General features: G+C 33.7%; 12 protein-coding genes and 1 long non-coding RNA gene across 19 annotated transcripts in view; 7 read left to right on the top strand and 6 right to left on the bottom strand.

Moving 5' to 3' along the window:
• Window positions 1-204, top strand: part of LOC122604752 (alpha-dioxygenase 1-like) — a 2,737-nt gene extending 2,533 nt beyond the window's left edge. The window contains exon 9 of the mRNA XM_043777620.1: window positions 1-204. This exon is cut by the window's left edge and continues 266 nt beyond it. Coding sequence (XP_043633555.1) covers window positions 1-204 — 204 coding nt within the window.
• Window positions 205-3,142: 2,938 nt separating this feature from the next.
• LOC122603728 (alpha-dioxygenase 1-like) lies at window positions 3,143-8,837 on the top strand. The gene is made up of 9 exons (XM_043776514.1): window positions 3,143-3,295; window positions 3,404-3,685; window positions 6,487-6,636; window positions 6,724-6,857; window positions 7,009-7,222; window positions 7,318-7,691; window positions 7,810-8,012; window positions 8,107-8,350; window positions 8,456-8,837. The coding sequence occupies exons 1-9, from the start codon at window positions 3,173-3,175 to the stop codon at window positions 8,679-8,681; spliced, it is 1,950 nt and encodes a 649-aa protein (XP_043632449.1). The 5' UTR covers window positions 3,143-3,172; the 3' UTR covers window positions 8,682-8,837.
• Window positions 8,838-9,342: 505 nt separating this feature from the next.
• LOC122604751 (nucleosome assembly protein 1;2-like) lies at window positions 9,343-18,386 on the top strand. Its single transcript, XM_043777619.1, has 9 exons — window positions 9,343-9,351; window positions 9,624-9,845; window positions 10,777-10,896; window positions 11,002-11,089; window positions 11,161-11,196; window positions 11,263-11,540; window positions 17,947-18,066; window positions 18,150-18,193; window positions 18,287-18,386. Exons 1-9 carry the CDS (start codon window positions 9,343-9,345, stop codon window positions 18,384-18,386), a joined length of 1,017 nt encoding a protein of 338 aa, XP_043633554.1.
• Window positions 18,387-21,740: 3,354 nt separating this feature from the next.
• LOC122605846 (alpha-dioxygenase 1-like) lies at window positions 21,741-26,173 on the top strand. 2 transcript variants are annotated; one of them, XM_043778804.1, is made up of 11 exons: window positions 21,786-21,860; window positions 22,285-22,438; window positions 22,493-22,554; window positions 23,621-23,770; window positions 23,912-24,045; window positions 24,483-24,696; window positions 24,774-24,919; window positions 25,014-25,241; window positions 25,334-25,536; window positions 25,622-25,862; window positions 25,948-26,173. In XM_043778804.1, exons 1-11 carry the CDS (start codon window positions 21,831-21,833, stop codon window positions 26,171-26,173), a joined length of 1,788 nt encoding a protein of 595 aa, XP_043634739.1. In that variant the 5' UTR covers window positions 21,786-21,830. The 2 variants fall into 2 exon arrangements, with proteins under 2 accessions (XP_043634738.1, XP_043634739.1); XM_043778803.1 differs by having other exon boundaries at window positions 21,741-21,860; window positions 22,285-22,554.
• Window positions 26,174-27,008: 835 nt separating this feature from the next.
• Window positions 27,009-32,824, bottom strand: LOC122606316. 2 transcript variants are annotated; one of them, XM_043779273.1, is made up of 4 exons: window positions 32,485-32,824; window positions 31,310-31,681; window positions 27,475-31,224; window positions 27,009-27,378 (listed from the first exon to the last, which is right to left on the bottom strand). In XM_043779273.1, the coding sequence occupies exons 1-3, from the start codon at window positions 32,557-32,559 to the stop codon at window positions 27,517-27,519; spliced, it is 4,155 nt and encodes a 1,384-aa protein (XP_043635208.1). In that variant the 5' UTR covers window positions 32,560-32,824; the 3' UTR covers window positions 27,009-27,378; window positions 27,475-27,516. The 2 variants fall into 2 exon arrangements, with proteins under 2 accessions (XP_043635208.1, XP_043635209.1); XM_043779274.1 differs by having other exon boundaries at window positions 32,515-32,823.
• An 11,478-nt stretch (window positions 32,825-44,302) lies between these two features.
• LOC122603552 lies at window positions 44,303-46,598 on the top strand. Its single transcript, XM_043776279.1, has 4 exons — window positions 44,303-44,726; window positions 45,144-45,197; window positions 46,088-46,147; window positions 46,243-46,598. Exons 1-4 carry the CDS (start codon window positions 44,409-44,411, stop codon window positions 46,363-46,365), a joined length of 555 nt encoding a protein of 184 aa, XP_043632214.1. The 5' UTR covers window positions 44,303-44,408; the 3' UTR covers window positions 46,366-46,598.
• A 538-nt stretch (window positions 46,599-47,136) lies between these two features.
• LOC122605916 lies at window positions 47,137-49,904 on the bottom strand. 5 transcript variants are annotated; one of them, XR_006324748.1, is made up of 6 exons: window positions 49,675-49,904; window positions 49,293-49,404; window positions 48,757-48,839; window positions 48,550-48,660; window positions 47,794-48,166; window positions 47,137-47,708 (listed from the first exon to the last, which is right to left on the bottom strand). It is a non-coding gene; the product is annotated as an uncharacterized LOC122605916 (long non-coding RNA). The 5 variants fall into 5 exon arrangements; XR_006324745.1 differs by having other exon boundaries at window positions 47,137-48,166; XR_006324747.1 differs by having other exon boundaries at window positions 47,137-48,166; window positions 49,330-49,404.
• A 1,032-nt stretch (window positions 49,905-50,936) lies between these two features.
• LOC122605783 (peroxidase 63-like) lies at window positions 50,937-52,113 on the bottom strand. The gene has a single exon (XM_043778739.1). It carries the CDS (start codon window positions 52,066-52,068, stop codon window positions 51,082-51,084), a length of 987 nt encoding a protein of 328 aa, XP_043634674.1. The 5' UTR covers window positions 52,069-52,113; the 3' UTR covers window positions 50,937-51,081.
• Window positions 52,114-62,857: 10,744 nt separating this feature from the next.
• Window positions 62,858-65,712, bottom strand: LOC122603532 (protein NRT1/ PTR FAMILY 5.8). Its single transcript, XM_043776258.1, has 4 exons — window positions 65,571-65,712; window positions 65,200-65,417; window positions 64,613-65,109; window positions 62,858-63,881 (listed from the first exon to the last, which is right to left on the bottom strand). The coding sequence occupies exons 1-4, from the start codon at window positions 65,623-65,625 to the stop codon at window positions 63,089-63,091; spliced, it is 1,563 nt and encodes a 520-aa protein (XP_043632193.1). The 5' UTR covers window positions 65,626-65,712; the 3' UTR covers window positions 62,858-63,088.
• Window positions 65,713-81,770: 16,058 nt separating this feature from the next.
• Window positions 81,771-86,062, top strand: LOC122605131 (BRCA1-associated RING domain protein 1). Its single transcript, XM_043778011.1, has 13 exons — window positions 81,771-81,892; window positions 81,992-82,045; window positions 82,126-82,187; window positions 82,851-82,946; window positions 83,042-83,313; window positions 83,669-83,977; window positions 84,077-84,177; window positions 84,274-84,463; window positions 84,550-84,641; window positions 84,790-84,886; window positions 85,012-85,177; window positions 85,252-85,370; window positions 85,488-86,062. The coding sequence occupies exons 1-13, from the start codon at window positions 81,798-81,800 to the stop codon at window positions 85,845-85,847; spliced, it is 2,013 nt and encodes a 670-aa protein (XP_043633946.1). The 5' UTR covers window positions 81,771-81,797; the 3' UTR covers window positions 85,848-86,062.
• A 2,020-nt stretch (window positions 86,063-88,082) lies between these two features.
• Window positions 88,083-91,625, top strand: LOC122605709 (BRCA1-associated RING domain protein 1-like). The gene is made up of 10 exons (XM_043778667.1): window positions 88,083-88,171; window positions 88,989-89,102; window positions 89,298-89,600; window positions 89,735-89,835; window positions 89,972-90,152; window positions 90,227-90,318; window positions 90,393-90,486; window positions 90,572-90,737; window positions 90,812-90,930; window positions 91,016-91,625. Exons 2-10 carry the CDS (start codon window positions 89,061-89,063, stop codon window positions 91,376-91,378), a joined length of 1,461 nt encoding a protein of 486 aa, XP_043634602.1. The 5' UTR covers window positions 88,083-88,171; window positions 88,989-89,060; the 3' UTR covers window positions 91,379-91,625.
• A 355-nt stretch (window positions 91,626-91,980) lies between these two features.
• LOC122603988 (cyclin-B1-2-like) lies at window positions 91,981-94,285 on the bottom strand. Its single transcript, XM_043776864.1, has 4 exons — window positions 94,049-94,285; window positions 93,846-93,946; window positions 92,442-92,539; window positions 91,981-92,347 (listed from the first exon to the last, which is right to left on the bottom strand). Exons 1-4 carry the CDS (start codon window positions 94,175-94,177, stop codon window positions 92,247-92,249), a joined length of 429 nt encoding a protein of 142 aa, XP_043632799.1. The 5' UTR covers window positions 94,178-94,285; the 3' UTR covers window positions 91,981-92,246.
• Window positions 94,286-96,911: 2,626 nt separating this feature from the next.
• Window positions 96,912-102,350, bottom strand: LOC122603697 (alpha-mannosidase 2). The gene is made up of 4 exons (XM_043776471.1): window positions 101,650-102,350; window positions 100,945-101,094; window positions 100,175-100,207; window positions 96,912-100,020 (listed from the first exon to the last, which is right to left on the bottom strand). Exons 1-4 carry the CDS (start codon window positions 102,214-102,216, stop codon window positions 97,279-97,281), a joined length of 3,492 nt encoding a protein of 1,163 aa, XP_043632406.1. The 5' UTR covers window positions 102,217-102,350; the 3' UTR covers window positions 96,912-97,278.
• Between the last annotated feature and the right edge of the window lie 9,747 nt (window positions 102,351-112,097).

The raw sequence follows: 112,097 nt of genomic DNA, 5'->3' as shown, positions 1-112,097 counted from the left end.
TTTACCAGCGATTTTAATGAAAAAGTGTACACACAAAAAGGGTTAAATTGGGTAAACACGACAGAGAGCTTAAAAGATGTACTCGATCGACATTACCCAGAGATGACGTATCAATGGATGAACTCGAGTAGTGCCTTTACAGTATGGGATGCTCCACCAGATTCTAACAATCCCATACCAGTTTATCTTCGGATCCCTTGTTGAACTTTATGCATTTTTGTATGGAAAGTGATGAATCCAAAACAAACTTCAGCAATTTAAACCAAATACATATATTTTATACCCCATTTTTTAGCATACAGTACTCCAACCATACAATACAAGGCAAATGAATGTATACTGGTATTTTAGTATTTATTTTTTGCATACATATAATTATGTAATTTAATTTTTAGATTCACTATATAACGGGTTAACATATGTACTGCGGCGGTTGTACATATGTTTGGGTACTATCAAGTTGATTATCAGGAGGCATTTTTGAATGTTCATAATATTTAAGGGTTAAATTTGTAATTGCCTTCAAAAATTTGTACCTAAATGGGTACTGTCTCACAGTATCTATCATTATCTCATAACCGACCCGTAAAATAGTTTGGAGCATTTTATCTCGTCATTTTTTGTTTATGGTATTTAAGCACATTTGGTCCAATATTGTACCCAATACCCATATTATTCACAACTAGTTTTACCCGTTTGGGTTAGGCCTAACAATATTTGACCAGTTTTGACCATTGACGCTACTTGTGAAATTTTATAGTGGTTGGTACCATCTATAGTTGTACAATCTCGACTTCAAAAGTGTTCAAGACATTATGGTTTTTGGGAATATGCACCAGCTTTTTAATTATTGTAATAATTCATAATCTATAATACCTAATAAAGAAAGCTTCTTTTTTTTTTAATTAAACTTTAAGTTTTTGATATGACTAAAACATTTTTACATAAAATCAAATATCTTCACACATATCTTATATTTCACAAATGCCCCTTTTAATTTAACTATACTATCTTTTTACGTCAACTACCTTTACATTAATAACTACACTGCTAAAGCCATCATCACTCGTCGCCGCATTACACGGATACCGTTATCGTAATATATAAGTAATGATGATGATATATATGTTTAGTATATATAATTAAAAGTATGTCTAAAGGTTTAACGGATGATATATGTGGATTCTACACATTTTTCTTTTTTTAGTCTTCAATTTTGATTTGACATGTATGAGCTTAAGATTTTTAAACACGTTTACAAATTTACTAAATTAGACATATTTATTTATCTTTTTTTCATAATCCCTTCTTCTTCGTTAATTTCAATGTCCTCATTCTATTCTTTACAAATATTAACATAGTTATATTTATACTATATCTTATAATAATTATCACACACTCGATCTCTTATAAAAGTGTTATATGCAAAATTACCATTAAATAACCTTAATGAATTAATTTACATCATCAATTTTTTATCTTAAGAAATATCTCCAATACCCATATACATCGATGATATTTAGAGCAATTACTTACACCCACCACCAACAACAGTCCGCCACCACCACGGCCGTCGTCAAAGCCGTAACCACCAAACCGCCGCCGTATTGAGCGGGTACAATGCTAGTAACTAACAACAAATATCAACATAATTATTATAACTAAGAAAAAAAAAAATTAATAATCTTCATTCAATACAAATATAAAAAAAATATATGACAATAATGTAATAAGTTATATTCACGTTATTCACATGCCTACTGGTCTTAATCGCTAATTAACTAAAATTGGATTCTTTTGATATTTTTCTTCTTAAAAATGAAAATTCTAACAGACTAGGCTATCGTGAAATTATCTTATTATCAAAAACCTCCAAAATTGTGATGCGACAATATAAACAGTAATTTGTTTTTTTTATCCCATTCTATTAAATTATATAGCATTATTTCCGTCTCAATTTAAATGTTTTGAGATTTTGTTTTGGCTCTTAGCTTTCATTTTTCATATAATGATACAATATGTAATAATATACAATAATTACAAATTGAATAGTTGTATAATTTTTTTAGATCAGTCTTTGTGTGCATAATTAAATATTTGGTAATTAGCCAAATAAAAGATTATCATGTGCGTTGTCGCTTAGTTGCTCGCCTCGGTTGATTTTCCTTCCTGCGAATATGGTTATGTTTTTAGTATTGTACATAAACGGATCAACATACTTTTAAGATGGAGTTATTGTAAGTTTCGTACAGTATAACATGTGGTCCAACGCACCCAGTATATCACCGTAGCTAGTTGACCCGTTTAGGCCCATACCATTTCTGACCGTTGACCTGGACTTTAGACTTGTAGAAACTAAAATAATTAAATACTTATATTTTTTTCTAACAGTTAATAGAATAATTAAATTTAAATATATGTAGTTGGTCAATCTAGCTCGACTGCAAAAGTTTCTAATAAGTTAGTTGTATAATATTGTTCAAAAAAAAAGAAAGTTAGTTGTGGTTGTATACATGCACAGGAATAATTCATTCTTTCATCATTGTTTCTGTGTTCCCATTTGTTAAGTCTTACAAGAATAGTCAAACTCTAAACGAGTTACTAAACACTACAGATCATATTGCATTTATTCACACTTTTAAGTGATTGTGAATAAATTAAAAATTTTGTCATGTTTTTTAGTGTATAAAAATATATTGAATTAAAAGTGTGTGAAAATTTCTCCACACTAAAAAGTGTGTAGAAATAAAAGTTCACACTTTTTAATGTGAACTTTCAAAATTATTTTGTCACACTCCATTTGTCCACGGTAACTAAAAAGTTACCGTGAACAAATGGGGTGTGACAAAATAATTATGAAAGTTCACCCTAAAAAGTGTGAACTTTTATTTATACACACTTTTTAGTGTGGAGAAATTTCCGTACACTTTTAATTCAATATATTTCTACACACTAAAAAGCGTGACAAAATTTTTAATTTGTTCACACTCACCTAAAAGTGTGAACAAATACAATATTATTTGTAAAAATTAAACTAGTCCCCATCAATTGCTTTTCTACAATTTTTAACTAATCAAGATGAGTATATAAATAGGCCATCGATCATATCCTGACTTTAATTATACACCAGCTCACCAAAAAACATTAGAATTGTTTTAGACAACTAATTAACATGAAGTCAATAATATCCTCTGCAGCAAAATCTCTGCTTCTTTCACCCATCAAACGCTTCGTTAATAACGACTTTCATGAAATCTTTGACCGTATGACACTCATCGACAAGCTTCTCTTCTTGGTAACGTATTGTATTTAATTCGCATGCATTATGCTTAATAAAATTTTATATTAATCGATCACTTCAACAAAAAACGATATGATGTACGTACTCGTATTATTTTTGTAGATCATTCATGCTGTGGATAAGTCGGGGATCGGGTGGCATCGGTTACCTGTGTTCTTAGGGCTTGCTTACTTGGGTATTCGTCGTCGTCTTCACGACGGGTACAGTTTGATCAACGTTGGGAAAGCTCCAAAAGATGACAGGGTGGTTGGGTCTAATAGTAGTAAGGTGGTCCCAATATTCAGAACGGCCAACGGTGAGTACAATGATCCCACAAATGAAGATGTGGGTAGTCAAGGAACTTTCTTGGGCCGGAACATGCGCCCCGTTGATCAGCAAGATAAGGTACTACAATCACTTTTCTAGCTACTTCTCATGATCACTTCATTTTATTTTTTTCTTTGAACATCCACCTCGATCATTTTATTAATGATGGATGAATAATTTATAATTATAATTTTGTATCATGCATATCTGAGTTTTCAGTAATACGAGTAGTAGCTGTTAAAGCGAGACTTTAAAAAATTAAAGATATCATAGTTTACCACTTGTATTATTATTATCTTAGATGACTAAACTTAAATTGTTTTTTTTTTTTTTGAAAAAATAGTTTTATAGTTTATACAGATCAATTATACGTTTCTCAATAGTTAAGTTTAATTAATCAATTTTAATATGAGTCTCAATTTCTATATTTGGGGTGGATATGATTATTAGAAGTTTTTTTTTTGAAAGTCTTAAGTTTTATTACAGGCATACATGTAAAGAATAAACTAGAACTTGTTTTAGAAGAATGAAAAATTATAAATTAATTGATGTGTTATAAGGAAAGAAAATTAAATTTATGTTAAATATATTTATTTGTTAAAGGTAAAATGAGTTAATATTAATATTAAAATTTTGAGTTTTTTTTTTTAAAACAAAGTTGACAATTTTAAGTATTGGTAAAAGTATCCATATATAATGAAAAGGATTTTGATAATGGCAATTTGTAGGACTTTTATTAATGTGTATAAGTTAGTACTAGACTTATGTCCGCGCAATACAGCGGCGGTGGGGTAGTGATGGCGGAGGTGTTGGTGGGAACGACAGTGGGGTTGGTGATGGGGGTGACGATAGGGTCGAATATAAAAGTTATTGATCTTAAAGGTGATATTATAGTTATTATAATTAAATGTTGAAAGATCTATATTATAAATTATTTCATTAAGGGTATTATAGGTATATTAGATATAGATGTTTAAATTAGTGAATAAAGGAAATAGACATTTTTGGTTTTTCAAAGAGACAGAAAGTTTAAGGAGAAAAAAGAGTGATTTATTTTTAGACCGTATAGGTATTTTTGACGTAAAATCTAAAAGTGAGTTTTTGATATAAAAGTCCATCTTTTATGAAAAAAAAATCTTATAAAAATGGTACACAACTTAGATAAAAAAAATCACTTTCAATTAATAAGAGGTCATTAATAACCAGCAACTAGATAGTTCATCTATACAAATTAAATAAAAGTTCATGCAATAAATAATCATAATTGTTCAAAATATGCACATTAAAGAAAACCATGCATGCTTTCCGTTCTATATTAAGAACTAATTTCCTTACAATGATACATGTGTATGACATTATTGCATTTAATTAATAAATAAAAGATAAAACTTTAATTTATTTATTTAGTTGTTATTTTATTATGACATGACAAAAGGAAAATTTTGATTTGAATAGACAACGACAAAACAGTAGAACATGAATAAATGCATACGAGGATATTCAAGAATATATTGTGTTGCCACGAGGCCCACGACCCACTATGAATTTTCTTTTTTTCCCTGTTTCAAGCTTGGTTGATCACTTGATCCTACTTATTAATGGGTACATTAATGCTCTATTCTAAAAAATTTACGCCAAGAAAAAAACTTGTAACTTTTGTATTAAAAGAAATAGAAGTTTTAACCAACCCATTAAAGTTTAAATTGGTTTGAGAAGAATTGCAATGTTTCAAATTTGAGTCTTAAAAAGGTATAGTATTTTCTTTTTAATGATCTTAACAAAAATCCGATCATTAAAAGAGCTTTTTAATATGGATCTGATTAATATAAAATAGACATTAGTCGAGAAAGTCATGAAACCAATGTACCATTACTTTGAACAATGTCATCACCCTTATCATTAACCCACTATGATTTTTATCGGGTTTTATTTGTATTATATTATATTATTCTTGAAAAACGATCAGTAATCATACTAACAACTAAATTAAATATAGTAATTGACACGTCATGTACAAGGAAAATCACCGCATTAATATCTTGACCTTCATTCAATAAAGATAAAGAAAATATTATCCTATTTATAGAAAACGATATTGGTGTTCTTCTAGTAAAGAGTGTTGAACTATTGATAATCATCAAGTACTTCGAGGAAATTGCTAACGAATTCTTTCCATTGTTCGTAATTTGGTATATATTATCTAGGAAAACATATGCTAAATACAGCCTTAAGGGTTGTATTTAATGTGCATAAAAAAACTTGTACCTTCCATATTAAAAACTCGCATCGTAATTTTCATGGTAAATGTACAAATAATTTATGCACCTTAAACACAACCCTAAGGGCTGTATTTAACAAACCCCATTTGTTCATAAACATTAAAAAAATAAAAACATTTTAAGATATATATTATTGAAAAACTTATATAAATCATAAAACATTACTAACTACGAGTGTCATAATTTCTGACACGATGTGTTATATGACCCACGACTCAATTTAAGGATATTTGGAATTACATTTTTAAATGGATTATCTGTCCCGCATAACACAAATAATCAAAAAATAATAGTAATTGTTTGAGTACAAAAATGATTATTTGAGTATGATTAAAAAAACCCAGTTTTAAAAAAGAATGTAAAAACATGTTTTTTCAAAACAAAACAAAATCTATTTTCAAAAAAGTAGTCTCAAACACCTTGAGGTTACATGGTTTCGGGTCATAACGGCTATGAAGCTGTAAAAACATTAACATATCACCGTTGACCCAAATACGACGCGATCACGACCTTAAACCCAACAGGACTCAATGGTAAAAGAGGCAGAAATGTGTTAATTTAACCATATCTATATAAGTAGTTAATTTTTTTTCTGTACAGTTGTTGAAGCCAGATCCCATGGTGGTGGCAACAAAGCTTCTAGCACGCAAACAATTTATAGACACCGGAAAACAGTTCAACATAATTGCCGCTTCATGGATTCAATTCATGATTCATGATTGGGTCGATCATCTCGAGTCAACAAAACAGGTACCTAATTGATCAATTACTCGCACAACTTAACACTACACATGATTTTGACCATGTATTGATATATTTTTAAAATTGGATCATCAGATTGAGCTAAAAGCACCTGCTGAAGTAGCTAATGAATGCCCTCTCAAATCCTTCAAGTTCTTCGAGACCCAAAAAGTTGATACCGGTTCTTATGACATTAAGAAAGGCCATCTTAATATGAGAACTCCTTGGTGGTACGATTATTTCTCTTACAATCTCTATGAAGAATTTGGTGTATATATTTAGGTGATTTTTATAAAATAAAAAAAAAAAAGAAAAAAAGATCGTGTTCTCGTTGTATTGTATGCATAACATTTAATTAAAATTGGATTATTTGTGATACAGGGATGGGAGTGTAGTGTATGGAAGCAATTCAAGTAACGAGAAAAATGTGCGAACATTCAAAGATGGAAAGCTCAAGATTGCGAAAGACGGCCTCCTCCAACACGACAATAACGGAATGCCCATAGCCGGTGACACTCGTAATAGTTGGATCGGTGTATCGTCGTTACAAGCTCTCTTCATCCACGAGCACAACGCCATTTGTGACACCTTAAAGGTATAGTAGACATACACATTATTCATTTGAATCAGTTATCTTCGATAAATTCTCTTATTTCCAATATATTGTAACTATATATGATAATTAATCAGGAAGAATATCCCGATTTGAATGATGAAGCTCTCTACGGCTACGCAAGACTAGTAACTTCTGCAGTGATTGCTAAGATCCACACCATCGATTGGACTATCGAGCTTCTCAAGACCGACACCCTTGTTGCTGGAATGAGAATCAACTGGTATGGGATGTTGGGGAAAAGATTTAAGGACACATTCGGGCATGTTGGAGGCGCCGTTTTGGGAGGTCTTGTAGGGTTGAAGGAACCCAATAACCATGGGGTACCCTACTCGCTCACCGAAGAGTTTACAAGTGTGTATAGAATGCACTCTTTATTGCCTGATCAACTTCACATCATGGATGTCAATTCAACACCAGGCCCAAACAAGTCCCCAAAATTATCTAAAAAGTAAGCCCTTTTATATCATGTTTATATAGATATGGAGCTTTTTATAACAAAATTGATGACAATCAATAGTATTCCTAATTTGTTGACATATTGTCATATACTCGTATAACACTGACAGGATTGACATGATCAATTTGATTGGGAAGGATGGAGAAAAAGAGTTATCAGAAATTGGGTTTACAACACAAATGGTATCAATGGGACATCAGGCATGTGGGGCACTTGAGCTATGGAATTATCCAGTGTGGCTCAGGAACATTGTGCCTCAAAACGTCGACGGTACAGATCGCTCTGACCATATCGACTTAGCATCACTCGATAGTAAGTAGCATCCATCTTTTGCTCACCAAATTTGATTCTAATAATTATACAATATGATATTAACATTATGTGATCATATATAATAATAATGCAGTTTATAGGGATAGGGAGAGGAGTGTAGCTAGATACAATGAGTTTCGTAGATCACTTTTCTTGATCCCGATTTCTAAATGGGAAGACCTAACGGACGATAAAGAAGCTATTGACACGTTGCGTGAAGTGTATGATGATGACGTGGAACAACTTGATCTGTTGGTGGGAATGGCGGCCGAGAAAAAGATCAAAGGATTCGCTATTAGTGAGACAGCTTTTACAGTTTTCCTCTCTATGGCTTCAAGGTACAAGTCGATACGATAAAAATATATATATACTATACGTTGACAAGTAACAGACTGAATGAACATATTGCTTAACTGATTCATGTACGTATTCCCAAATTACAGGAGACTCGAGGCAGATAGGTTTTTCACAAGTAATTTCAATGAAAATGTGTACACGAAAAAGGGATTCGAGTGGGTGAACACAACCGAGAGTTTGAAAGATGTCTTGGATCGGCATTACCCAGATATGACCAGTCGATGGATGAACTCAACCAGTGCTTTTTCGGTGTGGAATGCTACACCAGAACCTCATAATCCTGTACCCATTTATCTTCGTTTCCCCAAATGATAACATATCTTCGATCATGTACCGTAGAACCATATAATGCATATATCCGTCCGTGTGTATGATTGAACCATATAATGCATATATCCATCCGTGTGTATGATAAGAATGTTTGAGAAGAAACACATTATGTAAATCCATTATTTTAATTATTTTTATTTATATGTATACTATTTAATTTATAAAACATTTAATTTTTCTCAGATTAAGTTGTTAATAACCTTGAGATGTTCATTCTTTTTTTATTTATTATTTTAAAGATCTTCACTTGATATAGCTATTATATCTACTTGAAAGTCTTATAATACCTTTGAGGAACTTAATTTACAACATATATTTTAACTCTTAAATAACTACAATACGCTCTTTTATGTCAATTACTTTTACATTAACAATCACACTATTATTGCCGCCTTCACATGCTTTATTACACGGACATATGACTAGTCATTATTATAAACATCACTTATATTATTATCACTACAAGGAAAAAAGCCAATTAAAAATAATTTAGCGACACATTATTAGAAGTCTGGAAGAGATTCATTCATGTCATTTGTCAGACTTTATTTAGGTTTTAATTAAATAATAAAAACTTCAAATCAAATCACGTATACAAAGTTTTCTTATCTAGAATTTAAGACTAAAATAATGCTTCTTTACCATGTATACGGTATACCAATTGGAAGAACCCATCGAAAGCAACCGTATTGATTACGAGTAATATTATCCCTATGTAATTGTTGAGTTATAATAACTTAACATGTTCATAATTAGAGAAGTTGTATATTTATGTTACCTTTTTATAAACAGTTTCCAGCAATATATCATTGATTATCAATCAATATAAATATTAATTAAAAATAAACAGCATGTTAACCCTACGTTAACTATAATACTATATAACTAATATTCTTTCATTTCTATTCACGTATCCATCAAAAGATTGGGCCGGTTGTGATTGTGGAAAAGGTAAATGCCAATGCTTATAGGCTGAAATTGCCTAGCCACATTCATTTTTCTGATGTGTTAGTTGAACATTTGTTGCCTTATTATGATAATTCTTCGGATGATGCGTTTGTTGTTAATTTGAGGGCGAATTTCACCTACCTAGAGGGGAATGATGCGAGCCCAAATGTGGAGCAGCGGGCTATTTTGTATCTAGAGGTTGAAGATCGCACATCAAAAAGTGCTAGAATTTGATCAACGCAAAATTTGTAACCCATCTTAGACTTTAGCTCTAAAATGTGCCACATAAATACAATAATAGAAAGAATTATAGACTTTAGCTTAAATTAGATAATAGATACTTACAATTCAAAATGAACTACAAAAATATGATACACAACTATAATTATAAATAATTTTGTTTTCTGTCTCTTTACATTCTACTGTATATATAAAATTTATGTTTTTTTAAAATTCTTTATTACTTTTGGTACGTGGACTATATGGCCCAATCCAAATTAAAACTCCTTAGCCCAACTACATCATTCCCGTGAGTGTCTAAATATAATCAACCCAATTCCCACCCCTTATTTTTTACTGACACTTTCCCTCCTTTTTTCTTCATCAACAATCAACATCTTTCATATATTTCCTTTTCAGTTTTTTTTTTTTTTTTTTTTTTTTTTTTTTTTTTTTTTTTTTTTTTTTTTTATAGATTGTTCTAGCATTTGGTTTCATGGGTAATAACAAGAAAGTACAGTTTGATCTTTCCAATCTCGGCGCCTCCTCAACCACCACCGCTGCTGCAAGTAACCCTCTTTTTCTTTACTCCCAAAACACTATTTTCTATTTTTATTTCCAAAACACTGTTTTTGTGGTTCTAATTAGCTTTAGTTGGGGTATTTGGGTTTTACTTTAAAGTGTTTCAATAGCTGCTTTTAAAAGTTATTCAAGCAGCTATTAATCCACTTAAAAAGTAAACACAAGCACCGCAGCTAGGTACTAATTATTCACAACAAGCTAAATAGTCATTGGTATTGCAATCACTTTGTTTTTCATATGACTGCAATGCATAATTGATGTTTTTTTTTTAACCAGAGTAAGTTTTACTTTACGACATAATCTTTAGTGTTTCTAACTTGATGCCAAGGTTTACTTGTATTATATCAATGTACCAAGCAAATATGATAAGCTTGAGACCAAGTTCTTTGAAGAAAGAGCAGCTCTGGAAGCAAAATACCAGAAACTGTATGCTCCACTATATCTAAAGGTGTGGACGGATTTATGTTGTAATTTGAAATTAGCTACTTTTACGAGGGCCAGATTTTCTTCTCTGAAGTTTCTGTGTGTACTTATTTATTCTGTGAAATTGCAGAGACACGACATCGTGAATAGTGTTGTTGAAGTTGATGGAAACGTCGATGAAACTGCGATAGATGTTAGAGATGATACAGCTAAAGAAGGTAATTAGTTTATTTTTTTATATGTTCTGTTTTAAACTTTTGACAATGGCCTTGCCAAATGGTTTTTACAGATAAGGGTGCGCCAAGTTTTTGGTTAGATGCAATGATCTGTTGTGGCCAGAGGTACACACTATTTTTAGTTACATGGATCGTGGTGGTTGATTCTAGAATTTAAACGTTTTTTAATCATGTGCATTATTATCAGATTTCAGAGCGCGATGAAGAAATTCTCAAGTATCTGAAGGACATTAAGTGGTGTCCAATAGATATTCATAAGAGTTTTAAGCTTGAGTTCTTCTTTGACACGAATCCGTTTTTTGAGAACTCTATTTTGACAAAAGTGTACCATATGGCTGATTATGATGAGAATCTTTTAAAGAAGGCGATAGGAACAGAGATTAAATGGTTACCTGAAGAATGCTTGTCACAAACAATACTGAAAAAGAAGCCTGTAAGTCCCTTTGCCACCGGATCTAACAAGATTAAGTATCTAATATATAAGTGCGGAAATTCTTATACAAAAGCAATCAACAACACGAACACGAATATGAATAAACTGGAACCGTATATTACTTCAGTAAATGCAATTACAAGTAAATACCAAGTTCCTAAACACGAGAATATGAATGAAAACAAAGCTAGAAGATTAACCTTAAACATAAGGTTAATCTCTATTTATACTAAACTTAATGGACTTAAACGGACCTATAACGAAATGGGCCTTAGACTTGACTTGACCTCGACCTGGTCAATGGCCGAGCTTGACTTGGTCAACAGTCAAGGTTGACTTTATTAAACACATGATTAACATTAGACTTTTACATAAACTAACGATTCAAACTACTTTTCACGAATGCTTTTGTCACAAGGAAATGCACCAACAAACTCCCCCTTGACATCAGCATCTTGAAATCTTCAGCAGTCTTCAAAATCTTTAGAATCTTCAGCGGCAGCGATATTCCAATCTTCAAACAATCTTGGCATAAGACTTGTCTTTTAACAACTGCTTCACCATCAGTTCATACTGTTGAACTAATCTAAGACTGCAACCCATAGTCTTCATTCTTTCCTTTCTTAACATCACAAGATCTTCCTTACACAGATTGGCTAGATGATATGGTTCATAGATTCTGAGAAGCTCATTTGAATCACCATCTTCAACCACAGCTTCAAAAGATTTTACGTCCATCCTCCAAGATTTCATTTTTAACAAAATATTCGGCTCAAACTTCTTCATCCGAACTTCTTTTAAGCATTGAATTTCGTTGAAAATGATTCTACCTTTCGGCTTCTTAGAAATAGGGTCAACTTCATTCGGTTTAATCAACAGTTGACCCTTCTGAGGACGAAAATTCTTAAAATAACCAGTACTTACTTCATATTTCATCAGATCAACAAAATGATCAGCATATGGACTTTTACCGTAATTGAAGAAAGGAGCCTTTGCAACATCAACAAAATCCCTTTTTGGTAGAGTACTCAATGCTATCTTACTTGATCTGAAATACATTACCCCAGAAGTTCTTTTCACAGCAAACGCATATATTTCATTATCCCAAAAGAAACTCAATATACGTCCACCAGTGTTCGGTAAAGAAGAATCTTTAAACTTGCTTATATAAAGAATCTTAGAAGCTTTCTTAATCTTCTTTTCACAACATTCTTCTTCTCCATCAGAAATTCCTTCACGAAAAACTTTCTTTCGTGCTTTTCTACTCAGAGAATCCTCAGTTGTCTTTATCGATTTAGATTGTTGATAGACAACTTCAACAACATCAGCATCTTCAGTACCAACGATCTCATCATTAGAAATGATTTGATCTAAGTCCACTTCCTTATCAATAGGAAGGTCTTCAGATACACTTTCACTACCTACTGCATTAGAAGTCTCAGCCTCATCATCAAGAATAACAACATGAGATTTTCCAGAGCTCCTTTTGCTTCTAGATGCATCAGACTCCGCCTGATTGGTAGCAACACCTTGAGCATGAGATGTCGAGCACTTTGGCATCTCACCACCTCTAGATTCATTAGGATCATCATCTTTATCATTCGGTCGTACATTACCATAAGAACTCCTAACCTTACAAGCATCAGAACGGATCACTACTCTCCCCATAGATGCCAAAGTCGCGAGGCGATCTTCAAAATACTTTATCCAGCTAGAAACCTTATCAAGAGTATCCCAATGACTGTTGATCGATTGTTGATGAGCAACCTGTGTGTCATTCAATTTACCCAGCAACGTCTTCGCATCTTTAACTCTATCATCCATAGAATTCTGAATATTATCAGCTTTATGAAGAAGTTGTGCCCAATTCTTATCAGAAGCCGCCAACTGTGTACTCAGATCTGTAATAGTCGAGGACAATCCACTAGCAACAGTTTGCACATCACTAATCGTCCTGTCATGGCTAGCTTGCTGTTTCTCCATTGCATCAGCTAGTTTACGAATTTGACCATCATAATGTTCTTTCAAAGCAGCATTGGCGGATTCACTAGCAGCCAGTTGCTTAAGCACCACTCCATAATCATGTTCGAGCTTAGTAAGACAATCATTTTCAGATGACAAAGCAGCAACAAGTTGAGCTTGATCGTTAATAACCTTATCCTGATCAACAACTTTCTTCATCATATTATCCATCATGTTCTCCAAGCGAAGAATCCGCTGAGAAGCATCCATCTCAGACACATGAGGCATAGAAGAAGTTTGCGGAGGTAAAGAATCTATACCTATCTCAATAAACGGCACAGAAGTAACAACAGTAGATTCCACAGCATCAGAAGAAACAACTACAGGAGTAAAAATGGGAGTAGAAATAACTGTAGCAGGGATCTCGGAAGACGTAACACCAATAGAAGTCACAGAAGCACAAGAAACAACCGGTGTATCAATAACAACCGCACCAGGTTTACGAAATACACCTTGTTTCCGACGCTTTCGAGGAACCAACTTAGCTTTTGCTTTCCCTTTCTCAGAAGCCTTCTCAGCCAAAGCAAGTTCATCAGATCTTGGCTCATAATTTTCATCTTCTTCTTCAGAATCCTTGCATTTGCGCTTTCCTACTGGCGACACTGAATCATTTCCCCCATATACATATTCTGAAGACGTGTCATCATCAGTTGAAAGAGAAGTAGAAACTAAATATGGAACTATACCAGGATGACCATCAGATGGTCCAATACTAGTAGAAGGTCCAACAGAAGAATCGAGACCAGGAGTAGAAAAATCAAGCCCCAAAAATCCTGTACCAGAACCCCAATCAAAAGACTCATCCAAGCCAGTACTATCAGCAAAGAAATCATCATCCGGTATAGATAAGTGTGACATATCAGGAAGAGGTCCATCATCCTCAGGAACATGATCAAGAAAAACATCCACAGGATCAGATTGTCTATGCACTGGATGGTCTCAATGAATAACATGTACCTCGGGAACAATAACCGCCGGATCAGGTAGCTGAATCTGAGGATCAACAATAGCAGGTCTACCTGTATCATGAGAAGTCATAGTATGGAAGATACGTGACCCAACAACATTAACCATCAACAATTTGCCAACAGGCACCAAACCAGGAAATCGATCATTAATGATAGCTGTGATAAATCTCGGATACATCAAAAATCGACTATCAAGAGCTGTAGAAATATTTGACCGAAGATTTTCCCACAAAAACTTAGCAAAGCTGTACGGTTTATTGTAAGTGAGAGCTATCATCATGGAGAACTCTCGTCCATTCAAAGAATCAAAACCACTCTTCTTCTGTCCAAAACAAGAAACAATAATGTGAGCGAAAAACCTCCACTGTTCAAAGAAACCAGGTTTTTTGATACCCTTGTTCTTAGGAAACGAAGAGAGATATCCCATTCTATCTGTAGCACCATTTCGCAAAGTCAAAGGAAATTCAATCCTTTCATCAAACTGAGCCGCATCTCCAAGTTGTAGTGTTGTACACATCTCTTGCATAGTAAAAGTTAGCTCTCTTCCATGTACAATCGCCCGAATGTAAGCCTGATTACCATCTCGTGCTGGATGATATGTAACACTAGTCCAGAAATCATTAACATGACGTTCACAAATAACTGGATTCAGAGAAATCAAATGGCGTATGCGAGAACATTGTAAGAACCGCATCAACGGATGATATGCTTCAGGAGTCTGATCTTCCATAAAAGGATCGTACACACAATTATGAAGAGTCGCAAATCGTAATGCCACTGCAAAACAAACACAGGACAAACAAAAGTGCACCAAGACGAAAATATAAGAAACATAATTCAACTTATTCTTTAAAAACTCATAGTTTTCACAAAAGAATAAAAAGAACAGCAAGTATACAATTAAATGACTATCACAGTCCATTTATATACTAGAATAATGAAATGGTGCAAGACATATTTTTCATGACAAAATCCCAGTTTTCACTTTGAAAAATAACCCTTGATTGTAAGTCAGAACCTAAAATTATTCAAGTCTACAAATCCCAAACTTGCATGACCGAACTCAAACCAAAATGCAAATGAGTTTTCAAGTTTAAAATTAGTACAAGTTTAGATTTAAACTTAAATAAAATTACAAGTTTCTTACAAAAACAAAACCTAAAGTTGATCAACTTTACAAATCGCAAACTTGATTGACATAACCTGAACCAAAACCCAAATGAGTTTTCAAGTTCAAAATTAATACAAGTCATGACCTAAACTTGACCAACTTTACAAGTTTCGTTTTTTTTTTATATATTAATACAAACCACAATCTGTCCAAGTCAAATAGCATTTTGTAAAAAACTATAACCATCCAGCAAAGTTTGTCATAAATTTAAACATATGTGATTTACTTAACAAATGCACATAAATGCTACTGACTTAATATACAAGTAAAATTACGAAACTTCAATAAAATCAAACGAAAACATGAATAAGGTCGAGTTGAACACAACTCATCAGACCGAATCAAAAAGGGACGATGTCAGGTGAAACAAAACCCTAACCAATAGGGAGTTCAAACTCGTGTTCATGCAAAAACCCTAATGTATGGTCGAGTTTGTGTACTTGCAAAAACCTAAAGAAACCCTAACAAAAGTCGAGTACTAACATATGGCCGTTTGGGTCGAGCTCGACTAGAACCCTCAAATAGGTCGAGCCTGAATAAGCCAGGGATGATCGAGCTCGAGTAGAACCAAAACCCTAATGATGGTCGAGCTCCATTAAACTCCATTAAACAGAAAGTTGGGTTTGGTCGAACTCCATTAGTCAAGAGCTAGGTCGAGCTCCAATATACGAAGGCTAGGTCGAGCTCCAATATACTAAGGCTAGGTCGAGCCCCATAGGTCGAGCTCGAGTGATCAGGCAGCAGGTCAATCTTAGAGAACAAAAACCCTAAACATGGTCGAGCTTAGTAATCAGAAGGGAGGTCTAGATCGAGCTCGAGCAAAAATATCCCTAGGTCGAGTCGAGTCATCAGAATACCATTAAATGAAACCTAGTTCGAGCCACTTTTCATCATCTTCAACCTCAAAAAACCTAACATTATTCAAAATTAAAAAATACTTACTTTGATGACGGATCGAAAGGAGAAGACAATAAGAAGATCGCTAAGCCAGAACTTAACCAGAATCGAAAAACAATTCAAGTTCCAAAACCCTTTGGTCGATCTGATGGTCAAGTGTGTGTATGTGATCGAATGTGTGTGTGAGGTCAAGGTCGAGAGAAAAAGAAGGGAGGGTTGTTAGGTTTAAAGGGTTTTGAAGGTCTATCTTATAGAAACTAGGTTAAACGGGCCTAATTAGGTCAAACAAAACCCGTGCAAGCCCAAACCCAGTTCGTATTCGAATGTGTGTGTGTGTGGTCGAATGTTTGTGTGTGTGTGTTTGGTCAAGCATGTGTGTGTGTGTGTGTTAGGTCGAGCTCGTGTGTGTGTGTGTGTTAGATCGAGCTCGTGTGTATGTGCGTGTTAGGTCGAATGTGTGTGTTTATGTGTGCTTATGTGTGTGTGAATGGATGTGTGTGAGAGGTCGAGGTTAGGTCAACAGAAAGAAAGAGAGAGATGAAGAAGAAGCGGTTTTTTTTTTTACTCAAACAAATGATCCGTATTTATATAGTGCACGTACCTTTTTAACACCTAAAAACAGAAGTTAAGTCGAGCTAGAATCGGTACAGGTCGAGCTCGACCTGGTCGAGGTCGAGCTAGGATGGACGAGGTCGAGCTAGGATGATGAGGTCGAGCTAGGATGATGGTCGAGCTCGAGCTAGGCGAGTGGTCGAGCTCGAGCTAGGGGCGTGGTCGAGCTCAAGTTGACTGATATGTTCCCAGGACCCAAAATAACTATCTTTATTGTTGTTAATACCTTAACCCCGAACCAAAAAAATCCCTCAAGTGGCTCTAATACCACTTGTAAGTCCCTTTGCCACCGGATCTAACAAGATTAAGTATCTAATGTATAAGTGCGGAAATTCTTATACAAAAGCAATCAACAACACAAATATGAATAAACTGGAACCGTATATTACTTCAGTAAATGCAATTACAAGTAAATACCAAGTTCCTAAACACGAGAATATGAATGAAAACAAAAGCTAGAAGATTAACCTTAAACATAAGGTTAATCTCTATTTATACTAAACTTAATGGAGGACCTATAACGAAATGGGCCTTAGCCTTTACTTGACCTTGACCTCGACCTGGTCAATGGTCGAGCTTGACTTGGTCTACAGTCAAGGTTGACTTTATTAAACACATGATTAACATTAGACTTTTACATAAACTAACGATTCAAACTACTTTTCACGAATGTTGTTGTCACTGGGAAATGCACCAACAAAGCCAAAGAAGAATCGTTCAAAAAACAAAAAAGAAGCCAAAGGATGGATCCGAGAATGCTAAACCCATAGCCAAAACGGAGGATTGCAAAAGTTTTTTCAACTTCTTTAATCCTGTACAAATGCTTGAAGATGAGGATGACATTGATGAAGAGATGGTAAAATCTTTTAAGAAATTGCACCCTTGATCAAGCTTTTATATTATTTCTTCTTGCAACTGATGCAAGTATTTGATTCACAGTTTAAAAGGCTTATAAATCAACTGGAGAAAGACTATTCCATTGGGTAAGTTTTGGATATTGTTAATTGTTATATCAGTTATCATTTTTTGTATGTTGTCATATCTTAGCTCTGAAAATAATATATTTATACATACAGTTCAACCTTCCGGGACAAAATAATCCCTCATGCGGTCTCTTGGTTTACTGGTGAAGCTTTCGCAGATGAATTTGGAAGTATTGAAGATTTTGGTTTTTAAAAGAAACTCTGAATTTCTCCTTAGATTGGATTCGGTTAGAGGTTTCACTTGTTCAAATCGTTTCTTTTTCTTTCTGACTCAGGGGTTGAAACCTCTTAAACCTCTTTTTTGTATCTGATAACAGTTGTACCTGTTTGTTGCAAAATATCATCCCACAACCTACTGGAAACAGCCTCCCATCACTTACCAGAATGATACACGTTTGTTGCTCTCATTGCATGGCATTTTGTAGAAATTTTTGATACTGATCGAGTTGATTAAACTTATTTTTTGTGTGAAGATTAAAAACGGTAAAAGATCTAGATGGGAGGACGATGACTCGATCAGAGAAGCAAAGAAATATTATATATATTTTTTTTGGTTAAGATGAATGGGACAAGTTTCTTTAGAAAACCATTGAGAATTTTTTTTCTTTTTTTTTTGGTTAAGGTGGAAGGGTAGTTCCTAGATCTTTTTATGTTTATGTGTATATATCTGTTATCTTGTTGGTTCCCGCACGCGCGTTGTGTCGGGAAGGACCTTTTTATGATGATGATGGAAATGAGATTACTGCAAGGCGGTTCACAGTTGTTTTGATGGTAATGGTTTAGGAAGTGGTACAAATCTTAGTTTTTTTTGTGATGGTAGTGATAGGCATTAGCTCCCCCAATTCACCAAACAGTTAGAAGACAATAGGCATTAGCTTTACCAAACACTTAGAAGACTAGTCACTGCTGAGTATGTTTTCAGACAACAAATTAAGTTCTAGATACAATGTTAACTCGGGATCGTTGCGATACATATAAAACAGCTAATGATTTATTTTAAGAAAAATAACAGCAACACCTACAAACACAATAAACATGGATGTAAGTATTTGACATAATGCCTCAATTGATGCTATAAGTATAATAATATGCAAACAAAATTCTATATAACTAGAATTTTGGACCTCGCGTTGCGGGGTCTCAATTGCCTTATTAAAATGGTTCGTTATTTTAGTATATATGCCGTGAACTTTCGACCGCTTAATTAAAAATAATTTTGTCATTAATATGTTTGTTTAAAAGTATGCAAGAAACCAAAACGTAACCCGTAGTAGAAACCCAAACAGGATGTGATACGACAAAAATATCAATATATTAATTCAGAATTCAAGCGGATACGATATAGCAAAATGCAAGTAGTGGTACGAGGTGTGTCACAATAAGGTAAAAATCCGAAAGGGAAAAACAAAACTAAAAAAATATATAAAAAAAAAAGACGTGACAAAATCCGAACAGGATGCAATGTGGCAAAATCCAAACTATAAGAAACGTGCGATGTGTCACTTTATAACCGATGTCACGTGTCAAGTTTTAATAAGCATGGTTACTATTGATAACCATGCCAAAAAACAACCGAAAGAAAAACTCCAAACAGGATCTATAATGTCAGAATCTAAATAGTGATGCGGGGTATATGATGAACCAATAAAAGAGATTATAAAAGCAAAAAAAAAGGTATCAAAAAAACAAGTAAAACCGAAAGTAAATAACCTTAACGAAAATAGAAATAACAAAAAAAAAATTGTTGAGTAAAAGTTTTCAATTAATTAATTGAGAACACAAAAGCCAAAAAACTATGATGAACACCAAGAAAAAACCTCAAACGGGATCCAAAATGGCAAAATCTAAATAGTGATGTAGGGTATACGATGAACCAATAGAAAGAAAACACAAAAGCAAAAAAACTATGTAATAAACCTACAAAAACCGAAAGAAAAATAAACTTAACGGGATTTGATATGGCAAAATCCGAAAAAAATGCGGGGAATAGGTGGACCGATTAGAAAGAAAACACAAAAACAAAAAAAACAATGTAAGAAATCAAGAAAAACCGAAAGAAAAATAACCTTAACGGAATCCGATATGGCAAAATCCGAGAAAAAAACGAGGTAAAGGTGGACCAATAAAACAACGCCATGTGGCACGTGACACTGTTCATTGGGTTTGCTTTTAATGAGATTACAATTCTCCAAATTTATTGCTCCATTTACCCAATAATATACAGTAATTTTATATTCATCCTATAAAAATTTTAACTTAATGAAAGATTCAAATACAAATCCATAGTTAAAAAAAAACTCCTTATTATATACAAAAATTAACGCATCACTATATATAGAGAGACAAAGCCAAGATTTTAGCTCTTGACCAACAATTGTAAATAGATACTAGTCACTTAAAATTCAATCGGGGTCTGTATCTTTATCTTTATATATACTAAAAGGCAACTAACCTAATTTTAATTGACCAATCACAACTCTCAATTTTTCGCTTTTACGTAAATCAACACATGTCTAAAGTAATTTACAGTTTTTGGTTTTTCATCACCAATTTACACATTTAACCCAATCTAAAAATAATTAATACTTTATTGCATAATGTTTATCTAATAAAAAAAATATAGCTAAAAGTTAAGAAGGTTACATATAAATATCAATAATTTAGGATACATAGTCTTCTTATATAAATTGAACATACAAATAAAATCACATCAAACGAAAACTTTGAATATCCAATTAACCAGTCGCTACTTTTATTGTTCTTAACAGTAAAACTAATTTTTTTACAAAACATCAATGAAAATTCAGTCAATAGTATAATCAAAGTTAAGAGATATTGCTTTTCCATAAGAGTTTGTATGAAAGAAATTTTGTTACACCATCCAGCCTTGATATAATTTAACATTCAGTATTAACATGAATATCTTCATTTTTTTAAATATATATTTACATTTAACGTATAAGTTTTTTTTTCGATATACTAATTCTTATATTGATAATGTGGTACAACCGGTGTATTTGATATGGGTCTAAAATAAAAACTAGTGAGATTTTAAATGTCAATTCATTGAATGGCCAATTAATTTTGAAGGACACTAATACGTAAAAGTAATACTAAAAATATAAAGTTTTTGTATATTTTGGTCGATATAAAACGTCTATATGGAGTATATGCTCTATTGTTTGTTTTAATAAATAAACAGATATTTACTCGGTCCATTTTCTTTTTACAATTGCTCTATCTACATCCTATATTATATTTTCATAATTCGCATTTGAGTGAATTGGGATCCGTTGTTATATATACTCGTATAATATTGGTCTGACTTCAAAACTCTCCATGATCATTCTTTCAAATTAATACCACTTTCCTGTTACTAATTAAAATCATCCCATCTTCTTTTGTTCCTTTTTTCAGTACGTATTATTTCTTCCATATATTATACTCGTATATTGTAAACCCACAAACACATGATCGAGCTCTTGAATAAATAGGCCATATATATATATATATATATCTTGGTAACGTACGTTGTAACGCTCAACACATGCATCCCTTCATGTCTTCTCCAAAATCCCGTCTCTTTTCACCATTCAAGCGTTTTATCCATGCCGACTTTCATGAAAGCTTTCAAAAGATGACAATCGTCGATAAGCTTCTCTTCCTGGTATATACATATATATGTTTATGCATGCATATTGCTTAATTAATCTTTTGAATGATTAGTTCAACAAAATATATAGCTAGGAACTGTTCATAAGGTTGCTAGCTAGCTAACTACTCGTATACAACTACAGTAAAAGCTATGATAATTAACGTACGTGCACTATAAAAGAGTAATTAAGTCCGAGAAAGTACTCAGCTCCTTGGTCCCAATTTAAATGTTCCGAGTCTTTTTACATCAAGCATTAATTATATAACACACAAACAAAAATGTTTAATTAAGGTCAAAGTTTAAAAAAAAAAAAGACCCAAAATGTCAAGCTCGGACATTTTAATTAATTGGGACGGATGGAGTATCAGGGTCAAAAGTAAAGTTAAGTTAGATGTATAATGATCACATGGATCTATCTTTCATATAAAATTTGCAGAATGTTCATAGTATTGATAAGTCAAGAACTTATAAATGGCACCGTTTGCCAGTGTTGTTGGGAGTTTCATACTTGGCTATGCGTCGTCGTCTTCATGATAGATATAATCTGATCAATGTTGGCAAAACTCCGGTGGAAGGTAGGTTCGATGCTAGTGATGTTCCGTTCAGGACTGCTGACGGAACATTCAATGATCCTTTAAATAAAGGTGTGGGCGGTGAAGGAACTTTCTTTGGCCGGAACATGCTCCCGGTCGATCAGAAAGATAAGGTATATATATATATATATATATATATATATATATAGTAAGTATTGATTGTTAATTAGTTCAACATCAACAAACTTATCAAAATCATGACAAGTATGAAAATTACAAATTAATAATAATAATTTGAGTTTCTTTCTTTGTCACTGACTGCAAAGTAATTTGCAATGGTCCATTAAGATTAGGTCCTGTATATTGTTATTTTTTGTATTGGATTATGCAAATATTCTAACTGCTACACTTACGTGCCTTATATTATAATGTTGTTTAAACAAGTTCTGACATCTATATCTATATCTATATATATATATATTATACAATTCTCATTTCTTAATCTGTTTCAAGTTAGACCGATACGTAGTACATGATGTGTTATATCTATATATACATCATTTGTAAATATATATTTGATCTTAAAATTGTTTCTGATTTATTAGATGCCAAATTAAAACTAGCTAGCTAAAACAATTGTAGGACATACAGTACTCAAGTTTTTTAAACTATATATACTAATAATAATCATTATTGTGCTACTAATTACATGCAGTATATATAGAATAAATAAGCGAATACCAATTAAGCTAGATATTGGTTCATGATCTAATATAAAAACACTATTATTATTTAACGATTAACCTTCAAACTGAGCAGAAGATACCAATTATTGGTTGTACTTGTAGGTAATTTATGCAATTATATATAGAAGCCTTGGTCAGTGCTAATCAATATATTGGCGGTCATATGGATCAATTTCATTTCTTGAGAGATTAATTTTCTTGAACTTAGTTAGTAAAATGTTACATGCACAGTCAATTTAATTCAAGATTGGATCATTGTTCAATACTTGTTTTTTTAGTTTCTACATTTGATCGAATATGAAGTTATACCTGCAGATTAACAAAAAAGTACGAATATACTTGGGTAAAAGGGTGTTTTATGCCCTTGTTAGATTATATATCAAATTAAGCTATTAATTATAATCAGTCTAAAAGAAAAACAAACAAACAAGATTCAGTTTGTAGTAAAAACATACATTGTACAAGTAGTAGTAGTCATATGGATATTTTGTAGCTATTGAAGCCAGATCCTATGGTAGTGGCAACAAAACTTCTGGAACGTAAGAAGTTTATAACCTATGGAACACAGTTCAACATGATCGCTGCTTCATGGATTCAGTTCATGATCCATGACTGGATTGATCACCTTGAGTCAACACAACAGGTTTGACTAGCTAGTATACATATATTGTTCATGAATGCATATTAATCCTTAATCTTCTTATCGATATATGGGACAACTTAACATATATATACATATATAAAGCATGAATCCCCAACAAATAACCATAAATTTTGATTGCAGATCGAACTAAAGGCGCCCATGGAAGTGGCACGCCAATGCCCTCTCAAATCATTCAAGTTTTACAAGACTAAAGAGTTTGATACTGGTTTTGATGACATTAGGAAAGGTCATATTAACATCAGAACTCCTTGGTGGTATAATCTCTCTTGTCGGTTAAGTTTCTACTAGGTCTTGCACATATTTACACATGTTTGCCATTTGTAGAATTTAATTTGCTACCTTGAGTTGTGGTTAAGATGTTAATTAAGCATAAATTTCTTGTATTTTCTTATACTTATCAATAGATTTAAGAGCTGGTTATGTTTAAAGTAAATAAAGGCGCATAGTCATAACTGTGGCCAAGGTATGGAAAATGACCAAAATAATAAAGATAACATGAAACATCTTTATTAATTAGAAAAATATAGTCCCCCTTTATTTTTTTTTGTTTCCTTCCCTAAGTGGGCTACTTGCTAGTAATGATTAGTGATAACTTGAATTTAAATGATCCTTTTTGGCAGAAAAATATTAAATATGTGCCGGGAAAAAATTGATTTTTCAACAATTCGGTTTACACGATCATTACATGCAGGGATGGGAGCGGGATATATGGAAGCAATTCGGTTGCACTGATCCGGATGAGAACATTCAAAGACGGAAAGCTCAAGATTGCAGAAGATGGCCTTCTCCAACATGACAAAGACGGTCTGCCCATAGCAGGGGATATTCGTAACAATTGGATTGGGGTATCAACTTTGCAAGCCCTCTTCATCCTTGAACACAATGCCATTTGTGAAGCTTTAAAGGTACGCAAACAAACACACTTTATGTAACTAACTTCAACTCTAATTAGTAACATTTCTCAATTGCAAAATAATCTCAGAAAGAATATCATGACTTGGAGGATGAAGATCTGTACCGTTATGCAAGACTAGTAACTTCTGCTGTGATTGCTAAAATCCACACCATTGATTGGACTGTTGAGCTTCTCAAAACCGACACCCTTCGTGCTGCAATGAGAGCAAACTGGTAAAAATAGTTTTACCTGACTTGTAATCAACTTCGTTTTTTGCGTTACTAGTTAGTACTACCATCTTTAACAAAAACAAAAAGTTTCTTTCAGGTATGGGATATTAGGGAAAAGATTCAAGGACACATTTGGGCACGTTGGGGGAGCCATTTTGGGAGGTCTTGTAGGGTTGAAAAAACCCGATAACCATGGGGTACCCTACTCATTAACCGAAGAGTTTACAAGCGTATACAGAATGCACTCTCTCTTACCTGATCAACTTCACATTAGGGATGTGAACTCAGCACCGGGTCCTAAAAAGTCCCCAAAGTTGACTAAAAAGTAAGGTTTAAGACACAATTTTCAACTATATGTATACAGTGTTCTTATAATAGACAATACATGACTCGTGTATATCGATGGTAAATATGCAGGGTTGACATGATCAACTTGATTGGTGGCAGAGGAGAGAAGGAATTACTATCAGAAAATGGGTTTACAAGAATGGTATCAATGGGACATCAACCATGTGGGGCACTTGAGCTATGGAACTACCCAGTGTGGCTCAGGAATGTGGTGCCTCAAAACGTGGACGGTTCAGATCGTCTTGATCATGTTGACTTAGCCTCACTCGAGAGTAAGAACCATCTTTCTTTCACTAAAGTTGATCATGGTATAATTTCAAAAGTACATTTAACTAGATTAAACTTTTCGGGTTGAAGTTTATAGGGACAGGGAGAGAAATGTAGCAAGATACAATGAGTTCCGAAGATCACTTTTCTTGATCCCAATCTCAAAATGGGAAGATTTAACCGAAGACCCAGAAGCTATTAAGACATTGGGTGAAGTGTATGATGATGTCGAACAGCTTGATCTATTGGTAGGAATGGCTGCTGAGAAAAAGATTAAAGGGTTCGCCATTAGTGAGACAGCTTTTGTTATCTTTATACTCATGGCATCAAGGTACATCCTAGTATAATCAAGTACAAAAAATGAAAATGGAAACTAAACAAAAACTGTATTTGAGTAACTTGTGGGTGGATTGCAGGAGACTGCAGGCAGATAGATTTTTCACAAGGGATTTCAATGAAAATGTGTACACGAAAAAGGGGCTTGAGTGGGTGAACACAACAGAGAGTTTGAAAGATTTGTTGGATCGGCACTATCCGGGTATGACTGATCGATGGATGAACTCAACGAGTGCTTTTTCTGTGTGGGAAGAAGCACCTGAGCCTCATAATCCTATACCAATATATTTCCGCGTCCCTAAGTAATACCTAGTGTTTTCTGTCTTGTAAGGTTTTTGTATGTTACATGTATAGTTATGTTTTTGTAAAATGAAAGAATAAGCATCTCATGATCAAAATGTTTTTGGTGATATCACTAGACTTTCTTTAATTTTGGAGAGTGGATGGTTATGAACCTTATTTGGAGATGACATTGATACTTTGTAAGTCATTTCATTAGAATAATGGCATTAAAAGTAAGGACTTTATGTTGAAGGACAAAAGCAAAAATGCCTTCATATTGTTAAATTCTGAAAGGAATGCTCAACCAGACCAAAAGGTATCTACATATATAGAAATTTACATAGAAGGCATGTCAATCCAAATTAAAGCCAACAAATTTGATGATGCAAATTAAACCCGACAAATCTGTGTTGTGGAAACAAAGCGCGTGTTTAGACGCAACAAGACAAAAAACGAAAGCAGTCACATATTGGCAGCCATTACCAGTAGGTGCACATTTGGTTTATGTTCTAGTTTTTTAATTTGGGCATTAAACCACAATCTAACGACGATGTACATTTAGATTATGTTCCAAGTTCTACAATATTAGTTTGTATTGTTTCTGCAAATTGTTGATTTTTTGATGAGACTTACAATTGATGGGAAATGAAGCATGCCAGGCTCTGTTTGAAGAATATAAAGTCGTCACTGAACCCACGTTGACATAATCTTCATACAAATCAAATATGTAGTAATCACGACAAGAACACAATTGAACACTTTATATTCGAAAACATGACAAACCGGTCCAATCTCAAACTGCAAGCTTCCGGGGATAACCAAAATCCACACTATTCAATAAATATAAACATTCTCAAGCTGCAAAGTAAGCATGTTGGTCAATGGAATATATAATACCAAAATTTTGGCAGTTAATGATGGTACAGTAGATGTAGGCTGTGTAGTATGGAAACAGCAGCAAGAAAAGTAAAACTACTTCAACCTAACCAAGACACCCTCCCAAAAGGTCTCTAATTTTGTGGTTGGACTTTAGGAGTTTGTTAAATATCTACACGCGAAATGCATCTTTGGTGGCCACTCTCTTCAACCAGCAACAGAATGCCTTTACCCTGAATAGGGTGATCTACCCACTGAGAATCACAGCATGGTGGAAGAGCAATAATCAGACAGCCCATCAAATCCACTCCCGAGAGTAAAACAGGCAGCCACACAGGGGTTGGCCATAAAACCTGCACAAGTCACCGTCAACTTCAAGATATCAAATTTAAACAGAACAAGTCAAGATGAATACTTGCAGTGATGTAAATTGAGTAATCTACACATACCAGATATCAAGGCGGTCGCTGAAAAATGAATCATATTACTCCCTACTGCCATGACGGATGATGCTTGTAGCCCATCCTATCTCCATCCCAGCCATCTACAGGCTCCTTCCTCTTTAAAATCCCACCCCCGCCAGCTGCCATCTGTTGAAACATCTTCAGCTGCTCCTCAGTAACACTTTGAGAACCAGCTAGAGGAAGCTGTCTAAACCCTGAAGGCTCCAAATCGGCACCTCCGGGACCTGAATTTAGATCTAGACCCTGGCTTCCCCATTTTCTATTATCAGGGCCAATGTTACCTGACCCGCCAGGTAAACTCACTACATATGGCCTATAAGGTGTCGAAACCACACCACTAGGTCCCACCAACTGCGAGGGAATTGTCGGAAAACAGATTTGCCCACCAGATGAACCCACATATGCTGTTGATACGGCAGGGTAAGTATTTGGAGGCATAGAGAAATTGGTTTCAAAAGGGAAACCCGGGAATTGGAATGGCGTAGTAGATGAATATCCAACTGCAGGGGAAGATGATAAGACAGGCCCCCTAAAGATTTCAGGATTGAATGAGGTACCAGGATTCAACATTCGTTGTGATGAAGATGCTGCACCAGGAACCATGGGATAACTCTGCTCCCCTCTACCAGGAACAACTGCTGGATATGCACTGCTTGGTGGAAACCATGAAGAGATGGTCCCCATGTCCATATTATTCATTCTTATACTTGGAACATTAGAGAGAAACTGCATACCGTTTCTGGAAAGTGGTGTCGATTCAACACCAACTTCTTCCGCTAAAGGTCCATTGTTCAGGTCAAATCCCATTGAAGAATTTGGCTCTGGGGTAGAAAACCTACCAGAAAAGTGTGACCTAGAAGGCAGGTGTGGGATGGACACTCTACCAAAGTTGACTGACAAGGGACCAACTTCAGGACTCTCTTCACATGCATTTAGATCCAGATCAAGTCCACCCCCACCACTAGGAGCTCCGTTATTGTTCTGACCGACATCCTCGAGAACACCAACATTCAGGTCAAAGTCGAGAAGAGCACGAGTCTGCTTACTAGCAGTATTGTCAGGGGCATCAATGACTTTCCGGGGCTCTGCTGGACGGAATGCACTAGTAGCAGCAGATCCTTTCCACCCAAGCTCAGCCTTACCTCTTAAGAGACTATCAGAATGGAAAAACGGTCCCTTGGCAGCAGCGGCTACAGTAATTGCAGAAGGTGTATGAACAGCAGAAAATCGTCCTGGAACTGAAGACCTTTCAACGTCTCCCTGGATGCCATCATCACTAGGGAGAAGTTCATTCAAGTCAAAATCAAGTTTAACCGCCACTTCTGACACCGGTACAGAGATGGTTGAAACCGCCCTAGAAGTATGTTGCTCAGAGCTATCCCCCTCGGCTCTGTCTTCTTGCACATGGACTACAGATGATTTGCCAGGCGGAACCGGCACACCAGATAAAAGGACCTCATTTTTTTCTTTATTTTCTTTAGCATGTTCATTAGTTTGATGCGAAACAGATGAATCAGGATCCATACCTGTTTTCACGCTCTGTGTAGCATGACTCCCCATCTTTCTGTCTTCGTTATCGTCACCTTCCAGACCTAAACCCATATAACCACAAGATGTGGTTGGCAATTCAGAATCCTTGATCGGTTCTTTCTGCTTTAATTTATTTTCGTCCTCTGGCATTTCAGAGGACAACAGAGAAGTTGATTCATCATTACTCTTTGTCTCAGGTAAAACACTTGAAACTGGATCATGAGACTTAACAACCCCGTCACGCTCTTTACCAGCATTTGTTGAATCTATAGAAGATAACGAAGCAGACTTATCTGCTACCAAAGCAGCAGGCTTGACATCAAGTGCCATGTTGATATTTTGTGGTAACGCCGAAGCTGAACCGGGAAGAACATGCCGTTGAGATCCACCTTTTGCAGGCATATATCCAGAAAAACTAACTTGTTCCATCTCAACATGCCCATTGGTCACTTTTGGATTATCTGCGGGTAATAGCTGTTTGTTTTCAGGGGAACCTCCCTGAGAGACATCAGACCTAGACATCTCACTGGCTGCAACACTAGCAAGCAGATTCATGCCAACATCATCACCAACTGGCACAGACATACTAGCTTGAGGGAATTTAGCACAGCTTTCAGCCAATGCGTTTATAGAACTATAAGAAGCTTCATACGATTTCCCGGCTTTCAGTGTGCCAACTGAAGCTGAGCCGGCACCTTCGGCAGCCTCTGTCTGTTTCTCAACAGCTTCACCATCCCGGTCAGGTTCAGCCGTGGGACTAACAATCCCCTTCTTAACATCATCAGAACCAGTCCCTTCTTTTCCTTGACACAAGTCCGGCGGTGCATCACCTTTTCCCCTTGTCCTCCTATCAAGATGATCTTGCTTAGGAGAGCTCTTACCAAATGTACTAGAAGCATCATCTAACGTTCCCCCACTAACAGGGGTCCGTCCCGTATTAGCCAACCGCACTATAAATCTCTGGCTGTTTGTGTTATCAACAGAAGACGTCTCAGCTGCTCCCTCAGGTGTAGCTCCCATTGGCGAACATTTACCAGAACTAGATTTCCCAATAACCCCTTCCTTCTGAACACCTGCCATAGTGCTTGATTTCCTGCTATGAGAAACACCACTAGAATTCTTATTTATGCTCCCAGAAGTAGAGGGAGCATCTTCCTTGCAAGAAACCCCTGTCTTATCATGCTCACTAGAACAGGACTGACCATTGTTTGCAGATGGACTACAACTATTACTCTTCTCCTCTTTAATTGGCCCATGTGGCACACCCAAAGAGCCAGTGACAGGTATAGCAGATTTCGTAGACCCAGGAGATTCTGGTGATTTTGCAATAGGCTCACCAGCATTGGGCTTACCCTGTTGACCTCTCAATGAAGAAGGCTGTGATGTTGAAATCTTGGTGTCAGACATCATTGATTTGTTTGGCCAACTACCTCCTCGTCTTGTACCAGATCTTGTCTCAATAACATTCATTTCAGCTTCTACACGTTTCTTCCATGTATCAACTAGGCTCCTAGCTTTCTTCTGAATTTCAGAACTTTTATGACTGCGTAAATGATTAACAGACTTGCCGATATTACACGTCTGTAAAGCAAGAAGATTCACAGGTAACTTGTCAAGTGCACGAAGCAAAGCAAAGAGAAAGTCATCAATGGATTTATCAGTCGCTTTGGGACTACCATCGCCAATTTTCCCCTTATGGACCTCTTGAAGCCATTCATCTATAACATGTAATCCCCTACGCTGAACAAACCGAGTAAGACAGTCAAACTTATCAGTAACTGATACAACATCAACAAGCATAACTCGACACGCCAAATCTAACTTCTTCTCAGCACTCTCAGGCCGCATGAGCTCTATTAATTTTTCAACCCCTTCGAAATCTACCAAACCTCCTTTATCTGTAAATTTAATAATCTCGGTCTTTAACATATTTTCAGGTCTAACTTGAGCCGAATCTGAATCATCTGCTTTGGATAAGCGCTCACGTTTGACAGAATCCGAACTATGAATACCGTGTTCTCTTTTCTTACTCTTCACTTGTGTTGGCACGGAGGAAATATTTTGTACGTTTTCTGTACTAGATTTTAATTGTGTTGTTCCGTTTGGACCACTCAAGGGTTTGGGGGAATGGCCTTCTCCCTGCAATGCTCCATCCATTTCTACTTGGGTCTTATCTAATAGCTGGTCTACTTCTTCTTGTCGTTCCTGTGCCAAACAAAACAATATCACCAATGAAGGAGCTTTCATAAAACATATGTAAATATGGCCATATCAAAGGTATAATACTCACAGTAAGATAATTTTTCGCGGTTAGCCAATATAGACACTTCTTTTTTATATCATACACTCGTCTACACACAAATGAGGGTATCCCTGAAGGAAGTTCAACACCCTTACGGAGGAAGGCGACTTTACACGGATGGAGTAACGATGCAGCAGGTATCTCGTCCTGATGAAATGAGTAAAAGACTTCGTTTGGTGCTGCTTCCAGAGAAGTACCTTTCGGAAGCTTCACGTCAGAAGGTCGGTAAAGCCAATTCACCCTCAGGCTAAGAGTATCCTCTTTAGCAACTATTAATCTACGAATTAATCCAACAAATGAAGGCGAATCGTGCGATGGCTGAAACAGTGCACACTCACCAACATGAAGCTTACGTCCATCCTGATACAAGTGAGACGGATATAGATAATTAATGCCGTTATTATTTCTTACCAAACAAAATTAAATAATAATACTAATCAAATGTGAGATTCATAGAATAGGTTCATTAAATTCAAATAATGGTAAGATTTTGTATTAACTATAAATACTGCAAATGTAGAAACTCCCTAACTATTCAAGAAGAAAACCCTATAATTCCTTGTGTCATTGCAGTAAGGACGACTTCTTAAGTGATATATACCAAAAAGGGAAACAATTGCTTCATGCTTAGCACGCTCCATCATAAAACAGTATATAAAACGTACATGCAAAGATAAAACACCACTCCGTAATCGTATACATCTACAAGTCGACACACATATAGCAACAAAACCCAAAACACCTATTTCGCGTTATCATTTGAAACGTTTAGCACGTGCTACGTAACAAAAAGCTTCAAGCTTTCAGATAGTATTTCTATTTATAGCTTCATAAAACACTATTTTGATGTTCCTTACATATATATACTAAGTTAACATTCCTACAATTTATAATTTCCAACCACAGCAAAGCATATCAGCGTGAAAACAGGACAATCATTAACTATTAAGCATTCGATATTTCATTTCAGGAATATAAAATCATATATAACTACCTCAATTACTACCTATCCTTGCCTCAAATTCAACTAGTTTCCTTAAAAAAATTCAACAAACTAAAATTCGTGCCACATCAAACAAGTACAAATGAATATATATATATATATATATATATATATATATATATATATATATATATATACAAAATAATAAAGTAAAATATACTTTGGAGAAAGAGTAAGAGTCAATGAATACGGATGAATTGACGGAAGCGATTAGAGACGGCGGGACCGGCCACATGAGCCGCCGGTGGAAACACACCTCACCACCACCTTCCCACCGGAATCATCAACGACGTCGTTTTTCCACATAAGCATAAAATTAGAAACCCTAAGTGATTCAATATCAACTGATGATATAATTATATATAAGTATACAACCAGATCGGTGATTCAATAACCAAAACCCTAAAATTCACCACCCTAATTTGATCCGATTAAACGCTGTCGTTTGGATCTAGGTCTATCACTAAAGAATAATAGATCTGAGATAAAATTAAAGATAAGTTTTTGATAATAATAATAATAATAATAAATACAGTATATAAACTATTAATTAAAAAAATAATAATAATTTGTTTTATGATTTTGGGGGAGAAATGTTGATATGGAAGGGGAGAAGGAGATGCGAGATGAAATGACGATTTTTTTTTACGTCAAACGACGAATTAACGGGGCAGGTAGCGGAGGTTTTATTGTCAAAGTGTAAAACGATGTCGTTTTGTATGGAAAAGTAATAAGATAAATGGATAGTATTGTTAGTTGTACTCGGACTCTAGTAGTTGCCTTGTATTAGCACCTCTTTGTTCCTATTCTTCTTTTATCGAATTTTGTAGGTATAATAACGTTTGCGATTGTGTTTTGATATAATTATTTCATCATTGTATTTGTATAACGTGAATAATAATATAGGAAAAAGTGTTTAGAAATTATCTGTGTTTTTAGAAGAAGGAAATGCAGTTTTATTGTTTTAAGAAAGTAAGTTGAGATATGTTTGTCAAAATGTAATTTCTAAACCCAAAACTCATTGTACAAATGCAAACCCAAATACTCTTAAACACAATAATTAAATAACCACCTTATAACCAATCCCAAAAACTTTCTATGATGATTAATTTAGATAACCCTTCCTTTTAACTTTTTAGTTTAATCAATTTAAGCACAAACAAATACAACTTAAATTACTAAGTCAATTAAAAAAAGTTCTTGTATTAAGTTCTTTATAAACACAAGATGTTGTGTTTTTAGTTCAATGCTAAGATGTTATTTTTACCTGAATTGATGTTATATGTTTATTAATGTTTAAGTAGTTATAAAACCACACGTTATCATGGTCTATTAATAAATATTGATGAAAGTGTTGAATTTATTTTGTTGTAAACCATATGGATGTTTGTACATTTGCGACGTTGATGTGGTGGCAACAACGGCTATGAGTGGTTGTGGGCTTGTGACGATGATGACAAGTAGTGTAAGTAATTTTGTAAAAATGTATATTAAGGTAATATAATAATTTTAAAAGTTAAGAGATATATATCGTAAGTTATATAATTAAGAATAAATATTTTGCATTTAATTACATATGTATATAGCATATAAAATATACTTAAATTATATTCTTGATTAAGGTACATCATAGTTTTTTCATATGAAAAAGTATTTTTTTTTTAATTTTTTGGACGGCCAACTTTTATTAACATACTATAATCTTCGGCAAGATACCGAAGATGAAAATATTACAATAAAAAGTAACTTGTTATAGTTTTAAGGATCAGTGCATGAAGTTTTGTAATGTGTTTAAGGCAAATTTGGGCAAAATTGTGTTATATGGTCAGTAAAAAGTTGATCGAGATAACATTGTAAATCATTTCGTCTTAAAAATTGTTATTTCTATTTGTAATTAAACGCATTTCATGTATAGAACACAAAGATTTATTATATCATTTGGTGATGATGCTATATCAAATCAAGTTAATATACACACTTTACAAATATATGTGACTAAAAACACTAAGGCTAAAAATCACTTAGAAATTCCCTAGATCGCAACATCGCGTCGTTATTCTTTTGCCGATCAAAGATCAAAATACTTAACGCAATCAACTAATTATACAAAAATTGGGCTTGAACCTGCATTTTCTATTTTATGTATTTCATATCCATACTCAAAATACTTAACGCAATCAACTAATTATACAATAAAAACTTCATATTAAAAATCAAAGGACACTTTTAACGACTTGTTTACTAATATATTACATCAAAGTATTTACAACCTTTAGCATTCAATATAAGACAACAAAAACGTTGAAAAGACACTTTTACATTTACAACTACCAAAACATTAAGTACATGTTTTACATCTTGCCGATTTTGATTGAGCTATCCATGTACACCACTCTCCTTATGTACAAAAGCGCCATAAATATCACCTACAACATGTTACACATACAACTATAAGAAAATAATTGTTAGAAATACTGATAGATAGGTGTCGGGTTTGTAAATGTAATCAACTATATGCAATTATGCATAATTGCATATGCCTATTGTGTGTATATTTAATTAAAAGCTTATGTATGTAACTTTTTTAGGTATTTACTAGTATTTAAATATTTAATTAGAAGTATGTACATACGTGAAAACATAAATTAGTGAGTCAAGATTTGTATTGTACGGGAATCTATTTAGTTTGAACCAATTTAATATACATATTATATTATAGAACATTGAATGTTGAATGTTGTACAGTATTAAAATTTGTATTTTTAACTTCCTCCTATGTAATATTCTAGTAATAAAATATTTTTTCCTATCTATCAATTCTAGATTACAAAAGAAACTCACAATTGTAAATTGGGTGCTTGGAGGGTGACGGGCTAAAATAAGACGTACAAATGTTGCTTTCTGTTTTAAAACTAGAAAAGCTTTTGAGATATTTGAAAGCAACGTTTCATAAAATTTGTTTAGAAATTTAATTAACAAATTATATGTAGTTTTACATGTGAACATAAAAAAGCATCTCTAAATATTTGAAAAGTATAGATTCTTAAATAAAGTTCAACTTTTATTTAGAGTCATTAGATAAAATTATAATGTCATATACGTTATTTAACTTTTTTAAATTTAATTTTAATTTAATAAATTTATATTATTATTATTTTTTATTTAATTTTGTAGACATTAATAATTGATAATTTTAATAATATAATTATCGAAACTAATATTTTTTATATTTTATATTAGTTTTTATCTTTCAAATTAAATTTTAAAGTTTTTACAATAATTTTTTTTAATGTAATATGTTTTTATTAAATCATATTTTTTAATAGAATTTTTATCATATAACGAATAAAATTTGGTTATAATGATTTTTGTGTAGAATTTTAATCATATAACGTTTTTAATAAATTAATGTTTTGAAAACTGGACCGGATGTCAAACCGGTATTCTTAATAAAAAAAATTAAAAAAAATAGAGTCTATAATAAGTTATCAAAATTATATATCAGAAAAATAATTGTATAAAAATTACAATGATATTATGCATATTTTTAAGTTAGATTAACAAAAACAAACGATATATAGATTGATAATTAAATTGCTTAGCAATTTTAGTGTATAACTAAAATATTCGAGCAAAACATTAAAGCATAAGTACAATGACAATGCAGACATATCCCGGGTGAATAAAAAAATCAAAAAAAAAGAACAAACTTAGCGAGCTCTCTAATAGATGATGTATCAATTTTTCAACTTCCTGGTCACTGTTAGCCTGAATTTAAACGACCACTTATATAAATTCATCTTTTTTAGTTGTTTAATTTTTACCTGGTTAAATTTTGTCAACTTATGATATTATAAAATTTTAACATGTCATTAATTATATATGTTTTCAACGTATAACGCGGATAATATTCTAGTTATATATATATATATATATATATAGTTGTATTGTCTATTTCCTGACAACAAATTATAACATGTGAAAAGTCCGACTAATATTTGTTAGAGTTGTATCGGAATTAGTATGTTATAAAATACATAATATAACTAGTAATTTTTCAAAGAAATATGTTCACACGACACGAAATGATGTTTCATGTTTAAACATAATGTGGTTCGTGGCTATCTAAATCTTGTTAAAAATTGTCTGTGTTAGTTTGTTTATGTCTCATGGCTTGTTATTGGATTGTTTTACTATTGTTATCAGACATCACATTTTGATTAGAATGTGTCTTTTGGTAGTGTATCATATTAGTCGTCTACCCATGACATGGTTGAGACTACATAAAAAAAACATTATGAAGTGTAGCTCACCTTTCATTGTTGAGATTTTTCTCGTGTCTTGAGTTTCTTATCATTGACACACATTTTTTACTTATTTTTTATAATACTCGTAGTTAATGTAGCAGAATTAGTCTAGAATTATATTGTTTTGTTTCAATTGTAATTGTAATTTTTGGGTACTAGTGTCTTGTTAGCTACTAGGTATGTTAATACAAATATAACTTTTGTCGTTAAAAAATAAATAAATAGGCTTCTTAAACAGACCATTCAAAATACAATATTTTATGTACAATGTACAACTTTGTTATTACATAGTAGAAAGTTATATGTAGGGAAAAAAATGAAAATAATTATAATAATAAAAATAAAACTAAAGAACGGCATTATGTCCCCGGAACCATATTGAATCTCCATCATCCCACTCCATAAGGATTATGATGTCGGTAAAATACCTTCACTTAATACCCACATGATTTAGACATCCTTACGGATCGAACCCGCATTTTTCAACTTCACATAACCTACATTGGTAACGAGTATCACTCCATCTATTAATGGATTAGTAAAGAAGGTGAAAAGAGATACTCGCATAAAAATATCTGATTGATATTCGAACTTACATGTAACACCTCAAGATTTTAAAAGGTAAACAAATAAATTTTTATTATTGTTATGCTTTTAAAATAACTTTCTAGTAATTAAAATTGAGCTATGATGTTATATATTAGTTATAAGCTTAATAACTAACGGGCATAATACCTATTCATTTTCTTTTAATTTTTCTCTTAACATTGAGAAGTTTTAGTTCCACGGTTCTACCTAAATCCAAAAATCTTTAATAATAATAATAATAATAATAATAATAATAATAATAATAATAATAATAATAATAATTTACTCCAACTTTTTTAAAAATTTAAAGTGGGGATAAAAATGTGTAGGTGTGTGTTAAAACATACAAAATAAAATAAGAGAAAAATTAAGTATTTTAACATTCGTTAGTTGATTAGACCGAAAACGTAAATGGAGCAATATTTTTGGACCAAAAGTAGGGATAATATAAGTAATTTTGTGACCACAACAGAGACCATAGTTGTAATTTACTTTTTCATATTATTTCTTCTTTTAACTCCCTTTTTCTTTCAAATTTCTATTATTACTTTTCTTATGATTCTAACTCAAAACTAAATTTGAGTATTTGGTGAAATTTTAAGGCTGTTTGAATTTGACATATTCTATGTCTTTGTTATATAAGTTTGAATATTGGATTACTTTTGCAAATATAAGACATTGGCATAGAATGTGACTTTTGTGGATGTGTCATCTTGAATTGACACATGATTTAGATAAATTGATTCAAAGTATATCAAAATATTTTTTACATCAAATTAACCTTTTTTTCTCCTAAACTAAGTTGAATGTTTATGATGAAACATAACCTATTATTATAGTTGTTGAGTTTTCATCATTCTAAAAAATTAATGCATTTTCTATACACCCAAATACGGAGTATGATATTTGTCCTTTGTGATGATAGTAATATACGTTTGTTGATTAATATTGTTATTTGTTTATTATTATCAAATTGATTATATTAAAGAAAAATTATAAAACAATCACCATCAAAATGGGTGTTTGGAGAGTGATAGGATTGAAAAGGACTTTCTGTGTTGAAATTAGGAAAGCCTTCAAAACTTTGAAAGCAACATCACATATAATTCTTCATTAAATAGCTAATTGCATTTATTAGCACTATATGCGTGATTTATAAACATTATATAATCCATATAGTCTTGTGTTATTTTACTAGTAAATGTTCTATTTAATTACGTTTTTCTTTAACTAAATTTTGTTGTGCGACATAAATTGTTATTGCTTTAAGAAAAGAAAGTGATTTTGTTATGAAAATTTCTCAAAACTCCATAATGTATGAAAGAGAGTATAAGTAATAGAAAACCAATTAGTCATTATAATTACAAAAGGATTAAAAGCGATGTTATTGTCTAACTTGGACAGGGTTAATAATGAGGTAGGTGTAGGTGTCCATTTTGACAAAATCGTAACTTCGTAAGGAATAAGTCCTTGTTTTTAATTCCAATTTTTAGTTCTGCTATATTTTTGTTTTGTCTTGTCTTTGAAAAGCAATATTATCATGTGAATTTGTTGTTGTTGTTGTCGACTTATCTGACAAATTGGCATACTTTGTCATTTTCTATTACCCTTTTAGGTACATGAGAAGCAATCGTGTAAGATTTTTTTTGTTTAAAGTAATTGAAATATGTAACTATTATGGTCGTCCTCAAAATTTATAGGTATTGGTTGAGTACTAAAAAAGAGGTTCATAGGCTAAGCGTAACAAATTATATATGTATATATTTTTTGAACAACAAGTTTATATTATACAAGCTAATATTTAAAAACGATGATAAATGTTGTATCAATAAACATAACAAAAGTTATTTTTCAATAAACTAAAAAAAATACAAAATCATAAAAATAAAAGTTTGCAATGAATCGTTATCTACATAAAATAAAAACAAGAAAAAAATATCACCTGCAAATTAAAAGAAAGGTGGGGACAAGGACAATTTGTGATCACTTTGACAGAATGAGAGCATCGCTTGACTTAGATTATTATGACTGCTTAAACATTTTTTTCCCTTTATAAGACGGTAAAAGTTTTAATTTTTTTTTTTTAAAAAAAGGCCCCCTAAAAAAACAGGTCTCGCCCCGTTGTCCACTTTGTCCACCCTATAGACCGACCATGGTAACTATTTATAAGTCTCAACTCAAGAGATGATACTACTGAATACACCTCTATGTCAATGGTGAGATTACTTTGCAATACATTCACTGATATGGAGACGACCAGTTGCAGTGAACAGTATACCACGTTAATATGGAAGATTACATATTAAGATGACAAAAGTAAATAAATAAAGACAATTCAAATATAAAGTACTTGTAAAGTAAATTTGGTGAGAGAATATGTAATTTTCAAGTGTAATTTATTTATTAATGTCAAATAAATTACAAGGTTGTTGCGGAACCAAGATAATACAATAATGTAAACAACCTATGAAATACAACTGATCTATACTTGGAAATTCTCTTAACAATCGAAACACTTAAAGTTGTGAAATATTCTTTTTTGCGATTGAGAGAATATTGCACAAGTTCACCAAGAATGCAAACGTCTAAGAATGCAAAGTGTTTTATTGGTTATGCAAAGACCTCTGTTTATAGGCAAAGCATTTGGATATCAACCTTGCCATACAAATATGGTTGAGAGCATTTAAGGAAGTGTAATAAATTCCTTCAAAATGCATGATAAAGTTAGACATAAAGTCACTTTATCCAACTTGTTTTTTTGTAAACAAAAAGGTCTTCTTCATAATCAGTGTAAAACTTTTACACTAATGCTTCTCTAGTCTTGATCCGAGTAAAACACTTAATGGGCTTCGCTGCCACAAATGTTTCCTATCTTTCATTTGTTGTCTTTGACTTCAACTGGAATGTCTTCAGTTCTTGATCAGATCTCAACTGGAGTGAAGCTCCAGTGACATCAATTGTACACCGGCCACTGGACTTCTATTATTTCTGGACAAATCTTCTTGTCTCCAGATTCAACTGGAGACGCTCTAGTTTATCAGTAAGCTGGACCTAACACTTTTAAATTATATTTTTAGTACTTCTTAATGTATATAGAATACTTTGAAACTTCTTAATGTATATAGAATACTTTGAAATTATCAATCAACGAGTTAATATCCCAACGGTAAGGAAGTTTTCCTATGAGGATATGAATTCAGGGAGACTTAGATTTGAATATAAGGGGCAAGGTTTCCTTTTAATATATTGTCGTGCTTTTGAACGGATTATTAGAGCGTTTTTTCTCATATTAGATACTGGGTGAGAGAGCTCTCTAGCGTGAACCACTGAACCCAGTTAAAATAACATAGTTTATATTATTCATTGTGATATTTAATCTGCAACTGTAAAAAAAATGCTTATATATGAAAAAGTTATTTCTTATATTCTTTTTTTTAAATCAAATATGATCTTTAGTTTATAAAACAACAATTTAATTTGATTGAGTATAAATTCATGTTTATCTATGTATTATTTGTGATTATAAACTGTTTTGCGGTCTATTATTGATTATATCATATTATACAATTACAAGACTAAAATATTTTGTTCATAGTATTTATAGGTTTGTAAAAGTTGTAGAGTATATATTTTAGAGCAAATTACACTTTTCGTCCCTGAAGTTGGCACGTTTTTCATTTTTGATCCCTAAACTTTAAAAATTACAATTTTGACCCTAAAGTTGGCCAATTTTTTCAATAATCGTCCTTTAGCCTTACGACGTTAAAAAATGGCCGTTAATGTGCGCACGTGCTAGACACGTGAGGGCACTAATGTCATTTCACCTTACACCGAGGGGCGAAAAGTGAAAAAATAGCTACTTGAAGGACGAAAAGTGAAAAAATAGCTACTTGAGGGACGAAAAATGAAAATCATACAAATAAATTTATTCTTCCATTCTTTCTTTTCCGATCATCTTTTCCAATGAAATTTTCCGACTAGACATTTATTTTCCTTTTACCCCCAAGCCTCTACAATCACCACCACCTAATAACCACCACCAACAGCCTCGCTACCAGCCACCGCCGTCTATAACCACCACGAGCAACTGCCACCCACAGCCATCGCCGCCTATAATTACCACCAGCCACCGCCACTACAATCAACACCAACCACCACCGCCTACAATCACCACCAGCCACCACCGCTTACAAGTACCACCAAACACCGCCATCTACAGTCACCTTCAACCACCGCCGTCTACATTCACCACCAACCAACCGCCGCCACCTAGAATCACCACCATCCACCGTCTTCCTTTCAGTTAAAATCAAAATTTAGAAAAGAAAAAAAAAGATGACTGACATGTTTAAACTATAATTTGTTTGATTGGTTGTGTTTTGAATGTCATGAATTTGAGTAAATGATTTTGTTTGTGGTATAGATTTGGATTCATAGTCGGAAAATTCCATCGGTAAAAATGATCGGAGAAGATGATCGGAAAAGAAAGAATGGAAGAATAAGTTTATTTGTATGATTTTTATTTTTCGTCCCTCAAGTAGCTATTTTTCCACTTTTTGTCCCTTAAGTAACTAATTTTTCACTTTTCATCCCTCGGTGTAAAGTGAAATGACATTATTGCCCTCACGTGTCTAGCACGTGCGTACGTTAACGGCTATTTTTTAACGTCGTAAGGCCAGAGGACGATTATTGAAAAAATTGGCCAACTTTGGGTCAAAATTGTAATTTTTAAAGTTTAGGGATCAAAAGTAAAAAATATGTCAACATTAGGGACGAAAAGTGTAATTTACTCTATATTTTAACAAACTAGACAGCAAATTTTGTTTGCTTGCTCTGTTTGTAGTTTCCAAACCGTAAATGAATACATTAATAGCAGTTATTAGTCAAAAATTGTGATAGCCTTGGCTTTTCATGAACTCTATGAGTTATTTAAATAAGCTTTTGAAAATGGTTTGTAGCTTATGGAAAAATAACTTATATAGGTAATCATACATTTTTTAAATTATAATATATTAATTATTTTACACCACTTAACACTCATAAGCTACAATCTACTCGTAATAGTTACTAAAAGACATGTATATCTAGGGGTTTGACTATTGTAAAACAAATGTAAAAGTAAAACATTCTCGTATAAGACAACATTTTGATTTTTGGATCATAATAAAGTTGATGCATCACTATTCAGAAAACACAAGTAGATATATTGATGCATAATTATTTTCATGATACACTAAGAAAAACATATTGTTTATTTTAAGATTTGTCTTATTATATATATATATTTTATATAGGGGACCCTTATTTTAAGAATCCATTTTTTTGTAATAACCGTGAGAACTCTTAAATTTTATATTAGATCACGTGTTTTTTTTTTCATTCACATGTGAAACGTTCTAAAAATATATGTTGTAAAATAAATTTTTTTTCAAAATCTTATATATAGTCATTTGTCACATGTGAACAGAAAACGTTAACAAATTCATTCACATGTTCACGAAAGGCTACTTTGAAGGTATTTTCAAAAATTTTCTTTTACAACATACATTTTTATATCATTTCATATGTGAATGAACAAAAAAAAACATGTGAACAAACATATAAGTTAAGAGTTCTCATGGTTCTTACAAAACAAATTAAAAAAAAAGTGAGTATGCAATTGCTATTTACCTAAACTTAGTATATAACTCCTTTCATACTAACTTTTTGATATTTATTGCATAATGAATAAATGGTTGGGCAATAAAAGGAATAGTGTAGCAAGTAATGTAGATTATTGATGTAAAAGATATAGTGTAGTAATTTTAGAAATTAAAAGGTAGATATTATAAATTTATTTTATTAGATTCAATCTTCATGCCGAGCAAGACTGAAGGTCATTTTCTACCTTTGGTATAACCTGTAAACAGTCTCTCTACCTTTGGTAGGGGTAAGACTGTCTACTTATCAACCCCATACACCATCAAAGAAGGTATTGAAACCCAAAACCCATAAAATACGACATTGAGAGTCACTTTCACTTTCTGTTGGGTATCAAATTTGCTTATGAATATTGTTGAAAATATTAGTAAGAATATTTTAGGTATTTATTTATTAAAAAGTTAAAAGAAAGGATGTATAATTTGTTTTATAAAAGAGTAAAAGTACTATATGGTTTTGTTAATTTAAGTCTTAAAAAGCCATTATTTAGGTGATTATTTTTTAGATATGTGGTGATTTAATTAGGATAATTGATTGGTTATAGCTAATGATATTCAATCTAATTAGTTTGAGACATTTTCGGTTTTATTTGAGGTTTAAGTTTGATTTCTATGAATGGATTTTTTTTTTATATAAATACTTATATCGACCCATGATTTATATTTTGTTGGCTAAAGTATATACAGATGTTGGATATTGTAAAACAAGTATTAAAGTAAAACAAACAAGACAAGATTTTAACAATTAGATCATGGTTAAATTAATGCACGAAGATTTACGAGGCAATTGATGCTTGATGACTTTATGACGCACGGTGATTTTCAGTAAATAGAAACTTATTGTTTTATTTGTTTTACTATAATACCTGTTTTATTTTACTTAGAGAAGATTTTATCATTATACAACGAGCTCCTCATGTCGTATCACGACTAAATATTAACACTACATTCTTGAGTGTTTTTTTTTTCTCATAGGATAAGAAAAGGAATGATAGGAAATTATTTTAAATTTTCATTCTTGAGTTTTCTTTATAAACAAAAAGATAGGAAAACACCGAAAACTTAAGACTTTTAAGTCATAAAGTTTTCTTGTTAATTTTAACATGATTGTGATGGAAAAGAAATGATTAATATGTGAAATTACCACTCGATCTTTAAATTTACATCAAATACTCATTTTTCAAAGATTATATGTGTAAAATTATACAATATCATTTTTCTTTTCTTTCCTTTTATTTAAACTTAACAATGCAATTAAATATTTCTTTTCTTGTCATTTCTTTGATTTTTTTTAAACTTAGAAGTTTCTTTTCTTTTACCTTCCATATCTAATCTTATCGATTTTTTATAAAACTCGAAAATAAAGTGTAAAAGAAATTGATGATAACTTTGGTTTGGATAGGGCAATACAACTTCAGCTCATCTTCTCAACCATAGCCACATTTCTCCGTTAAAATTCAATCTTGAAAACTCTAAAAAACACAACAAAAATGGCAACTTTTTCTGCATCATCATCACCAACAATCACATGTTACACAGTTTACAAATCCCACAAAAACCCAAAAACCATTTTCTCCAATTCATTAGCTATTAACAGAAAACAGTCAGCCCATAATTCTTGCATTGGCATTCCTAATTCTTATCCTAACTCACCATTAACACTAAAAAGATTTATCAAGATAAGAGCTTTTTCTGCCACTGAAGAAGAAACAACAGTGATTCCTGACCAAGGGGAAGCTGAGCCTGAGCCTGAGCCCACTGTTTCTGTTCCAGTTTCACCTTCTGATATCCTTACCATGTTTTTTCAGGTTAGTTTTTAATGCACAGCAAGTGTTTGATTTAAGTCCTAAGAGAGAATTTTAGAAAATAGAACAATGTATCTCGTTTGGAAGTATAGTTTTTGACTTGATTTTGTGGATAAAGGAGAAAGATGAGTTGGGTATTTGTAAAGTTGTCATCTTTATTGTCATACAGCTTAGTTCTTTTGGATTTTTAAGCTATGAAAACCATCTCCAAGGTGACCTAGTGGTAACGTGTCCTGTTTGCCATGGAAATACCGGTATCGTGTACATCAGAGCCAAAACCTGACTTTCCCTGAGTAGCTTGAACAGGGATTCCTCTCCTTTTGACCATTTTACCATTGAGCTATAATAAAAGTTTGTGTATCTTAACCGGATTTGTTTTGAAATACTAACGATATTTGATGTTTGTTTTTTTATATGGAGGCTGAGGGAACAATGAGTGAAGGGGCTATTCCTTCCGTGACAAGTGCTTTAGAGGTAAATATAACTTGCTTTCAGTTTCGTACATATAGTAAGTTGATGTAGTTTTTCATGGGTATAAATATAATGGCGGATAAATTTAATATCTGGAAACCAGTACGTGACTTGATATAAATTAAGTCTTGTGCATTGATGGCAATCGTAGTTAGAGGCTTGCTAATAGTTTCAACATTAGATACCGAGTGTTTTCTAAGTATGCTAATTGTTTAGGAACTACATCCATTTGCTACTGAAAAACCATCTCAAGGTTTGTTCCAGATGCAAGAAAGAAATGGGTTTATAAAAAGAAAGTACACAGACTATGTGAATAGAGGACAATGAGAAGTTGGTTTAGGATTTATATAAAACTAAATTTCTATATATTTAGATTAAGATATAATACCATCTCCAAGATGGTTTAGAGGACAACATCTTGACATCTTTACAAGACATCTCTGGTTCGTAACCTGCTAGGTACAATCTTGGGGTGGCCAGGGAAAGGTACGGAATTAGCCACAAATGCCCCGGTTAGGCTGCATACATATGAGTAACGAAAAGAATTTGCCTTCCCCGGGTGACCTTAAAATGGAAAACCTCATCCGTTATATTTGTTTATCGTTTTCTGATAAGCATTTGCGTTAAAGTAGGGAATTTTCATATTGAGTCGACTAGGGGTTTTGATATTATTTATTCTTGTTTGTTTATAGATAAGGGTTAGGAATAGGAGTGAAAGCGTGTTTAATTTTGAATAAGATATACAAAGACCGATTGGACACCTTTGGGAGAGTTACCAACCTCTTGACTACAAGTTGAAATCATCACAATTCACTGTTTTAAGTTCAATTTACTTCCAGTTCTTATCACATGATCTGATGTCATGCATATATGTGTTCCTTTCTTCATTTCAGGAGACGGATGGCATCTCAGACTTAAGAGTCCAAGTTCATGAGGGTATTGCAAGTGTCGAGGTGAGCTGGTTTAATGAATTACTTATGTTTTCTGTTATTCAATGGGACAACATGTTGAATAAAATATTACCGAATGTTGTTTTGTTTTGATTTAGCTAAAGAAGAAAACGACAGTGCAAGCTACTGGAGTGGCTTCTAATTTGGTTGAGATCATACAGAGCTCTGGATTCAAGTTACAAGCACTAAATTTGAGCTTTGAGGATGAAGATGCCAACTAAATATTCGATTTCATTTGTTTATTCCTCAAAAATGATGAATCAAGGGTGTCCTCATCCTTATAGTCGAGGTATCTTAAATTTCTTACTGATACTATTTTTCAAGATGTTTTTTTAGTTATGGAAGATATGTAGAGTTATCATTTGATCCACAAGATCCAGTTTTAATGTTGTATTTGGCTAGCCTATAATGTGTTCTGCAGAGCTATTAAAAGACTGAAATTTTCGGTATTAAAGATTGTTGCTTGCCATAATACTACATTACTACTACAATACTACAACTGTCAATTGTCAAATAAAATGCATGACCCCTTGTTCTGCATAATCTTATGCTATATACTTAATATACATTCAAAGTTATAGTACAACACACTACTACTGTTAATAGTTAGACTTGGATAGTAACAAAGTGCCTAAACAAGGAAACAGCAAGTTTCTGGATGGTCTTGTGTATAACCGTCATCAAATCATTAGAAATAGTTTTGAGCGGGTGTTTCTTGTATGTTTTCTTATACTGTGTGCTTCAAAATCTAAAATTACTTGGTATGCGATCACATGGGGTATAAATTTAACATCTTAACCTCTACAATTTGCTACTCATTTCGCGACTAAATCATACAATGGGTTGATCAAGAGCCAATGATCTATTACCCCATGTTTTAAAGATCAGTTGGGATATTGAGCTGGCCGCTCTACCACTTAAACCGGTTCGACACGTTGGAGTGGTCTCAAAAACTAGAATAATAAACAATACTTGTTAAAATGATATCCTGAGAATAGTTTTGGATTGTTTGGTTAATGAGCCCAGTCTTGTTGACAAGTTCTGCTTTAAGATCTTATGTTTAGAGTTGCCAGTGCCATACATTGCCTAGAACTACTCTTTAACCAGAATCTAGCCAACTATAAATTGATCCCTTGTTTTCTTATATACAATCTATAAAATAAACTGATGACTTCCAGCAATATTCCTTCACACTGAGTGCCTTCTCAACGAAAGAAAAGAAATGGTTCACTGGTGTAGCCCGTTGATACTAAAAACTGTTGGGCCAAATACACGGGTTATAAGAAATTGTCTTAACTTTTCAAAAGTAACAGAACGAAATTTATGAAACAGCCTAAACCCAAAACATGGGACTTGTCACCTGGTCACCCCCTTCACGTTTTTAAGCCGCCTTTGATGACATACTACACGTGTGGGAGAGAAGGTGAAACGCCCCAAAGGCAGGGTGAGACTCATGATGTAAAGCCGGAGTGAGCCCAGACACTGAGACGCACGTATGAATGGGCATGTTCCAGTTTTTAACAACTTTTGTTACTTTGAGTGAAGAATTGTAACATAATGTAGCCTATATTCGACAAAATTAGTTACAAGTCGGTTAGTTCAGTTTTATGTATGTTAGTTACTAGTTAGCTGACTTGCAGTTTACTTACTTTTCACATGTATGGTCATTCCTTTTGGATCATTTCAATCGCACGAGTATGGTCATTCCTTTTCATAGCACAAAATTTGCAATTCGAAGCAGATGGCGGAAGAATTTGATATTTTGACCGGAACATTTTTTCTTAATAAACGAAGCCGCCGACTCACTAATGGCAAGACCCATGCCCCATGAAGTCTTTGACTCTTCTTCCATCGCTTTGCCAAAATTTATCTTTTCATCAAGTTCATCACAAAATACGCTTCCTTTGCAACAGTCCTTATACTTCCAAACCTGCAAAACCTTAAAACAGATAAAACCACACAAAACATCTGCCCAATGTTTCATTTCCCAAGCTATCTTCAACTCCTCATAAGCACAGCAAACTGAAAGAGTTAATCATACATTTATATTTAGTATCATCATGAATGCATATACGACAAAATGCTATTTTAGTTGGCCTCCAAACAGTTTCTTTTGTTTCAAGATATGAAACTGTTCTTTCTAATCATATTAAGGAATTACTATATGTATAGACAGCTCAAACATAAAGTTTTAAACAACACTTTTCTGCAAGGCAATTTTAAATAACTCTTTCATTGGGCAATAACTCTTTCATTGTGCAGATTGAAATTATGTATTGAAAACCTTAATCACTTGGCAGTTGGCAATAAAGTGTTACCGGGTTTTTTATACTAACCCATACACATTCCATACCTATTATAAGTAATCAACACGCTACATTTAAAAAAAAAGAATCAATATACACCTTTACGACACTCCAATTAAGATAACTGGGTAGTGTCTCATTGTCCATGTTTAATTAAGAAATCTCAGTCCCCGGCCTCTTTTTTCTGATCCATTAAACAAAGCACCATGTCTACGAATAAATAGGAAGAGGTTATAGACCTGATTTTATTACATGAAAGTTCCAAAGCCTTGCCAGAAGGTTGTTCAAAAGAGAAATACTACGTACCTTGATGAACCTACTGGTTGCATGATTGGATAATCAACTTGCTTTCATGGTTGGTATTCGAATACACTGCAAAATATATCGCCCTGGATTATATAAGAAACTTGTGTTAAGATGAAAGAGATCGACAAACTTCTAACCACCACAATCTACTCCAAAACTTCTGAGATATCATAAAATTGCACTAACTAAACTAAAGATTATGTTCTCAAGACTTTTTGTTAACCGCATGCCCACCCGCCACAAATTGACCCTTGGAAACATTAATCCTCACTTTGTCCGGTTTTTACCATCTTTGAAGAAACAAAATAACACCTCTTTTTGATCAATGTTCGGTTGCTGCTATATATCTGGAATTTAGCTAGTTTGAAAAATGGCTGACTGTCCATGACCCTATTGATTATTCGTTGGCTGAGTTTACAAACCACAACCCTACATTAAATTTATTTTTTATCAAAGACCAAAAGAGCTATATATGTAAAATAAATTAAAAATATCCTAAATTTAAAATTAGTAGGAGACCCGAAATGGAATAAGACCAGATTATATGAAAGACTATAACATGACAACGCCAACCATTTCCTTCCTACAGCAACACATCAAACTGACCAATCAGGAGGTTCCATTTGCAGTGGCTTGGATTATTCTTCCCTACATTGATAATATACAAACTTTTTATATAATGATGTGTAAAAAGAATTATCACCAATGTAATGGTAAAAGACACAAAGTTTTAGTTACGTGCTCATCAGCAGAAAGGTACCACCATTGATTTTTAGAAAACCCGATTTTTTAGATATACACAAATCAAAATATATAAAACACCGTTGTCAAGATTTATAGATAAATCAAAATATAATTATTAATCTACCAAATCACCAAAAAATCAGATTAAAACCTTAAATTGAAAGTTGAAAATACCTGTTTTTTGATCGAGTGGTTGTGATAGAGGTTTTTCGAGCGTAAATCCTTCTGGCAAAAAATGAAACACGTCTTCAAAGTCGAAAATCAGATTAAAACCCTATATCAAAAATCTAAAAATAAGAATAGAGAAAAAATCGTAAAGTTATGAATAAGAAGTATCCCTTAGCTTTAATTAATCTAAATCTTCAAAGAAATATTTGATATTTAGAATCTTTAAGGATGATTGGGAGCTTGAATTTAAAAACCAATTATTTGAAAATAAAGAAGAAAAATTGAATATATAAACTATAAAGAGCAAAGATCTTTGTGAGAGAAGTTTTTTGATTAATTGTTATTGCTACATAATTTTCATTCTTTGTTTTACAGTGAAGTTATTTGTTTGAATTATTTTATTTTACGTTACGTTTGATTTTTTTTAAAAGCAAAGGGGAGGCTGTCACTTGACAGTTGTTTATAAATAATTAGTGTTAGGAACCTTAAGGAGAGAGATTATCACATTAGATTAGAAGTGCTGGTATGATGCTAATATAGCAAAACTGAGCAATTTTCATCTCATAATTATTGGGAGTAGCCTTACATAGCAGAAAAAGGTGCGACTTTGAATGGAAACGATGTGATGTTTACATGTGAAAGAAAACCTTTTATTATCATATGTGCTGGGACTAAAAATGTTAAAAAAATAAAAATACGAATGTTCATTACCTCGTCCCAATAAAGAACAATAAACAAGAACAAAAGATAGAGAAGAATGGAGAATAATATTTTATTCATTTGGTATATATAGTTATAAGCTGGAGTATTTTTTAAAAAAATAATCTCCTAATCATAAAAATAATTACCATTCAATATATGAACATCCATTCCATATATAATATTTATAACAAGAGAAATGATAATTGAACCACTGTTTCTTATTAATTTACCACAAAATATAAGATTTTCAGCATACAATAAGTCAGTGTTTCATATGCGGTAAATCTATATTTGTGGTGGTACAATTATACTTCCCCTAATAATGTAACTCATCAATCTCATTTCATTTTTACACACCATAGTCGACCACCGCTCAAGAAAGCAGTGACGACTGCTAGAAACCGCCTGTAACTACCACAAAATCCACCAGAAATTGTTTAAAGCCACCCGAAACTATTCACTACTAGCCCTTTTCATGCATTCTTTATACCCAGATCAAAATCATTGACTTTGCTACCACTAAAGCCAAACATATCCTACTCCACTAACAAGTCCAAAAAGCACAATAACAACTCCAAAAAGCACTCTTGATTAATAATGGAAACAAGAAAGAAAAAAAAAAAGAAGTTATTTCAAAGTATACAAAATTTATATCATCTTTTTATCATTCCAAAAACAAAAATAACATAAGAATCAACAGATCTAATTAACTTAGTTAAAAGAATCACATCTACGCCGGATCTCACCATTTCGGCCAGTTTTCACACCATGAAAACTCAACTTCTCAATGGCTCGACCAAATGCTTCAAAAAACGCCTTCTGATCTCTTGCATATAGCTCGACAAAAGGCCTTGTCCTTGGATCCATCATCATAGCTCGATCCGATCTCAAAACACCTAATCCTTTAGGCAAATTCTTATAATACGAATTATCAAAGTTCCTTGGTGTCATTATATCATTAAAAACCGACAACGAAGGATTTTTCTTATAATCCTTACACGCGTTCCTTAACCCTGACGCGTACTTAGGATTATAAGAAGGATCATATTGTGTCGTATTACTGTAATTATATATATCATTACTTATTTCACTACAATGTGAAAATCCAATAGTATGTGCTCCAGTCAATGCCACCATTTCCTGAACAGAAAAACCAATAGATTTAAATATCGTGATTATTCTGTTCATGGACATGTGTGGTGTTGGCAAGACATTTTGAGCACGTGAAGCACGTGACATTTTCCCGTCACGTCTTCCAAGATAAACTTTGTAAACTGGCCCGCCCATCATGACGACTAAGTTTCTTGCCGCGACAGCTAAAATGTCCGCGCATGAAACAACGCCAGGGCAGGCCAGTTCAAGAGCGGTTTTGGCACGTACAACAACGTCAAAACCGTCTCCTGGGAGTGAGAGGTTGATATCTGCGTCACGTTCGGCTTTGTTGAATGGGGTTGAGGAAATGAGGATGGATGCGTCGCATCCTTCGACTAAACAATCATGAAAGAAGAGACGTAAGGCGGCTCCGGCGGTTGTCGGGGAATTTATTTGTTTGTTTGTAGTTGTGTCTTGCATGATTTGTTCGAATCTTGGACATGTTTTTTGGTAGAATGTGGTCGTGAGAGGTTGTGAAGATGTAATGGTGAGGGAAATGAAAAAGATTGTTAGTAATGTGAGTGATTTTAGAGTGATTTGTTTCATGGTTTGAGAATGAGTGGAAGATATGATGAGCTAAAGAAATGAAATGGTGTGATGATGGGTTTTAATGTTTCTATCAATGATTATATTATTGTTGTTATTTTTGTTTCTTCCATTTTTCAATTTTAAAATGGTTTCTTTTGAATAACAGACAAGTCAATGTACTATTATTGTGTCATTGGTGGTATCATTACATTATATTTTAATTGTAAATTATCAATTTATGAAAAAACTCAATTCTCGATATTTATGAGAAAACTCTCTTATGAGATTGGAAATCAAGATCTTGTGTTACCACCAAGCCTTGTTATCCAACCATCAAGGTACCACTTGATTTAAGACCAAAGACTTAGATTAACTTGTTAAATCTAATTTATTTTAGTTCCATTCTTACAACATAGTCTAAAGAGATGGTGAATGAAACTATAATATGTTTATTATAAAATTAGTTTTTTTTATAATAATTTAACTATAAACTACTCTATAAATTTAAAAGCCACGTTTGACGTATTTTTCTTATAATAATGACCACGAAAGAAAGATGTTACGTTTACGAGAATGAACGACTTCTATTAATTAGGGGAAACGGTATATCCTAATATTTTATTTGACTTACTGACACTATTATCATCGTTTTTGAATATACGAGTATTACATTGCCTTACTTTTTAAAGAAATGTGGCAGTTTAAGTTAATCTTTTAGAGCTATTAACTGTCATTGTGGGTACGGATATCTAGACCATAGTTTTAACGGAATCAAATTGTACTAACAATTTTAAATGAATTTTATTAAACGAAGTTGTAGTTAAAATATAAAAAATAGTAATTATATACCTATCATAAAATTAAAAGGGTCACTTTTGATACGAAAAAAATAAATTATTTATACATATTAAGTGCAGCTAAGGAGACCATGACAAACTTTATAAAATTTGTAATTTTAAACCTAAAATCTATCATAAAAAATAAAGGTCTGCTAAATACAGCTTTTAGGGCTGTGTTTAAAGTGCATAAATCGTTTGTACATTTACCATGAAAATCATGGGACGAACTTTTAATATGGAAGGTACAAGTTTTGTTATGCATGTTAAATACAGCCATAAAAACTGTATTTAGCGTTTCCCTAAAAAATAACATGATTTTAACTCCATGCATGCTACTTTGAAAGGTAAATAACATTCAAAAATAAATAAAATAATATTTCCTCGTAAAGTTTTTTTTTTTTTGAAAGGTAACTTTTAACTCAGTAATGTTATATAGATGACAAAATTATTATTTCTCTCTATTTTTAATAGATGGAAAACGCGGGGGAGCGTGAAGAGTAAATATAACGATATCTGGCTCAAAGGCTGCCACTAATCACGGTGAATGACACGCGGTTTTATATGGGCGGAGGGGTTAATTTCGTGATTTTACAAACCAAATAAGGCACCAGCATGTGACCATGGTTCAATAGTTCATGTGATTGTGGACAGGTGTGGTGGGGATGTGTTCCTATCGAAGAGCTGTACATGTGGATCCAGAGAGGCTCATCATCTAACGGTGAGATAAGTCAATTCCTTGTAATAATTTTTGTATATGATATGGAACTTTTATTTACTATCTTGTCCATGGGCATTTGATTTTTTTACGACAAAAAAGTCACTCACAATGCAACAAAAATATTATGGTACATCATCATGTAACGACAGACATAGTCTGGTAATCGGATATGATTTTTTTTACAAAGATATTTAGGGACAAGGGTGTAATGCCAAAAGATTGGCAAATTGACAAATTTTGGCCAATGACAAATCGACACGCGGCGTTGCAAAAAACTAGCAAAAAGTGATAGTGTTGTGTGTTTTTGCCAATTATTTGAAAAAAAAAAAGTTACCAAAACTACCCCTAAACTTTCATTGACTTTACAAATAAATAAAACATATGGCTAGTTTTGGCCGATGTTAGTGAACGTAGGGAGCGTATGAAGTGACCATTTTTTTTAGTGAAATTCGAATGTTAAGAGCGTCTGAACGTTTTTTTTTTCTTTTTCCAACCTCTATACATACATACCTTCCAACAATATTATCTCAAATCCTTGTATCTTTATCAAATCATTTCATTCATCATAACCAAATGGCGCATCATCAGTGGACTGAAGCAGAGGATGTTTTGTTGACGAGGTGTTGGTTTTTGAGGAGGCTTGACCCTTTGACCGGTAGATGTGAAATGGCTAACTCAACTTCAACCATGTGGCACAACATCAATGAAATGTTCAACAGAGACACGACTGGAGTTCCAAGGAGCAAACATCAACTAGAATGTCATTTTAGGATAATTATTCACACCTGTAAGCACTTTGAGGCAATATGTATAAGCTTGAATGCAGAGGGGAATGTCTCTAATGAGTTGTTGAATGCAACGGCGCATCAGAAGTACCGTGAGAAACTTGGGAGGCGTTTCAGTTACGAGCACTGCTTGAGTGAGCTTATGATAGTTGGTTTTTAATTGAGTTGAATTATGAAGTGTGTTTTACTATTTTAATTAAGTGTGTTTTAGTGTTATGGACTATGTAATGTCTTTAAGTATTTTAATAAAAGATGTCTAGTTGGCCATTTAATAACAACGGAAATTTATTCATAATTTAAAAACATTACAAACTTATTAAAGAGAAACATACAACATAGAAGTGTTTCTAAACAATTCAAGAACGGAAATTATTCATTGCTTTTGCCCATATGATTAGATGGTCCAAAGTCATGACTGCAGAAGCAATTTGTTGCACAGCAATTGTAATCTTATCGATCTTCCCATGCAAATAAGTAAAGTATTGACACTCAAGATCAGTATAATACATGGTTTGTATATAATCGATTTCTTTTCAACACCATTGTTTCTTCGCATTAAGTTTTCGCATAATAACCATAAGTTCCTCTTTGACCCTTTGGTGGTCGAGGCTATCAACCATGATACCCTCATGCACTTGATCAACAGTCATTTTATTTGATGAAGAAGACATTTTTTAGTATTATAATAAAAGTTTGTGTTTTGAGATAATGTTCCAGATGGAGGACCCAGTATTCTAAGAGAAACTACAACACGCTCTCCAACGTTCAAAATTCAAAATATTTACACAGTTAGTCCCTCCAACGGCAGAACTCAAAATATTTACACTTTCAGTCCCTCAAATGGCTAAAAATTCAAATACATTTACACTTTCAGTATCTGAACGGCTAGTTGTATTGTCACTCTATAACTACAAACACAGAGCTCAATTCAATTCAGTTTCATCTTATATTTTCATCATTCTAAAAACTCATTCTTTCTAACTAAATGGCATCCTCGTCATCAAAAAAGAATGTTCACTGACCTCGTCTGACCGAAGATGAAATGAAGACACGAATCATGGCTGATATCAAAGAGGACACCCTCCTTCAAACTGAACTCTCTAGGGTCATGGGATACCTGAGGGAGAAAAGACGAAAATGCTAGCAAAAGGTAGAGGCAATACAAGTGTCACGCCGCAACGTTTCGAAGCACGAAGAGCACTATTCTTCGTTTCTACAGGGGGAGATCAACAACTTCAAGAGTGTGGTCGATGATGTTTTTAAGGCTGGTCACACGTTGGGTGACTAATGCACTTGGGTCGAATCGTTCCACGACAATTGCGGGGAAAACAAAACCACGTGGGATGTCAAATGTCCGCAACACGACAAGTGGTGGCTCAACGATTACACTTACCATGGCTTGGGAAGTATGTCAATTAAAGATGATGATGATGAGTAATCGTACGCAGTGTATTTCGTGTTTTTATCATCTATTGTCTTTTTTAACTATGTGTTTTTAATAAGAATAAAATGTGTTTTGTTTAATTATATTTGAAAAAGTTGTATATATTTATAAGTTGAGGGGGGGGGGGGGGGAATATATATATATATAAAAAACAAATTCACGCTCCCACATGCCTTTTGGCAGCCAAAAGTGGCCATGTGGCCTTGCCCAACGTTCATTTTCATTGTCCAAAACTAGCCGATGTATCTTGCCAATGCTTGCCGATTAAACTTGCCAAAACTAGCCGATACACGTGCTATTGTGTAGCCGATGATCCAATGCTTGCCGATGATTTTTGCCGATAAAACAAACCGACTACACCCTTCCCCTTTAGATTTGAAATCTCTATATATAAGTAACTATTAGGGATGTCAATCTAATCATCTCGTGTCGGGTTAGAGTTGAAAAACTGATTCACTAAAAGCTTCAGGTTAGAAATGTCAACTCAAATCGACTTAACTAAAGCGAGTTGACAATATAAACAAGGTTAGTTTTGTATCAAATGGATTGTTTTTTGGGTTAAGTGGGTTGTCGGGTTGCTAGGTCAAATAGGTTGGTTTTGGTTCAAGGGAGTCAAATTAAAAAGATTATTTGGGTTGGTGAGTACAACCCGACCCGGACCTGTCATAAAAATAATTTGGTTGATAGGTAGAAACCCTTAAGCTAGACTTGAATTTTCAGGTCGAGTTTTAATTAGATCAAGTATGGACACTTGACTCCACTAATAGTTATTTCGAAGTTGATTAGGGTATTAGTATAAAACAATTATTTTAAAAGTGTCTTACTCTTGATTAAACCGTAAAATATTTATCTATTCATGTCTAGAAACCTAAATATAAAGTATTTAAAGTATTTTATTTTTAACCACTATCACAACTTATAATGTAACAATATCACACACTTCAATTCATACTACTAGACCCATTCCCATTCTGATAGAGTGCGTTTTATATACATTTATTTTCATTCCCATTGATGACTTTCATAACTAGGACCAGAGTCCACTTCGCATCGATTTCGGATGCACCTCATTTTTCTCAATAACTCCACATATGAACACACACTTTCGATGTGACATGCATTATCTCTTCTTGTTGTGATAAATGATTATAAATGTTTTATGTTAAACTACACTATTACAGGAAAACTATCATCTTTAGTCTCATATTAAATGTTCAGTTTTAACTTGTAAACTCTTTGTTTTTTACTTTGACCGTAAATATGTGTATGTAATATATAACCCTTCATATAAAAAAGTATGGACGGATTAAATTTCATTTTCATTAATATAAATTTCACCAACTACTATATTACACAAACAAAGATATTTATGATTAAAAGTAAAAAGTTGACAAATCAAAGTCGGATATAATATGGAACTGGAGGAGTAAAAGTCAAACTTTTTAAATACTACTGTTTACTAGTAGTAAGAGCATATACAATGGTGAAATCCTAAAAGATCTTTATTTAAAGGTTATTAATCAAGTCTTTGCGTTAATGGAAAAAACTTTAAAAAAAGTTTTATAAATAATTTTTAATCGCAAAACAAAATAGAGTACGGGTGTTAAATTTTTTCAATGACTTGAAGAACATCAACCTATATATAAAGATATTTTCACTCCAATAAGAAAAGGTTTATGCAAAAGTTTTTTTAATGACTAAAAAGCCTTACAAAAAAACTTGGTAACACATTATTGAAGATGCCCTAATTTGAAGTAATAATAATAAGGAATAAGTGCACCAAAATATATGTAACTAAGATCGAAAAGTTATAGTATGCATCAACTATCAAAACCTTTTTTTTTATTTACGAACTTAGTAAAAATGTTCATATCATGTAACATGATATATGTGGCACCTCCTATTAACTGTCACGTGTAAGTTTTTGATTGGTCAGTCATAGTTAGTTACATGATTTGAACATTATTACAAAGTTCGTGCATACAATATAGATTTTGATAGTTCGTGCATATTATAACTTTTCGATCTTAGTTATCTACATTTTGATGCACTTAACCCTAATAATAAATTAATAACTATAAATAAACAGAATACGAGTCTTATTTTAACATATTACAGAAGAGCTGTTTTATGCTCTATTTTAACCATCTACAACAATTCCTGCATTGTACAACTGTACACTGTACAATAAGTTTTGTACCTTTGTTGTAGATGGCTAAAATTTATTGTATGAATATCACTTTAACTTTTGCATACAGTGTAATAATAATGTTTATCAATCATAAAAATTAAGAAGTTAGTAATTACTATAGATCGGGTATTTTAATCCTTTTCTGCCAAAAAGTTACCAACCATGTATACGTTGATGTTGATCTTCCTAGAATTACAACCAAATGTCCAAATCTTTGTTTGCTTTTGACTTTTAATTCGCGAGGTTTTTTAAATCCACCGGTGAGATATACACGAAATACATGTAGGATCATCATTAGGACCATCATACTTGCCGACCATCGATGAACTGATCGGATTAACCAACCAAAATCAGCTTCAGTCACTATGTATTGAATAGAGACAAAAGCATCAGTAACGATTGGACGATACCAAAAGGTCATAGCAAATCCTGCAGCCACTTGTACTAAAAAACAGGTAAGCGTAATTTCCCCTAGACAATAAAATATGTTTACATGAGAAGGAACATATTTACTAGTTATATCATCCGCAATTGCCTGAATCTTGAGACGCTCTTCAAACCAATCATAGACTTTATTGAGTGTCACACCCCATCTTAGGCGGAATCGTAAGATATGACGAACAGATATAGCAATAGCACATGGAATTTATAATAGAATTATACTAAATGAAATCCATAAATGTAATTCCCAAAAGCGGGATAAGACTAGGCAACACGCCCAACGAATAGCAAATGATGTAGCAAATAGAATTCAATGTTCAAATGCAACTAGGAGTCCATGAAGGATCTCTTTATTAGTCTTCCTAAAGTCCTTATACTCAGTCTCCTTAAGCATTGTTATTACCTGAAAATGAATGCTCGAAAATGTCAACATAATGTTGGTGAGTTCGTAGGTTTAAAGGAATACAAATGAATTTGTTGTGCATGATATATGAGGTTTGGACAATAGTGTAAATATAAACATGTAGCAGCTTGTATGCAATCCAAATACTGATCAATGTCATCATAGTTATCCAACAACACAATCCCCATCACTCCTGCCAACAACTCAATCACATCACTTGCCAACAACTCAATCAAACACTGTAATACCAACAACTACCAGTTGGAGTATATAGTTGGTCGATAGATTTCAAATAGTCTTCAATAGATATCAACTGACATCTATTGCATCATACAATTAACACAAACAAGCTAGCATACACATTTCATAATTACACGTATTTGTCCAAGAAAATAAACCAGTTTTGGCACAACTAGTAAAGAAATGAAAAGTGTTTTGAGCATCATTTTCCCCCAAATAAATAAAATAAAAAGGGGCCACGAAACTCACCTCAATCAGCAAGCAGTTGTGCAAAGTCCAAAAGATCACTAGAATCTACACAACATAACATGTACAAGTTACAATTATGGACATGGTCAACAACCGTCCATTGTAACCCGCATTTGATGATATGCATATATGGCTACTTTCAAAATATTCACAACTGATTTGTCATGTATTATTAAGTTACAAGTCACATAACTTAATATAGTGTATTTGTTTTAATGATATACCATTGGTTTCTACAAGTTCATATTCACTGAAATTTTTGGTAACTTTATCTATTTTTTATTAGAACGGAACGAAAAATTCAAGATTTCAAATCTTAACCACTGTAACCTTAGAGTGTTATATACTTACATGAATTTTTACTTAATTTATTTTGTACGTTAACTATTTTTGAAAATTCCATAATCACATACTAGTCAGAAAATTCACTGTTTGCGTGCAGAAAAGTTTTATAAAAGTTAAGGGCCTTCGAAGCTTAAAAAAAAATCTAAATTTTTACTGTACACTCTTAAGATCTTAAAAATGTTTTTGGAAAAAAATAATCTTCCAGTTCATAAAATTGACCAAGATATGACTATTTGAAGTCGACCCAAATCTGTTCGGAAAACTCAGCTTTGCGCAGTTTTGTTATAAAATTCGTTTGATAACCTTAAACTTCATATTTTTATACGAAACCAATTCCACCAGAAAGTAGACTTCCTGAATTTAATTTTAGACACCAAAAACGTGACTTAACCATCTTCCATGACCAAGATACGACCTTTCAAAGTTAACAAACCGAATCCGTCCAGATTCTGAAATAACTCAAACTTACTGTTTTAAAGACTACTACAACTAATATACATATATAAACTTTCAAATCTTTCCAACACCTATTTACATCTGTTATTATGATTTCCATACCTTCATAATTGGATTTCTTTAATTATATAATTTGTTACACCACAAATAATACGTAAACTTTTAACATTAATATGATTTATACTTCAAGTTCTTGATTTAACCTTAAAAAGTCTTTCATTAGTTATTATAAATTTTATCATAATATATATATATATATATATTCATCAAATAGGTTACTTAAAATAGAATATCAATAAATATAAAGATAAATTTATATATATGAAAAGATAAGATAAGTAATTTACCCAAGATTGATGATCACTCACAAAATAACATAAAATATAATACTATAAGAATTTTAACAATAGATTTTATATAAAAGATCTTTTTAAAACATAAGGAAAAGTTAATTTAGACTCACCAAAAATCCAAGAATTCTCTAGGATGATTGCTTTGATAATTAAGTGTTGAAGAGAATTAGATTTTGTGATGATGTCTTGGTTTTTGTTCGACGGCAGCAAGCACACAAGTTGTGTTTTAGATTTTGTTTTGATCATTATGTCACATATATTTTATAAGTGTAGGGATAAGTGTTTGTTATAGTTTATAATTAGGATAGATAATTTATTATATACAAGAATCCTAATCCCATTAAACCGAGAATTTCAAGCTAGCGTATAGGATCATGTGTTGATGTTGTATTATGACTAATTTGCTTGTATTTAATTTACTTAAAATAATAGATTATATAGTATTATCTTATTATAAAAAAAAATGAGTTAAAATGAGATTTTAAATCCCTTTTCATCTAGCCGACTTACTAACCAAACATATCCTCCATATTTTGGTATATGTTGTGTTTTATATACAATATACAATATGTTGATCTTATTAATCTTAGATAAATTTCTTATTACACCTTCTTCTTCTTCTTCTTCTTCTTCTTCTTCTTATTATTATTATTTATTATTATTATTATTATTATTATTATTATTATTATTATTATTATTATTATTATTATTATTAATTCACCTCATGTAACTATTGTAACTCACTTTGATGATCATAGACTTAAACTCACTACAAAGTATTGCATAGAGATTTATCAATGTCTATAAATGAATATGACATATAGTGATATCAATAGAATAATTATATCTGTCTACGTTTAAGAAGATAGAGTGTCTAAATTCTAACTATTGGAATGATCACACACCTTTACTTTCGTTATACCATGTAGGCACACTGATTAGTCAAGAAATTAGAAAGTCAAGTTAGAGACTATTATAAGCAATCGTTTTTTTTTTTTTTTTTTGACGGGTGTCACATTGAGATAGGTGTGATCCCCCTCCGAGAACTGTATATGAGACTTTCATCTCGTACAGCTCAAGCAAAAACACCCAAATACTGGTTGGAACGAATATGTAATAGAAAGTTTGAAACTTCTTACTTTCTGATTCAATCTGCTCTAAAGACACGAATAAAAAAATCCGAAAATTCTTCAACTAGCTTGAGTGTTATGCTTAAGGAGCTTAGCTTGAAGAGCTTATTAGAAAGAGTCAAAACTAGCTCGACAGCTAGGTGCATTCTAGGACTCGGCCAGGTGCTTGCCGGCGAGGAGTTCTTAAAGAGGACCGTTAAAAAAAAATGAAAGATGATAAAAGTATCTTGCATTTCACCCCGAATAATCGACAATCATATAGAATTGCGTGCATAGTTATCATACATGCTAGAGCTCATAAACTCCAACCAAGCCCATATGAACTTGACCTAGTAGACTAACATGAAATAGGTTTGAGATCGGCATAATGTTATTCATCATATCTGTAGTTCATGACCAGATGCTTCACCAAGACCGAGTAATTTGGGTTAGTATATATTTTGATTGTGGTTTGTTTGGGTGTCATATATATTCCTATTTTACTACTCATGTCCAATGTGCGGCTTGATTGGGCTTCTTGTTAATCAAAAGCCCAACTTATATTTCCGCACCCGATTACCCTAGGCCGAGTAGCTTTGATTTGGTCCACCAACTTTTTTTAGTACATGATGTGAATTGTGAAGCAAATCAATGATTGAACTTTTTTTTTTTATGCGTAACGTAGATTTCGTAAGAAGATTTTGTTTTTTTTAAATAAAAATTAAATGCGCAATGGGTCAAACAGAAAAATACATCTGGTCTATATATTTTGTAAACTTAGTATTAAATTGTTCCAATATATTCATCTTTGTTCCAATGACTTACTATGACAGATTGTAACAAAATTCTGATAATAACATGTTTAAAAAATATAACTCAGCAGGTTAAAAAAGTGTCTCTTTTCTATATAAATCATTTCGTCAACAACCAGAATAAGTTCCTAACTAACAATGTTGAAAAATGCCAATGTAATATGATGATATATTTGAGTGTCCATTATGAAAAACGACCCAAAATGGAAAACTGCAATAAAACTCGTGAATTTAACTTTAATAAAGATTTCCCAAATTATATTGAGACCTAATCTAATCAATGATTATCTGCAAACCATCTTAACGTTTTCACTTGCGTATATTTACTAACGCACTTTCAAGTTTAAAATAATATCAAATCCAAACACAAATCACTCAAAGGCATATTTGAAACCAAAAACCTCTAACTTAAGAAAGAAAAATGGAGATCTACACGTATATCTATATTAGACAAAATCCAAAAAACGACCAAATGACAATATGTACAACACGGCAAGATTAGACGAAACCAATAACACTAAAATTACTTGGCTAACAACTTAACATCTATGTTTTCTTTCCAAGAACCCGAAAAACTATAATGTAAACCTGTGATTAAATTATAGACTGACCAACTAGACCACCCTTTGGGCCTGGTTCTGGTACGTTGTTAATTATCTTGTCTTTTGAAATATACAAAGTAATACAAATAAAACCAAGCTCAAAGTACTTGTACCGGCTAACAACCAATAATACTTATCAAGCCTGGCTTCGTTCATATCATCGGCAAACCAGTTCCCTTTACCCCCTTCCGAGGTAGTAAAATACTCGACTAGATACACCAACAACGCACTCAAGAAGCTCCCGACTCCAAACACACTTGTATACAAAGCTATTCCCATTGTCCTCATTCCTTGAGGGACCGCGCTGTAAAAAAACTCTTGCATTCCAACCACAGTAAAAATATCTGAAATCCCCAATAATATGTATTGAGGCAATAGCCAGAATATACTAAGTGTTTCCAATGGTAACTGCAAACGCTTCATTTCAACTGTGGCCGCAAATATCATTGCAATGACAGAAAGGAACATCCCAATGGCGATCCTTTGCATTGTTGTGATCCCATTTTCATTGCGTAAGATTAAACGAGTGAAGGGAATGAAGATTGTGTCGTAAAATGGCATGAGAAGGACTATGGATATTGTGATTGCACTTTGAAGTGTGGCTGGTGGGATCTTGTAGCTATCTCCTATGTTTCTTTTCATTGACATGCCTTGTTTTATGAAAAACGTCGCTGGTTGTTGGAAAATGACCGCAAACATGAGCAGGGTTGTCCATATTGGTAGTAGCCGAACCACGACTTTTAAGATTTCAACCAGATGATTAGTAGTGTTGTGTGAGTTTTGGTCATGAGCTAAACATTCAGTTTCATTTTCTCCTTTTAAACACAATGGTTTATCTTCAAGCCTGAAAACAGAATGTAATTAACCACTTTATACTACTCGTACATTGTTTACAAATATTACGAATACTCTAAAAGCAGGGGATTAAAAATATATACATTTACTACAACTTTTATAAAGGCAACGGCAACGGCAACGGCAACGGAACCCAATCCCGGCAAAGCCGCGGTACGGGGGAGGTATGATGTAAACAAACCTTACCTCTACTCAAAGGTAGAGAGGCTGCTTCCAGATCCACCAATGTGGAACGGACCTCCGGCCCAAGAAAGATAAAAAAATATGGTTAGATACACCGGAGTGGGACCTTTAACCCGAAGGGAATAATCTCGATCTCAAACTCTTAATCTCAAAAACCCTGATCTCGATCTCAAAAACGCTCAGTCTCCGATCTAAGGATCCAGGAAAAAGAGCCGTTGGGGAAGGAGAGAGCAGAGGGTAGAGAGAGAGAGTAGAGAGAGAAACCCTATAACCGGAAATGTTTACAACTTTTATAAAGGAAAAATACTAAATACAGGAGGGTTGTGGTTAGTTTGCATAAAAAAAATATTGTACCTTTCTTAAAAAAAGTTCATCTTCTTGACTTTTATGATAAAAGATACAACTATTATATGCACGTCAATAAAAACCCATAAGACTGTCAATAGGAAGACCCTTTTATAAATGAGATGAATGTGAGTTAAAATACTAGTAACAATGATCAAAGTTGAGACGAATCATAATTCATCAAGAACTTACTCAATCTCGGCAAGACTGGATTTTTCATCATTTTTCGAATGGATAAATTTAGACAAAGAACATTTAACGGTTTGAACGATTTTCTCCAAAGATTTAACGTCATTGCTTGTCTCGTGGCTATAGGTGTAAAACCGGCTCCCACAAGAAAACATAACCATAGAGACCACCAAGGCCATGGTAGGCATGGCGAACCCTAAACCCCAACCAACAGAATCTTGTATATTAGGCATAATCGACACGCCTAAAAGAGCTCCACTACACACACCAAAATACCACCACTGAAAAAACATACTTTTCTTGTTAGAATCCTTATTGTCATTTTTCGTCGTTGGAAGCTCATCTTGATCGGTGTCTATTTGATCAGCGCCGAACGCTTGCAATGAAGGGTTGTATCCACCTATGCCTAGTGAAATCAGATATAGTGACATGTACAATGATGATGACGAAGACGAGGAGTTTGTTTTGTTTAATGCTGTTGATGTTAATGCCAATAGTCCCTAAAAAACAAATGCAAAATGTTAATTAAGACTCCTATTGAGAAAAAAAAAAAAACTAAGGAAAATTATATTGATTGTATATGATCATACGATTAGATATATGAAAGACGAGGCTAAAATAGTAGAATAGCGGTTCCAATATGAGTCCACAAGAGGGGCCACGAATAATGGCACCATGGACGTGAACCCGGTCCAGCTATTAACAGTCCTGGCAGCAGAGGAGCTACTCATATCCATCACATCTATCAAATATATCACAAGATTCGACCCCACCCCTTTAAACACAAACCTCTCGATTCCAGCAATGACTACACAAAAACATATATAAGTCCCACGTTGTTAACGTACGTCATAAACAACAACAATTAATAGATACAAGGCGGTCGGGTACCTAATAATTTGAAACATAATATATCAAATTGACCTTCATATCATATATAAGATACAAAAGAAATATGTACCTATTAAAAGAACACAAGGCTTATTGAGTACTCGGAATCTCGTCTCTCCGGCCATTAAATGATGGATCGATATAATATATGATACGATATGATATTAGAGTATTATGGTGTGATAGAAAATAATGGTAATAAGTGGGAGGTGATTGGAGAGGCAAACAAGGTACAAATAGTTGACGTTTTATTGAGAGACAAAAGTTTATTAATGGAACACCATGGATGCACTCACGATAAAAAGGCAAAATAAAAAGAAAAAACTGGCTAGAGTCAGTTGAAGGTGTCATCACAATAATGATGATTGATACAACAACATTACTTAGCATGTCAAATCCAACTCTAATCTTAAATCTTAATTTTGGATATATTTACAAAACCAATTATATGTATTTGTTTGCCTATGTTTCTATTTGTATAATTTTGGCAAATTCTACAAGATGCTTTTGCGTTTAGAAATCATTTGACACATGTACATTCCACATTCTTGCCACATAGATAGATGCACACATCTACTCGTAACTTGAACATCATAAATCTTTTTTGATAAAATACTCGCATCATAAGTAACTTACATACTAAATTATATATTCATAATAATCGTTTCATATACGTTTTCAAATTTTATTTTTTGTGTAACAACGTTATCATTTCTTAGCTAGACCCACATATAATAAAAATATAATTAACATCATCCAAGATATATATGTTATATCAAATATCAAATTACTCCCTCTTAATTTTACACTACTTTCAGAAACTAGTATAAAAAAACCTTCAAAAACTATATGTTGGGGAATTTTGTAAATAACGGACAGATAATCAGATAATAGCAATCTCTGAAAAACGTGTAATCACTTTCAGATTGAATCAATTTGATGGTTCACTTAGATTATTCAATCGGATATAATTCAGAGAATTAAGAATTTTCTGTATATATCATTTGAGAGCGTTTGAACCAGAAGAAGAAGAAAGAATGTGTCGATTATCAACAATGAACGAGTGTTTTTATCAATTAGGCCCACTAACTGCCTTTTAAGCATACATAGGTTTCGAATTTGGCAAAAATAGTCCCTCAATTTCCGAATAATAGATTATCAGAGGGATTTTTACCATAACAACCTAATTGAATTAAAAAACCAAGGGCTACCGCCCCTTGGACCCACGTACCTTAGGGGCGGGGCGAAGGTCAATAAATTTAGATAGGTGTGCACTCCGCACTTTCAAGCCTAAATGAAGTATTATTATGACAATAATGGTCAAAACAAGTTAATCCAATTACATTAAAATATCCAACACTATATACACCCAACTCCCGGCCCACTTTTCTGCTACGAAAACCATTAGTAGCATACTAGCATGTACATGATAACTAGCTATCCTTCTAGCTTGTTATGTTTAACAAAATATAAATAAAAAAATTAGTTAGGTGGTGTTTGTTAATGACTTAATAAAAAAAGTTATGACTTAATAAAAAATACTTAATTTATTAAGTCATAAAAAGTGTTTACTTTGTGACTTAATAAACAAAAAATAGTTGTATTGACTTAATCAATACAAACATTATTTATCCATTCAGTTATTTTATCAATTCAGTCACTTAATGGTTAAAAAAACAAACAGTCCCTTGGTTAATAATTAAGTACTTAAATGTTAAAAGCTTTAAAATAAACTTGATAAAGGTTTTTATGAAGAAAGTCGGATGTAGAAAATTAGAATCGGTTCAAGAAATGTTGTTTTTAGCTAGATAGATGACTTTTATGGTAGGATGTAATATATATGTTCATCTATATAACCGTTAAAGTACTTGAAATGGTAAGTGAATGTGAAACTTAATTTGATACAATGCGTGACTCGATCCTATGCGCCTAAAAACGAGTTACCTCGAAGTAAACAAGGAAAATGACACATTTTTATGAAATATACATAAAGAGTGAATACTTGAAGGCTTTTTCCGCGTCTAAGTACCAATTAAGAAATTACGTACAATTGTGCACTTCACATTTTCCATTTCAGATTAAAGTCGAAATTACAAGTTGAGCTATGTAACTTAATTTGTGGAGATTGAGTATGACAATGACATATACTATAAAAACAAGGGCGGCACTGGAAAGGGGAAAACATAGCGTCGTCCTGAACCATATTGTTAGGGGTACAAAAAAAATTTTAATTTTTAAATATAATATGCAATTTTAATATTATAAATTTTTTATGTTTATAAACTATTGTCATAACATTATCGTCTTTTACTGGAAAAAAAATAAATATATATTTAATTCCGTTAGGGATCTATGAATTTTCTTTTTCGGTTGGTCCTAGACTCCTAGAATATACAGACTTAATTAATAATAATTAGTTTTGTCTAATTAACTAATTTCGTTAGGGACATAATTTGTATGTTATGGATAGGTTGGGAGCAGAAATATTTCACTTCTTGTTAAGCATGCATGGGAATACGGGATTCATTGTTTGAGAAGCTTCATGTAGACGATCAGGTAAAAGCAACGTTACATATAACTCATAAGCATGCAATTCCCACGTGGTTAGTGGGCGGGGATAGACGATTACACAAGCCCGTCGCGTGTCCACTATTAGTAATTTTATTTTGAGTAAACGACATAAATCGTCCTTGTGGTTTAACGAAATAGTCACGTTTCATCCTTGTGGTTCAATAAACTCATATATCGTCCTTTATAGGAAGAAAAGCTTCACGTTTCGTCCTTTGACTATTTAACCGTCAACTCACCACCGTTAACCCCCCAAGTGCCTCTCACGTGAGGGGCATTTTCGTACTTTCTAGGCTATAAAGGACCAAACTTGGTCGTTTTATGTATTTATATTAATCCAAAAAACTAAATACAACCACTCGTTTTTTTCAATCCAAAAAATTCTAAAACCAAATTTGCATCAACTCATCACCTGATTTCTATATCTTCTTATCCTTTTGTATATATACGAGTATATACGTATAAATATACGAGATCCTATATCTATAATTTTTATATCCTTTTGTAATTTGATCTCTATATCTTTTTATCTTCAACCTAAATAACCCTAAAAGAAAGAAGTATATATAGATACCAAAGTATTTGACTGTGTGAAGGTGATGGAGGTTGGAAGTGACCTGATGAGGAGCGGCGGTTGGGGATTGTAACGGTGGATTACTTTCCTGTGGACGGTGGTGGCCTGAAGAGCAACGGCGGCAGGTTATTTTTCACATGGTCGGCGGCGGCAGATTATTTTCCGGTGGACGGCAGTGGAATATTTTCCGGTGGACGGCGGTGGTTTGAAGAGCAACGACTGGGGTTATCCTTCCCATTATAGGCGGCGCCCGATTGTAACGTCTGAAATCTTACACATCGCACATATCTATATCCTAGCCACATATCACATCTTTCACGTGATGGCATCTTGGAAATGACATCCTAACCAAATTTATTTCTATGTCTGTATCTCCTTTCAATATTGATAGGAATTTATTTCAAATTATTGATGGGATTTATCACGTGATATACTGATATACATGAATTGGTGGTCATGTATACAGCTATGTTTATATATACTTTTTAGTGGTTGAATTTAGATATAGATTTGTATATGTTTGGATTTGTGTGTATATTGTTTACTCAAATAGTTCTCTTTCATGTTCTTTATGGAAAATGAGTTTTTATTTTGAAGAGGATGATGATTAATATAACTATATATAATGATCACGTTTGGTCCTTTATAGTCTGGAAAGTACGAAAATGCCCCTTACGTGAGAGGCACGTGGGGGGTTAACGGTGGTGAGTTGATGGTCAAATAGTCAAAGGACAACGTGAAGCTTTTATTCCTATAAAGGACGATCCATGAGGTCATTGAACTACAGGGAAAAAACGTGACTATTTCGCTAAACCACAGGGACGATTTATGTCGTTTACTGTTGTGACTAATTTATACCCATTACCCACATCATTATTGGCCATTTTAGTAGATGTTTTAAGTCGTTTTTGTATGCATTTGGTGCGTTTATGGTGTTTATTAGTGTTTTCAGGTTCTGAACAGGTTACGCGTTCATTTGGTACATTTTCGGTTGATTATTGGCCAGGAAATACGTTATGGTAATGAAAGTCGATTTGAATGGACGAGGCGGCAGAGCTTAGCAATTAATCGAGACCGAAACAAGTTGGTCCTGTACAAGCTCTGGACTGCGCCGCAGTAGGGAGGCACAAGCCCACTGCGCCGCAGCCCTGATCCACGGAAATAAATGGAAAAACCCCACTGCGCCGCAGTGGGGATGGCAACAGAAAGACTGCGTCGCAGTCTGTTGAAGAAGAAAAGAGGCCGTGGAATCATACTGCGCCGCAGTGGTGATCACACGAACCACTACGCCGCAATCAACCGAAGTCAAAGTCGACCAACACCTCACTGCGCCGCAGTGAGGAGAAGTCAAGCCCCACTGCGCCGCAGTGGGTGCACAGGAGAACAAATCCTGACTTGTTTCTGCAACAGATTTTGAAGGGATATAAATAGGAAACCCTAACTCGAAAATGAGGCATTCAAACTCTTTCTAGGATCTGCTCTATCGGGATTCTTCCTTCTCCAATCAAGTGTTTCACTTAGGCGGATTCATCGAAGATATTACGGGCACCCATCTAGATCGTATCTACATTATTGTCTTGCAATTTATTTTCTTCAAACAATTGGTACATCATGTTTCTTTTCTATTTCATTGATTATTTTGAATTGATCATGAGTGGCTAACTGTTTAATCATCCACCTTGATGAAACTAGACGGATAATGTGATTGCAATATTTTTAATCCAAAAGGGTTTATTTAATTATCGGTGTTCCGTGATCTTGATGATTTTAATTCTTTTCATTTAATTAATTTCGATATTGGTTGCATATGATTCTTCGTTGGTGGTACCAGTTGAATGTGTATGTGATTTTAAAACGGTTACTTGTCTATAAGTAATTATCACTAGTTCATGGTATGATAGTGAATATCATTTTAAGAAGAGATTAAATTTGTCAACGTGATTAATATCGGTTGGTGGTACCACGTTATTGTCACATAGGTTCAATTGATAATTTGAGAGTCAATAAAACTGATTATTAGGAGGATTGTCTTGGTCTTGGTGGTACCATCTTGGGTAATTCGAATAGTGTAACATCCCAAACTTTTTATTTAACAATTGACCTGAGTCGTTAAGTCAACATTACGTGTCCGTTAAGCCTATAAATGATCTAATGACTATATGTGTTTAATGTGTTATATGTGTCAGGCTTTATCGCCTTAATGATTAATGTGCTAAAGTGCTTAAGATATGTTTTATATGCCTTTTGACGTGCTTAAAGTGTTTAATGTGTTGTAAGTATTCCCAATAGGTGTTTTGAACTAAATATGAGCCATAAGGAAGCCTAAAGTTTTAACATAGGTGGAAACTAAAAAACGGGATTAGGGTCTTGGAGCAGGTCATTAGCTTCTAATTACTCATATTATCCTTTCCTCTTTGAGCCCTAACCATTCCCCATTGCCATAATCAATTCCTTATTCGATTTCATCTTCGTTTGGTTGATTCGAGAGTGTTTTGATCAAGTTTCTACATTCTCTTTGTAATCTCCAGGTATCCCAGGTATAATAACATTGATTTTATGTCCTTTCAATCCCTTGATTCGATTCATAACTGATCTAGGTCTTTAGAGGGTTGATTGGAGTCAAAAATGTGAGTTTCAATCAATTCAGTAACCTAAAATGATTGTTGTTGTGTTGCAAATCAATTGGATGTTAAGGGTTGTTTTCATGACATCATTAGAGTCTTAAAATGATGAATTTTGAGGGTTAAAAGTCGTTCATAAGGTTTGGGGTCGTTTGGGGTATGTTTGGTTAAGTTTTGGAGGTTAAACAATGAGGTTTGTGCAGAATCGGGGCTAGCTGCGGCGCAGCTACTAAGCTGCGGCGCAACTGGAATCCAGTGACACATAGCTGCGACGCAACTTGGTAGTTGCGACGCAATAGCGACGGAATTTTCAAATGGCCATAACTTTTGAACCGTAACTCCGTTTTTAACAAATAAGCTATCCACGGAATCGTAAGAGAGTCTACTTTCTAATGGTTATGTTTTTAAAAGATGATTGTGATTTCAAGTTTCCAGAATGGTTAATTTAGTGAGTGAATGTCGAGTTTTGTCGAGTTTTGTAAGCTTTAAAGTATTAATCGAATGTCCGATGCATCAAGCCTTGTCATGGGTCATGTTTATAGATACTTAGGCTTGATTCATGAACAAAAGTACGTAGGTACTTGTTTAGCTTATTATGTCGTTTAATGATTATAGGTAATCGGGAATACTTGCAAAGCTCGGTAACTTACGTTATCATTTTGTACGCTTCTAAGAAGTAAGATACACTACTTTGACATGCTGAGGGTTCAACAAAAGATGGTTTTCTTATAATAGCTTCCATTTGATATCTTGATCGTTTATGGGTAATCGGGATACATAGGAGGTGATATGGGCTATGTAAATGACATTTGAGGCCTGATATGCAGTCCCTAAGATATGAAATGAAATGAAATGAAATGAAATGATATGATATGATATGTTTTGAGATGTATTGTATTGTGCATGTTTGTATGGCTTATTAATCTAGTTCACTAGACTCTTTAAGTTGCCATGTCACGTGTACGTTTAAGGGCCCAAACGTAAAAGATGATTATGTGTTATGTTTAGGTAATGTAGATTCCTGAACTATATGTAATGTAAATCGAGCTCGTATATGATATGAAAGTGTTAAACTTAACCCGTACTTGCCCTTGCCCGGTGAGTACGTATATGGTTGCTTGGGTGGCTCCTTGCAACATAATTACGTGGTTAGAGTATCTCCGGGTGGCGTGATTAACCACCAATGTCTTGAACATACGGACTACTCCTGGATTGGCTTGCCATTCCTTAACGACACTGATGGACCGCCGTAAGGCTTATCCATCCAGTCGGGTGTGAGGTCCCCGTTAGGTCTTTTGACCGCCTACACACAAACTTACACCTTATATGATATGAGTGACTTATGTCATACCTGAAATGATGTTATATGTGATGATGAAAAGATGATTAGGCACATCTAAGACGAACAATCCTATACGAATGATGTTTATGGCTATATGAGATGTTATGTGCCTTAATGATGAAATATGACTTTTAATACGTTTTAATTGGACAAATGTTTTTATAAGCTCGTGTTATCTTACTTAGCTAATTCGTTAGCTAACACTTGTTTCTTGAAATGTGTTGTTCCTTCAGGTTTAGAAAGCTTTGAGTGTTGATGAATAAAGAGCGAGGCATGGGTAGATTGTTTGAAAAGGATTATAGTTTACCCATAGTGGCTGCTCCTTTAGACCTTTGAATTTTATGTTTAGATATTTATGAATTGTATTGACTTGTGATCGGTTGTTTTATGTTGGGCAACCGATGGATTTCCATTTAGACTTGTTTCAATGATATGGCTAGTAACACCGTTTGATGAATAAACCAAACTGAAATTATTGGTTTGGACTTTTAAATGTTTTTCCGCTTTCTTTGACACCGTTAGGTGAAAGCTCTTGGAAATCCTTGTTTTTAAATGATGGGTGTTACAAATAGTAGTTAGGTGATTCGATAATTGTTCACGGTTGGTGGTACCATGTGAGAAGTGTAATCTTGTCACGACTATCTTTTAAACTCTAGAGAATTTGTTCTTCATCAAATGCAATCACATTTGAAGTCAAGGGAAGTCAAGGTGGATGACTTTTAATTACATTGTCTGAACTTGTCTTTTAAATTTATGCAATCATCTTGCAAATCAACTTATTTAATTGTCAAAGGGGAATTTCGAAGCAACACCTGTTTTCCAAACCATTTAACAAGCAACTAATCATTTCACAGTCCCTGAGAACGAACTCAAACTTACCTCTTAACTAAATTACAAACGATCGGGTCCACTGCCCGTGAGTGCGTAGTAGTGAGTTTTTGGGTAGTTTTAGTTTATAAATTTAAAGCTCGATTTTTGCACATCATTTACTCTTTTATTTTTATCAAATACATATACCAGCTTTGTATATTGTTTAGATGTGTTGTATTTAGACTTTAGGTACTCTAAATAATCTATATCTATACTATATAATAAACAAATCATTTTTTTTCTTCTTTAAACTTTCTATCTTTGAAACACTATAAATGACTTTCTTTTTTATTCACTAATTTAAACATTTACATATAATATACTTATAATACCCTTAATGTAATAATTTAATGTATAGATCTCCAACACTTACAATAACTACAGTACCAACTATAACATCAATTACTTTTACATTCACCACCACCGTTGCCTCCATCACCGTCCCCACTGTCGTCCCCACCACCGTCACCACCACTACCACCTCCGCCATTAATACCCCAACGTCATTGCATTGTGCGTGCATCAGTTTAGTTAAAATTAAAATACATAATATTTCATAAGTTAATTAACTTGCAATTTATGCTATAACTAACTTGATTAATTTGTCCATAAATATCATCATAGTAACTTGATTATCTATTTATTTTACTTATTTTACATTTTTGTATCTTGATAAGCAATCAATTAACTTTTCAGATACGTGTGACCAAATTATACCAATACGTTAAATAAAGTTCTTAATTTCCAAGTTTATGAAAACTTGCGATAAGAAATGGTGAGCTTCTATTTTGAGTTATAGCAGATTCTTATCTATGTTCAAAGCATTTTTGATTAACTTAACATAATCATTTCCCTTAAAAAAAGGGAAATGATAAATAGGCTATGTATATGAGCTTATTACATGTATCAATGCTTGTACATTGTGTCATAATCCTTAAAATTAGGAAGTGGTTATATGAAATATGCAACTCATTTATGCATCTAATAACTTCTTATACATAACCTAGGGGCTATATTTATCATTTCTCTTAAAAAAAATGATAAACCATATGCATAATAGAGTTAAGCGTAGAATTGAAATACTTGATTTAAAGTTGATCTAACTTTAGTAATATAAAGTTCCTCAAACTAGTCACATGTTTAATTAAATCCATCATTGGACACTATACAATGTACCAAACTACCATTTAAGTTTAGAGTTTTAGATTACTTATAACTTTATCATATACTCCGTATATCGAACAATTCAAGATTATTGAAGATGTTTTATGCATATAAAAGGGCATATGTAACAAACTTTAAGAAAATGATTCACTTTTTATAGCAAGTAGATACCAGATAAAGAAAGGTGGAAATCAAAGTTTGAAGACACTAGATATGGTTGTATGGTTTGTGTCGACACTAAACATGAATTCTTGATTTTATTATTTTCTATTTAGAACGGCGACCGAGTTAGTTATTAGTGATCGAGTATTTACAATAGGTAATATCCAAATGAATAATATGCAAAGCCTCGATCCACGATCCATAGTCCAAGGATACAAATAAATCACACAAACTAACTCTTCTTAGCACTTATAATTAAGGTAACGGCGTTTATATATAGATGTGCACCTATTATTTCTTTTTATTAAAGAGGGTAACCCTTATACATGCAAAATAATAATAATAATAATCAAGGTATAAAAGTGTTAATTAAACCCGAAACTAACATGAATGTTACATACAAAAATACTATATACTGTATGTAAGAACTCATACACATAAGTTATGCACTTAAAACATATGTCGGTACAATAGTTTTATCATAATCCCTAGATGATCTGGACACTTCGAAGGATTTACGCACTTAAATCTAGAACAAAAGAGTTACTATCCATCACAAATCGATTCGATAAAGAAGAAAACCAACAAATGGTGAGAGTTCCACGTACTTTACAACTGTATTGTGCCTATGCATGCATAGTAATTGGAGAACCACCTGGTGTCGCGTTTGTCATCGCTCGTCAACCATAGCAGGGGTTGTTTGTCAACTGGTATTCTTTTTTTGTTTTCTTTTTTAAAGAAATTCCTATGCCACGTTTAATATAGTTAAATAATGATCGATAAAGTAAGCATAATGCGACATTCGGGGTCATCAAGAGTTATAATATATATATATATATATATATATAGAGGTTAGGGTTTATGTGGCTGTTAGACACCTAAGCTTGGGTGTATAACCACTCACATCTTATTTTTTTTAATCCATAAAAAGTATGAGGGCTGAGCATTTATAGATATATTAAAAATTAGTATGTAAGAGGTTTTACACCCAATGTTGTGTGTCTAACAGTCACATACTCCATTTTCTCATATATATATATGTGTGATCATATCATATATATATATATATATAGGGAAAAGTGAATATATGGCTATCATGTAATTAAGTTTAGGTGTAGATCCTCTCACATATCAATTTTTTAATATTTGTTATAAAATAAATAAATCACATGGCCCCCATGATTTTAATATTATAAAAAAATGACATGTGAGGGGTTCTATACCAAAGCTTAGCTACATGATAGCCATATATTCCCTTCCCTCATATATATATATATATATATATATTATGGAAGAAATGAGTATGAGGTTGTCCCCATCTAAGCTTAGATGGTGAACCCCTCACAATTTGTTTTTTTAATCCATAAATATCATGGGGGCCCCAACATTAGTTTAAAATATAAATATTATTAAAATTCTTGTGTGTGAGGGGTTCCTCATCTAAGTTTAGATGGGGAACAACCCAATACTCACTTTTCCATATATATATATATATATTAGTCATAATACCCGTACGATGTACGGTAGCTATATAGATTGTATCATAAAAAAAACTCAAATATGTCTCATACATGATTCGTGAGGGTAAAATAAATTGTTGTTAAGGTAATTGATGATCGAAGCTAAAGTAATATACAGTAATGATAGATATAATTAGTTAGAATTTTGGATTAACCTTTAATTTTTAGAAGCACATCAAAATCGGAACTTATAAGCATAGTGGATGCATGATAGCAAATAGCCTTGTGATTTCGGATCGTAAACTTGAATTTTTGAAGTCTTCATAATATAAGTAATAAGAGTTGAAGAATTGAGAAAAGAAAAAAAGACAATTTATTAATGAGAAAACGATTAATCAAATAAGGTTATAATGTCTTTTGTATTAATAAAGCCAAGAGTTAGAGTTTAATTTTAAATCTAATAAGGAAATTGAATTTATATACAATTAAAAAAGCTAACTTGTGTTTATATACAACTAAAAAAAGCTAATTTAACAAAATCAATAAATTAAAAGGACACGTGTCGATCAAGGATTATGGCACGTGTCGTTTTAAGAATATGTCAATCCTGTTTTAGTTTATTGGTATATATATATATATAGGGTAAAGTTATTTTGAGAACCAATTTTTTTGCGAGAACCTTTGAGAACTTTTCAAATCAAGCCCAACCGATGATTATTCTTTACATGAAAATTGTTTTTTGATTGTTTTCTGAATAACCTATGTGTAATTTTGAAGTTTATAATTGTGTGGAGCATGAATTATCATCCGTTATACAATTATGTAGAGATTTGGATTTTTGATCACATGTACACAAATATTGCTATGATCACATGTATGCAAGTCGATCACATGTAATCATAGCAATATTCGTGCACATGTGATCAAAAATCCAAATCTCCACATGATTGTATAATGGATGATAATCCATGCCTCCACACAATTATAAACTTCAAAATTACACATAAGTTATTCAGAAAACAATCAAAAAACAATTTTCATGTAAAAAATAATCATCGGTTGGGCTTTGATTTAAAAAGTTCTCAAAGGTTCTCACAAAAAAAATTCTCAAAATAACTTTTATACATATATATATATATATATATGCTCTAAGTTCTAGCATTTGACAAAAATAAGCAATTATTCAGATCATGTCCCTTAACATGAATAACACTAATCAAAAATTATATGACCGGTCAAATCTGGCAAATTTACCAATGATTAAATTGTTTGGGGCCGGTCAAATGGTACCTCATAGTGGGGTTTTAGCCTATATATATTGTGGTTTGTCGAGTCACTTAAACATTAATACATCATAATACTAATTTGTGTGAGTCGATTATTTATCTTTCAAAGTTTAAGACATGAACTTTTAGTTATAACCAAATTAAACTCCAAAAGGGTACGTATGTACCACAGATTGTACGAGAAAAAAACTTGTTAAAATGAAGCAAATTATTTACATATACACTAGCTCGATCTTTTTTGATCAATGGGGCCGCAACATATGTTTGTGATAATTGCACTAGACTACCAAGTCACGACATGTTCGTTGGATTCAGTTTCAATGTGTGCGTATTGCCCACTAAATACATGATTAATCTCTAGAATCCGAATGGCTGTTGTGAGCAAAATGTTTTCAAGACTGAAGACCGATTATCCTAAAGTGAGTTTCCATTGAAATTGAAGTTGAGTGAGCTCAAAGTTGTCGTTAAAAAATTTGCACAGTATGAGTTTATTCATTTGAAAACATAACAAATGGATAATCCGTAAATAATTACCATGACCATACATCAATCATTACCTAAAACAAGTAGAAAAATTTAGTGAATTAAAATCGATAATACAAGTATTAATTTGATAATGACCTGCAATTTAAAGTGGTTCTAAGCTAAACTTTTTATTTAAAGAAAATCATATAAGAGTTAGAATAGAATTCCTTTATTTTATACAAGAGATCGAAAGCAGTTGGGATGGAGACATACTTTGGAAAGGATATAAAGAGAAACAGTTTTGGGAAAAAACAGAAAGGTACGTACCACTATTAAAAATATATGGTGCTCCATTGTTCCCAAAAGATGGTAATGCTGGTGTTTTTCTGATTTGGAGATCACTTTGAAAATCCTACTTTTGATTACTATGTATGTATGTATGTGTAATGATATATCCTTTTCTAATTTATGTCTACTGCATCCTTCTACATGTATATTTCATGACACGTATCAATAATTCAATACTAATTATTTCTCTGATCACTCCATCTCATTTTTATATTTTTTTCATGTGTTACAATCATATAAATATTTTTATATGTATATACAAATCATGAAAAACATATTGTGTGTAATATATATGGTCCCTTCTTCATCTTTCATGTACCTATTCACCTTTAAAATTCGCTCTCCAACTTTAGGTGTTCAATTTTATTTCCTCTTCTCGTATGAACCAAAAATATAATGTTGCTTTTCTAAAGGTTTTTAATTTTAATGAGACACCTGCTACGTAAGAAATAAGTTATTCTTCAAGTTAATTAGTTAATACTTGGTCTTTGAACAAGTTGATGATGGCAAGCGTTATCAGGGTATTTTTGCAATTACATGATTGAATAATGGGTAAAATGTAAAAAAAGAAAAAAGAAAAGTGAAAAGAAAAAGGGGTAACTGAATTCTGTTTTCACAATACAAAAGTAACCTTAAATCACCATAAACATCTATCGTTACTTTGTAACTCATCATACTTGAAATTTTAACTTATTCCGGGGAGGATATCTCATACAGATGAAAAACAAAAATATATGGTATTAATAGCTAGATACATTCTAGTTTCGTACCATTTCTTAAGTACACTTTTGCATATCATCAATATTTCATATATTATTGTATGTTCTCAAAATTTTAAGTTGAAGTGGTTATGCAACTTTGCAAGTTTACAACTTTATTTAAAGTTTTGGCTTATTCAACATGTTTGATAAGATAGAATCACACAAAAATAAAGTAAATGTTAAAAAAATATATTAATAAAAAATGACATTCTCATACATGACCGATGCAGAAAACTATAGCATGAGGCCATTAGCAATGAGTAGCATTAGCCATGAGAAATTGACCGAAGTACGATGTCACCTTTTTTTTTTTTTATTTTAAATTATTGTTTAATTGTAATCAAGCTAATATACGATAGAAATACCGTTTTATATGAGTTTTAGATTTCAATACCTTAACAGTATGTGGGTAGGTTGAGATGCATATAGCCTGCTTACCCCTATCACAACATTGTAGAGAGCTCGGTTACTTTCATGTTCTATCTAAATGATAAAATATGACCCCCCAACCTTAAAAGGCAACATCTCCATAAGCAAATGTGTTAATCACTTATTCAATCTTGATTGTTAGACGTGTAACCAAGGCATACATTATTATTTTTGCACATATAGTAGAAACTCGATAAATTAATACTCGATTATTTAATAAACTCTCTAAGATAATAGTTTTGTCGGTCCCAACTCGGGGATAGGGTGCTAAATTAATAATTCACTAAAATTATAAGATAATACATTTTTTATAATTTCTTTAGACCCCATATAAAATATAAACTAATAATTCCTTATATATAGCATATTACATGAATGATTTTTGAAGGTTTATTGAAAAATGACTCAATTGTCTTTTGTTTATTGTTGAAATCAATTTCCCCTTGAATCTCGTCTCTAATTTTCCTTAGCATGGTAAGAACTTTTGGTGTTGTTTTCTCATAGCTCAACAAAAAATTGTTAATGTGATTGCCGCTTTAATAGCTTCGTTTCGCGAAAGGGGCTTCATTGTAGAACTTTCATCACCTTTTTCATCGATATCTTTATTAATTCCAATAACGCTTTTAATAATTTATTCATCAGTCAACAACTGTGCAACTACATTTTCTTCTGGGTGAGTCAAAACATCTTCGACATCCATGGCATTGCGATAACCCAACTCTTTGATCAAATTCTAGAGTTCTTGAGTGCTTTCACCACTTTCATATGAGTTCTCAAAAGTCATGTTATCTGTTGATCGAAGTTTACAATGACGAAAGCAGTTCGCAATTGTATTTGCATGAACATCCATAGTCCATGCTGAAATTGCAAGATTCATTGCATCTAATACATTTATTTTTGCTGGATTTGGAACCCCTAATTCATAACCCTCCAAAAGACTTCTATAAAATCGACGACGATAATGCATCTTAAAAGCTCGTATGATTCCCGCGTCACAAGGTTGAATTTTTGAAGTTGTGTTTGGTGTGAAAAAAATAATTCAACATTTCGTAATCCTTCAATAATTTTTAGATGAGCAGGGCAATTATCCACAATCAAGAGAATTATTCTTCAACCATTTTTTTTTATCAAGTTGGCGAACATATTCTTCAAATAACACACCAGTCATCCAAGCTCGTTTGGTGCTTTTAAGGATTTCCAAAATTTGTAATTTTAGCACTTATTCGGCTACAAAGTACAAACTATTACTGTAGTTAATTTCTGGTATTGGGCTAAATGTAGCACGTAAATGATATAATAGGCCCAATATAATACCCTGGCCCTGATTATTATCATGCTCAATAGGAATTGGGCTAACTGATTTTGATTCTCAAAGTCAAAGCCTAATTGTTGTATAAGTATGTGTTAATGATTTAAATCATTCAAGCCCAAAAGATTTTAACTTCCACATCCACAACATTGTATGTTACATCATTGCGCAACACATATGTTATTTTTCAAAAACTATTTATAAGTTTATCAATATCATAAATAATCAAAAGTTTTGCTAGTTTATAAAATTTATTAGGAGTTTGGCCAATAAAAACTATATATTCACTATGTAAAGATAGCTTAGAACTCTAAAGATAAAAAAATTGTTATTGCATGTTTATAATTCATTTAAAACTTATCCTTAATAATAACGCATAGTGTATTATTAGGTATAATTTTGCAAAATATTTTCACATCCCCACTATTAATACCAAATAAATGGTTTAATATCATTTAACATATGAGTTTTGTATTTATTTATTTATTTAGGATTTTAGGTAAATCGGATTCGGTGTAAATATAATAAAACACTAAGACCAATTTCTAGGTGGTTAAAGGTATAGTTTAATAACTTTAATTTGTGTCCATATAAAGAATCGTTTGAAATAGAAAAAAAAAACATTTAAAAGAAAAAAATTGGGAGAGAGTGGCGGGAGGAATGAATATTTGTGTTGTTAAAATGAAATGAAATGAAAAAGAAAAACTTGAAATGCCATCCGCGCCTCGTTTGAGATATCCCGCTATTCCTAACAGTAGGCCCCACCTTCAGTATATAATCCTGGCCGCTCATTTTCTGCTTGTTATTCATATCAATCAAGTCACACACATATACGAGTAGTATATTTTTTTTAGCCAGCAAGCAGCAATCTTTGACTATTACTAGTACTACTTAAAACCCACCTTTTTTTTTTTCGTCATCAATCAAAATCAAGAAAAATGGAACAAATAATATCTTCTAATCAAAGATCTCTACTGAATCCTTATGTTCTTCATTTACAAAAGCTTGGCCTTGAACTCAAATGCCCCCTTTGGTTCGTTTTTTCACAAATTTATTTCTTTATTTTTATTTATATAAAATAGTACTACTTTCTAACATCTTTGATTTTTTGTTTTTTTAATTTATTTTGCAGTTTAGGGTTGTTTAAAAAGCCTGTATTGCTTCCCTGCACTCATATTTTTTGCAAGTAAGTTACTTTTCAATTATTTCATTTCTTTAAATAAATCTTTGATAATATTATTTAACTCTTTTTATTGGATTTTACAGTTCGTGTTTGTCTGAGGCTACATCTGAGTGTCCTGCTTGTAAACATTCATATGTTCATCAAGGTGTGTTTTTTCTTATTATTTTTTTAGGAATTTACTTTTGGGTATTACAGTTGCTGATTTATTTTATTAAACTTTAGTTAGATATATATGTGTTAATTGTTTTGATGAAAACATATATATTTGTGACCTTGATGCATATAAAGTTACAAACTTTTTAGATATTTGTCACAAATTTAAAGACTTTTTAAAAATAATAAATAAATTTTTCGGACTAGGTTATTAGCTAGTCACTATTATTGCATTACAAAAACTGTTTGTGGTCAATAAAGTATTTACAGTACTGTTAAAAAGGATAAATACATAAGTGATTATTTTGATAATTGGTTTGGTACTTTGGTATTATGCTTGAAATATGGTAAATTGAAAACCTGTTAACAAGATTTTTCTGAGTTGTTTGTTTAAGAATGAATGATTGTTTACACAATTATGCGTATATGTTGTTGGTCATGATTGGCTACTTACACAAAGCTCTTAATTTGGTGACAATTTGTAAGTTAGTCACTTTAGGCTTGTAGTAAAATCAAAGTTTTGTTTTTTAAATACAGAGTAATTGTTTGGATATGTTGAGTACCTTTTTGTGTAGTTTGTCATCTATATTGTAACGTTTTTCCTTTTTTTCATTTGCTTAGTCTGATTAAAATGTTTATTTTTATTGTATGGCAGAGGTTAAATCTGCATCTTTTATGGAAAATATTGTTAACATTTATAAGAATCTTGATGCCACCTTCAATGCAAGTCTTGTTCATCCTGTATGTTCGGGTAAGAAGAAATGATCTTTATTTTGTATGTTACTGTTATAAGTGTTATCTTCATCCAATTTTTGATTATTCAATGGCTGATTTTCATCTCTGCAGATGTTAAGTCAGTGAATTTGCAAACTGATATGCCTACCCTATTGAACGGCTCTGCTGTTACTACCCCTGAAAGTGGTCGAAAACAAGAGTTTAAGAAGAGTGTTGGTGAGAATCCTGGTGTTTTAGATGCAGAGCGGAAGGCGGTGGGTGAGAAGGAATTGGAGACTGGTGTTGGTGGAGTTGGATTTATGCAGATGGAGCAGATGAGCCCTCCGTTTTCGAGTGATAGCAAAGATGATGGTAATTCTAGTGATCCAAATGGTTGCCATAAGGTAATACACATTATTTTTATAGCTGCAATTTTTCTGAATATCTGAATGTCTTACATAGAAGTAATTTTGTTGTGGCATTTTAGGATGAGAATAGTGAATATTGACATTTCGTGCAGTATATTTATAGTTTTCTGGTGTCAGTTATCATGTTAGTTTTTCCATGTGACTGGTGCAAAAATGCATACACCTAGCATTCTATTGGTATTTGCTTTTTGCAATTATACATTCTAGTGTTACATTACTATGGAGTATGGAGTGAGATTTGAGTTTGGATTAAATGGTCACTTGTATCATGTATGTGTGTACTTCTTTTTTACAATATTGTAATAATTTTTTGATGGTCTTCTTTTCACAGAATTCGGTATGTTCATCAAAGAGACCAGCTGAGAATGATGCCCATGTCACAAATGTAGAGTTGAACACTAGATGCATCTCTGGAACCGCCTGTCAAACCAATGAAGGCAAAAGGCAAAAGAAAAATGATACTGAGCTGGACTTAAATGGCCTTCCTCAGAGTAATGGTGTTTCTTGTGATAATATAACTACAAATTTGGAGACCAAGTTTGAAAAATCTCTATCTGGTGAAAAGCCATCTGTTGTTTTGGATCGTTTGGATTTGAGAGAGAATCTTTGTGCTTTTTGTCACACTTCTGAGTGCTCGATTGTGAGTTCTGAAACCCTTATTGTATTTCTTAAAGTCATGTGTTTCTCTGAAATTAATAGAGAATGTGAAGCTTACATTCTTTATCAATAAATTGTGCAGGTAAGTGGACCAATTGTATCCTATGCTCAAGGAAAGGAAGTGACTGGCAGTCTCTCTAATTTCTCTAAGGTTACACATGTTCATGAAAAATGTATTTCATGGTATGCAGTTGGACCTTACAATCTTGCACATTTTGTTTGAGCTAAGAAGTTGATATTAAGTTATTAAATTATACCTTATGATCTCGTACAATGCAGGGCTCCACAAATTTACTTCAACAAGAGTGGACTTATTAAGAACTTAGAATCTGAAGTGGCAAGGGCTAACAAGTTGAAGTGTGCCAGCTGTGGTAAAAAGGGGGCTGTTCTTGGTTGCTTTATGAAGTCATGTCAAAGATCTTACCACGTGCCTTGTGCATATCACGTTGAAGATTGCAGATGGGATCAAGTAAGTACTATTTGTACACACTCAGGGATTTTGAAGTTATAGGTTTATAATGTATTCATGGTTTTTTAACCCTATACTTTTTATAGGAGGATTTGCTGTTGCTGTGCCCGAAACATATATCAACAAAATTTCCAAGAGAAAAGAAGTCAAAAGCTGGGAAGATAGTTACTGAGAAAAGGTATTAGCTGCTAAATATATTTTATCTATCATCTAGATTAGTTAGTTTTTGTATGCTTAAAACTGTTTATAGTATGATACTTTAGTATTTTTTAACGAGTATATCCATATGCATAACACCTTTTCTGTGTCAATTAAACTGATTGCAGAATATCTTCGAGTTTGAATTCTTGTACAAGTACAACATTGTTAGCTGGTGGAAAGGATTTGGTGTTATGTGGTTCTGCTCTTTCTCCAGAAGAAAAGGTTGGTAAATATATATATATATATATATATATTTGTAAATATTTCAAGCTTGCTTGTGTTCGACATGTTAGAATGTTTGTTTCATTCATATATATATATTTTTTAACGATTACTTTAAAATGCAGTATTCTTTGGTTGATTTTGGAAGAAGTAGTGGGGCGATTGTGTCCAAATACTGGAGAAATAATGTTACCCATGTCATTGCTGCCACAGATTCCAACGGTGCGTGCACAAGAACACTGAAAGTTCTGATGGCCATTCTGAATGGCAGATGGATTGTTACAACAAAGTGTGAGTTTTCTTTTTTTCAAATGTTATCTTCATCTTGGTGTTTTTATTGAACAAACATGTGAATTTTGTTTCAGGGGTAAAAGCATGCATTGAAGCTGGATGTCTTGTTGATCCAGAGCCCTATGAAGTTACTCTTGATACCCATGGCTGTTCTGGTGGCCCCAAAGCTGGGAGGCTAAGAGTTCTTAATAATGTAAGAACTTTATCTTGTATATTAACTGATGCTCATTAAAGTTGCACTTTGTTGATTCACTCTCAAATGTTCTGGGAGAAATAAAACACAATACCTAACCTTTTTATTTTTTTGCAGGGTCCAAAACTTTTCAACAACATGAACTTTTACTTTATTGGGAATTTTGTGAAAGCTTTCAAGAATGATCTCTTAAACTTGGTTACCACTGCTGGAGGCACTATCAGTGAGGTCAAGGATCAACTAATGTCAACAAGTAATGCTGCTGGAGATGTGAAAGCAAATCAAGTTACTTTGGTTGTTTACAATGCCGACCTTTCAGATCGCTATGAGTTTGAAGATGAAGAAGCAATCAAATTTCAAAGATTAGCTGCAGCAGAGAATGTAGCTCAAGAATATGGGTCACGGGTTGTTGGTCATACTTGGATTTTGGAATCTGTTGCTGCTTGCAGTTTACTGCCTTTTACTTCTAGGTCGTAACTACACAATGTCCAGTTATGCCGTAGTGCTTAGAAGTTAGAACTTAGCTTTTGCATACATGTTTTGGGGTTGCTTTTTGGTCACCTTTGTTGTGTATGCTTCTACTTTTGTTACTACACTATTACTTACAGTATTACTTATAACCTAGCAACATGGGTTTGTGTAATGAACTGAAGCAGTAAATAATGAAATGAAATGGCCTGTTATATTAACAAGAATAATCCACCCCATTTGCTATTTTGATATAGAAGTAAACACACAACCATTTAAGTTAGCTCAAGTGGCCAACAGTTGCCTTAGCAGTTGGATCTACAAATGTGAAGTCCTTTGCCAATATGGGACGCGGATTCAAACCTTGAGTGTGTCGCCCCAAGTATATGTGGGTATTGTGTGGAGGTATTTCGCAGACATAATATCTTTACTGGGTAAGGATGATGAGTACCTTGTATCCTTACACAAGGTTAAGACGTAACTGTCAACTTACCTTTCTTTTTTTAGAGTTTAACACACAATGTTTGTTACATCAAGAGCACTTTACAACCCATATTAAATTGAAGTTTACTTTACAACTCTTTAACTTTGATTTATAGAATAACTCAAGTTATTAATGATCTTTGTATATGGGAAATGATATTCATAGCACAAATTTTGATAAATTTACCACACAGTATAACTTTATGAACACATTATACAAGTTATTAAATTACATGTATGGTAGATTAATCAAAACATGTGGTACGAATATCACTCCCCTTTGTATATAAGTTTGTCGATTCTGTTTTTATAACATCTTTTGCGAATTTTTTTTTTTTACAGTCGTTTTTCAAAGGTGTTTTGTCAAACAAGTTTTCGAAAAAAAAAACGTTTGTACAAGTGGGTAAAGTGGTATTTCAAAAACCGGTTTTAAATTTTTGGCTCGAAAGTGGTATTTAAATTACCGGGTTCAAAAAAAGGAGTTTGAACTTGGTATTTCAATTACCGGGTTCGAAGTTTGTACCAACTTTTGCAGATGAACAGTGGCTATGCAGGAGGACGAGACATTGATTTGACAACACACTCGAACCCGGTAATTGAAATACCAAGTTCAAACTCTTTTTTTTGAAATCGGTAAATCAAATACCACTTTCGAGCCAAAAATTTGAAACCGGTTTTTGAAATAATACTTTACCCACTTGTACAAACGGTTTTTTTCGAAAATTTGTTTGACAAAACACCTTTGAAAAACGATTGTTTTATAAAAAATTTCCATCTTTTGCTAACTTCACCCTTGAGAAGAAAACAAAATATCATTTAAAAATTACCAAATACACTTTAAAATAAAAAAGATGTCGGTTATCATGTTAGTTTATTAAAAGTATCAGATTGATTTCAATCCAAATACATCTAGGTGTTATGGATAATTATCCACCGCTTATTGTGTGTTTTGGGTTTAGAAACCAAATGCACTTTAAAATATATACAACTATAATACTAAAAAGTTAAAAAGAAAAGAAATTGTATGTCACAATCACCTATTCACCTCCCGTTCCGTTTTCATACCGCCTATACTTTCCCTCCTTTTCAGTCCATCAGATCACGTTTGGTTCACAGATTCTGATGAAATTTGATGGAATTGGAATTGAATTCCATTCCTTAGTATGTTTGGTTGCTCAATAATGAAGGAATATCATTCCGTTGGAATGTCAAAATCCCTCATTTGATGGAATTTCCATTCTATGGGGATGGGGGAAGGAATCTCATTCCGTCTTTCCCTTAAATCTTCAAAAAATTAAAAACATTCCATTAGATTAAATTCCTTCAATAGATTTCATTCCATCAAAAAACATTCCGTGAACCAAACACACCCTAAAAATATAAATAAATACAAACTGTCTTTATGTCTATCAATAATAATAAAAGGAAAAAGCTTAGTACTTAGTAAGTGGTTTTTATCTAATATATTAAACTTCTAAACTAATTATTTTATTTTCATAAATATAATTTTGTATTAATTTACTAAAATCGATTTTTAAAAATTTACCTGTGTTTTTCGCGGGATAATAATCTAGTATACAACTATAAAACTAAAAAGTTAAAAAGAAAAGAAATTGTATGTCACAATCACCTATTCACCTCCCGTTCCGTTTTCATACCACCTATACTTTCCCTCCTTTTCTGTCCATCATTATTAAAATTAAAAATATAAATAAATACAAACTGTCTCTATGTCTATCAATAATAATAAAAAGCTGAATACTTAAATAATTTCTAATTACAATAATAGTAATAATAATATAATACTGATAAAAAAACTCGGATCATCATCACCATTCCATATATAAAAGGTAAGGTATGTATCCACAAATTAATTAAATAACTCGATATTTGTTTCCATAAACCCTAACAAAGTATCAGTGTATTTTATTAATTATTTTAGATATGCATATATTTGTTAACTTATTGTTAATTATTATTATTGAAAAGCAGGTGAAATATAGTTGGCACATTTTAGGTGTTTTTTTTTTTTTTTTTTTTTTTTTTTTTTTTTTTTTTTTTTTTTTTTAATGTTCAAATTAAATTAGCATAAATTTCTCGGAAAATTGGTGAATTTGTTATTTAAGAGAATTTAGGGTTTGTTTTCTGATTAGGGCTGTTTTTTTTCTTTGTTCTGATTGAATTCATTTAGATAGGTATAGTTGTTTTTCGAATGTAGATTGCGTTTGATGTCAATGTAAGTAATGTGTGCCAAAGGGGGGTGTTTGGATGAGCTTATTTTGTAGAATGAATCAGTTTTTTGAAATTTTCGTATAGCCAATAAGCTCGTATATTCCGGCTAGTTCATGTTGATAAGCTTACAAGCAGGGAATAATGATGTTATCGACTTTTTGACACTTTATTATGCCAATAAGGCCAAAAGATTTAGCTAATCCAAGCATCCCCTATATCTATTATGACAAGGAAAAATATAAGCATTATAGAAAAGGTAGTTTTTTTTCTGTGTGTTAATGGCATGATCGTAAAGTGATTGTAAGATTACTTAAACCAGCTGACTGTAGCTGTATTGTATTTGCATCGAAATATTTAATGTTTCTCGGTGGTATATTTAGGGCTTCCTTTCGGCACAGCTTTACTAAGTTGTTATCCTTTTCAATTGTGTTACAGAGGTAAATCTGTACACGAGTTTGTGAATTAGTTGGAACTGCTTAGCTCTTCATTTCTAGTGATAGCAAAGATATGGCAGATAGCAATTGCAGTGATCCAAACAGAAGGCGTAAGGTGAGAAAATAGTTTCATATTTTTAAAGTTTATGTTACATTTCAGCTGCCTCAGTTTTTTCCTTTCCGTAAAGTAATTATTCACAGTATTGGTCTTGGACATATTTGGTGTTGTTCTGGTGAATTACTGTATGATGTATCTCTACACTTGTCATAATAATTTTATGTAGTAAGAGTTACATGGTCATCATTTCAGAATCAAGTAAAATATACTTCGCCAAAGAAACGTGGTGAAATTGGTCGCTATGTGGGAAATCTGGAGTCAAATAGTAGAAGGGCATCTGGAGCTAAAAGTTTTGAAGCCAAAAGGCAAAAGAAAACTGATGATCGATCACATGATACCAATGATTTGGCCTCCGGAGATGTAGCTACCGCCAGCGGTAATTCTGATACCACTTTTGAAAAAAAAAAATCTTGTAAGAACCCATCTGTCATTTTGAGCAAGTTGGATTTGAAAATGAGTCCATGTGCCTTTTGCCGTTCTTCGGAGAAGACTGAGGTGAGTTCTAACATCAAACTTTCTAGCACTTATTGAGTGATGTTCTTGATTGTGATCAGATGTTTAGATTACCTAATAAGGCTTTTGTTAAAGAGAATCAAAAACTTTCATTGTTTGCTTTATGAATTGTGTAGGCAAGTGGACCAATGTTAGCATATGCCCAAGGGAAGGAAGTGGCGGGCAATGTGGCCAACTTCTCCAAGGTTATACATGTTCATGAAAGGTGTCGTAACTGGTATGTATTGAAGCTTAATTATTGCACATTATTTGAGTAAAGAATAGAGATTAAATTGACAAATTTCTGCTCACACAATCTTTATAAGAAATCTTTGTAATGGGAATATTAAAAGGTATATATATATATATTACAGGACTCCTCGAATTTTTTTCAAGGATGGACTTATCCAGAACTTAGAATCAGAAGTGAGAAGGGCTAACAGGCTAAAATGTAGCCGGTGTACTAAAAACGGAGCTGGTCTTGGTTGCTACATGGAAACTTGCACAAAAACATACCATGTGCCATGTGCATTGGACATTTGCAGATGGGATAGTGTAAGCAACGATTCATGCAAGTTTGGATTATTGTTATAATTTTGTTCGAGTTTTCTAATTGTGTGCCTTTCTAGGATGACTATTTGATACTGTGTCCAATCCATACATCGTGCAAATTTCCAACAGAAGTAATTTCAAAACCCCGGAAGCAACGCATTAAGAGCAAGTATGAGCTGTCAAATATCTAGTATCCACATTTCATAAGAAATTAAGAAAACTGAATTTAATTTTTTATTTTAGAAAATCTAATAAGAATTTGAGTTCCCGCACAACATTGTTGGATGCTGGCAACGATTTGGTGTTTTGTGGTTCAGATCTTTCCTCAGATGAGAAGGTTGGTACAAAAAATTATATATTATCGGCAACAATCTTGTCATATGTTCATGCTTCCTTTATAATCTATAACTTTGAGAGTGCAGTTATCTCTTGTTGAACTTGCAAGTAGTAATGGGGCAGTAGTATCAAAGTACTGGAGAGATAATGTCACCCATGTCATTGCTGCTACAGATTCAAATGGTGCTTGCATAAGAACATTGAAAGTTCTGATGGCCATTTTGAATGGCAAATGGATTGTTAATATGCAATGTAAGGCTTTTTATTCTTAGCAGTTAATGTTGGGGTTTTTGATTGACCAAGAAAGTGTCATCTTTCGTTTTCAGGGGTAAATGCTTGCAGGGAAGCAGGACATCCTGTGAAAGAAGAACCGTATGAAGTTCAGCTAGATAACTATGGCTGTTCTGGCGGTCCCAAAGCAGGGAGGCTAAGACTCAAAAATAATGTAAGACCAATATTTCCCCTTCTACATAATTTGATGCTCAATAAATTTTTTGTACATATTTACTTTTGTTAATTTATATGTGCAGGTTCCAAAACTTTTCAACAACATGAAGTTTTACTTTGTAGGAGATTTTGTAGAAGCTTATAAGTCTGATTTTACAATTTTGATTACAACTGCTGGGGGCATAGTTAGCAAGACCAAGGAGCAACTACTGTCATCACTTAGTTATGCATCTACAGGTGTGAAAGTGAATCAAGTAACTTTGGTCATTTACAATGCTGACACTTCAGATTGTTCTTTGTTTCAAGACAAAGAAACCACTAAATCTCAAAGATTAGCTTCAGCACAGGATATAGCTCAAGAATATGCGGCTCATGTCGTTGCGCATACTTGGATTTTAGAATCAGTTGCTGCTTGTAGTTTACTGCCTTTTACATCAAGGGCCTGACAAGTGACAATAACTCAGTCTTAAGGTGCCTGGAATGTATGTTGTATCATTTTTTGGGAAGCGTCTTTTTCTTACCTTTTCTTGAAGACAATAGATACAATTTATGAGCAAGCTAAGGGAGCTTTTGTTAGATGTTTTGTCTTGTGGACAAGGTTGGGCTTCTTAATCTTGTGATCGGTTATAAAATGAAGCATGACTGGAAAAGAATGATAAATTTTATCAGTATGTTTTGTGAGTTTAGTGTAAAGTCACGTCAGTGAAATATATTGTTTTGGTCTTTTTTGGGGGGTAAAAAGGTATTTCACCCTTATGGACTTAAAAGTGACAACTTAAGATTATGATTGTTCAGATAAAAGTTGAAATTATTTTTGTTGGCGATATAGAAAAACCCTTAAAATACAAGTAAAAGTAAAATAGGTTTCATCTTAACAGCATTCGAGCCTCGTTCCCAAATGTAGGAGGCACAAGAATATGCAGTTAATTACCAGATTTTATAATGTAGGGTGCATACACGGGTTTGAAAATTACACTTTGGACGTTTTTAATGTTATTGATAAAAAAAGACAAGATGAAAATGCACAAATGATTATGACACGCAACGATTTGAAAGCCAATATACCTGATTCATTAGATTACATGTCAACAATAGAATTCTCCTTCCATATGAAACGGTATTTGTGATAGGGCAGTACAGATAAATAACACATTAAAACTGAAAACATGTTTGCCATGCATCTAATAACGGTAAAGATCACAACGAAGATATGCCAGTACTAAGGTTCATTTTCAAAGTCAAACCACAAATGACTACAAGGTAGAAATTCAAAGATGAGGCAGAACATTATGCATACACATACTCTCCACTGCCTCACATGAAACTGGGATGAACTGGTCCTTTTGAGAGCCCAACACGAACTTCCATTCCATGATGCATGTCTGGTGCCCGCATTGTTTCAGTGTCATGAACTCCTACATAACCATCAACATAAAGTCAAAACCCAGTAAAGCCAACACGGACCAAAAAATTGGAAAAATAATTCTACTTCGTGTTATGCTCTGTTACCTTGGAGGTAATCTTCAACTCCAAAATCTTCCAAAGCTCCTGTCAAAGATTCTAATCCAAGCATGGAGGATGGGATAAGCCCTGGAGGCCTTTGAAATCTAAAAGCATTAAAAATTGTAAGGAACACCACAATATATAATTCATGAAAACAAAATACACTTGCAAAAGCTGCTATCTAACAAGGAAACTTGACTAAATTTATTAAACAAGTTGAATATTCAAGATGAGAAGAAATGACTGCAAGATGATCAAACAAACTTTAGCTAATGAAATATAGGCGAGGCATACTTCAAAACTCAGATATCCAACCCAACTTCTTCCATAGAAGGCCTGATCACTTCAGGAGTTCAGGTGATATGCAAACTTAAGCTCTATTTTCACAAATTTAACAAGTTGTGAAAAGTTTTACAGTCTTCGTGTCACCAAACAGTGATACACATAACGCATTGGAGGGATAGGCGATAACACATAACTATTTACAGATAATCCCGTCATGTTAATGGTATTATCATTAACCCATGTTTTCTTTAAGCAATTTCAACATTGAAATCAAATCATTATCAAACTGCCTTACCAAAATTCATAATTTTAATCTAAAGCAGCAACCATATTAAGCCAACAAATGTTCTAATTCCAAACTAGTTATCTTAGGGGTATCCATGAAAGCCTTACAGTTCCTAGACATAAATACGATCATTAAAGCATTAAACATACATCTGTTTGTGCATTCACTCGCTCACTCTAAATTTTTTTGGTGACTTCCCTTATGTCAATCTTGTGGAGACTATAACGCTCTTAACAACCTCTCGACTCTTCACAACAAGTACTCACTCTGTAGTCCAAATTATCACACATTCAAAATTTCAAAGGTCCAAGCTTGATATGACAAATCATCAATAGCAACTCAGGATTATCAAAAGGATTCTATATTAAATCTAAACAGCTTCTAAAACAATAATAATAATAATAAAAAGAGCTAGAACAACTAACAACTAACTTTATGGGCAATCAAGATCCAATTTAATAAACACAATCTCTATCTCCAAATGTCTTAGACATTTTTGAACGAAACACGTCCAAAAAGGAGACTAACTATTAGGTTTAATCACTTGCCATATGATAAAATCTGCCCCACAAAGCCCGCAACAAATTTCACAGATACCAACATACGTTCGCAACAACATAACTGACATGAAAATAAATATACGATTACTGCCACACTCTAAAGGACCAACCTTTTTCACCAAATAGCTACACACTGAACTACAAGCCTTCTGATATTGAATTTTTTAAATCAATTTAAATTTTAAAAAAAAAAAAAAAACTCAAAATAAGCAAAACCCTAGCTTCAAGAAAGAACCACATATATTAAAAATTAAAAATTTATTGGGAAAAAAAAAATACCTAGAAAGTATTTTTCGGTCAAGCTCCTGGCGTAAAGGGAAAGCTGAACCATATGTGTTTGCAAGGATTTTCCTTTTCATCTGCTCTTCTCTCACAACCGCCTAATAAATTAAATTAAAAAACAAATCCTGAATTAATTTAAAGAAAAATCAATTATATAGATACAGGAGGATTATATGTATAGACGGATGGGATGGGGATACCGATTGGAAGGCGGACTCAAGAGGATGAGATCCAACGATGTCACTCTTGACGCCTTGCAGTCCGAAACGAAGTGCATCGTTTTTTAGCCCTCCGATCTCGTGTTCCATTTTCTTTCCTCCTACTTCCATTTTTTTAGAACTTTTTTTCCGATAATAAATAATTTGATCGACAACAATGGCTGAGGTTTTGTAATCTCAGGTAATATAACCACCAAAAAGTCCCAAACAAAAGATATCTTTGGTAACAAGTCACTCGAGAAGAAAGATGTTTAGTATTTTGATTGATACTGAAGCCCATTAGTCATGGGCCCAAGGCCCAGCTATTTATAATCAAAATAAGGTAAATATTTTATAATTAAAATAAGGTAGATTTAACGAAATTTTAACACTAAATTTTCGGAAAAATTTTCAAAACTAAAGTAAGTCATAGGATTCACCTAGCACTGCAATAGAATCGTCCTGACTTTTCATTCAACCTCTCTTCAATCCAGGTAACCATGGGAGTCCCGGAAGGGGGCCGGTGCACAGTTTTGAAGGGGCACAAAAATGGTAAAATTTTCTATGGATATTATATTATAACAGTATAATATATTATATTATATTGATATAAATATATTTGATTCTAATAAGAAGTTAATGTCTAAATTGTAAATATACAATATTTTAGGTATTAAATATGTATATACATACAAAGTTATGTTCGTACCAATTTACTTTAATCTTATCTTACTTTCTATTAAAATAGAATATCTTTTTTACAATTAGCTAAAAAGAAAGTTAAATTAGACTATCCATATTAACATAATTATATATTAATTACATATAAGTCCTTTAAATTTATGTTTTACACCTTTTTATTTATTATTTTACAAGATGATAGGGTTATCTGTATAATTTTCAATAAGAAACGCTATAGCTAATTTTGAAACGTTAATTTAAGGAGTGTTCAAGTTAGAGTTTTTAGTTTCAATATTAAAGCTAAAGCTAATGATACCCAAATAAAGCTTTTAATATTATAGGAGCTTTTTATCCAAAACGAAAAGCTACTTAAAAGCTCTTGCCAAACATATCCTAAATCTTATTTACATAGTGATTATATTTAAAGGAACATGTGTATTAACACGGGTCCTTAACCGAGTCAATCATTAAATATCTAAATGAAATTTAAAAGATAAAAGTAAATCCGTTTCACTTTTTGAAGGTTTTGTAACAGCTTGGTTATTTCCCGAATGCAACAATTACATAGAATATTGTTGACTATTAAAGTCACGATTGCATCCACCGAAAGGAGTTTTTCGAAGTTGAAGTTATTGAAACCCTATTTACGATCAACAATGTCCTAAAAAAGACTTAGTGTATTGGCAATGATAGATATTGAGAATGAAATTTTAGAGAGTAGACTATAAAGAGCTAATCAACCAATTTGTTATGAAAAATACTAAGCGAGCTTCTCGAATCTTGGTTATATGTATTTCTAATACTATCATTTTGTTATGGCTATAATGTCTCAATTATATATAAAAAGAAACTTGTGCTATAGCTTATATAATTGTATTCCGGTGCATTTTTTTTCTGGCTCGGACTGGGCACTTGAATTCTCGGAGGTAACCAACCTCTATTATTATCAGCCCCGTCTCTATGTGCCAGATACATTATTTCTGTAGTATAAATGCATTTGAAATTATCATGTCTAGTCAAATTTTCATTTAAAGTTAATACTCGTACTTTACATGTTTTTTTGCGACGCTTTTGAACAAAGTATTTCCGTTTAAGAAAGGATGCGGCCATAGAAAGGGTGATTGTATCGATAAGGTCTCGGGCATCAATCCTTCGATTTAAAACTAGGCCACCATTTATGTTTACACTATGTATCTATTTTAGTGATACTCGTATTTACTTGACCAAAGATTTTCACATAACAAGCATTAATCATATTCAATTGAAATACAACTTATAAATCGAGAGTCAAAGATAGTAAATTCACTCATCCTACTTAAAATGATAAAAAGAAGTGATAAAATGATAAAAAGAAGTGATATGTATAGTGAGAGTTAATTATATGTAGCTGAAAGCTTATATTTGTAGCTTTTCGGATATATATTTAAGTGTTTGATGGTGTAGTTGGAACTTTTTTAATAAATTATGTAAAATAACAATAAAAAATCATATTGAATCGTTTTTTATCCAATATCCATTATAAAATATAAAAAAGCATGTAATTTCCTAATTAGATACTAATGCTTTATATGAAAAATGTATATATGCTACTGCTAGAGTGCGAGTGTGCAACTCAAAAACATTACCACAAGCGTTATGTTAAAAAAAACATATGTCAAAACTCAGAAGACAGCTTCGCTGCCAGCTCCAAAGCATTGCACGGTCACAAATCTAAACCATCAATGTAAGGCCACACGATGGGTCATTTATATAATTTTCTATGTCAAACGCTCGCAGCTTTTCCAAAATAGCTTTTTTTTTAAAAAAAATTAAGAGCTTTAAGCTTGTCAAATATAGTAGATATACCACATAAACAAATTAGTTGTATGTTTCACATCCAAAATAAAGATATGGATGCAACATGAGTAGTGACTATGCGCATTTTAGAAATTGTAACAATATTTTCCCCCTTTGATACGCACAAGATTTGTCTGTCAACAACCTCCCATCATCTCCCCTTTTGTTGCTTGTTGAAACTTGAAAGTATAACCTCAACAATTGACGAATATATCATTTATTTGAAACGAACTTACTCAATGTTGCATATAAAGTCATAACCAAATTCAGTATTAGTCAATTATATGAAAGCAAGAAGAATCAAGGGATCGTGCAGCTAAGCTTAAAAAATTAGATACCATCTACACAGTACTATAAACTATCATTTTTGATATGTTAGAAAGTATACAGAACACAAACTGTTTTCCGTGTACATAAACAAAATCAAAGAGAACAAAAACCAAAACCTCAGCAGTTTAATATTAATCTGTTCCTCATCTTGTCTATCATCTCTTGAGCTACAACTTTACCTATGCAACACTACCTTACAAACCTTCCCACAGAACCAACTAAATCCCATATCTTTTGGGAAGTTCAGAAAAGCCACATTGTCACCAAAAGAAATATGCTTGCTTGTATCTATCAGCTCACTTGGTGTCCTTTGGGCTCAACGGTCAATAAAGTCACATGCTTTCCTCATTGTATGGTCATCAATTGCAAATGAATGCCATGTTGGCCTAACTGGAAACAGGCCGTAAATTGAACTTGTAAGCCTGCAGTTCCATAGGGGATATAAGGACCCGTCCTTGAGAAACATCTGCAGACTGCTCACTGTATCCAAGCAGCTCTGTATCATCATGCATAAGGTTTAGTGAAGTAGCTTTTGCATTTAAAACATCAAGACCTTGAAACATGTTCAACAGATTCAATGGTTTGTCATCTATCCTTGAACAATCTGACTTTCCTTTTCGACAGTACGATGAATCCCAGTGCCTTCTCTGGAAAATTAAAACAGACCGAGGTTCTTCAGCATTCTGCTGTGTGTATTTTAACGGTCTTGGGATCTTAAGGCTTACAATGTGCAAATCACAGGGCAATGGAGCTGTTAAGGGCGAGAAAGACCTCGGGGGAGGTTGAACCGATATTTCTTGTGGTTTTTTAGCAATATATGCATGCAATGGATGGTTCAAGTGGGCTCCAACACGATGAGAGAAAAGAGATGGACTTATGGTCCCAGAGTGTGTAATGGGATCATGAACTGATGATATGTTTGATTCAAAAGTGAGATGGAAAACTACGTTCATTGGACGGTTATCTGTTACTCCTTGGCCAAGACCACGACCGTCATCTCGTGACAACCGACGATCAAGCATGATCTCAAACTGTCCATTTTTAGGGCTAGCGACACCCAATGACTGCCTGGTGTGTACAGAAAATCGCTGCCCTTTAGACTCTTGGATGAAGGCAAGCGATGGCATCGGGTAGTAATTTCCCTGTAGAGGAATCTTATCATACGTTTCTCTACGACTCATCTGAAAGCCGTTCAAATCCGAATAAAAAATCCTCTTGTTATCTATATCCGTCTTATATCTAACAACCAATTCTTGATCATTGAATTCACCCCCGATAAGCTCCACATGATACTCTTTCTCAATCAAAAGCTCCTGCATTGAGCCCTCACAGTTGTACATGCGTGTGCTGTGAGAAACGGGTGTTTTGGTCCAGCCTGTTTTTGGCATGGTGAAGACTTCCTGCATCAGAAATCCCTCAGAAATTACCATATCACTGCCAGATTGGGTGATTGGTGTTGCATCGCCACCTGGCTTAAAAAGGTAGGCCCCGCTTTCAGGACTATTGTACATAGCCAACTCTTCATCGATAACATTTTGAGACCCACCTTTTGTTTGAGTCACCTTCTGCAATAAACCATATGTGGCACTAAAGGTAAGAGCATGATGCCAATTTCTGATCTGGACTGAATCACCTTCCACTTTTGAGCAACTATATGGAGCAAGACATGATAAGGTGCTAGCAGTTGAGATAATTTTCAACTTGGCTGGTTTGGCCTTCTCGCATCCCACAAAACCATTAGCAATATAATATGTCTGCAAACCCATGGCAGGAACTGAAGCTTTCCAGAATACTCTATGTCTTCCAGTGAACAGCTTCATTTTGTTATGCTGCAATTCGGGAGAAATTTGGCTTTTAACACATGTCCAGTTAGAGTCTAGAATAGTTACATCAGGCCTCTCGACTATGAACATCACAATCTCGTTTCTTGTTTGCTCAAGAGAATTAAATAAGACCACTGATTGCACGGTTCCCTGATTGGCACTAACCGGATGGTGCACTGGTTGCGCATCATATTTAGATCGTACCTGTGCTGGCTCAAACTGTGATGGGTTCTGATCATTTTTATCATGATGGATACCTAGCAGTACCTCAATAGCTTTGGACATAAAAATTTGCAGGTCTTGTAAAGAAGTATGCATACGCATTCCGTAGTCTTGAACCACATGATCTTTAGCTGTGCCGGTCACACCATCATGGTGCTGAAAAAGAGCCAAGTTCCTTCTTGCAGCTGTTAACTTATGGGTGAAACTTGTAGGCAGCTTTTCGCATTGGGCTCTCTGGCAGTACCCTAGCAAGAAGACCATTGTCATTTCTGTGGCCCGTAGGGTTTGCTCTAGTACACGGTCAACGGATTTGAAAAAAGGCCGTGAAACATAATACCCGCTCCAGTAATCCTGTTGTCTATCGGCATAAGTAAAGAAGTCACCCGACAACGAAGGAAACCCGCCAATCTGACCTGACCCGAATTCACCAGGACGTGAATAATTAACTCTTTCAGATTCTTCTCTTAAAGTTCGGAAATAATCCTCTAATGTGCCAAATTTCGCCTCTGTATTTAACTCTGGATTCGAATTCATATAATCAAATAACATTTGATAGTTTCTAAACTGAGCTTCTGCTTCATCGATGCTGATGTAACGGAAATCATCTCCAAGAGGGATAAGAAGTGTATTGGTCCGGTAAAGGGTCGACTTCTTCTTGTACTGATCCAGAAGTTTAAGAGCTCTGTCCTTTACGTTTTCTTGTGTTGTCTCTTCTGGATGCTGTCCCCAAGGGCACCGCTCATACATAAATCCATACATTCTGGCAAAGTCAAACTGGCAACATACTGCAGGCTCGGGCCCACACGTATGTGGAACATCATAAGAATAAAATGGCATCATGTGAACAAAAATATCAGTTGTTTCATCAGAATCCCAGCTTTGTCTCCAAACATATTCCAAATTCTTATGTAAAGCCAACTCTTTTTTCAGTTCATAATGAGTCCTCTGTATAAGCATGTTTTCAAAACCCATACGCCTAAGAAGATATGCCATGGTTGACGAATAGCCAAATGGATCTATTGCCCATGAGTTTTTTGGGATCACACCCATAGTTTCATTTAACCACATATTTCCCTCCATCATCTGACACATAAAAAGGATATGAAGAAACATTTTAGAAGAAAAGAGACCAAACAAAAATCAGCAACCAGATTAACCGAGATAAACCAAGGATGTTCAGTGAATCACAACCATCAGCAGAAGAATTTCAATATCATTTAATAAAGCTAAAAGATACCTGTTCAATGATCGCAAAGTAATGTGAATTGGCCTGCAAAAGGAAAAAAACAAAGTTCAGAAACACTTGAAGGTCGATAGAAAATGCGTTTCCCTTCTATGAGTAATCAGATACATAGCAGCTGAAATCAAGTCATAAAAAGTGTACTCTGTTGCCGCGATTTTTCCGAGAACTTTCAGATTGGAACAACACAGCAGATGTGCTAATTTTTAGAAATAAGGTCATTAAACTGAAGGGTTTTTATTTTAGAAAAAATTTCTTTTTTTTTTGTCAATACCAATGCAAACAACATAGGCATTGGGTGGGATTTAATATCTTGGTAATCTCGCATGGATTTAAACTTTGTTTGGTTTTCAATGAACTGACTCCATTCAACCCAACAGATGTGATTTAGGCCAAAGGAAAGCTTGTTATATCATGGCCTAAAGTACAAGGTATGGGACCTGACAGCGTAAGTGATCTTGCAACCATGACGGAGAGTATAGAAACAAGAATCTAAGTCTTATAGTACAGTGATGCATGCCACCATGCCTTTTAGTTGGAAACAAGAAGCAACCTTGTCATAGCAAACCCAGCACACAAACCATTTCAGTTCAAATACTCAATTTTGTTTAAGCTCCACCGCCTGTGGTCTATAGCTAGATTAACTACACTAAGAGGCTTGACTTTTGGACTATAAGAAACTACTATTAGTTGCTAATAGAATAACTACACACAACAAAATGCAAATGTGAATAAGCAGTTCTGAAGCTTAGTTAAATCAACATTACCTCATCATTCATTACCCAACCACCACCAACAATCTCCAACTGCCCATTCTGCAATAACTTAATCAACGACTCCCTTTTAACATCCGATGCATCCCTCCACCATCTTTCCAAGTAAGACATCTCTTCCCATATAAACTTCCTCCTTTCATCCTACAAACAACAACATATACATAAATCAATTGACACCAATCAAAACAAATACATAAATAGATTAACACAAATAAAAATAGCAGAGCACATATAAATGTACCCGACTATAAGTATTCTGCTATTTTATCTACTGAACTTGAAAACTTACCTTCTAACATACCAAACATTCGATTCTTACTATTGTATGCATTGAGTAACCTTTTCATAAGGTCACCAACAATATGTCAACATTACAACTTTTTTGCTAAGTCATAAGATGTTGAATACATACTTAATGTGCTTACGAGATTTCCGAAAAGCCAAATAAGTTCATCTTTCTTGCATACGAGCTTATGGGCTTTAACAAACAATAAGCTCAACTTCACAAGCATGGAAATAAAACTAGCTTACAGACTTTCCAAGATTCAAATAATCCAAAAAAGGTTCATACTTTTCTAGCATATCAACTTAAATAACCTAATCCAAAGTTCCAAACACCCTGTTATCTACATTTCTATATAAACCTAACCAAAATCAAACACGAAAACCGATATATAGATACAAACAGAAACAGACCTTAGTAAGAGTATCAACAATAGTATCCAAAATATGTCTACTTTGTCTATCATAATACTCCTCAACAGTAAGTTTCCAACCGGGATCATTATGCGAATGCGGAACAACGAAAATCTTCAACTTTTCATCATCCCATTCATTCCCTTTATACGAAACCCTCCAACCTTGAGTCCATGGCCCACCAGCAACATCCTTAAACTCAATCTTATCATACAAATCTTTCGTAGTCAAATCCACAACACCACCTAAACTACTAGTCCTGTTTTTCGAAAAAGCGGGTTTTCGATAGGCCGGTTTTCGTGATCTGGTTAAACGAGAAGGGGAAGAAGAAGAAGAAAAAGAAATGGGTTTGGGGATGCCGTAAGTGTAGACGATTAAAAGGAAGAAGAGAATTGATGAAATGAGGCCGATTATGAGGAAGTTGTTGAGGATGAAGTTTGTTGTGGGTTTGCGTGATTTGCGGGTGGGGTGTTTGGGGTTGGGTTTAGGGGAGGTGGAGGAGGAGAAAGGGAGGAGGGAGCGTGGTGTCCAGCTGCCACGGCGGATGTTGGATGTTGAGAAAGGCATATTCCGGTGAATTTGGGATTGGATCGGTGGTTTGGTCAGTAGTTGGATTGGTTTTACTGGACTTAGACGACGTGACGACGGACTTTTCTTGGTCAATCACTGAATTTTCTGTGTTTACATTTTTCTTTTTTAACTACAAGTATCTACCAATCATCACCAATCACCAATATGGCAATATATATATATACCCATTGTAAACTCGTAACTTTTGACTCGACTCGAAAACCTGATTTCTGACTCGTGACTCGATTCGTAAGAGTCCGGACATTTGTATATACTACATAATAGTGTATAATTATATATATGTGACGTATTTATAAACAAATTCTAAGTGGATTACTTTAATACATTACTAAAATATTAGATATTTGATACTTTAAGTCATAAACTTACAGTTTATCTCCAAATTCGTACTAAAAGAATAAAAAATACATATATAACATACAAAATAATGTAACCATAAATATGATATATAATATATAACCATATTATCAAACTACAACAGTGATAAATTTACGACTCGTAGTGACTCGTTTCAAATTCACACCGCGACTCGTAAGAGTCAGGAGAAAAATGAGTCACACAACGAGTCGCCTCGTTTTCGGTCCAAATCGACTCGACTCGTAAGAGTCGACTCGTGACTCGTAAGAGTCTAACAACTATGTATATATAACAAAATTCCAACTTTGATTTACAAAACAAATAGGAGTCTTGAATGAATTCGATAAAAAATTAATTATTTCATTTTTTTTAAATGATGCTATTAATATTTTCATTTTATACTTTATATGATTATACAAAAAACCCCTTTAAATTCTAAGTAAAAGCTAAAAGTTCCTTTTTTGAATCATGGGTACCATTAATAAATATAAATACATATACTTGGTAGCATGTAATTGAAAAAAAAAAATAAAAAAACATCCAGAGTTACTTAATTGCAGAAGACCACACATTACCTACTTCGTATTTGAATTATACTAGTTAATTATCCCGGGTTAAATCCGGGTATTTCTAAACAAGTTTCATAAATACATGTTTATTATCATAATGAAACATAAAAAAAACCGTAAGTAAAAATGTCTATATTTTAAAGGCAAGTAAGCAATGTTATTATACATTAGGTTTATTTTTACATTAGGCTTAAAAGATTTAAAAACTTTCAAATGAAGGGACTAAAAATTTAAATTCAAAAGATGATGTCATAAATTAATTATATAAAAAATAAATAATTAACAAGAAAAAATCTAATGATGCCAAATAAGATTTTTTTAAAAACATATTATGTCATCACAATCTTACTTTATTTATATAAGAGATTTGTTATTTGGATTTTTCATTAATATCTGAATTTAACACAATATGTTAGGTCCAGTTTAAGCTAAACTGGAGCTCTCCAGTGACATCTGGAGAGCATGAAGAATTGTCCGAAATATTAGAAGTCCAGTTGCATTGTACAGGTTTAGCAACTGATGACTTCCTCCAGTTGAGATCAGAAGACTAGAATCTGAAGACCTTCCAGTTGAAGTCAAAGACAACAAATGGAAGATAGAGATTGGCAATGGCAGCGAAGCCCAGTTGACAATCTACCAGATCAATCAACTGGAGAATCCTCCAGTGTAAATGCTCTTACAAAGCTTTACACTGATTACGAGGAGGACCTTTTTACTCTACATCTTTTTAACCGGACAATGATATTGTCTTTGGATAAAGATACAAGATGTAGAGGGGTTGAATAAAGTAACCTTTTGTCTTACTTTATTTAACACACACAAGGATTATTTAAACAATACTTTTGTGTGCTGTCAACCATATTTGTACATCGAAGTTGAGATCCCCATGCTCAATCTTCGACTATAAATAGAGGTCCTTGCACAAGCTGTTTCAACAACTTTGAAAATACATATATTCTGCAATATTGGTGAACTTGTGCAATATTCTCTCAATCGCAAAAAGAAACATTTCACAACTCTAAGTGTTTCGATTGTTTAGGAGAATTTCCAAGTTTAGATCAATTGTAATTCATGGGTTGTTAGGATATTTACATTCTTGTATTATCTTGGTTCCGCAACAACCTTGTATTTTATTTAAACAAGTAATAAATAAATACACTTGAAAATTACATATTGTCTCACCAGTTATATACTCGTCATTTATATTATTGCATGTATTAATATTCTGTCACTTTAATACTTAATTCCAGTTAACCTGGTACACGATCAATCTAAACTGGTCACATCCAGATTAATTGATCGTGTTGCAAAGTTCACTCACCATCGACATAGAGGTGTCTTCAGCACCCATCTAGTAATAGTTGGGACTAAAAAGTGGTATCAGAGCAGGCAGGTTGAATTGTTTCAATTCTATAACCTAGGTCTGCTTCGATGGCTGCTGAAGGTGAGAATGGTTCTGGTCCTAGTGAATCTAATCCTAATATTACTACTCCTTTAAATACTAACCCTCCTCCTCCTCCTCCTCCAACTCCTGGAGCTAACCACGTTCATGTACATTACTCCAACTCTCCTGTTCCCAATTCGATGGAATGGTGAGACATTTGGTACATGGAAAGCTAGAATGCTTTTGCATTTTGATGGGATAGAGAGGTATATGTTGAAAATCCTTAAGGATGGACCATATATTCCCATGTCCAGTGGTGTTAGCCCTCTTCTCGATCCCACTGGGAGAAGAGGCACCAGGGAGAAATCTGAAGAACATTGGTCAGATGAGGATCGCAGATTGGTTGATCTTGATACCAAATTGAAAAACATGATTCTTTCTACTATACCTGAGGAACTAATTCCTACCCTTGTGCTATTTTCTAGTGCAAAATCTATGTGGGATGAATTAGTTCTCCAGTTTGAAGGAGGAAATGACACAATTGTCACTAGAAAGGTTGCTCTCAACAAGAAGTATGAATCCTTCTTTGCTCTTCCCAATGAAAGTTTGACTGGTACTTATACCAGATTTACTGGCCTAATTAATCAACTTAGAGGCTTGGGAGTGGAGAAGGATAAGGATATTCTTCTTGAAAAATTCTGTGATGTTTTGCCATCCAAATGGGCACACATGGTTCTTGTCTTAAGACAAGGAAAGACCTGCATAGCCATACTCTTGCCTCTCTTTATGGAGCCTTCAGATTCACTGAAGATAATGATGCTGCAAGATTACTCGCTGAGCAAGATGCTTTAAACCATGCTCAGAGTTCCAAGGCTGCCAACTTTTCTGGGCAACCTTGTGCCGCTTTAATGTCTACTGAGAATGTCCAGTCACATTCTATGAAGGAAATGTTAAACAACTTTTTGAACTCTGGTCTAACCACTAATCTCAGTGATGGTTGTGAGGAAACTGACGATGATGATCTGGTTGCCATGATTGCTAAAACCTTTAATAGGTTTAAGCATAAATCTAATCGATTTAATGGGTCCAATAATGCTTCCAATTCAATCTCAATGGATAAGGCTAATCTTACCTGCTATAAATGTGGTAAGAAAGGCCATTTCATGAAGGAATGCAGATCTAGTCAGATGAACTACCAAACTGGTCCTATTGTCCCAAACTTTGTTAAAACTGATGATTATAAGGCCAAATACAAGAAACTTAAGGCCCAGATTGCTCTCATGTCTCTTGAACAAAATAATGAGAAAGAAAAGAACAAGTGCATGATGGCTCAAACTGAAGGGAAATGGGAACTCTCTGATGATTCATCTGATGATGAAGAAGAGATTAGAGATATGTGTTTCATGGCATTGGAGAGTCAACAACCAGTGGTGAAGGATGATGTTGTATCTGGAAGATGGGTTGATATCATTTTAAAGAAGGTAAGGGATTATGATATCGAAATTGATTCAGAACTGAAATTGGATATTGCTGAATCATTGAATGATGACTTGTTATTTGTTGAAACCATGAGAACTGACTGTGAAAGATATTTAGAAACAGTTTTGGTTGAATTAAACAACATGAAAAGTCAAGTAAATGATTTGCAAAGTGTCCAGTTGGCTCTTAAAGAGTCAGATTTGAAAAACGAGGCATTGGAAAGAGATAACCAAAAACTGAAATTTGATCTTGAAAAGGAACGTATGGTTATCAATTCTTGGGTACAAGCATCTGGTAAAAATTATGACGCTTTTTCTAAAACCATTGATGCTCAAAAACTGCCTGGAAATCTGGTGATCTTCAGATGGCAGCTGTTTTACCCACAATTCACCAATTGCCAGAATCTGTTAGAGTTGAAACACCTTATGATTCCTTTGGCACTGTCAAATCTGAATCCACTAAGACCAACCCTGTTGAGGTAAAATTGGAGCTAAGAAGGCTAAAGCTTCAGTTAAAAAGGAATCTGGTGACAATCATTACCTCATAAGTCAAGTGAGTCCTCAACTCTAAAGACTAAAACCCCCGCTGAGCCAAGTCCAAAGGCCAGCAGCCTGAAGAAAAAAACATTTTGGTAAGAATGGAAAATCAAATCCAAAATTTGTCAAGGCAGGTACAAAGTTGTATTGCCAGAATTAAGAATTTGGAAGGAGGTGCATCCTCTTCAGTTGTAAAACAAAAGATGAAACAATCTGCTCAAAAAGGAGCAAACTTTGAAAAGAAAAAGGAGGTCAATGTTCCACTAAAACCAATTGTCTTCACTCCGGAAACTGGAGAGAACCCTCCAGTTTCCTCATCCAGTTCAACACCCAGTCAAGTACCTGGGACTTCTCAGAAGAAGTCCAGTGGACCCATCAAGAAAAGATGGGTTCACAAAAATAACTAATCAATTACTTGGGTGTGCAGGGCGATCGTAAGAAGAATATTTGGTATCTGGACAGCGCAGCTGGCCGGACTATGACCGGATGTAAGCCCCTGATGGAAGAATTCACTGTCTGCGATGGACCAGCGGTGACATTTGGTAATGATGGAAGTGGGAAAACTGAGGGATATGGTGTTGTTGACAATGGGCAGATTCAGTTCACTAAGGTTGCATTTGTCAATGGTTTGAAATATAACCTGATAAGTGTCAGTCAACTTTGTGATGATGGATATAGGGTACTGTTCGATATTGCTCAAGGCACTGTTTTTAACAAGGATTGGAAGGTAGTCATGATTGCACCAAGAAAAGGGAATGTGTACATGATGAACATGGAGCCTGCTCCAAAAGAGCATGTTTCTATGTCAAGGCTGATGAGGACACCAACTGGCTGTGCATAAACGATTATCCCATCTTAACTTCAAAATATTAACAAGTTGTCAAGAAAGCAACTGGTTGATGGGATACCCTTGTTTTCCTTTAAAAAGGAGAAGCCATGTCCAGGGTGTGAAATGGGCAAAAAGAAAAGCCAGTAAGACCAGGCAGAATTTCAGCATCACTGAACCTCTTCACATGCTTCATATGGATCTTTTGGTCCAGTGAATGTTCAAACTAAAGCTGGTAAGAGATACACTTTAGTTGTGGTCGATGAATACACCAGATTTTGTTGGGTGATATTTATCAGATCAAAGAGTGATGCATCTGGTGAAATTATCTCTCTCATCAAGCGAATTGAGCTCAAGTATACCAAGAAAGTGTGTCAGTTGCGAAGTGATAACGGTACAGAATTCATGAATAAAGAATTGGAGACATTTTGCACTGACACGGCATTTCTCAAAACTTTTCGTCAGCTCGTTCTCCAGAACAAAATGGTGTGGTTGAAAGGAAGAATCGCACATTGATTGAAGCTGCCAGAAGTATGTTATCTGAATCTGGTCTTCCCACCTGTTTTTGGGCTGAAGCTGTGGCAACTGCATGTCACACCCAAAACCGGTCAGTTTATGTCAAGAGACACGGAAGACTGCCTATGAAGTCCTCAGGAATCGTAACCAAATATTGGATATTTCCATGTATTTGGTTGTCCAGTTTACATTTAAACGATTCCAGTCAGTTGGGAAAATTTGATGCAAAAGCTGACGAAGGTGTCTTTGTGGGGTATTCAAATATTAGAAAAGCCTATAGAGTTTATAATTATAGACTCCAAAAGGTACATGAGACAATTCATGTCACGTTCGATGAATCAAATGAAGCAATCAACAAAGACCAACCCTTGATTTATCTTCAGTTGTCCCAGTTGATTTTGGTGTATCTGATCAGGTTCATCAATCAGTTAGTACACCAGAAAATGTTTCCAGACATCAAGTCTTGGAACCAGTAAGGAAAAGGAGAACATGTGTGACACCTCATTTTATCCTCTATCAGTTTTAACCTACCTGAAAAACTGGTAATTGGATCTGATGTGCGTGCCACAACAACATCAGAACCAGTTCAAGCTTCTCCAGTTCTTCAAGATATACCTTTGTTTGAAGATAATCATGTCAACTCTTCAGTTGACACTGATGATGAAGTTGAAGTAGTTTGGACTGATCCTCCTCCTGTTGCTGCATCTGTTGGAGATCGTCAAGTGTCTTGCACTGATGTTGTATTATACCAACCTAGTCAATACACTAAATGGACTGCTGCTCATCCCATTGAGCAGATTATTGGCAATCCAGATAGTGGGGTTCAGACTAGAAGAGCCACAAGTGATCAATGCTTGAACGTCACCTTCTTATCACTGATTGAACCGAAGAAGATTGACGAGGCTATGGCAGATCCAAGCTGGGTTGAAGCTATGCAAGAAGAACTCAACCAGTTCGAAAGGAACAACGTTTGGGAGCTTGTTCCTTGTCCTTCAGGGTTAAAGAGAGAACCCATTGGAACGAGGTGGGTCTACCGGAACAAGATGGATGAGATGGCAACGTTATCAGAACAAAGCTAGATTAGTTGCCAAGGGTATTGTCAAGCAGAAGGTGTTGATTTCGATGAACTTTTGCTCCAGTTGCAAGACTTGAAGCCATCAGAATTTTCTTGGCTTATGCTGCTCACTTGCAATTCAAGGTTTCCAGATGGATGTAAAAAGTGCGTTTCTGAATGGCACATTGGAAGAAGAAGTGTATGTTACGCAGACTCCAGGCTTCATAAATGAAAAGCATCCACATTGGGTATATAGACTGAACAAAGCTTTATATGGTCTTCGACAAGCCCCAAGAGCCTGGTATGATACTCTAACTAAACATCTTCTCAAAAATGGTTTTCAAAGAGGTGCAATAGATAATACCTTGTTCATCTTGAAAGAAAAAGGTGATATCTTGCTGGTACAAATTTATGTTGATGATATTATATTTGGGTCAACTGATGATGGAATGTGTAAAAGTTTTCAAAAATTATGTCTCAAGAATATGAGATGAGTTTAATGGGTGAATTAACATTTTTCTTAGGTTTACAATTAAACAAACCATGGATGGTATTTTTTTAACCAAGAAAAATATGTCAGAGATTTGTTAAAATACAAATTTGATTCATCCCATCAAAACCACACCTATTTCAGCTCCATTAAATTTGGACTCTGACCCAAATGGAAACCAGTGGACCAAAAGAATATCGTGGAATGGTTGGTTCACTGATGTATCTAACTGCCAGTCGACCAGATATATGTTTGCAACATGTTTATGTGCCAGATTTCAGGCAAATCCAAAAGAATCACACTTGCATGCTGTTAAACGCATTTTCAGGTACCTGAAAGGGTGCCCTAGCCTTGGTCTTTGGTATCCCAAAGGCTCAGGGTTAGATCTAATGGGTTTTTCAGATTCAGATCATGCAGGTTGTAAGATTGATAGAAAATCCACAACTGGTGGATGTCATTTCCTAGGGGAAAACTGGTGAGTTGGACCAGTAAGAAGCAGACTTCAGTCTCAATGTCTACTGCTGAGGCAGAATACATTTCTGCGGCCAGTTGCTGTGCCCAGATTCTCTGGATCAAAAACCAGTTACTTGATTATGGCATGAAATTCACAAGACCCCAATCTTTTGTGACAACACCAGTGCTATTGCTATATCTCACAACCCAGTGATGCACTCAAAGACAAAGCATATTGATATCAGGTATCACTTCATTCGTGATCATGTTATGAAAGAGATATTGAAATACATTTCATCCCACTGATAAACAGTTAGCTGATGTTTTTACAAAACCTCTTGATGAAAAGACTTTTAAACATCTCATCAGTGAACTGGTATGTTAAATCCTCATTAAACTGAAGAGGCCCTTCAGTTGAGGATGGTCCAGGTGATCCTTGATTGGTTGGAGATTGAACGCCTTGATGTACTCAAAGACTACAGTCACTGATCAAATGGATCACATTTTAGGGGGAAAAGACTCAAAATATTTTTCAAATAAATTATTGAAAAGCAACTGAAGGTCATCAGTTGAAACTGGCATCTAATTTCTTTTTGTTGCTAGTTTGGTCTTGTCTCAAATGGTGGTCAGCCAGATTTCATAACGTTGTGTTTTACTTGGTGGATACTTGTGACACGTGATGTTACTCGAGACTAACCTCGCACTCACGAACGTCACCTGACATGTCTTACGTTCAAGACTTTTGCTGAAATGTACTGCACTTTTTATGGGTATTGGTGAAGTTAGTGGTGAGTGGGAATACCAGCCGTCGTAGCATAAATGCTTGATGGGAAGTATTAAATATTTTGAATTCTCAAAATTTTGGAAAATAACTTTTTACAAATTATTTCAAACTTTTGGAGACTAAAATATCTTTTCGTATATATTTGGCAATATTTTACTGCCTATATATACCCCCACCAATATATCCGTCTCATTTACTTCTCTCAAATTCCTTCATTTACTCTTTCAATCATTCACAATTCGAGATCCTTTCTCTCTTTCTTCTTAAGTCCAAACCTAAATCTAAATTCACAAATGGCTCCTAAATCTTCTTCTTCTTCATCTCGTTCTCGTGATGTGAATCTACTCACTGCTGAGTACATTCCATCACAAAATGTTTTCGTGCCACTGGTGCTCCATAAGTTCTAAACTTATTAATTAATCCAAATAATCCATGGCATCTCTTCAAGGGCTCCAGGCCGCTGATCTCTTAGGGAGAATCCAATCCTTTCTTCGGATTTCTCCCCTCAGCGATGCCTTTTCTTTGAATCCACACAAGCTATTTCATGACTACTTGTGTGAATTCTGGTACACTGCCTCTCTTTCTGAGGACTGCTCATCCATCTCCTTTTCTCTAAAGGATGGGTCAGTCCCGTGTACCATCACCACTGAAACATTGAGGAAGCCCTTAACCTCAATACTGAGACAACAAATGAAAATCCAATGGTGATTTCCTCCAATATTAATTTCCGCCAGGTCTCTTGATATGGGAAATAAGGGATGGTGGAGGGGGATGTGTTGAAGACCAAGGGGGTCTATTACAATGAAGGGCTTTCACCATCTGGAAGTTCTTATGGTTCACTTGGTGGAGAGTTTGGGAGGGAGTTCTGGTGGATTGGACCAGATAACTCCTTCAGGCAGAGATGGCTTACTGCCTTTGGAATGGATGAGGGGGGACTTTGCAGGTATTGTTCAGGAGCCTGGTGTTCAAGTTGAAAGGCAACAGGGGTCATTGTGTTCCTTTTCAAGTTCATGTCCCTTTGTTTCATCAGATTTGGGCAGGGAAGAGTACAACAACATGCAATCCTTGTTCTCTGTGCCAGAACTGTTGAGGAATCTGGACAACTGGTGTCCACTTCTGATGAAGTCCAGAGTCCCCGAGAATGATTTTTGCATTCTCTAAAACTGATGCACACAATCTGGTGAATCAGAAAGGCAACTGGCGGGCCTCAAAATAATGAGGGACCCACCGGTTCGTTACTGAAGTAGAACTGTGGGCAGAAACAGGAGTCAGGCAGTTCTTAAAGCAAGAAGATCCTCTAAAAGCAGGAGACCAAGATTGGACTTGCTGCACCTGAACCAGTCACAATCTGTGATAGTGGTCCTGAAGCCGCTGCCGATGATATTGCAACTGAGGATAGAGCAGTGTGG

Source organism: Erigeron canadensis, chromosome 6, assembly GCF_010389155.1.
Source record: "Erigeron canadensis isolate Cc75 chromosome 6, C_canadensis_v1, whole genome shotgun sequence".
NCBI lineage: Eukaryota > Viridiplantae > Streptophyta > Magnoliopsida > Asterales > Asteraceae > Erigeron > Erigeron canadensis.
This window is presented reverse-complemented; position numbering and strand designations above follow the sequence as displayed.

Coding starts and splice junctions, on each gene's coding strand:
- LOC122603728 (XM_043776514.1), top strand. CDS start 3,173: ATGAAGTCAATAATATCCTCTGCAGCAAAATCTCTGCTTCTTTCACCC. Junction 7,692..7,809: donor TCCCCAAAATTATCTAAAAA/GTAAGCCCTTTT, acceptor TAACACTGACAG/GATTGACATGATCAATTTGA. Junction 8,351..8,455: donor TTCCTCTCTATGGCTTCAAG/GTACAAGTCGAT, acceptor CCCAAATTACAG/GAGACTCGAGGCAGATAGGT.
- LOC122604751 (XM_043777619.1), top strand. Junction 11,197..11,262: donor TTTTTGGTTAGATGCAATGA/TCTGTTGTGGCC, acceptor ATTCTAGAATTT/AAACGTTTTTTAATCATGTG. Junction 18,067..18,149: donor ATGACATTGATGAAGAGATG/GTAAAATCTTTT, acceptor TTTGATTCACAG/TTTAAAAGGCTTATAAATCA.
- LOC122605846 (XM_043778803.1), top strand. CDS start 21,741: ATGCATCCCTTCATGTCTTCTCCAAAATCCCGTCTCTTTTCACCATTC. Junction 21,861..22,284: donor TCGATAAGCTTCTCTTCCTG/GTATATACATAT, acceptor TAAAATTTGCAG/AATGTTCATAGTATTGATAA. Junction 24,920..25,013: donor GCTGCAATGAGAGCAAACTG/GTAAAAATAGTT, acceptor AGTTTCTTTCAG/GTATGGGATATTAGGGAAAA.
- LOC122606316 (XM_043779273.1), bottom strand. CDS start 32,559: ATGTGGCCGGTCCCGCCGTCTCTAATCGCTTCCGTCAATTCATCCGTA. Junction 31,682..32,484: donor ACTCTTACTCTTTCTCCAAA/GTATATTTTACT, acceptor CACTTGTATCAG/GATGGACGTAAGCTTCATGT. Junction 31,225..31,309: donor CCGCGAAAAATTATCTTACT/GTGAGTATTATA, acceptor TGTTTGGCACAG/GAACGACAAGAAGAAGTAGA.
- LOC122603552 (XM_043776279.1), top strand. CDS start 44,409: ATGGCAACTTTTTCTGCATCATCATCACCAACAATCACATGTTACACA. Junction 45,198..46,087: donor CCGTGACAAGTGCTTTAGAG/GTAAATATAACT, acceptor TCTTCATTTCAG/GAGACGGATGGCATCTCAGA. Junction 46,148..46,242: donor AGGGTATTGCAAGTGTCGAG/GTGAGCTGGTTT, acceptor GTTTTGATTTAG/CTAAAGAAGAAAACGACAGT.
- LOC122605783 (XM_043778739.1), bottom strand. CDS start 52,068: ATGAAACAAATCACTCTAAAATCACTCACATTACTAACAATCTTTTTC.
- LOC122603532 (XM_043776258.1), bottom strand. CDS start 65,625: ATGGCCGGAGAGACGAGATTCCGAGTACTCAATAAGCCTTGTGTTCTT. Junction 65,418..65,570: donor GCCTTGTGTTCTTTTAATAG/GTACATATTTCT, acceptor GTTTTTGTGTAG/TCATTGCTGGAATCGAGAGG. Junction 63,882..64,612: donor TCCAGTCTTGCCGAGATTGA/GTAAGTTCTTGA, acceptor TTCTGTTTTCAG/GCTTGAAGATAAACCATTGT.
- LOC122605131 (XM_043778011.1), top strand. CDS start 81,798: ATGGAACAAATAATATCTTCTAATCAAAGATCTCTACTGAATCCTTAT. Junction 84,178..84,273: donor CATGAAAAATGTATTTCATG/GTATGCAGTTGG, acceptor CGTACAATGCAG/GGCTCCACAAATTTACTTCA. Junction 84,887..85,011: donor CTCTTTCTCCAGAAGAAAAG/GTTGGTAAATAT, acceptor TTTAAAATGCAG/TATTCTTTGGTTGATTTTGG.
- LOC122605709 (XM_043778667.1), top strand. CDS start 89,061: ATGGCAGATAGCAATTGCAGTGATCCAAACAGAAGGCGTAAG. Junction 90,153..90,226: donor ACATTTGCAGATGGGATAGT/GTAAGCAACGAT, acceptor GTGCCTTTCTAG/GATGACTATTTGATACTGTG. Junction 90,931..91,015: donor GGCTAAGACTCAAAAATAAT/GTAAGACCAATA, acceptor TTATATGTGCAG/GTTCCAAAACTTTTCAACAA.
- LOC122603988 (XM_043776864.1), bottom strand. CDS start 94,177: ATGGAAGTAGGAGGAAAGAAAATGGAACACGAGATCGGAGGGCTAAAA. Junction 92,540..93,845: donor GACCGAAAAATACTTTCTAG/GTATTTTTTTTT, acceptor TAATGCTTTTAG/ATTTCAAAGGCCTCCAGGGC. Junction 92,348..92,441: donor AGTTGAAGATTACCTCCAAG/GTAACAGAGCAT, acceptor ATGGTTATGTAG/GAGTTCATGACACTGAAACA.
- LOC122603697 (XM_043776471.1), bottom strand. CDS start 102,216: ATGCCTTTCTCAACATCCAACATCCGCCGTGGCAGCTGGACACCACGC. Junction 101,095..101,649: donor TTGTTGATACTCTTACTAAG/GTCTGTTTCTGT, acceptor TGTTGTTTGTAG/GATGAAAGGAGGAAGTTTAT. Junction 100,208..100,944: donor GTTGGGTAATGAATGATGAG/GTAATGTTGATT, acceptor TTCCTTTTGCAG/GCCAATTCACATTACTTTGC.